The following is a 144179-nucleotide window of genomic DNA, read 5'->3' as shown; positions in this document are numbered from 1 at the left end:
ATTTTATCATACAAGGAATCTCGTGCTTTGAGTATAGGGGTTCTTTTATCTGTAATGTTAATTTATATCGTGTGTGATCATCGCTATCGTTCCATTTATTTTGCCATATCCTTAATTATGACAAAAATGAAAATCGTGTCATTCTTCATACTTCTCATAGATATGTCCAATTGGAATAAAATGCAACAGTGTAGCTTATCTCTTCGCTTTTGTTATATCAATTTCTATTTGGATTAATCCAATGTATGAAGAAACGGGTCGAGGAAATGCTGCTTTTGCTTAACAAATGCCACGAGTCGCTGATTGAGGTGCAAAATACCACGAGTCGCTACAGATCAACAGTTATTTGGTATGCACTGATCACATGTGAAGGTAATATATTGAACCTCGCGGCCACATATCCAATGCCTTCACGCGAGCCGAGGTTTTGCTTGGGTGTTACAGTTGAATCTGCCATAATAAGTTGCTACATGTATTCGATTACTTAATCAGTTTTGTCTGATTACTTTCGGCTTTAACTTCTGAACAGGTAATCTTTTACCAAGATTTCGTCCGTTATTGTTCATATGGAAAAACATTCCAATAACGTGGATGGCCCAGAATTAATAGCATACGATGTGGACTTCTGCCATAGAGTATTATTGCAGATCCAACAGAACATGAAATAGTAACCTATTTACAGGTCAAATCATTTCTTCATTCAATTATTTTCCAAATTAGATATAACTTATTGACAAGTGACAAAAGATATTTCACTCCATTGCTTGCTAGTTAGCTCACCTGGTCGAAAAGGCCAAGGGACCTTATGGTATACTGCAGCCTCTATCGTCCATCAACTTCTTGCATTTCAATCTTCAAAATTGCTGGGTCAATTTTGACCACATCCAATGTAGAACATTAGGACATATTGATCTAATTAAGAAAAGAAATAACTGGTCTGTGCCCTCAGGGGCCTGTTGGGCAGGGCTCAGGTTAAAAATGGTGTCATCTTTAGTAATGACACACTTAATTATAATCATCACAACTCTTTGGAATTAAGAAGTTTATAGTTCAGGGGTCAAGTGGTGGAGCAGGATCAATGTTGTCTTATGCAATTCTTTCCATATTTGAAAAGTTGATATTCCCACCAACAACCATATATAGCATTGTTTGGAATCAAGAGTTAAACAGAATCATGATGTTAAAATAGTCCTATGGAGTCTTTCCTCCTTAGATTCTGGGCAATATCTTTTATAACAGTTAAGATCCCCATCCCATAAACATTTATATCATTGGTGGGCATAAGAGACATCTACAAGTATTATGCAAGAATTGAGCCGGAGGTCTTGCCTCACCCCTAGGGAGTCAATTCCTGAGCCATAACTTTGAAGATTTCAATCCCACTGATTGGCATCAAGAGATAAACACAATTGTTTTACATATATAATACTTGACTCGGAGGTCTTTTCCCAACCCTTAACTAGGATTTAGTTCTGTAGTTTAAGCTGGGCTTAGCCATAACTTTGATACCATTGCTCGGCATAAAGATCAAGGTAACTGATACAGAATCTGTTGGTCTTCTGTTTACATTATGATCCAGCTGAAACAGAGACGTCTAAAATGTGGGCTTCTACATGGATGGCACCAAAATGATTTTTTTATGACATATTGTTGACTACCTTTCTTGATGCTTAGTTTTGAAAGAAAAAAACGCTTTGCATTGGTAATGTGGCCCATATTCAGCCCCAAACTGCTGAAAAATATCCCAATTGCATTTATGTATTTTCTTATCTACAGGAAAAGAACCACTTCGATATTTAACACAGTCAATTAGGGTTTCTTTGTTCACTTTAGTATTATTCTTCAAACATCAGAGAAATTTGATGAAACAACTTTTTCACAGACATCCCTAAACTGTAAACTGAATGTTTTTTATGGAATTGATATATGGAAAATTGCATTTGCTAAGTAGTATCTTCCAAGATCTCCTTAAAACAAGATAATTTTAGTGACTCAAGTGCCTTGTTAAAGGCACCTTCTATTTCATTGTCACTACAAAAATTACCACATAAATGTTTGTATATATACACCTCAACCTTTACAGAGTACACACTACATACTGGTGACTTTTCTCCCAATGGTGATTTATGTCGCCTATGATGTTCATAATTTTATATCATACCGACTACTACAAAAGTCACCAGGGTTAGAAAAGTCCGCTCGTCTAGACGAGTCAAAGCTACTTGCATGCGAGTGATTTGTTTCAGCTACTTGTCCGGCGGGCGAGTGAAATTTATAGTTTTAGCTATTAAATATTCCATAATAAATTATGTTTGTCAACTTCAACACTCTTAAAACTAATTTAAATCCACTGATAGTCGATCAGATACATCGATGTAGTATCCATGTTTACACCAAGTGTCAAGACTCTGGCTGATCCAGACTACGCGAAAACCTGTTACGTCACCACAAATGTTGCAAACAAGATTGTTTTGTGTACGTAGTTACTTTCAAAAAGTCGATGTTCTCGCTCGCGTTAACAATGAATTAAATAGGAGTAAAACAATAAAAGCAAGTGTTGAGTTCAAACATTTGATATAGAAATTGATAATAAAATTTGTGTTCCTTAAATTATGTTTTGTCGCCTTTTTTCTTCGGATGAGTGAATGTTACATTCGGGCAAATGAATTTCAAGTTTCACTTGCCCGACAGACGAGTAGCTGAAAATTGTTTTTTCTAGCCCTACAAGTATAGACCATCTATTGATTTGAAATTCAAGTATAATGAATGTGTATTTGTACAATCTGAATGTGAGTAAGCAGAACAAAATGCTGTGAGATGGCCATTAGTGTAAGTAATGGTTTGTAGGTTAGGGTTTACAGTCATGAGAAGGGAGGGATAAAGGAAAGGTTATATGTGTATTGAAAGTTTCGTCAGTAGGTTTGTCATCACTGCATTCAATTCACAAAAATTGCAGTATAATTTCATGGTTTATTTTTTGCTTCTTTTTTTGGCTCATCAGAGAGAATGGTTGACTGAGGGTAACACGTTGAAAGACAGGAAACTTGTGCTCAACTTAAACCCTCCATTTGGTCTACATGTGAATCCCACTTTGGATTGACTGTTCATGCTAACACCTTAACTGATGTTAATCCTTGAGGAAAATGCCTGCCATATTAATGTAAGTGATCAGTACATATTTTAGAATTACATGTATAGATGTAGTACAGATTAGAAACAACATTGTACAATTCTTGCATTCCCAGATAAAAGCTTTTTCATTTAAATCTATGGCTTTCAAGTAACCAATGTTTCAAAGAATGGTAAAAGCTCATTTTTGAAATTTTCTTTTTTATTTTTATGAACTGGTATTTCAAAGAATGTATTCTGTGTTGTTTTTTTTTTTTTTTCAGGAATAGCCTTGCAAATTATTATCTGAAGACGTGAATATGGCTAAACAGCATTTAAATTGTTGTTTTAAATCAATGTGTACCTTATACAAAATAAAGTACATGTGTAAAACATTTTTGATTGGGCATCATTTGTTCTTCATGTAACACCAAATATGGCACCTATCCATCAAATAAGCACCATATTTTCAAATTTCGAAGGTATCACCGACATCAGATAAGATGTTTATTACAGCTTCACAATTTTTTAAAACTCAACACTCACACTGCAGGGGACATTTCAAGATGATGGTATATACCTCACATATGAACTCCTAAGTCCCTGAGTGATATTCTGCAGTAGAGATCTCGTGATGAACATTATCTAGTCACAAGGGACAAATGATCTAAAACTACCAAATTTTGGTGCAATACTGAATGTGCAGAGGGGACAAAGTTTGTGTCTCCTGCGTTCACACATTTCATCTCTGGACATATTAGCATATATCCAACATAAAAGGGCTAAGTACACAACCTTGACTTTCATTAGATATCTTCATACATAAATTTTCTTGAAATTGCTTCTTTGTAAAGATTTCTGATAAAGCTGTTTCAAAGTAATAGCAATTCCCTTTTTTCAGTTTGAATACTAGAGGATTCAGTTTCTATCTTGTTTAGTTTATTGGGGGCTGCTAGTTATTCAATTTACCTGAATTTAATAACATCCCCAGATAACCTAAACAGAATTGAAATTTAATCCTTGTATTTATCAGGGTCAGATGGGATATAGGGATATGCTTCTATCTTTGTACAACTTACCACTGTCAACCTCTAACAATTTAATTCCTTGACAGATTTTGATCAAATTTCACTCACTTATAAACAACTATATGCGAAAATTTACGGTATTATGTGTAAGATAATTTCAAATTTTAGGGTTGTGGAGTCATCATTACTATATTTACAAAATCCTTGTCAGTACACCAGCTTCATTTCTTCAGAAATTTCCGTCGAACTTTACACCAATTTCCATCAAACTTCAGTTCATTAATGGCATCTTTTTATTGTGAAAAAGTCCAGAACAGTGAGTGAATTTACTGTAAGTTACGAAATTGAGATAAAATTGTCTCAAACGTTTTGCCAGTAACTGTAAAATTACACACTTGTAGTAGTAAAGTTTGACATCTTCTTACCACAGAACCACACAGAGGACACTTCATATTTACATTATTTACACTCAGTCACTTCTTCCTAATTTGCATAATAAATTGGAATAATAATGTACTTCCACTAGATCTCAATTATGTTAATAAAATGTTTGTGTAACAAATAAACAAGTTGATGTTACGCTGTCAATTCCTCCATTGGTGGTACTATGTGTTCTGGTAACTTTTCCAGTTCATGCTGAAAAAAAAAAAGTGAACTTGAACGCATGTAAAAATTTCCTATGACCATCACTGACAAATCCTAAGGACATAACAAAATTATACGATTATCTATTGCAAGTAATAATTCCACCCCCAAATTTTCTTTTAAAAAAGAAACCAGTACAATGAAAACACTTTAAGCAATGCTATTTAAGGCTTCCTACCTTGGTAACCTTCATTGCCACACCGTGGGGCAGATTACGCTGTATATACTCAAGGAAAGTGTTGGCTGTGGATCCTGTTAGTTTCTCCAACTAAAAGGAAAGAAATAACAAATATATCAATGTTTACAGTTAAACATAGGTCATCATTTGCATCACATCACGTCTCTACAATAAAAATCTACAAATTGGTATATGATATATCATTGCAAATGACTACTAAATGAAATTCTTTCTAAATACGTGTACATGTAATGCTATACATTTTCGTATAGAGTGAAACCTCCCAGTTAAGACCACTTTGGGAATTGGACATACCGTAAGTGGTATGAGAAGTGGGTGTGATCCAGCAGACAGACTTGTCTAATGGACAATTTCTTCAATGTTTTTACCTGCTTTAAATTAGTATGTATGGTTTCAGAATATTAAATCTTCAGTAATCATGTCTGATTTGTGAGTTTGACAGCTCAGTAAAGTGATCTGACCACTTTGCAGATGTACACAGTGGTATACACACCTGGTAATTGAGCAGTGGTCAAGTAGTATGGTGAACTTTTTAAAAGCTTGTCTTAATTGTGTGGGGGTCTTAAGAGTGAAGCATACAATACAAAAATATACACAGGATTATTTCAGAGGACTGATACAAAGTAAGGTGGTTTCACTATATTACATATACTTCAAAGTAATTGTCATTGAGAAGAATAAGAAGTATTTGATGCCAAATTAAATTATGACCATGTATAACCAAAGTGGAAATCGATTGTAGCTATAGTAGAATACTATATTCCTGACCTGATGATGATGGAAACGGTAGCCATACTGTACCTACCAAATTCAGATAAAGTGGCAGACAGGAACTAGTTAGATGAATAGACGTTACCCTGGGAAAAATGTTGTTACCTACTGACATGTTAGAATAATTAATAAAAAGTGCTGTTACATACTGACGGACAAGATTAACAAAAAAAAAGGCTGTTACATTCTAACAAGTTAGATTAACCAATGAAAAGTGTTGTTATATCCTATCATGCTAGATCGATGGACGAAAAGTGTTATGATGTACACGTATTTGAATAAATTAGACTCCATGCACCTGGATTGATCACCTGTTCTGTAGCTTTTACTGAAACAACTTAATAGTATTAGTTTATATAGATAATGCAGTGGAGTATTGAAACTGGATGTCTCTTGTTTATTTAAAAGTTTTAACACATTTGAACTCTGCAACCTTGAATATGTATCATGCTGATTTATTTAAACTGGATTTGTAGCACTTCATGAAAGCGTACTGCTAGCCAAATATAACATTCTGTGTTATTTGTAATATTTAACACATTTGACCCTGGTGAATTTGGAAGTGGATAACAACTTATATGAAAAATGTGTAGCCTTTCATCCCAGAATGCTTCAGGTCCAATATCTTGATCTCAGACTTCTTAATTATTAAGAAGTCGCTTACAGTGGTAAATGATGTCAGATGGATGAATGATGAAGATACTTTGCTATGAATGGAACTACAAGTACTTCATTAGAAAAGTCAACAACCTATTGAAAGTGCTGTTACATACCGACATTTTGAAATATCTATTCAGAAGATTTGTTACATTGATGAAATGCAGAACAAATTAAAAGTATTGTTACATTGTAGACAAATTAAAATAACACAATATTTACCTCTATGACACGGTAGTTAGTTCTCATTTCATACTGCACCCTGTGTTTACCATAAATGTGAGTTGACTTGAGAAGAGAATATTTTGTGATCACTTTTGGTGGTGTATAGCTGTAAATCAAGAAATACAAAATATAAACCCTGAGAAACATAACAAAATGACAGAAAAGCTTTATTTATAACAAAACTTTGTAGATTTACATATCATTTGTTGTACACAACGTCAGAGGGAAGAGAAAGGAAATGAGCACCAAGGATTCAGTGAAATGGACTTTGACCTGGTCTAGAAGTAATAAACAGCTTAGCGTCAAATCACTTCTAATTTAAGAGAGAAGGTTTTCCTACAGAATGAAGTTCAAATCAGGAAAAAATTTTATGATATCCAGCCTCCTAATATATGTATCAATACCCAAGGTGGTTTGTGTTTCTCGAGAAAGTTCGAAAACACAACTCAAACAAAAAAACAAATAGAAATGAAATGAAAAAGTAATAGTTTGTGGTGATTTCAATTTGGTATTGAGTCCAGATTTAGACTACGATAATACCTATAGAAATATAAACAATGCAGCTGGTAGGGATAGGGTTTTAGAAATTAAAGATACATATGATTTTATTGATATTTATAGAGAACCCAGATACCAAAAGATATACATGGAGAAGAAATAATTCTGTAAAACAGGCCAGACTGGACTTTTTCCTTGTTTCATACTGTCTGTTATCTAGTGTTAAAAAAATCAATTATTGAATCTAGTTATAGATCTGACCATTCAGCTACAGTTACAGTTTTACAGTTAAATGAATTGGAAAGAGGGAGGGGTCTATGGAAACTTAATAATTCTTTGTTGTGTGATCCTGAATATTTAGATGTGGTTAAAAAATGTATAGAGAATGTTAAGTCACAATATTGTTTGCCTGTCTATAATATTAGTGCTATTAAAGATATTCCTGATAGTGACATTCAGTTTCTGATTAATGATCTATTGCTTTTGGAAACTTTATTAATGGAGTTTAGGGGCAAATCAATATCTTATGCTTCATATGGAAAAAGACAACAGAACAGCCAAGAGGAATAATTAAAGAAGTTGATAGAAAGTCTAGAAGCTAGCATAAACCCAGAACAGGAAGAATTAGGTAATAGAAAACAAGAATTATAATCTTTACGATTGAGAAAGATAAAGGAAGTTTAATCAGATCACGCGCAAAATGGATTGAAGAAGGGGAAAAGCCTACTTCCTATTTCTCAAATTTGGAAAATCGAAATTTCACTTCTAAAATAATTCCAAAATTACAAAAAGATAATGGTGACGTGATTACAAACCAGGGGGATATTTTAAATGAAGTTAGATTATTCTATGAAAATTTATACAGTTTAGAGAAGTTGAAGCTGTCAATTTAAATTATCATCTTCAGGGTTGTGGAGTACCAAAATTAAGTAACACAGAGTCTAAGAAGGTTTGATCACTAGAGAAGAGGCAGGTAAAGTTTTGAAATATATGAACAATAATAAGAGTCCTGGATCAGATGGTTTCACCCCTGAATTTTTTAAGACCTTTTGGAAATTTATAGGAGTATTTGTTGTCTGTTCAATAAATTATAGTTTTTTTGTTGGTCAGCTTTCTATCACTCGGAGACATGGCATAATAACCTGTATTCCAATGGGAGATAAACCACGTCATTTCTTTAAAAACTGGAGACCTATCTCTTTGTTAAACAGTTCCTAAAACATAGCTTCTGGAATAATTTCTCATAGGATAAAATCAGTTCTAGGAAAGCTTATAAATGAAGATCAGACAGGTTTCTTATCTGGGCGCTATATCGGTGAAAATATTCGTACTCTTTATGACGTAATGGCATATACTGAAGATTTAGATATTCCAGGAATGCTCCTTATGGTCGATTTTGAGAAAGCTTTTGATTCTGTTTCATGGGATTTTATTGATAAAGTTCTCGATTATTTCAATTTTTGGGCGGAATATTAGGAAATGGATAAAAATTTTGTATACTAATATTTACTCCTCAATTAATCAGGGAGGTAATATATCTGCCTCTGCTGACATCCATCGTGGTTGTTGTCAAGGCGACCCTACATTTTTATTTTGTACGTTGAAATTTTAGCAGCAAAAATCAGGACAAATAACAATATACATGGTATACAAATTGATAATGTATCTATTCTTAATATACAGTATGCAGCTGACACTGGTCTTATACTTGATGACTCGGAGAACTCACTCAAGGAATCAACTGTTGAACTAACTTTTTTTTACTTCAGTCGCCTACAGCGCTGAAAGGGTTAAGAAGGCACCTATTTTTGTCTGTATTTTCTTATTTATGTCAATATGAGCCATGATGAAATGTAATGAAGGTCAATACTTTCCAATGCCTCCATTAAAGGTTGAACCCTTGACCATTGGTTTACTAATCTTATATTAGCTAATTACAACCCAAGAGAAAATCTCCTTTAGCAAAGGTTTAGAAATTTAAAGTGACAATTATTTCACAAGGGTGACAAGTTTTCAGTGGTAAACTTACATCTTAACAAGATTTATGTTCAGAAATCTGGTAGCCATCTTCACAAAAGCAGCATAACTATTTAAGACAGCAATGTCATGACCTTTCACCTCCAAAATAATTTTGCGGTAAAGTTCATCTGTCTCATCACTGTCTGTAGTCTGAAAATCAAAAATTCAATGAAAAGAAATGGAAAAAATCAAACTGCATTAACTTGTAAAACAAATTTACGAGGTAGATATCAACACAGCAAAGAGTTTCTTTTTACATAAAAAGCTTTTCTGAGCTTTAAAATAACATGCCAAAGCAAATAATAAATTACATATAGTATCATAGACATTTATTCATTTGTTTTAATGACCAAAAAAGACTTAACAGACATAAAGCTTAACATTTATGCCATGCATGAGCAACAGACATTATAAGAAGAAATAAAAAAATCACCATGTTTTGTTGTGTTTCCTTTGTATTTTCAGGCTGATAATCAGTCTGTGTGACCACCTCGTAGGGACCTACAAACACAAAACCTTATTCAATAATATCTAAAAAAAATCTTAATTTCAATTTCTGAATTTCACATGATCAAAACTAACTCTCAGCACCCGCCATTGTATGATCTATTTTTCAATTAAGATTCCCTGCCTTTCCTTTTCTCATCTTTCTTATTCTTAGCTGTTGTGATTTAAATATTAGTTGTTTTAAATGAGCGTGTGGTAACATTAATCAATAAATGAAGCTCTTATATGAAATCTGATAAATGACATTAACATGATTTCCAGTAACAATTTTCAGATGTCAAAATTCAAGATGGCCAAGTATTGAAGAAAATATAGCCCAGGTCACAATGACCTACTTTTGGTACATTGCACACTGCCTCGCCTACACCCAGAGAATACTGTTTCAGATATAAGACAAGAAAAGGTGTGGAATGAATGATAAACATCAGGCAAACATTTAGTCCTTTCCACTTCCCTGTTTTCCAGTGGGGGGAGGGGTTAACATTTTTTGTAAATGGGCCAATACCCAATCTGCAAACAAACTGTTAATCACTTTTATCTTAATTTGGAACCATGTACTCTTAGCACATTCTTACCGGGTCCCTTTTGTCTGGAATCTGGTTTCCAAGGTTTCGCCTGAAACATAAACAATATTTTTTTAATTTTAGACTCTTTACTATGATCATTATCAATCACTGCATATATGTTTCATTTAGTACTGCATTCAAAGGTTTGAAGACTTCATCATTTGACATCAACAATGCAATTACATTCGTCATATGAACAATGTAAAACGACAGCTGGAGATTGTGCTGAAATCATTGCACACAACTCATGAAAAAAGGGTATTTATCTAAATTCTACGCAGTTTGGTTCTTCAGTAAAATTGAAAAACAAGAGGCCAAGTAGCCTCTACAATCACCTGAGGTTAGCAATATTTAACATTTTAGTTATTAGGCTAAGTAGCTTTAAAGTGTTACGAAAAAGAAATTGCAATACTGATGATAGTTCGACTAAGTGATATGAATTAAGCTCTGTGGGTTGGCCAGGGTCAATATGTGCATACCACTGAACTGTCATCCGATACTATCAACCAAGTTTTAATTATTTCCAATAGAAAACGAACAAAATTCCCCTGGGGAAGAAAATGTGAGTCCCTATGTCGTAAAATTCTAAACTTTAGTAAAGCACTTTAAGACCTTCCATCCACTAAGAGTATTTGATTTTTATTTTTGAAATTTGAGCCAGTTTGAGCCCTTGGGGTCAGCCAGTTAGCAATATTTAACATTTTATACCAATAATTCTAATCAAGTTTCAAATATTTTAAACGTAAATTAAACAAATTATGCGAAAGAATTTAACCTTACCCCCTTCCTCAGGGGGAAATTTGAGACCCTTGCATCATGAATTTCACAATTGTGGTAAAGCACCTTAATACCCTTCTATCTATGCAGAGTGCTTGACTACCATATCTGGGCGTTGACCATTGAGCTAAAATTAATTAAAAATATGAAAATCTTTCTGAAGGTGGTCAGACAAATTGTGTTGTCAAAAGTGAACAAGAGGCCCATGGGCCTTAACGGTCATCTGACAAAAAGCAAGCCAAACCTAGAAAGTGGGTTGAGGTCATTCATTTGAACAAACTTGGTAGCCTCTCCTCCAAGCATCTTACAGGCCCAATATCAGCACTCATGGACTTTTGTTGTTAAAGAAGTTATATTTTAACATATTTGAAACCTTGAAAGTGGGTTGAGGTCAAAATAAACTTGCCCAATGCTAAATATCGACTCAATTTTCATTATATAAGTCCTTTGTATATTTTAACATATTTGACCCCTGTGACCTTGAAAGTGGGCCAAGGTCATTCATTTGAACAAACTTTGTAGAGCCAGCATGCTATGGGCCAAGTATTAGCCCCCTAGGCCTTCTAGTAAAATTATTTAAAGATTTTGACTTTAGTAAAGTTGTTCACTTCATTTAAGTAGCCTTTCCTCCCAGCATGCTACAGACCCAATATCGGCACTCATAGACTTTTGCTTATTGAGATGAAGTCCTTTTATATTTTAAAATTTGAGCCCTGTGACCTTGAAAGTGGGCCAAGGTCAATTTGGCCAAACTTTGTAGGGCTCATCAGCCCTTGGGCCAAGTCAGCCAGGCCTTCTAGTATTTGAGAATTATTTAAAGATTTTGACCATCACTTGTTCAACTTATACCAAACTAATTCTCCCAGCATGCCAAGTTTCAAATATTTTATTGAAAGAAGTTGTTTAAAGATTAAACAAATTATTCATTTGAACAAACTTGGTAGTCCTTCATCCCAGCATGCTACAGGCCTTATTTTAGTTGCCTGGGCCTTTTGATTACTGAGAAGAAGTCCTTTGAAGATTTAAAGACATTTGACCCTTGCCTTGAATGAAGGTCAAGGTTTCACAAACTTGGTAGGGTTTCATCAAAGCAAGCTACAGGCTAAATATTAGTTGCCTGGGCCCTCCAGTTATTGAGAAGAAGTCGTTTGAAGATTTTAAGACATTGACCCCTGTGACCTTGAAAATTAATTAAAAATATGAAAATCTTTATGAAGGTGGTCAGACAAATTGTGTTGTCAAAAGTGAAAAAGTTGATCACACACAACAAAGGGTTGGTAGATATAATCAATGGAATGTGCTTACATGCGCTTACTGTCTGGTAACCTCAACCTAATCTTTGTGCATCCAGATATACATTTTGTTATTTTACAAATGGTACCATCACACATGTACATTTTGGCACATATTACCTTAATAGCAGTATTGTCAAAGGGGGTTGAGCCTTGCAACATACTGGCAGCCACCTCCATCTCACGTATAGAGCCAAAATTCTGAAAAAGAAACATCAATATATAAACAACAAAATTTTAAATGGTAAAGTTTTTAAATGCAGCAAACATTTTTATCTGAACATCTCCACAATTATGAGTAGCTTTCCTAAGATTCTCAAGACAATTTGGATATGCCTTTTTAAAATCATCATTTCTGTTACATGTATGACGCACAACTCACAGCAAGCCACACAGATTTCATATTGGTATCTAGGACGTCCCCATACGGTTTACAAAGCTGTTCCAGTTCTGCTGCCTCCCAGCCTTCTGGTACATTCAGGACATGCAGCATACTTTTGTTGTTACCAACCTTCAAAAAAGCAAAAATCAAAGTTTCTTTGCAAAAAAAAAAGGTTTAAATATAAATACAGAAGTCAGGAAATTGTGGAATTGCCGGATTCTGGTTTGTTTCAGAGCTTTTCACTGGTCTTGCTGAAGTTATTTCTGTTAAAATATGTTCACACACTATTTTTGTGAACATCATGAAACAGTCTCACTCTTACAACTTAAATACATCTAACCTGTAAAAAGTCTGTAAAACAAATGTATGTATTCACAGATCGGAAAAGCAAACATTGTATTCTGTTTCAGCATTTACTATCTTTAAATTCGGCCCTTTTCCCACTATAATTTTCATAAGAGTATTATTGCTTTTGCATTTTATAGAGGTGAATGAGTTCATTAATACTAATTTAAGTAAGCAATATCGGAAATTCTAATGGATAAGTAATATCACTTATTTGTAGAGGCAATATCAGTATCATCCCTTCTTAGGTCAGGTAACGATTATAGTGACATTTTTCTGGTTCAGGACCCGCCACTTCTACTAGGTGAACCTAAACAATAAGTTCCAGTGATTTGTGGTGTAGGAGACAGAGCCCGAAAAATTGTTTCCCTTTGATGGCGGTGAAACGGGGGATAAAAGTTGGTCACAGTAAACTACTTTTGGCACATGACACACTGTCTCTCCTTGGTCTACCAATACCCTTGTATGAAGTTCCAATGACAAGTAGTGTAGGAGTTAGAGCCTGACAAGATAAAGCGTGGTTACCAATAGACAACTTCAATTTTACCTTGTATGCATCTGAATTCTTTCCTTCTCCTCACTGCTAGGTGCTAAATTTCATCAGATCTTGCCAATACAATCATATCTGAATTAAGATATGAATACCTGACACACAAAAATCAGTAAGGCTATGCATTAAACCATATGCAATTCATCACAAAATACTCACCACTGTCTGCATCTGATATCCTTCAAACACTATACCATTCAAGTTATCTGCTGCTAATGCAACCATTTCAGGTTTAGAAAATTTCTGAAAAGATTCAATACAAAATTATAAAATTCTCCATATATATACATCATTATCTAGTAATATACAAATTGCAAATTAAATAAATGAATTTTCAAGCAGAATATACCATGTATGTTATCAGAATAATTTATCCTGAAATATACACTCAGTCATTACAATACACAAATATCCTGTAACATACACAGTCATTCCATAAAATACATCAATATCCAGTAACATACATAGTCAGTCCATAAAATACATCAATATCCAGTAACATACATAGTCAGTCCATAAAATACATAAATATCCAGTAACATACATAGTCAGTTCATAAAATACATAAATATCCAGTAACATACATAGTCAGTTCATAAAATACATAAATATCCAGTAACATACAGTCAGTCCATAAAATACATAATTATCCAGTAACATACATAGTCAGTTCATAAAATACATAAATATCCAGTAACATACATAGTCAGTTCATAAAATACATAAATATCCAGTAACATACAGTCAGTCCATAAAATACATAATTATCTACCGACATACACAGTCAGTCCATAAAATACATAATTATTCACTAACACACAGTCATTCCATAAAATACATAAATATCAAGAACATTCAATAACATATAAAAATATAAAGTAACACAAACCGTTAAGTCATTAAAATACATAATAAATCCAAAAATGTACAATGCTACAAGTAACAATATTTACTTACAATTATAGCTGTTATGCCTTGTTTTTGGCAGTCTGTTGCACCATGTCTTTGTAGAAACTTTTCTACAACATCTTTGCTGATCAATTTGGGCATGTTTTCAATTCGAAGATATGGGTATTTCTGTAACATATCAAAACATACAAGGCTCACAGTTAATACCAATGTTAAAAAAGAAACATAAGACTGAGATTTAAAACTACTATTAACAATGAAACATGAGACTGAGATTTAACATCACTGTCAGAAATTAAACATGAGACTGAGATTTAACATCACTGTCAGAAATTAAACATGAGACTGATATTTAACATCAATTTTAGCAATGAAACACGAGACAGATTTAACATTGCTGTGAACAACAAAACATTGCCATTATTGTCAATGTTTCTCAGGGTGAAGCAACACTTACATTTTGAGAGGAGGCTGTTGATGTAGTACAGGTACGGCAGAAATTAGTGAGACTGAAAAAATGATGTGGAAGAAATGAATTAATGTAAAATGTACCAATTGTCTGAAATGTAAATTTCTAATCTACAATCTTATATATAAGCCATCTTCTGTCAATATAATTTGGCAACTTTTCAATTTCTCATCAAATGTTAATGCTTCACATTAAATGTTCACAAAACTAGAAACAATAGATATATCAACATACAGGATTTCCAGATATCTTCATGGTTGCTTTCCCCTCTCAAGTCTTTGCTTGTGGAAATTCCCTTTCAGTAAATTTCAATTCATTTTTTCATATATTTTGAATATGTTATATACAAAATGAAATGTCATTTAATGGGCAATATCAGGTAAGATTTCATAATTTCAGAATTCATAAAATTTACCTATAGGAAGCTGGATGTAAATGTTGATAGTTCATCTCATTATAAAAACTGGTAAATGGTCTTGGTGGATGGGTATCTGTCTGCTTCAAACCCTAAATAACACAAAAGTAGCATGAAATCACAGAGAAATCTTGACAACCACCATCATATGATCATTATTGGCTCCATGCAATTGGGCCCTTTTCTCTTTATTTTCTTATTATTTACTTATTATTTGTTGGTTAATTTGTACATTTACATGTTTACTTGTGTAAATCATCCTAAGAATACACAACCCTAATATCATGCCCCTAGGCCTTTTAGTCCATTTTGCTTGTAATATGTTCCCTGCATTGTTTGGTGATACACTTATTGATGTTATATCATTTTGGATTGTTTGTGAGAGATTAATAAAATTTCAGGCATTAGAGTATGCAAGACTATTGTCCGTTCATTACAAGTAAAACAATATGGGGTATACATGTAAATATAAATGAATAGCCATTCCTGAAGGAATACAGGATACTTATTTACATGGTTAACGGGAGGAAGCTGTAATTTAGATAACGAGTTTTCACATTCTGTTATTGAGCAGAAACCTTTTTTGTAATAAACCTTCATATGAAGTTTTAAATTAATAAACGAAAAATTACTCATGTTATTGAGGGGAAACCTATTTTGCAAGTGTATCAAGGGACAAAACTCTGTAAATTATGGGCAAAAAATTTTGGTTATCAAACTTGCCTTGGGTTTTATGGTAATTAATCTTCATGTGAAGTTTCCAATTAATCTTTAAAATAATTTCACAAGTTATTGAGAGGAAACCTATTTTGCAAACGTATCAAGGGCCATAACTCTGTAAATAATGGGCAACAAATTTTGGTTATCGAACTTGACCTACTTTTATGGTAATAAACTTTCATGTGAAGTTTAAAAATAATCTGTAAAAAATTATTCATTATGGAATGGAAACCTATGTGCAGCAGCCCGCTCACGTAAAAACATAATACGTCCTGTCTTTTGACGAGCGTATAAAAACTGCAAGAGGAAATTCAACCAAACACCAGAAATAGTTTCCTATGACAAAAAACATTAGTTTTACCAAGGTGTGGCCATGTTGTTTACATTTGCCCTATGTTATAGTCATATTTGACTTACATAGCCAAATGCCTGTGTGAGGATTGTCCACTCTCACACACTAAAGAACCCCCTGTGACTTTGTAAAAAGAGTAGGCCTAATTAAGCCAGTCCAGGGGTCTAAGGATAGTGTCAGACTACACAATTATTTCTCAGACATTAGACAGACTTCAACATTATCCTAACACAAACCAAAATCAGATACGCCCCCAACTCTTCTTTTCAGCTTGCGGACACGTTTCAAAAACTAATATAATAAAATGATCACCAGTACAGACGATTCTATACCACTGAGGGGGATGCAGGTCTCCCCTTCATATCGCCAGAACACCGACATTCGTCAGTGAGACAATACGCGGACATGGGAGAAGTCGCTGATACGGAAAACCTGTCAACCAACCAATATATCCAATTGTGCCTATGTATAATGTAGCCATATTACCGGCACTCCGGTACCTGGTGGATGTCTTCTAGGTCAAATATTTTGTAAAGGAGCGAATATTTTGTTTATTGTGTGTGTGTGTTTTTTTTTTCAACGGGTTTTACGTCCACTATTATGACCCTTCGGTCTTTAAGCAGACGAATGGAGTAATGCAGAAGCTGAGATTATATATCGTCTTGATACAAGCCTTGACAGGTGGGAATTTCCCTTTCAACATTATTACTACATAAAACACATGACTTGCTGTGGAGGTATTGAGTTGTTTCATACATGTGTTTCGAGTTTATGGCGACTACACGATACTTACGCTCTGGTATAGTGCGTAGCGTGAACCATTTATCTTCAATCTGCTCATACATCGCCTAAGCGCAGCCATCATGGCGAATCGTGCGTTTCCTCGTTCCTGCCATTCAGTTATTTAATTCTAAAAAGATTCTTTAAAGGAAATTTAGACAAAATTATTAGTTATCTTTTCGTCACTGATATTTATTTTAATTCCTATACTGACGAAATAATATTTTTAGGAAATACAAAGTAATTATTAGCTCCGAGGCAACGTAACCATAACAGCAAAAAGCTTCCAAGATGGTGGGTTTATTTTCATTTTTCTTGTGCTCAGACTACACAATTTCTATAGCTGCATTAGTTATGTCTATCTTTAATTCTTTCAATGTGCTTTTTTAGTGTATAATGTGGCAATATAGTCAGGCCATTTGCCTGAAATAAGACAATAACCCCCCGCCCTGTTTACAAGTTTTACAATCCAAAACGTGACGCTTGCTATAGCTAATATTTCATATAGACTGTTAGACTGTAGTATGATGATGTTGTGTTAGTGCCTTCATAATGATGATGAATTTTTGAAATGAGGTATTGCTGTATCTGAACGTGTTAATGGATTTGTAAGTCCTTATGTGTGCCTTGTCTAATAAATGTGTTTTCATTAAAAAAAATCTTTCAAAAATTGAACAAATACAAAAAATATATTAATACAAACGTACTATGGACGAATTCACTTGATAACAGGCAGATTACGTGATAAAATCAGAAAACAAATTATTTTTATTTCAGCCAATCAGAACGTTGTCTAAATTGTTGCAATAGTGTTTTGGGAAATTTCGGGAGTGGAATTGCACAGAATTCTTGTTGATGATAGCTTCATATATTTTTTCATTATAGAGTAGTAAGGGAACTACCATAAAAGAGGCCTTGGCCAAGTGGGTAAGTATGTCTACTGGTGTCAGGATGTAATATGTATATGTAATTTGAAGACTTCCTACATAGTCACACAAGCCTTATTAGTTTCCACCTCTTAACAAGCAAGCTCTTTGGGGCGAGTTTTTCTTTTTACTGATGTTGACAGGACAACAACAGGAAGCAAAAATTGATAATTGACAGTGGTCATTTTTAAATTTTGACATTGAAGTTTGTTACTATGGAACAATTCTTTTTGAAACTTATGACAATCATCATGGTCAGTATTCAGGTTCTACTTGTGTATGTCATATTTGAACTTTTTTAAGATATTCAAGTTAGTAAGTATAGCCATAACTCAAGAAATGCCAAGGAGATATCTGTCTGTGTTGATCATGTTAGTTATCAGATGATTCTTATTTACCGGTACTTTCATGTCTATTGAAAAATTTGTTTATTCAATAATTAAAGAACAGATCAAACTTACTTAAAACTAAAAGGTCATCTGATTTTGAGCCAATTATATCCATCCTTACTGAACATTTTTTTATTTTTCATCTCTGCAAGCAATTTTTGGAAGATCTTATTACTTGAAGATCCTTGAAGTTATTTGAATGATTGTCATTTATGTGATTTATTAGGAGGAAAAGAATGGTTGTAAAGCATGTGATGGAACCAAAGTGGAATTGTATGGACTTTGTCCACCCATTGAAAAGATGGATGCTTCATTGTCTACCTTGTCCAAGTGCGAGTATGTATTTCATTGTTTGTAGTCCATTTCATGTATAAGTGAAAAAAAGTTTTTGACTTGTTGATTTAGTATATCATTTAACATTTATGGAGCTCTGCTAGAATACTCCTGTATCCACCTAGGATTCCTGCACCAACATATCTATCGATCAGTACCACCCATGGGAAGTTGGACCCCTCCACCCCCTTTTTTTATTTTTACACATAGTGTATCATTTGATCAATCTCAGGAGTCCTTTGTCAAATTAGGGTGTAAACGTGCAGGTTTTAGAGAGTCAGGGATAACCCTAGCTTCCTGAAAAAGTACTTTCACTCATACTACAGGATGGCAAATATCAGTACTTAGACTTTACATGACGATTTCTGAATACTCAGACAATCGGTCAAAAGAACTGATTTTGCTGTTTCTGAAGCATTTCTTGCACCATTTAAAAAAATCTCGAAACTTTGCATGTGGATCAATTTTTTTTCAATAGTGGTGTCTTATACTATGTGTTTTTTCTCATCTTTGTTTCTCTGATATCATGGAAATATAGATCTAAAATCAGTCATCCCCTATATTTTTACCACAAAAACTGTTGAAATTAATCCATGAAACTTAAATTGTGCAGCAGTCTGGTGATTTAATGAATTAGGTCGAATATGGATAGCCCTGATAGAACAGACCATCTACCAGTATATCATTTGGTAGAACACATTATACCAGAGATTTAGATGATTAAATACTGCAAATAATATTGGTCACAGCAAACTTCAGTGATTATTTGTTTTTTTCTCAAACATCCTTACAAATAAACTCTGGCTTTTGTAAGTATTTTTTACTCTGAAAGAGCTCTGAAAGAGAAGGGTCATATTTGTGGTAAAATACCACATATATATATATGTATTTGTATTTCTGAAATAAAACACAATATACATGCACCCCCTGCTAATTGTCATAGTCTCTCTATTTTGCAGAAGACTAGCTCTTTCCACAAACAGCATAGAGAAGATTGCAAATTTGAATGGTTTGAGTAAGTATGCTGTTTAATAGTTATGCACAATATTTATCCTATAGTAAGCTTGGGGCTTTTTACAGAATATCATGAAGCATTGGTTGGTTATTCATATATATATTGTATCAGTCACATATATTTCCATATGTCATTTATATAAACACTGACTATCCATGTTCTTATCAAGCATTTCGTAAACTTGACATTTGAACAGTTTGGTACAGTTTCAAATCTAAATGGCCACATACACCAACCTTTCATTAATCCAGATTTTATGATTTTGAAAAGTCTATCTGAAATCATACATATTACAATTGCATGTTTTTATTCTCTTGAATTGCTGTATGTATCAGTCTTAATTGTACAAAATGTGCTTTCCACTTCCGTACTCCTTGTTTGTAATTCACTGACATGTCTAGTTTTTACCAGAATTTTATACTGCTCTTGCATTTGTTTTCAGAGTCATTGAAAATTTTGTCTTTGGCAAGAAACAATATCAAATCCTTAACTGGTTTAGTAAGTGAAATTTTATTTATATGTTACATTTCTAATCAATTTGATGGACTGAGTTTAAACAATGTTTTTTTTTCTCATCAACTGTAAAAAAAAAAAAAGAAAAAAAAGACAAATAAAAAAGTAAAAACGTAGGGTGGTACCATGAATCTATGCATACCGACTTGGTTTTTTTCCCAATTGATACATCTTTGTTGGTCAAGATTTGCACCCTGGAAACCAAAATTATATCTAAAGTGGCAATATATAGATATATTTATTATGTTTGTTGTACTGTATATTTATTGTAAATTTGATGTATTGGGGTGGTGGTAGACTTGTCATTCTTTACTCCCTGATTGTTTATACAGGAAGCTGTTGGAGAAACGCTTGAGGAGCTTTGGATATCATACAACGCAGTGGAAAAACTGAAAGGAATCAATGTACTGAAGAAAATAAAGGTGAATCTACTTAATTGCTTCAGAATAGAAATTATGTCAGGCTCTCTTTACTATGGGGTTCTTCCTTTGAATGTTACGAAGTAATAGATCTGATTTATTCATTCTTTTGATTTTTACCTTGTAAGACAGGTTTTGATAATATCAACTTTTCCCTAATGTTTACGATAACTCCTAGAGAGGCAAAACAGCTTATATATGATGTGGTTTAGTTCATTATTTAACATATCTAACACAGATATACAGAGTCAGATCAATTACCTATCATATGAAAAAAATGTACCTAGGTTATTTACTGACAATAAGCCCATTTCTAGTAATAAGTCAGCCCATATCAACTGCTATTTTAGTAGACTCAGTAGCAAATGTTATTTCCTTGATTTGCAATAACCTTACCTCGACTTCCAGTCAGAATTTGTATGTTGACCTTAGGCTTATTTTAGGAAAGGTTTGGCTCATTATATGGGCATTATCACAAAGAATACACACCTGACATCTACATTATAATATAGATTTACGACCAGGCACCTACATGTTGATATAAATTTACTATCCATATACCTACATGATATATATTTAATTACCAGAGACCTACATGATAACAAAGATTTACTTACCAGATACCTACACGATAACAAAGATATACTTACCAGATACCTACATGATAACAGAGATTTACTTACCAGATACCTACAAGATAACAAAGATTTACTCTCCAGATACCTACATGATATATGTTTACTTTCCAGATACCTACATGATAACAAAGATTTACTCCCCAGATAATTACATGATAACAAAGATTTACCTACCAGATACCTACATGATAACAATATTTACTCCCCATATACCTACATGATAACAAAGATTTACTCTCCAGATACCTACATGATATATGTTTACTTTCCAGATACCTACATGATAACAAAGATTTACTCCCCAGATACCTACATGATAACAATATTTACTCCCCATATACCTACATGATAACAAAGATTTACTTTCCAGATACCTACATGATAACAAAGATTTACTCCCCAGATACTTACATGATAACAAAGATTTACTTACCAGATACCTACATGATAACAGAGATTTACTTACCAGATACCTACATGATAACAATATTTACTTACCAGATACCTACATGATAACAATATTTACTCCCCATATACCTACATGATAACAAAGATTTACTCTCCAGATACCTACATGATATATGTTTACTTTCCAGATACCTACATGATAACAAAGATTTACTCTCCAGATACCTACATGATAACAGAGATTTACTTACCAGATACCTACATGATATATGTTTACTTTCCAGATACCTACATGATAACAATATTTACTTACCAGATACCTACATGATAACAATATTTACTCCCCATATACCTACATGATAACAAAGATTTACTCTCCAGATACCTACATGATATATGTTTACTTTCCAGATACCTACATGATAACAGAGATTTACTTACCAGATACCTACATGATAACAGAGATTTACTTACCAGATACCTACATGATAACAGAGATTTACTTACCAGATACCTACATGATAACAAAGATTTACTCCCCAGATACCTCCATGATAACAAAGATTTACTCCCCAGATACCTACATGATAACAAAGATTTACTTACCAGATACCTACATGATAACAAAGATTTACTTACCAGATACCTACATGATAACAAAGATATACTTACCAGATACCTACATGATAACAATATTTACTCCCCATATACCTACATGATAACAAAGATTTACTTACCAGATACCTACATGATAACAAAGATATACTTACCAGATACCTACATGATAACAAAGATTTACTTACCAGATACCTACATGATAACAATATTTACTCCCCATATACCTACATGATAACAAAGATTTACTTACCAGATACCTACATGATAACAAAGATTTACTCCCCAGATACCTACATGATAACAAAGATTTACTTACCAGATACCTACATGATAACAAAAATTTACTTACCAGATACCTACATGATAACAAAGATTTACTCTCCAGATACCTACATGATATATATTTACTCTCCAGATACCTACATGATAACAAAAATTTACTTACCAGATACCTACATGATAACAAAGATTTACTCTCCAGATACCTACATGATAACAAAGATTTACTTACCAGATACCTACATGATAACAAAGATATACTTACCAGATACCTACATGATAACAAAGATTTACTCTCCAGATACCTACATGATAACAAAGATTTACTTACCAGATACCTACATGATAACAAAGATTTACATACCAGATACCTACATGATAACAAAGATTTACATACCAGGCACCAAATTATGAGATTAAGATAAGATAGATGTTTTTGGTTAATTATACATTTATGCCAACATTATTTAAGATTGCTACAAATAATGTTTTTTATCATAATTTTGCAGGTACATATAGGAAAACTCGGTTGTGCCAAACTTGATTTAAAAAAAAACACAAACACAAAAAACAGGATATACACAAAACAATGTACTGCATACTGCAGACCAGCATTCTGTATCAGAAGTATTATAAAAGTCATATTGTTATTTCTGTTAACAATCTTGGCACCATCAAATTTTAGTGCAATGTCTATTTTGAACAAATAAGCCCAATGATGAATTTGATTGGGCTTATTAGCCATATTTGCCTGCAGTATCTTTAGTGAATAAAAAGCATTAAAATAAGATTACAGCTAGAATATGTACATTTACAATACATTTGATGGAAGATATTTAACAGAAAAAGTTTTGTTAGTTTAAACTTGTTTGGTCTACTTAAAAGTTCAGCATGCCAATGATTTTGCAATACATTGCTGTTGTTTTTAGTTGTTGGCCATCAAAAGGTAAAGATGCATGTATTGAAAAAAGAACATAATTCATTTACTCAATCTTTTCTCCCAAACAGAAGAGGTTTTAAATTTTACTTGGTCTGGTAAAATTCAACAGATTTTTGATCCATTATCATTTTATTAATTTTTCCAGGTCTTGTACATGTCAAACAATGCTGTGAAAGATTGGGGAGAATTCGGCAAATTGGTGAGTTTAGTCACTAATATATACATTTAGTACATTTAATATTCATCCCAATCTACAGAATGATAGAGACTTCCTCTGGCAAGAAGCTAAGTGCAAATAGGTTATTTGGAATTATTCGTTATTTTGGATACTGCTTATCTCGATTTCGTTTTCATCTCAAAATAAATATAAGGAATGGTATTGTAAAAATTGAACTTTGACTGATAATTGGTTTAAAGTAAGTAAATTCTCAAAAAATAATTTTCAAAAAGTAAGTTAATTGTATTTTATATCATATATACTCTACCTTGCAGTGACTTCTTCATTGAATTTTTCTTACACAGGGTGAGCTACCTCTGCTGGTAGAATTGGTGTTTGTAGGTATGTAATGAATTAGCAAAATTTGGAGGAAATATTTGACAAAGATAAATGGAGACAAATATTTATACAACCATTCATAATTAGTAGAAATACAAAGTTACAATGGCTTCAATTTAGAATTAATCAACACATTTTCACATCTAACACACATTTATATGAAATTGGTCTGACTGATAGTTCATTTTGTTTCCATTGTAAAATTGAAAATGAAACCATTGTTCATGAACTTTGGTATTGTAAAGAAGTAGAATTTTTTGTCGTCTAATTATGAGTCTTTATTAGATGTGTATTTGATTCCATTTGCTTTTAGTAAGGAAACATTTATCTTTGGTTTATATGATAGAAAAAAACAGTGTGGATAACTTAGTAATTCAAATCTTGAAACTATTATATATATATACAAGGCCAGAAGTATGCAAACTACTTTGTCCATTTCTGCCCTAAAGAACTTAATTAAGGATATGTATACCACATTGTTGTCAAAGGCGAAACTGATCTGCTGAACTTATAGAAAAAAGGAAAGATTATGAGAAACCACATAATTAAAAGATAAAAGTCATATAGCTAGAATTGCCTAGTCCACTGTCTGTAATGGTTTTAGGTAATCCATTGGAAGAAAAGCACAGTGCAGAAGGGGACTGGAGAGATCTAACAGCAAAAAAGCTTACCAAACTGAAGAAACTGGATGGTATGTTTGAGGACACCTCTTCGAGTCATTTCCTAGCATACTATTCTATGGTGATATGTAGAGGAATATTAATGAGTTTGACAATGTACAGATAATTACTTTTAATCAATTTCTGACAAATAATGTAGTAAGAAAAAATGTGCTCTCATTTTAGGTCACCTGAAACAGAAATTTTCTAATTCTGTGAAAAAAAGCACACAATATTTTATTTCAAGGACATTTTGTATCAACAAGAGAGAAAGTTTGGGTTGTGAATTTGTGACTGGACTAAGGCTATACCTGATAATGAAATGTTGTGTTCATAGTTTCTTTTTCTTCCATGAAAATATGTTAATATGAAAGCTTATCTTGTAAACAGAAGTTTGGCATTATAAGTTTCAAGAAAACAATTTCAGAAAATGGCATCCAGAGTAACAAAAGAACTTTTGTTTGACACGGATTCAATTAAGGAAAGATGTAACCTTTTCAAGTGTGTGAATTATTACGGCAGTTTTTACTATTCTTGTTTTAATAGTAAAATTCAAATGATGTGAGTTACAATTGTTTTTATTGTAGGAAAGTTTTTAGCATGTCAATTACATTGTTTGCAACAGAATCTATGAAAACATTGAATCTACCCTCATAGTACTATTGAAGATTTTTCAATGGTCAATTTAAGGTTTAAGTAAGATTTATTTTTGTCTTTTCAAGATAAGTTATGATGAAGTTTTATCACTTTGATATGCTGATGTTCTAATTCTAATTGACAGGATTGCCTATAATCCGACAAGAAGAAGATGAAGACTGAGGATTTCAGGCAAACATCGGGATATCATATCGGACATGACTCAGCCTTTATTCTGACGGACAAGAATGTATTGAACATTATTTTTGGGCTTGTATCATTGTATCATCTTCATCGATCAACAAACAGTGATTTAATTCACTTTCATTATACTCTTTGGCCTGAATTGGTTTTTTCCCATGATGACCAATTATAGTTATTGTCCCATGGAAACACCTGTATGCATCACACCAAGCAATTGGAGTTATCTTCCTCTAGATGTCTGTAGATGTCTTTCAGACATTTCCTATGCAGCAGATTTCTATGAAAAGCCATCCAACATCATAGAGGAACTATTTGATAAGATATGCTATGGATTCAAATGGGTTTTTTTGTATATAAATACAATGCACTTCTCTCAGTCAAAGTACTAAGCTGAATATTATATATTTATCTATAATAATTTATTTAACAGTAATATAATTCAGTTCAACAGTTAAACAGTACAAACTGCAGAATAGGAAATAAAACAAGCATGTAGCTAATATCAATCCATTTCTATGTCAATAATTCCATATCTCTATAATTTAAAAAATTTCTCAACCCAGCTGAATAAAGAGAATTCAGAACCAAAAGAGTTTTTGTTGCCACTATCAGCAGTGTATCACAAGAATGTACAAAGACTTTGTACTTGCAGTCAACATGTAGCACTGGTAAACATTGCCTTTTGTTCTATGAACACGGTTTTCTGTTTAAAACAGTGACTAGATACATGGCCAAATGAACTGTATACAAAACAATGTCGAAGTTATTTTTATATTGTCAACATTGGATCACAAACCCTAATATGAAAAAAGTAGAGGAATTTTGAATTGTTATTCAATACATTGTACAATGATAATTATTAGTTAATAAGTAAAATAATGTGTTACCTATAACATAGTTTGTTCTTTTTGTCTATGCGTTCTTGTTCAAGCAAGAGGCCCAAGGGTCTTAACAGTCACCTGAGCCACAATGCTTCTTGTAACATGTCATATAAATGATTTTGTTAAAAAGTAATATAACTAACTATATTATACGCTTAAAGCAAATGTAAATTGGGTATAAATTAACTACTGTCCCAAGCTAAGGCTTCTAACCAAGTTTGAATGAAAAGATATTACAATCACTCAAGATTGTGATTTTTCATACCTGGTATAAAAAATCTTCCATCCAGGAACAGTAGAATATCTCCGAAATTGCAGTCAATTTGACCCATTTTTGACCCTGCTAATCAACCTCTGGGGGTTAGTCAAGGTCAGTATGTGCATATCATCAAACTGTCAGCTTACATTAATAACAAAAAAAAAAAAAAAAAGAGGTCCACAGGCGTTAAGGGTCATCTGACTATAAAAACCTGTACAGGAAAGACACCAAATAGGCTTAAAATAAATTGCTCAATTACACTTCAGCTTACATAGAAGACATTGGTTGGTTCATTAAAGACATTTTCTGCAAACTTGAAATCATATTCTTTATACATGCTCTACACAAATGCCATTACTCCAGACATTGCTTGTTGAAAAAACATGCTACATGCCCAATATCAAGATCCTTAGCCTTTTGGTTGTTTAAACATTTGAACATTTTTGACCCGTGTGACATTGAAAGTGGATCAAGGTCATTCATATTTACAATTGTGGTAGCCCTTCATCCCATCATGCTACAGGCCATTTATGGGCACCCTGGGCCATTTGGTTATTGCAAAGAAATCATTTAAAGATTTTAACATATTTGCCCCCGTGACATTGAAAGCGTGCCAAGGTCATTAATATTAGTAAACTTTATAACCCTTCATTCCATCATGCTACAGGCCTAACATCAGCACTTGGGCCTTTTGGTTATGGAGAAGTAGTTGTTTCAATATTTGAACTTATTTGACCCCTGTGACCTTGAAAACGGGTCAAGGTCATGTATATACAACCTTGACAGCCCAAACTTCAAGCATACTTCAGGCTAAATATCAGCACCCTGGGCCGTTTGGGAGAAGATGTCATTTAAATGGAAAGTTTACTCACAGTGCACGGCAGATGGTGCATGACAACAGGCGAAACATAATGGCTATAGGTCACCAAAATCTATTCAAGTTTGAACTTCTGAAAGAAAATTAACAAATCATGCTCAGAAATGTAAATTTGCTATATAAAATACAGTAAATGTTACCCCTTCCACAAGGGTAAATGTGACACCCTGGAGTCATGAAATTTACAATTTTTATAAAGCACTGTAAGACACTTCCATCCATGAAATGTATTTGGTTCTACACTATCTGGGTATTGAGAAGACTTGAAATTTTCATCAATTTGACCCATTTTGAACCCCATCCAACAGCCCCTAGAGATCAGTTGAGGTCAATATGTGCATCTTATTAAACTGTCATCTGAAACTAATAATTCTAACCAGGTTTGACCTTTTTCCAAAAGAAAATAAACAAATTATGTTCAAAATGTAATTTCCAATATAAATAGTAAATTTTACCCCTCCCCTTGTAGAAATGCGGACCCTGGGGCCATGAAATTTACAATTTTGGTAAAGCATCTGAAGGCTTTTGATCCATTAAGAGTACTTGATTCTATCTTACCTGGAATTTTGAGATTTTTTGCAACTGCAGTCTATTTGACCCAGTTTTGGCCCCGACCCTATAACCTTTATATTCAATACTTGCTTACCTCAGGTAACCTAGACCTCTTGTTCTCAAATCAAATCTTCAAATTGCACAGGACTAACTAGAGACCACAAGGAATTTCTAAGTTGATATAAATCTATTTTGTGCACCTTAAGATTATAAGCTCAACTTTCAAAAACCTGTGGTCATCCTTTTGCTTTTTTCTGATCAATCTCACAATTGAACATTTTGTTTGTTATCAGTGTTTAGATACATGCATGTTGCAGATGACAAGATGATAAGACATGTTGGTGGAAGGTCAGGTTTAATGATAATTTGTGTACATAGATATGTATAGTAAGCAACTGCACCAAAGACATGAATGGTACTGAACTTGAAATGAACCAATACAACACATAAAGTACACCAAGTAATAACTCAGAACAAGGTATAAAACATACTGCTCTTTTGAGCCATTTATTTGGTAAAAATATGTATGTTAAAGAATTTGGTTCCAATACTGAGATATAATAGAGTTAATGACATCACATAGTGAGTAACAGATGAAGTCATGTATTACAGAGATGAGAAAGCAGACATGTTTTAAACAGTAATACCAAATTCTGACATTTGTCAGAACAGACATACTAAGAAATCTTTCAACCACAACAATAAGCTTTCACACAAAATATTGTGTGTTCAATGATACTAAATAGTAAGTCTGGCTGGAACCATACAAAACAAGACTTTTATTCTGAACTTAACAACCCATTAATGTATTGAGGTTTTTATAACAACCAATGTTTTCTTACCAACTTTATTTCTGGAAAGTGTTCTAAATTTATGTTTCTGATCTGATCCCTTATAATATCACTTATTCCTATGTACTAGGTACATATATTACACAGATTGGTTAAGGTGTGTGTTTTACACAGATCAATAGGAATGTGAACCAACAAAACTATGTAACTGGTCAACAGAATGTGTGTAGCACATATGTCACACTGGATCAGTCTGTGATGTGGACTAGAACAAGTCTATCATACAGACTAGAACACTGTGTGCCACACTGACTATCCCTGTCTTCGATACAGAATAGGACATGTCAGTCCACCTTATATTACAGTATTGTGTCGGTAACAAGGATGTAAAACATGGAGAAGTCCTGGTCATAATAGTTGATCGTAGATGAAAAAAGTGATGCTGATAGCCATTTCATAAAATACCAGTACTTTGTCTTGAGGAAGTTTCAAGAGACAGTAAATTGTACTCACTTGCAATACATCTTGGAATCTCAGAAAAAATCATCACCGACACATTTTAAAGATAAGCACATGTTCTCAATGAGTGGAAGTATACAGAAATATTCAATACAAGAATATGTATAACAGCACTGGTAGCTGATACCAATGGTAAGTAGGACTGGACAAATAATGACATGATTAAAATGTACATATATCAAATGAGATTGTTATTTATTTAACAAAAAGCACTTCTTTTTAAAAATCTTTCAATCTATACAAGAATTATCAATCTATTATTTATAATACTTTACAACAAACAGTTCTGTAATAACTAACATAATGGTGACAATACTTCATGATTGACAAAACACATAGAAATTAATTGATGGTCGAAGATATTCCACAACCAAAAATGTTCAAATATCCTTCATCACTCTCCAAACCTTCTGTATGTGAACAGTTAAGTACGCTATGTACAATATAAAGACATACTTTTGCACATCACCTGAACATGTTACTTGCTCACATCCAATACACACATTTTCAACAAAATATTCAAGAATGGATAAAAATATAGTAATCCTGTCATAAAGTTGACTAATCTAAATACAAAAGCTAAAACTTATCCTTTCAGGAAAATGATCCCCCAAATTTCACCCTGATCTCAAAGGATCACTAACACAGCACAGCCTTGCAACAATATTTTCTATATAGTTAGATAGAAGATTCAGTTAAAATTTAGAGCTTAGAATTATGAAAAATCAACATAAATATAATTTTGTCTGTTTGATGTAGAAATTCACTTGCATCACATCCAAGCAAAAGGCTATTAGTGGAAATGATACAATGAAAAATACTTAAGTAGCTTTCCTTAAAAAGTAATTTCATTTAACATTTCAAAGATATATTGAAAATTTGAAAATATAGAACAGTTTTAATGATTGAAGATAAAGAATTACAACAGAGATAAGAATCATAAGTAAAAGATGACCACAGAAACAATATCAAAATAATTAGGAGTTCCAAAATCAATATCTATCAAGTCTTATACATATATTTTCCCATTTAACTTCTTCATTTTTACACTTTGAATGTGTCTACCAATCCTTTCTAGGCTGATGTAGTCACTTCTAAGTCTAGCAGAAACCTGAAGAACTGTTCTCTCATTAGCAATTCATTTATCAAATTTAGCTTTACAACTTCCAATCTCTCACTGCTTCCAAACCTATAATTTTGTATATGTTCAAGCCAAAACTGAAAGATCTATGCTATCAGAAGTATTCTCCTATTACAAAACACTGGTCACCAGTCATGTGTTCACTAAATGTTTTCCATAACCTCATTAACGAACCTTAGCAACTGACACTGATTCGATGGGAAAAATATCTGGATAAAAAAATCAATTTTTCTTTTATGTTGAATATCACTGGATCAGCATAGTGAAATAGTTTGTGTATTCATAGACACATTAATATGGCAGAACCAGAAATTGAAACCCTGTATGTTTCTTGTGACATTAAAAATGTAGAATGAATACAGTGTGGGTGAAGAGCATTGACTGTTGGGAGATAAGCTCTCTAAAAGGAGCAAATTTATTATCCTTGAAGGAAACCTATTAACAGAGTTACACATACACTACTACAGTTGATGACACCAATGTTGAGCATTGATACAGTTGATTGAAGGCTAAATGTACAAAGGTATGTAAACCAATACCTTTAATATTACAGACAATTATGCAGTTAGCACCAACAAGAAACTTATTTCTCAAATAATATTTATAGGTCTTGTAGCAATACATCCACTCAGACTCTCTATGTTGTTCCCCCCTCCCAAGAAAAAACAAACTAATATACATGTATTTTAGAGAAAAAAAAAGACAGCAGTTTAAACTACAAAGAAAGCATTTACAGAATACAATAATGTGCTTTAAGATTCCAAACCACTGCATTCTTGTGTCAGTTAAGCAATAATACAGATATCTTGTCATAGAAATAATGGACTCAACTCTGTGTTGATGTTTGAACTAATAGTATGATGATATAACACAGTTGAAAGAAGACTTGAATTGACCATGACTGGTTAAGTCTTCTGTCACATAAACGAATACCAATATCATACCCAGATAGAAAGGGTCAACATGATTATACCCAGACGTATCAGGTCAACATGATTACACCCAGACGTAACAGGTCTAAATGATTACACCCAGACGTAACAGGTCTAAATGATTACACCCAGACGTAACAGGTCTAAATGATTACACCCAGACGTAACAGGTCTAAATGATTACACCCAGACAAAACAGGTCTAAATGATTATACCTAAACACAACAGGTCCATATGATTACACCCAGACATAATGTGTTCTTATGATAATTCCTAGACATAACAGGACCACATGATTACACCAAGACATAACAGGTCCACAGGATCATACCCTTTGTAATATCCTGATAGCCCAATTCTACAGCAGTAAGACTATCTTGTTCTCATCACATCATGCAGGTAGTCAAATTCTCAATGATTGGACTAGTTTGCATTTGCCAGTTCCAAAATCCTTATCAAATTTTCATTATAACAACACCCCCTCTTCTGTTATCATTCCTTTACGAAGTTGTAAGATCCCTGATTCATTCCATCAAATTACTGAGGTTTTCCTTACAAGGTCAATGTTAATTTTAGAATATTGAATACTTTTCTATTCCTCAGAGATGATTTCTTTACAGTTGACAAACACATGCAAAGTTAATGTTATCAGATCATTTAGCAGAAGACTTGTCTTCCACATTAATAACTTTCATGCAAAAACATTTAAAATCCAAACACATCAATACATCAGTATGTGATGAAATGAATAATTCAATAGTTTTAAGGGAAATATTGAACACTTGTAACTAGTTTTCAGTAGATTTCCTAATTTTGCTGTTTTCACCTCTCTAAATCCATATATCTTTGGTTCAATGTAAGTAGAAAGAATTGCTTCCAAAAATTTTAGAACAAAAATAGAATACTGATCATGTTAACATGTCTCTTTTTTTTTACGTATGATGACATAACTCTATTCTGAAACTAAGCCTTCATTTGTGTCTTTTGAATAATTTACTGATAGAGGCACACAGTGAAATACTCCCATCCCATAATCACATACACTTAAACATCTTTCTTATCTGGAAAATACTTCACTTAAACAGCATTTTCTACAGACAACAATTTTAATAAAATGTACAGATCACTGTTTATCAATCCAATACAAGACTTCTTTAAACATATATCTAAGCATAAAGTAAAAAATGTAACCTTCATCTTTGACAAACTTCAAAAAAAAGGAAACCATGTCAATCTTTTTTACATTTCCTTACAATTTTCATGAAAAAATTATCTTTAACTCAGTTGGGATAACTAAGAAATTAAAAAGCTGCAATGATAATTTTAGTTTGTAGACTGGGTTTGATGATTCCTTGTACATAGTGCTGCCTAAACATGAGAGTATCTCCATCTTGTTGGTCCTTTGAGGGATCTTTTGGCATTGTGTGAAGTTTTTAAATAATATGATCATGATAACCCTTCTTCTTTTCAGTTCAAAGAATTATCAATTCCCTGTCCATTGCTCACACATAGATTTGGAAGCATAAGACTCAGAAATGAATATGTTAAAATGACATCAAATAAGACAATCTGAATGATATTACCTCCAGTAATATAGCTATCTTTTTTGACAATGAATTCATTTTTAATCTGTATTAATTAAAAACAGTCATCTCCGAAATTTTGCTGTTGTCTCCGTTTTTATCATGATTTCAGTAACCAACATCATTCCTTTGATATAGCGTCTTTTTAAGCTCATCAGACCATCAATATACAAGTAAAACTATCACAGAAATCGTGATTGGCCCTATACAACATGTGTAGCAGTATTACACTCTCTGCTATAAAACACTATTTATCAAATTAAGTACAAATTTAACATATATTTTTGAAAGTTTAACACATAAATTTGACACTAATATCATTGTCAGTTTCAACAATCTTACGAAAAATAACAAATGTTTAAAGGAATAGAGTTTTCTATAGAGAAATGATAGGAGATAAGAAGTGATCGATGAGTAAAATTTGAGATTAAAAAGTGAGCAAGATATAACATGGGTATTTATATATAATATATATATATATATCAAATATACATTCCAACAATGATTGATACCTATACAAAATCTATTTGTACAAAAAATGTATATGCAAACATTTCTGAACTTTTCATACACATACAAATGAATACTATATATAGTAGACAGTGTGGAGGACACTCAGCAAACATATATGGTACAAAACATACCTGTATTAACCAGGGCCTTTCTGATCAAAGCCTCCTAATGCATCATTGAGAAAAATGAACACATTTACTTTCCTCATGCTTAAATGGCTTTCAGCAGTGAGACCCTAGGAATAACACTTCCTCACTGCCAATTTGTACAAGACGGATAATGAGATTGCACATGCCTCTAACAGTAAATTGGGACCACAGCGATGGCTGGTCTTGTCCAGAGAATAAAACCAACAGATACAAAACAATGCACAGAAATATGAATAGGATTGTTTTTGTTGTGTACAAAACTAATCCCTTCAGAACAAAGTTGTTTTTTTTAACGAAACCAAGCATTGTTTATATCCCTTTTGACCAATAAAGTTAACTGTCCCTTTTGGAAAGGTACTATGAAAATTATCACATCATATATGCTGATATCATAGAGATTATCACACCAAATAAGGTAAAATACCATGAAAATTTTAACACTTTATAAGGTAGAGTACCATGAGGTTCTTCACACCTTATAAGTAGGGTACCAGGAAGATTGTCACACCTTATAAGGTAGGGTACCATGGAGATCATCACACCTTTTAAGGTAGGGTATTATAGGAAATCATCACACAATATATGGTATGGTACCATGGAGATAATCACACCTTATAAGGCAGGGCACCATGGTATCACACCATATATGGTCAGGTACCATGTAGATAATCACACCTTATGAGGCAGAGCACCTTGGTATCACACCATATATGGTCAGGTACCATGGAGCTTATCACACCTTATGAGGTAGGGTACCATGAGATTATCACACCACATATTGTATGCTACCATTTCCAGAACATAAATGCTCCAAATACTACTTTTTCAGACCAATATCAAATATTGGATAGAGATTTTTTGTCAAAAAAAAAAAAAAAAAGAAACATAAATTTGAACCTGATCTCTAGATGATAACATGAACATATTCATGGACACAAAACTGGTGACAACATTTCTCCAAAACAATACATATTTGTTTACCTATTTCATTGTGCACTAATAGAGTGATCCATTGCTGATAATCAACAAAAAGCACTGTAAAATATCACTTTTATTCTGCAAGTTATACATTAAATAATTAATCAAGAAAATCAGTTTATATACTATTTTTTTGTAGAATCAATTTTGACTGCAAAATACCTAGTCCTTCCTTACTGCTCACCTCACACTGAATAAAATAAAAAAAAAATATGTAAGACTTCACCTATATTAAATAGGTATTGTGCTACCAGTGGTTTGGCTCAGCAGACCAAAGACTTTCGGTGTCTATACTATGAGGAGCCTGCTTCTGGCTTTTACGGATGCAACCATCAAAAAGTGGCAACATAAATTAAAAAAAAACCAATAACTGATAGTAATGATCAAATTTCAATATCCACAATGATCAACAGTGCAAGCACTACCAGTAATGATCTAAGAATATCATTTTCTCAGACATTTCTTTTCTAGAATTATTCACAAGTACTATTAGAAATAATCTGGGAGTATTGTGTTCTCGAGACGTACTACCAGAAATATCTAACAGTATGGTGTTCTTCAAGACACACTACTAGAAATGATCTACGAGTATCATGTTCTCGAGACATACTACCAGAAATGAACTAGGCATATAGTGTTCTCCGAGACATACTACCAGAAATGAACTAGGCGTATGGTGTTCTCCGAGACATACATCAAAAATGATCTAGGAGTGTGGTGTTCTCCAAGTCATACTACCAGAAATGATCTAGGTGTAAAGTGTTCTCAAAGACATAGTACCAGAAGTAATCTAGGAGTGTGGTGTTCTCAGATCCATACTTCTATAAATGATCTAGGTGTATAGTGTTCTCTGAGTCATACTACCAGAAATGATCTAGGTGTATATTGTTCTTAGACATACTACCAAAATGATCTAAGAGTATGATATTCTCATCCATTTCTTGTTCTCTTTTTCAACTCACATGTATCATACCACATCTAGCCATCCTGAATCAAATAAGTTATGTGATATACATACATTTTTCATTTGACTTTGTTATTTGAATCCCCAAAAGATGAATCAAAACAGATATGGCACAGACTAACATCATTATTGCACTGGCATATTGGCACCTTACTTCTAATAAAGCCTTCCAAATATTCCAGGCCATACACTAACTACAGATACACAAATAGCTGCCACAGGATGAACAATAACAAGAATTGCAAAACAATCATCATTAAATTGTAAAACCTTTAGCACTGATTAAAACTATACTTGAGGAATAAGATAGGACTAACAGATATACTCCTACACAGAGTAAATCTAGTAATTAAAAGAATTGTGTCATCTATAATATTTGGCGGCCATAAAACTCAACATCTGTCTGGCATTCATCTCTAATAACACATCATATTGGTGATACAATACACATAAAAAAAACCACACTACCCTGTCACTAACAAATATCTTACTACCTCCATTTCTGAGCTGTCGACATCCAACACTACAATTCCATCTCTTGGAATAACTGCCCTTGAATACCAACCTAACTATTCTGTAAATTGTACAGACAATACCACAGACTTGCTAAGCACTCAGAAAGCCTGTTAAATGAAACAGTATTGCACTTTGTCATATTAGTCACAAAATTACAACAAGGAATAGATCTAAATCTATTGTGACATATTCAGAACAGAACATTTTTGTGACTAGCCACAAAACTTCAGATATTGTCACTACAAAGTTATTAATCATCAAAACAATTTATGCCTATAATGAGCATACAAAATTAACATGCAACACAACACCTAGAGACTCTATATCAACCTCAAAAATCATGTGTACTTTGTAATACAATAAAGAATAGTATATGGACGTAAGAAGCCTTTGTACCAAGCAGATACACAGAACACATAGACAGAGCTGGCCAAATGGACAATAGAAACTGGTAGATTGCCACTAAAATACTGGATATGTAATTCTTAGGTGATTTACTACACCAGTGCAGTAATGAATTTCGTCTTTCTGGACATTTTTGGTCTGATTTGTTTTGTTTTGACTTTGTAAAATTTTTAATTTTCTCCAGTTTCACATGATTTTTTTTCATTCTTAACTTAAAATATCATATCTAGTCTTCAATATCAATTCAAATTTGAAATAGAAAATTGACAGACATTTCAAAAATCTTTATCTTATATTTTTTCTCTTTCTGTAACAATTATAAATCTTTCAATTACCTTTTTCAAAGAACAATTTTTAACATTTTGTAAAAATCTTACTTTTTTAAAAAGGAAACAATATACCATACTATCAACAGACAAAACAACATTTTTGATCAACAGTAAAACACGTAGGAGTTAGAATCAACCCAATCACATAGCCATAGAGAATCACAGACTTGGATAGCCTTCGAACCAGAATAACTCCGCATCGGAAAATCCGGTGGATGGCACAGAACGAGCATGCATGTCCTACACAGGACATACAGCCAGGGTTATATTACGGGTCTCCCAGTGTGTATGAGCTGCCATTATGTAACTGATGATCCAAGGAAAGCCCTACAGCAGAAATGGGGTTATCTGAAGCACCATATGGGAAGGGACACACTATCAGCCATTTGGGGAGCCTGTGGGCAGTATTGTTTTAATAGTCAGTTCCATATTGTTTGGTTTCGGTTGTTTTCTATCAGCCTCTGCCAGTCTATGAATCTTCATATGAGCACTTCGGCTTTTCACTTTTGGGAACACTCTGAAATAGAAAAAAAAGAACAAGTGAGCTTTTTGTATTTAAATCTACAAATTATCTGCACAAAAAAGCAAGTGGAAAGAAACAGCAACAAAATTGGCAATATCATTAATCTGAAAAATTCATCTAAAGACAATGCCTTTTTTTCACAATTCTATTTTCAGTAATGTTACTTTTAACCTTGAACAAAGAAAGACTGAACTTGCAATTTTGAAGAAAATCAAGAAAAAGGGCTGCCAAAATGGTGACAGGGAGAGTTACAGAAGACAAGATTCATAAAACATTCAAGAATAATGTTGGTAGTTTTCAAATGAAAAGATGTGTGACAGTAAAATATGAAATAGTATAAATATGTTAAGACTGGGAGTGTGATGGACAAACAGAGAATTGTTTGACAAATGGATGGCAAAAAACATTAGTATGGTTCAAAACTCTTAGTGTTCTGTCATTTTGGTTTGCTGACCTTCCACAAAGTTTACAAGGGAACACCTCTGAGCCGTCGCCAGGGACAGGTGCTGGAACAGTTTTGTTGGGGAGTGGATTAGGCTTGGGCCTGCCAGGTGCTCTGTTCTCTATGTTGCGGCCTGAGGCAGGAGAAGAGTTTTTAGAGCTACCATGAATTCTCCCATGAGCATTCAAAGCCTGCTTTGAACCAAATGCCTAAAACATAAATATTATCTACATAAAAAACATGACAGATATATATGTATCATATAACTGTCTATCGCAATTCATAGAAAAATGCAAGAATGTATCTTTTAACTCTTTCTGTACTCAATTAAAATTTCATGGTTGTTACCAGTAGTGATTTCAGGGTCAGTCCTTCATGCTTGACGCTTATAAGAGCACATGACTGTAGTGCTCACTTTGATAAAAGGATGATTTATGACTGTGTGTTGCTTATCATATGGTATGTTGACATTTCTGTGCTACAATCTATCATATGAAATGAGTTTTTACTTAACCTCTGCTTGGAAATCTAGTGCAAGTGTTCAATAAAATGATGGGATTAATGACTGTTCATGTGCTCAGTGTCACTCGTGTGTAATATATCACTCATACACAACACTGTTTTTTCTGTAGCATGCATAAGTTCCTATTTTATTTTGCTAATAAACTTTACTCAATAATATTTATCTTATAGTTTTTAATATTTTGATTCTGTTTTTCTTGTCATCAATGCTTGAAATAGGAAGTAGATTCCAAGTTTGTCATTTTGTACTTAGCGTAACAAGAGGCCTTGTTGCCTTGATGGTTACCAAAGATATGCAATATTGATTATAAAGGTTTAAGAGCAGGTAGCTTTCAAGTGTAATGAAAAAGGAATTGTGACATTGATCATATAAGCCAGTGTGAATACCTGCATACCATCAAAACTGTCATCCTATACTAATAATTCTTACAAAGAATTTGTATTTCAGTGGGAAAATAAACAACACTATGCTCAAAAATGCAATTTTTCTATGAAAATTAAATTACAGTAAAGTTAACTTCCTACCTAAAAAGAAATGAGACCCTTTTTGGTAATTAAAGCACCTAAAGACGCTTTTTCCATCCATTAAGAGCATTTGATCCTACCTGGGTGTTCAGAAGAAGATTTTAAAAATTTATGTCAATTTGACCATGTTTGGCCCCATCAATCAGCTCAATGGAGATCAGTCAGGATCAATACAGGCAAATTGCCAAGCTGTCATCCCTCACTCATAACTCAAACCAAGTTTGAAATATTTATAATGGAATTAAACAAATCATACTCAGAAATCTATTTTGCCCTTTTAGCCCCACCCCTCAGGCCCCTGTGAGGTGGGAACAGTATAATTCACTATTTTGGTTCATCTTAGGCCAGGGAAGGTTTCTGCAAAATTTCATTGAAATTGATTCAGGGGTTTTTAAGAAGTAGAAAATATTAAATTGTTTACGGACACATAACGGTGAACGTGATCAATCGCATAAGGTCACCATGAGACTTTGTCTCAGATGACCTAATAAACCTGGCATATATCAGCTGATTTCAGAGTATTTTGTTATTTTGAAAACACTTGAAATACAGCTGAATTATCATAATGATTCTCTGGGTGATATTTATTATACGTTAGATAAACAATTCGTCTGTCAATTCCTACATATGACAATGTCTGAATGGTGAGTTACACCAAGTGTTTCAGGATGTCTCAAAATATTATGAAGGATACAGGAGCACTTTTTTCATTATATCACAAGACGTCATGATTATGGAAAGAGTTCATGAAGCATCTACAATGGTGCAATAATATTGGACGGATAGTAACTGTGACATTGTCTTATTCTAAAATTGGGAGATCAATAATGTCTACATTTTTTTTTCTGTCTTAAATTGATGTCATTCTCCTGTAAATAAATGTTATTTACTATTCAGACAAATATCTACATCAATCTACATGGAAGCATTGTGTAGCTACAAAATCATCAATTTCTTGGAGAGCATTATCAGACTAACAGCATGATTTCTGTTATGTAGTATATATTCATAGCTTACTGCTGTGCACTCCGGGAATTCACAAGGAAACATTGGAACTGGGGAGGACCGCACAGACGAACTGGACAGTTGTTCCTCTTCTTTGTCCAGGTGGTCGCCTGTGTCCAGTGAGGAGCTGGAATCTGAATCACTGTCATCCTCATCTGTAACCTGTGTCAGCCCACTTTGCTGCTGCTCCTGTTGTTGCTGCTGCTGGCGTGTCCGTAAATTGTACAGCTGGTCCTGTTCACGTTTACGCCGCACCACTCTCAGGCGTTTGTGTTCATCTGGACAAACCTTTTTCCATAGGTAGTAAAACTGAACACAATCACCAGTTGATTTGGTCTCCACCTGTCAAACATAAATTTAATAAATACTGGAGAAATACAAAGACCAAAGAACAAAGCTCATCAAATTCAAACATTTTACTGCTACATAGTCTAGGTACTTACTTAATTCATCACTGAGTGTCTATTCAGCAAACACGAATAAAAAATATTAAAGCAAACAAGCAGATACATTAAAATTATTGGTATCTTAAGAATTTCACAAATCTTTGAATTTTGACAGGTATAAATTTTCATGTACATGTCAAAGCTGTAAATATTCAACTTTTTCTGCACTAAATACAAAATATGCATCTTTGTAAATCATGCACAAAGTTTTCCACTAAAAACTTTTTTTTTGGAAATGTGATAGAAATGCAAATATGAACTTCTTTCTATGGCTTATTGTTATATCTAAACATCAATATTAGCTTCAGAAGAGCCTGTATGCAAATAACCAAAGTGTAATGGACAGAGTGGATCATTTAATATCCTCAGTTGTATCCCTTACCTCTTTCGAGATACTCAGGAAGTCTTTGTCACATTTCATCAGTGCCTGCTGATAACGTTCAACTTCCTCTGTAGACCAAACTGTTGATTCTGAATAAAAAATATGTTAAATGCTAATCACTCCAAGTCTCAACATTTTAAAATAGATCACAATCATTTTGTCATCTAAAAGTCTTGACATGTAATATGGTCATCAAAACTCCTCAGCTCTGAGGACTATGTAAACCTACCCTGTGTAAGAATACCCTATTTGGAAGTACATGTGCAAGGCTGATTTGTTAGAATACAGCTTCATACATAAGCCCTCTTATTAAAAGTGTGGTTTACAAACAAAAAACAAGCTTGTTATGACGTTTTATGGGTGTACCATCTGTGAATAATCACATAATTTCCTATAGGCACAAATGAGAATGAATATGGTTGTTACATATGATAAGTTAACTGTCATATGTCAGTCTGGTTGTGTCAATTTCTCGCGTCACGTAACTGGTCAGTTTCTATTCAGCTTTCAGCAGCAGCAGGACTTTTTATTTAGTACCAATAGTGTTTTTATCATCACATCCCCACCACTTGACCATAACTGTGATGCCTGGAGATTAAGTGAGTTAACACTTTTCAGCTGTTTCTGAGCATGGATAAATCATACTGTCCCCCTTCCTTTTCAGGGAGTTAGGGTTTATGCACCCAGCTCTGCAGTACACTGGGGCATGGGTTTTTAAGTCCCCCGAAGAATTCTTCTATCAAGCTTGTTTGTTGCTTCAGTTACATGGACTCAGCCAAAAGATTCTCTTGCTAAACCTACAGGTTTGACTGGTCAACTAGGTATAACTGAAGTCTTGTCCTGTACCACAGCTGTTATATATCAGCGACCAAATCATGTTGATGACTAATAAATATGTAGTTGAAGCCTATATTCCTTTCTTGTCTTTCTGTTCATAAATATGTAATTATTTACCTGATATCAGTGAAATATAAGAGAATAAAATTTGAGAACATACATCAGACAAGCTAAGTGATTCTAAAAGATTTTTAATATGATTAAGATTTGACAGATTCCTAAATGACAACAATAAGATTTGACAAATTTGAGAGCACATTTTTACGACATTTGACAGATTTGTTTGCAAGAACAAACCTTGAGCTTTGACAGATTTATTTATAAGAAAATATCTCATGAATCGTAAGGACACACCAGGGGATTTATATGATTTTGTGCAAGAACATACCATATTTTCCAGGTTATAAGCCGCACCACCCATATAAAAGCTACAGGGCTGTTTTTCCAAGTTTTTTTTTATCTGATTCACATATAAGCGGCACCAGAATGTAAGCTACACACTTTATTAAGATATAGTAACCACTATTGTTGACATTTGATAAACTGGTAACAAATAACGGAAGGCAGTTTATCAAGATCGTCAGTCCAACATTTGATATAGTTTACTAATGAATTTCGCACAAATAATCCTTTCTTTTATGGATGTATTTTTAAATTATGCTGGTCATTTAAAATACATAAAATACCATATTGTTTGGGGCCTTCAATGATTGCCAACGCACAGGTAGGGCCTGGCTTAAGTACAGTATTACAACCTTGTCACCAGTGTTCCTATAATCCCCCAATATATTTTTTTATATAAGCTGCACACCCAAGTCAGGACGAAAAATGGTGCAGCTTATCTGGAACATATGGTACCTCAAAACTTGTGTGATTTTTTTTGTAAAACCATACCTTGATATGTGTAAGAATGCAGACTGTGATATCGTGGTACCCTGATGGCTGAACTCATCAACATCAGCATAGCTGTCTGTAATACAATTAATTACAACATACATTAACACTAAATTCATATTAAAAAAAAGGTAAAAATTTACTAGCTCATTATGTATCATCATTTAAATGTACAAGCCAAGGGTTGAGTTTGCTGACATTCTAGGACTGTGATACAATATTTCGTTTACCTTTTAGCAGTAAAATGAATACTAGCTTACCTGAATGTTGCCATTAGCCATTCGTAATAAATGTAAAGCATATTCTACATTGGAACCATTTCCTTTCACAGCTGATGAGCAAGCAAATTCTTGATAAAATTGCACTGTAAAACAAGAGAAACTTTTTTCGTACATCCAACGCTATGCTATTAGCAAAAGGTTTTATTGTTAATATATTCAAATGAACTGGAATATTTTATGAGAAAAAAAAACTGACCGGGACTTTGTTTATGGTTGTGATGAGAGTATAGAGGAATGATAAATTTCTAGCTCAACTTTTTGTTTTTATATCAATTGCAGCTATTTTACGAGCTGTTTTGCCATTTTTGCTGTTGATGAAATAAACAAACTGTACAAAAAGAATTTTTTTTAATACACATTTTTTTTTTTAAATTTTCAACATGTATTTAATATAAAACTGCCTTTTAGACTATATTTAAGTATTACAAATGTTATACACATACTGATATGTGCCATTATTCAATGTTTGCATGATTGACCTACAAGGCAGTACCAACAAAATCAGAAATGTGTTATTTTGACTTCAAGAAAACTGAAGTCCTTCAATACAAGCACACTGCAGATCATAATCAGTACAGCTCTCTACACTAGAGTAAGCAATTGCATGTACAATGACAGAAGGTTCAACAAACAAGGCCTGACTTGTCAACTAAAACAAGTAAACAACATAACAAAATATGAAGTTGCTTTGGTCTAATAAAGAGGTTTGTATTTTTCCTTTTTGTTTTTTTTTCTCTCTCAATGTTTTGGCAACTTTTGTACATCAAGTAAATTTCAAGTTTTAAAAATGTGTTCTTGTCAAGTTCAAAGCCATAAATACAACAGAAAATCTGAAAATAGGTTTGTTTCAGATATTAAACAATGAACACAGAAATACCTTGATTCCTTTCCATACATTTTCTCAATAATTTAGTTAAATTTATAAAAAGTTCAATACAATTTCTTAATCTAACATACTGAAATGATAGTGGTTCAGGTGGCCTATGTTTTACACACTATTGACTCTAATTTGCTGTAGGTGTATCATTTTATTAACCTACCATCATGGTCACTGTTATCCCCTATAAAGGAAGGGTTCCACATTAAATCTTCTTTAGGCTCCACCGATTCCAAACCAACTCTACTGCCTGAAAAAAAATAATAACAAGCATGAAATGGTAATTTCAGTGTAAGACATGTAATATCTAATATCAAAATGGTAATTTCAGTGTAAGACATGTAATAGCTAATATAAAAATGGTAATTTCAGTGTAAGACATGTAATATCTAATATAAAAATGGTAATTTCAATTTAAGACATGTAATATCTAATATCAAAATGGTAATTTCAATTTAAGACATGTAATATCTAATATTATAATGGTAATTTCAGTGTAAGACATGTAATATCTAATATAAAAATGGTAATTTCAGTGTAAGACATGTAATATCTAATATTAAAATGGTAATTTCAGTGTAAGACATGTAATATCTAATATAAAAATGGTAATTTCAATTTAAGACATGTAATAGCTAATATTAAAATGGTAATTTCAGTGTAAGACATGTAATAGCTAATATAAAAATGGTAATTTCGGTGCAAGACGTGTGCAGTGAAATTTGTATGAAGAAAGTGTACTTACTGTTGAAAGGGGGTATTTCTGCCTGATACTGAGATCCTATGTTTACATGACTGAAAAAATCAAACATTAAATATCACTTCAATTGTAAACTTAAATATTAAATATCTCATTGAATATCTGTGTACACTTCCATAAATGAAATATTTCATAAAATACAGCTGAAACTTGTCTCAAAAAAGCTTGAGCTGAAATTCTGTTTGAGTCAAAATAATTTCCTAACCCCAATTTTCTTCCTTCTTTATCTGTTCTTTTAGTTTGGATGATTAAAATTTCATCAAGTAAAAATTTTGTTGGAGTCGAAGTGATTTTTCAGTCCCTTTAATTGTACAGCAAGGGAAAAGTCATTCATTCAATTTTTGTCAAAAGATCTGCACGTGTTCTGACGAAATCTGTCATGCACAGAGTAGAAAGAACTTTGCCACACACATGGCTAATTACGGTGTATCAGTCCATCATACACACAACACTTGGTCTATGGATAATTAAACTGGTAATTAATTGCCTATCAAAAGTTCTCTTCTTTATTAATGTCAACTTCCTGTAGCAGTAACAGTAAACAAAAAGGGCGTTTACACAAGCCATGAAAACATAGCTTGGTTGTGTGCATCTTCAGTTACAATCAAAACAAAACCCTCAAAACAGCATGAACTTTTTGACGAAATCTGATCCTCGCAATTCCAAAAAAGTTTGGACAATGTAGTGCTGAAAGTATTTCTCATTGAGAGAGTTTATATCTGTGCATGATTTGTTAAATCAAGTTCTTGTACATCAACTATCAGTGAAAATTTCAATAAATCAAACATCTCTTTGAATATCAGCGTACACAATCACAATGAATATCATTGAACACTTCCACAAATAAAACATTTCATTTAATGTCATTGTACACTATCTCATCAATATCAGTGAATACTTCCATAAATAAAACATCTTATTGAATATCAGTGTACACTTCAATTCAGCAGACAAATAATTAATCAGATATGCCCAAGAACCAAGCACTGTGAAAATTGCCATTTGAATGTAAAATGATGTGGTAGTGCTGTTGTTTTGCACATTGAAATGCAATGCCAAATTTCTGATATAAAAAAATGGGAATTCATAACTGCTTTTAAAACATCCTTTGTTTTACACTTTTCAGAGAGTTCCTAAGACATAGCTTGAGCTTCTTCTGACAATATTGATGCATTTATTCATGATCTAGTAGCAGCATCCCTTTGTGGAATCTTTTTAAACAATACTTTGTGATCATCGTTTGAAAAAATAACCCAAACTAATCAAGCCAATGTATTTAAATTGCACCATGAAGTTTGAATTTGAGCATGATGTAGGATAGGCAGTAACATTTGATTACAATTAAGATTTGATTTTATACATGATGAGCTACTTACGGTTGTACATCTGTTTCAGGTGCTGCTTCCTCTGATTCCTGTGGAAGAGAAGTCTCTTCTTCATCCTCTTCCTCCATCTTCATCACTTGATCAAAATGACCTGCAAAGTAAATTAGGTGGTCCACTCTTATACTATCAAAATGACTTGCATAAAGTAATGTAAATGAAAATGACCTACAGTTGAAGTTGAACTATCCATTTTTGAAATATCTTAAAAATCCTAAACATAAAAAAGCAAATTTAACACACAAAGTGATGACTGAAAATCTCACTCACCTAAACTTCCTCTGTTACTCATACCCAACTGGAGAGACCTTGGAGTAACAGGAGCAGATTTTGGGGTAACTGGCTTGTACATACTCCAAAACAGACCTGATCCACTCCGAATAGGACTGAGCATGGGAGGAGGTGTGTAAGGTGGAGGGGTGTTGCCCCTGCCTTCTATATGAGGGTTAATGCGAGGTGACCTAAGCCTGCTCTGAAAGCCACAATTATTCATATGAGGAGGTATAAACAGCGGAGCCGGCCGATGCTTCCTTTTCAATTTGATGGGACTAGATAAAGTATTTGGATTTCTAAACAGTCCTGCACCATCTGATTTTGAAAACGGACTTCCCCAGTATTCCTCTGATTTTGATTTCATTCTCCACAAGGAGTCCTCCGTACGACTCCTCGGCCTCATGAACGTGTGATCCTCACTATTGGCACGCATTAGGTTGTAGTCATCACCTGATTTACTCCTCATGCGAGGCCGTGTGTGACTGTCTGTTTTGACATGGGTGCCACTGGACGGGTTGTGTTTGACATATGTTATTGGCGTTGATCCCTTAGACCCGATATTATGCTGATTACCTGAAGAATAAGACTTCTTCAAAAGTTCTACTTCACTACCTACTGAAAGTCTTCGTTTAAGTTCTTGATGTTGATTCTGAATTGATTTGGCGTCTGATTTTGTATTCAAACTATTGTCTATGTTCAGCTGTTGTTGAACTGAATCACCATGAATGCCTATGATGCCCTCAAAATGCCCTCCTGGATTGTGTTGACTCCCTATGCTGCCTGGCAAATCCCCTTCAGGATCGTTACCACTAAGAGAGTCTATGGTTGGGAATGAAAATGGATTACTGTCAGCTGCCTTGGATTCTGTATGCAATCCCCTGTTAGCCATTTGTTCCATGATCTCTTGTTTAAGTCGCTCCGCAGCACTATCCAAATCTATGGTAGCACTTCCTGTACCACTGTGTAGATTCCCAGAAGCATGCGACACTACAAAGCTGTTAGACATTGAGGTGTTATCCAGCGTTGGCGTCACTGCCAGGTTGTTTTCCTCCTTGATAGTCGAGGGTAGTGTTGACATGTTGGGATGGCCAACAATAGGAGATAGACCTGCTATACCTCCTACCAAACCACTAGTTGTTGTTGTCTGGCTGCGGAAGACAGTACCAACTGGGTCCTGTATCCCATCTATGCCATTGAGTAACTGAGCAACAGACAGTTCTGGATTATCTGCACTTGTTGTGACAAGAGTAACCTGACCAGCAGAGAGATGGCTTGGTGACACAAAAGATGTCTGCGATTGTGGCATTACCTCCTGTTGTGGGTTTGGAGTTTGAATTGTGAACTGTGGAATTTGAGCAATGGCGGATTGGAGGTTTGACTGAATAGACATGGAGCTGAGACTGACAGGAGGTGGTGAGTGTAGCTGCTGTAACACATGTTGAGGATGAGGAACTGATTGCTGCTGCTGTTGTTGTTGCTGCTGCTGCTGTTGTTGTTGTTGTTGCTGTTGTTGTTGTTGCTGCTGTTGTTGTTGTTGCTGCTGTTGTTGTTGTTGAGAAGACATACTGAGCTGCTCTGCCAGCTGGCCAATGTCCATCTGCTGGATGATGTCTCGAGGACCCTGCTGCTGCTGCTGCTGTTGACGGGCAAGCTGCTGGAGATGCAGCTGTGCAGACATGCGAGATGGAATATCCTGGATCTGCTGGGACTGGAACTGGTAGTCTAGGGACTCTACAGATACCTGTCTCTGTAGAAGGGGTGACTGTGGCACCTACAATATATATATATATGTAGAAAAAATGATTGCAAACACAGGAGTAAAGCATATGAAGATGGATTCATATCCAGACAGCAAAACATATTTATATATAATATCAGCCAACCATATTAATCATGTTGTCCCTGTGATTAAATAATGCAGAAATCCCAAGTTTGTTTATTTTTTCACCACAAGTATTCAAATCACCAGTCAACAATTCTTTCCTAAGGATATCTTGCATTTCTTGGCTAATTTTACCATCAAAAATATAATTGTTACTTCAAAAATGGATTAAAACTACTACAAAAATATAAACCAATGAGAGAAACTTTTCTCTTCTATGGTGTTTACAAATATATGAGTGAACATGCCTGTGGTGATTGTGGCACAGAGCCTGACTGGTTGTGTTGCTGGTGCTGTTTTAGAATGTCCTGGAACTGTTGCTGTTGTTGCTGAAGCTGACTTTGTTGCTGTTGCTTGAGGTGCTGGTCCTCCAGTTGTTGTTTCAGCTTGGTCTGCTGTATTTGTTGCTCTAGGTGGTGTGTAAGTTGCTGTTTTTCTATCTGTAATTGCTGGATCTGTTGCTGTATCACCAACTGCTGTTTCTGAAATGAAAAAAAGATTGAAACAACTGATCATATAACTTTGCTCACAATCAAATACAAGAAATAACTCCTCTTTCAACAACATAGGATTATGTACTTGGGAACATACACCAGTAGGTAGTGTCCAACAACATCAGAAATTTGGGACTCAATCACAACAGTTAGCAAATCACTTGAAACTCATGGAAAAGAGCATCAATGTACTTAGGCAGATTTTCTCAAAGTTATCTTTCTTTCATAAAATATCACCACGATAGTGACCTTATTTGTATATGTGATACCTGTTATAGCTACTGTATCCTACTTATACATGTGATACCTGCTTAAATCCTCTACTGATTGTGTTATAAGAACCTGAAGAAAATGTTCTAAAAATTAATTGTACATGAGATACCTGTTATAACAAACTCAACTGTACATGTGATACCTGCTGTAACTACCCTACCTGTACATGTGATACCTGCTGTAACTAACCTACCTGTAAATGTGATACCTGCTGTAACTACCCTCCCTGTAAATGTGATACCTGCTGTAACTACCCTACCTGTACATGCGATACCTGCTGTAACTACTCTACCTGTAAATGTGATACCTGTTATAACTACCCTAACTGTAAATGTGATACCTGCTGTAACTACCCTACCTGTACATGTGATACCTTCTGTAACTACCCTACCTGTAAATGTGATACATGCTGTAACTACCCTACCTGTAAATGTGATACCTGCTGTAACTACCCTCCCTGTAAATGTGATACCTGCTGTGACTACCCTTCCTGTACATGCGATACCTGCTGTAACTACTCTACCTGTAAATGTGATACCTGTTATAACTACCCTACCTGTAAATGTGATACCTGCTGTAACTACCTTACCTGTACATGTGGCACCTGCTGTAGTTGCTCTTGTTGTTGGTGGTTCTGCTGCTCCAGGTGTTGCTGCAGCTGGTGTTGCTCCATTTGTATCTGCTGTATCTGTTGCTGTAGCTGTTGCTGCAGCTGCTGTTCCTGCTGCTGTAACTGCTGAAGCTGCATCTGTTGTTCCTGTAGCCGAACAAGTATAAATCGTACATAAATGCTAAGCAATACAATAACAATTGTCTCACACTTCTTTATCGGTATACTTTGAGAGTTATCTTTTTTTTAAACTCTCATCATCAATTTGCTCTCAATCAATTAATCTTCTGTCATTTTGTTCAGGCTTTCTAATCTAATATTGAGTCATCTTTGATTAAGATAGAATTTTAAATTGTGCAGCTTCAAGTGCATAAAAAATTAATATACAGAAGGATACATGCATGGAAGGGCATGTGCAAATATGGCCTAATTAAGCAAAAGGCAGCCACTTTATGCAGTGTTCATATTGACCTCATATATTCATTAGCGAAAAAGTAAATAATAAAAAATCAATGAAAAAACCAACTGAAGCAAAATTTCACATGCTTTTTTTTTCAAATTATTCAAGAATCAGTGTTGTTACATCTCTTATAAGAAAAAAGATGTGTTTTTGCTGGTATCATTTCAGCTAAATGTAACATAAAACAGTAAATACTGCTGACTAGACTCTGTCAATAATAAACAGCTGTGTTTGGTTATGTTTTGAAGACAAAGAATCATTAGTGTAAATACTATTACAACTTCAGTACATAACTACAGCTCATACATGAAAGGAAACCTAAGAGAACTCCTTTATTGACAGGTTCTAACCTACCTACCAAGAAATCCTAGTGTTTATGGTTCTCTAGAGTCCTATGATTTTCTGTAAAATCAATAAGTATCCCAGATTTTTTATAGGTCAGCACTGCCTACGAGCAGTGTATCAAATAATAGAATCACTCGTTAAATGCAACTGTCATCTATAGGTCACATTCAATGGTTATAGTCAATTACATACCACAGGTCTAAAGAGACTACTTTCAGACTTACGAATCATAAAACATACATATATCTCACAGTCACGTAATACAGCTGTAAGAAAAAAAAATACCATAAGATAATTGCCATGTTTTTATAAGTTACTTCTGAAAAAACACTTCATGTCACTTCCACAATATTTTATTGATCTGATTAGCTAGCAACAAGTTTAATTTCAATCTGGTTATTTTCTTTCCTTCATTTTGCATTCATTCAAGTTCAATTCAGTGGAGTAATTTTGATATGACCCCAGGTAATTTTCTCAAAGGACTCATTTGGCAAAATTATGTTAGTTTAGTCAAAATACACTATGTTTTTACTGTTCAGTCAATATCACATCATGATATTCAATCATTACATTCTAATATATGTTGTAAATTTGTGATTGGAGAAAGGGAGTGTGAACAGATGAAGCCGAAAATGTCACATCCTGTCTGAAGTCCTTTCATAAAATGTTTTGTAATTAAATAGCTCAAAATATCCCCAATATAACGTGTTACATGTTTTGTTAAATTGAAAAATGTTGATAAGGTATGAACGCCCCTGTTCCCATGCATAGAAGTACAGCCAAATCTGCCATAGGGAGGCAATAAATAAGGTCACATATGACAGGTGGTCTTTTAACACGGTGCATTGAAAAAAAAATTAAAAAACTCAATAAATTCATTAATTGTGACAAATAATCCTAGTATTAAACATTTATTATAATACAGTCTAACATGAAACTTCAATCACTATGATATTTTTTTTCTGATCAGATTTGAATTCATGTGCTTTCATCCCAATTGTCTCTATTTGATATCTGGGCTGTTCCTTGTGACACTAGTTATCAGCTAGTTATTGCCTGTGGCACCCTTAGGTAGCCAGTCCCACCTTTCATCTCTCTATGTCAGTAAACAATAGAGATAGTCACCTGCCCATGCCACTTATAGCACATACAGTTACAGTCACAGTTACATAATTAAGACTTATAATAAGACTCAAACATTTAGAACAAAAAGGGTAAATGTACAATACACACTGGCTGCAGACTTTTTTAACAGCTATTTACTAAGCAGCCATAATTTTGTGAATATTCCATGATTCTGATAGCAGCCTGTGGTTTATTAGATTAGAAATTTCTCTCATTCAGCCAGTCATGTGTTCAAATAACCATGAATTGCCAGCTATGCAGCAATAAATCCAGTTTGACATCTCATGTTCCTGCCACATGAGCATGGTGCCAAAAATAGGTAGATCCTCACACCAATGTCATATTTACAATTTTGTAGTGATTAATTTCCTATATGATATTTTCATTCAGATCAAAGCACATACAGAGGAACTAGTTAAGGGATTACCAAATTAATTAGAGAATTGCATCATTTCATTTGTGAATAAATTGCTTGGGTAGCTAGACAATGGGACATGTAATTGTCATTTGGTCATCTAAGCATTTCACAAGGTGAAAGGTTTGCCTGTGCACACATCAGAATTTGTTAAATTTACAGAAAATGTCAGCTTTGACAAATGACTTGATAAGATGTATAACTTCATGTTATAACACCATAACATAAATATACCAGGTACTCCAAATCTCTTGCAAGATTCTGAATGGGATAGGATCATGTTGCAGATGGCCACAGGATGGAAGAAGACAGTTTGCATGGGCTTTATTTCCACCACAAATAAAAATGCTCACATATTCTTGAGCAAATACTACACTTGACCAAGGCACTTTGAGTAAATAACCAATTATAGAACTTTCCAATTCTCCAAAGTGATACCCGATAACTCATAGTGAAACATTTCATTATTGTATAAGGGATGGGTGTTAAAAACGCTGGCTTCTATTTTATATCATGAACAATGGATTAACAATATGATAAATATATTAAACAAAGCGCTCAGATTTTGTGCGGTGCAATTCCGTACTTTTGCATTTTTATTATACTTTTTTATCCCAGTAAACTCTATGTTTAAGGACCTGTTATTGTATGTCATCACCGAGTAACATTTTCAACCGTTCATTGAATGAGGGTATCTTTCCATGCATTTTCAAAAGGGCTAATGTTATTCCTATTTTTATATCTGGTAAACGTAATGAAATTTCTAATTACAGACCAGTATCTCTACTTCCTATTTCATTTTAATTTTTTTTATAAATCTGCTTATATGCGTTGAGCAACACAGTTTTTTTTCCAAAAAGGGGTCTACTGTTGCATGTTTCACCTATCAGATTTCCAAGTCTTTGACTAAAAAGTAGAATTATAAGTGGTATATACTGATTTTTCAAAGGCTTTTGACAAAGTGAATCATAAATTATTTTGCACAAGTTAAAATCATATGTTGTAAAAGGTAGCATGTTAGATTGGTTAACTACTTATTTGAAAGACAAATTCCAGCATGTTACTACTGACAGTGGTGCAACATTTGATACTTTAGCCTAAACTTTTCCTTATTTTCATCACTGAATTGCCATTTGTGGTAAAATTTTCTAAAACGGACGTGCGTAAGAACAGTCAGAGTGTGAGCAGCTACAGAGCTGTATGATAGTGTATGACTGGCGTTCTGTGTGGAAAATGAGAGTAAATCTGAAGAAGTGTTTCCATGTCATTTTTACAAACAAGAAGAAATGTATAAAATTTAATTACAGTATGAACGTAAAGGACCTGAAGAATGACACCTGTGTGAAAGATCTTTGTGTCTGGCAGATTTCTACTATGAGTTTTAGTACCCACATTAGTTGTACTGTTTCCAAAGCAATGCCAATGCTTGGTTTTATAAAACGTACGTGTACAAGGTTTATATAAATATCTGTTTTAAGGTCTTTATACATAAGTCTTGTCAGGAATCAGTCAGAATACTGTTGTCAGATCAGGTCTCCTAACCAAACATCTTTAATTCACCAAGTGGAAATTGTCCAATGCAAGTTTTTGAAATCTTTATGTCTTAAAGCACACGTCAACTACAATTCAGAATTGAATTCCGTGTCTTATGCTAATACTTGAAGACATTTTTGTCTTCCTAGCCTCCAAACACAGATGGGCATTTTTAGGCTATAGATGTCTTTCTTTTCAAATGTGTAAATGGTGCTTTTGACTGCCCATATTTAATTAATCAAATGTGTTTTTTAGTCCCTGGTCCTAATCTGTTGTTATTTCACTTAAATCAGAAAAGTCGAACAGACGTTAGAAAGTACAGTGTTTTTAAACAGGACTTAACGCAATTTTAACTCTTTTGATTTTGCACCAGACTGTGCTAAGTTTTGTTAGTCTCTTGCAGAGTTCAAGAGACATTTAATGAATAATTTTCATCATTAAGTCTATTTGCATTACCCAAGTGCATCTATTAGTCTGTATTACATGCATAACTGACAGCAATATTATATACTTGTGTTTTATTGTTGTGATCCATTCTGTAAATGGACGGTTGGGTCTGCAGAAATGGAAATAAATAAATAATAAATAAATATCAGAGATCTGACATATGTATCAATTTGTACATTAAATATCAAAGATCATATCTGTCACCACAATTTTCTAGTCTTGAGTGGATGTCATCAATGACAGTGAGTTCCACAATATTAAAACAAAATCCAACATCATCAGGTTTTACATGTATGATGTATTAGATGTTTGGCTTTGGAATTTCATGAAATTATGCTGGCACCTGTCTTAGATAGAGATTTTGCTTAATATCTAGCTGAGAAATCTCTGTTTGGCCAAGATCATTATCCAACACCTACATGCACATACAATATTCTTCAGTAGGAAGAAATAAAACTATAAAGATTGGTTCAATCAAGCATGAGGTATATTCAATCTCCAGAAAATGAGCTAAGCACCTACAGAAACAGTAACCATGTCAGTTTTCCCAACAGAATATGGACACAGTATATCCTAATGCCAATATAGAGGTACAATATAACCCCCACCCCAATCCACTCCTCTAAATCAACTTCTTGGAGGTAAGCTAACAAGAGATCCAAGATGGTTCTTGGCTATCACTATTGTTTGGTCTTTATTTTCTTTCAAAGTTGGTTCTTTTCCCTTTTCTATCTTTTCCTTTATTGTTGCACTTGATTACATGAAATCATATAATTGTCAAATCCAAGATGGTCACCCGTCAGCTATTTTGTTTTCCTGATTAAAATTAAGGGCACAAGAAGGGATCAAAGGGAATCTATATAAAATTTGAGAAATATATTAGTGATAACAAACTTTCATTGCCAAAAACAAAGACTGCCACCTGTCAACTATTTGGTTTTTTCAAAGTACCAAAAGCAAAAAGGGTTGAATAGCCCACCATTAGATGGTGGACAAAAAAACCAGAGTTAAGTGTAATGAATATTAGTATCTAATCACTTTATAGGCTATAATTACCATATTTTCCGGGTTATAAGCAACATCTGTATATAAGCCGCAGAGCCAGATTTTAGCAATTTTTTCCCCAGATGATCCACATATAAGTCACACCCTTTCTTACAATATGATAACCAATATTGTTGATGTTTGATATACCAGTAACAGATAACAGAAGGCAATTCTTATGAAGTGGTAGCTGTTCTGTTGACCGAAGTGTGTTGATATAACAGACAACAGAGGGAAATTTATCAAGATCGTCAGTGAAACATTTAATCTAGTTTGCAAATAAATTATAGACAGATAATCCTTTATTTTACTGTTGTATATCAAAAAAAATTTTAAAAGCAAATACTGAACTTGTTTGGCTTGGGTGCCTGAACAGATTGTGTTCGCACAGATGTTATGTACGGTATATTAAACAATCTCTCCATAACTTCTGTACTCCTAAATATTAACTAGGCCATTGCATGCTGACCAAATTCTTATAGTCCCATATTATCTCTTCTTGTGAGTTACACAAAGCCTTTCATATTGTAAACAAGCATGACGGTCGTTCTAGAATTTTACCTATAACCTGATGATCCCCAGATGCAAAGGGCTATTGTAAACTTCCGCTATGGCTTCGAGTTATTCTTGTAATTCATATCAAAAGGTGATTAATTAAATCCACAAGAATGTTATTATTATTTCAATTTTCAAATCATCCGGTATACGATTGCATATGACAGTTCAAGACAATCTGTTTTAGTCACAAATATGTGACAGGCAGGTACACATTAGTGAACTCCGTGTCGTCTGGTACTGGTGTACTCTTAGCACGCTTGGTGTTTTTTTGTTTTGTTTTTTATTCTGCTAACTATTTTTCTTTTTCGTCCACATATAAGCTGTGCCAGTATATCAGCCACACTCCCCATACACGTGGTAAAAGGTGTGGCTTATAACCCAGAAAATATGGTATAAATATGCCAGTGGGTTTTTCTTCTTTCGATTGCAAAAATTACATGAGAACTATTTTTACTCTGTATTGGCCCCATACATGGAAAGCAAAAGTTTTGATGAAAATGAAAGATTAGTTATATGATGGGATAATTCAATGCAAACAGCAGTGTTGATAAATATACATGCACAATGCTGGCATTAATTTCAACTCAATGTTGGACAATACTCACACATGCAGGCTTAGCATCAGACTTAGATTTCTGTTCAGACAGGGAAAAAACACACATGTACATAATCTATCTAGACACGACTTAACGTTACAAAACAATCATGCAAAGCTTTCAAGAGGACATTGTTGGGAACAGGAACATCACACTTTTGAAATGTTCATGCTCCACCAGTAAATTGCTTGTGGTAACAGTATACTTCTTCAGGGAACTTTGGAATATAAAACATGTTCTATATAACTATATTGTACAGAACCAACATATATGCAGAAATTGCAGTTATGTTCTTTGTGTCTAAGTACATCTACATATCAAATTTCATCAAAATTTGACAATTTTAGTTTCCATGCTAACCATTTAAAAAGCAAGAAGTCAGTGGCACCCTGCTTTTGTAATCATACATAATCCTATCAAGAGTTTTCAAAAATGATTCAAAATTCTCCACACAGTTCAAGTGAAAAGAAAGAGAGAAAAATAGAAAATTAAAAGAATAAGGAACAAAGTGAATGAAATATTGTTTTCCACTGCACCTGTTTGAATATCCCTAACTCACACTAACTTTGCTGAATTCATCACCTGGTGAACTGCCCGGGTAATTTTGAGAAAGGGCCTCCAAAGTTGCTAAACTTAGTGTATTAGAACCAGATCCAAAAAATGAATTTGGATTTACAGATCTAGAAACATTCCAGGGTGACCTTGATTATTTCAATGGCTTCAGCACTGACACAAACTAACAAACAACAGCGACTTTATGGATACATATCTAAGGCCATTATATAAATATACAAATTAGAGATGTCTAAAACAGGTTTCCTCTCAAAACTTTGAAAGACTGTCCAAAAGACACTGACACACATGTGAATAAGATATTTAAAGATACCAAACTCTGAAAACTGAATTATAATATAGGCATTTCTTCCTTCCAGGAACACTTAGTGATGCTAGGGGCTTATGTTGAAAATCTGAGGTTTCAACTGTGAACAGTCCTGTATAAGGTCCATAAAAAATCTGATGGAAACCTATCATGCTATCTGTGGTTCAGGTCTAAGCTACCTTTTTGTACTGACCTGTAACCTATGACTTTATCTTCAATGCTAACCTGTCATCTGTGTACATTTCTACAGATACTTGCAGACACTTACAGAACCTGCTTGCAATACAGAATTTATGGTTCTGACCTTTGACCTATGATGTGTTCTGTATTACATTACTAACTATGTTCCATTCCTTGATACTAGATTTACAGAACATGTGACACAAAATTGACCTCTTACCCAACCAGTTATATGCCCTACATGTTACTAGATATGCCTTACTGACCTGGATCTGCTGCTGCTGTTGGTGTTGCTGGAGTTGCTGTATGACAGAGTGTGCAATATCCAGAGGTGTGTCAGGTGTGGCTACATGGGACTGTAGGCTAGGGAACACAGGACCTGTGATACAAACAAAACCCTCCATGAATTGTCTGGGTAAAAATTACCTTTTAAATTGCAAATTTAATCAAAAGTCTAAATATCACATTAAAGCATCAAAACAGGTTAAGTTGTGAGAATGTCAAGAATTAAAGATACCTTAGTGACTGCATATTCCAATCAGTATGAGATAACAGGGTACCAAAGTAACTATTGTAGATTATGTTATAGGTACAAAGTATTTACAATTTCTTAATATATTGTATACACTACATTTGGTAGTTGACAACGAAAGTTCATTTCAACACCTGACTAATAAAAGGCAACTATTTGACTGGACGAATATTTCCCAGTAAAATATATGCTGGTTCCAACATGTTACCTCACCTGCTGCCTGAGCAGTTACTGGGGAAGTAATAGTCTCTAAAGACTTCTGGAATGCCTGTGATATGGTCGGGAGAGCAATGTCTATAGGCTCTGAGGAAACCTTTGAAACTTTTGATCCCATCGAGGTACTATTAGCCTTCTTACTTTTCTTCTCTTCTTTATTGATATCCTTTAACATAACAAAAATCAGAACGTAAAAGATCATCCATGTACTAGTAACATCCAATTTAATATGTTCCTAACATATCTATTGTCCAAATTCATTTTTTCTTACTTTAATCATGCAATTACATATGTAAAATACCCCACCTTCTGTTCCACCATGGTGATGACAATGCTTTTTACACAAGACCAACAAAATATGAAGAATTCTAAAACTTAATTCTTCACTTTCTTACAAAATGTCTTTAAACAGATAAAAAGTCACTATCAAGTTACAATATTTTCATCTACAATATATTATAAACTTCTTTACTCGTATCAGAAGTTAGACTCAAAATCAAATGGCATATCTACTGATCTGTACATAAAATATACAGAATACCAAAATAGTTTATGTACATTCAAAATTAAATAGTAAATTCAATACCTTCTTGAAGTAGCCTCCGTGAAGTCGCATATGGCCATTTAAGGCTGGAATATTCTTAAAACGTCGCTCGCAAATACTACACACCACTGGTTTGGCAGAGTCATCTCTGTGGAAAGCAAAATGTTTAAAAGAAAAAAACATGAGATTTCAAAAGTATCTATATTCCAAATATTAGAGCGTCATATTACAAATATAAACTTTTAAATAACAATATTTCAACCAAGAAATTATATATATAGAACCTACCCATTGAGTTTATCGTTGGTGATGGTGTTGGGAGTGAGAGGGTTGGCAGACCAGATGCGCTGGGGACTGGCAGGCCCTGGGTGGTTCATCACAGGGCTGATGGGGCTGACCTGCTGAAGGTAGCTCGGTGATTGATCCTCAATGGTCCCCTGAGGACTGTGAGAGTTGGACTGCTGCTCTGCTCCAGCTTGGTTTGCTGCTGCAGTAAGGATATGCTGCACCCGCTCTTGCCAGTTCTGTACCTGTTGGGAGTCAACTGGTAGTCCTTCAGGGAGCTGACCAAGTGCTAAGGATTGCGACTGTGTCACCACATGCGGCTGGATGGTGATCTGCTGGGGACGCTGCGGTTCATTTGTAAGGTGAGGCTTAATACAACAATAAAATGTTAGTTCTAACATTTTGAAATGACATACTTTGAACAGCAACAGGTGAAATTTCACTATAAATAGGCAAAAAGTGAAAGAAAAACATGAAATATATCTGGTCAAACATTAATACAACAATATTTACCACAGCCTTCAACATGTACTTTCCTGTGAATCAGTCATAGTTAAGCTCATGAAATGTATAATGCCAGAAACATAAAAACTATGGAAATTTTAAAGGTGTACTTCAAAATCCTCTGACTTTAACATGGATATTGAAATCCTCCCGACTCATCAAAATGTCTTTACTTTTTTTAGATTTGATCAAGTTTCCAAAGCTTTTAAGGATTAATAGTTCTTTTGCATATTCAATCATGTTTTCAAAGGTAATATGCCTTAAAAGTTGTGATGCACTCATAAACACAAAATCTTTCATAAACACAAAATCTTTCAAGTATGTAACAACACCTATTAACTACTGCAAATTATTTATATTTAATCTAACACATGAAAAGAGTCAATCGTGAATTCAACTCTCTCGCCATTATTTGTACAAATCACTTGATGACATCCTTGTTATTCCCTTGCTAACTTAATTTTACTTCTGTTGAATTTATATATACCAAATGCTATTATCACAAAAAAATATGCTAGACATATGTTACTTTCAAATTCAAACATCTTCAGAACTTTTGAAAGATATCCCCCGCATTATTGACTGCAGAACTTCACAAAATTGCATCATTCAAATATTCAGCTATAGGTTAGAGGAAGGAGGTCTAACACATGTGCCACAAAAGAAACAATTATGAATCACTAATGCTATTTTAGTGTTGGAATAGTACTAAACTATTTAGATTAACAGAGCAAATAAGGTGCGAAATATCTATTTTATTAACCTACCAAATAAAAAATAGGAAAACAATGACTTTCCCACTGAGACAACTATTCTGTTTAATTAGTATAAACATGTTACTAAGTGCGACATTAAACACTGCACAATAAATTTGGCCTATTGAAGTCTTAACATCTTACCGTGAAAGCAAGTTGTTTCACTCTTCAAACTTAAAAGCATATGAAGTGTTCATGTTCATTTCTTTTGTCTACGCACTAGCTTGTATTCAGGTAATATAATACAGTATGTACACACATGTATCACATGACTAAATCACTTTTCAGGTATAGTCACTTATATAATACAGTATGTACACACATGTATCACATGACTAAATCACTTTTCAGGTAAAGTCACTTGACTCTCATACACAAAACCGCTGCCAATATGAAGCTATCGCTTGCCAATATAGAAGCTATCAAGAGTCCATGTCTCTAATAGCTTGCTTATTGTTGCAAATATAAAGTAATTTCTAAATCGGTATACACAAATTCATGCATTCAGGAATATGTTTGCAGAGGTGAATTTGCGAAATGAAGTTTTCACATGACCGTAAACTTGCTTACCTGCTGCAAAGTAATGTCATGCGAAGTCTGAGCAGAGGATGGCACTTGGTCAAACTGGAAGAATGCTGTCTGCTGTTGGGGGTTACCGTTGTTGCTGTATGAGGGACTGGTCATTGGGGTAGAATTGTTACTGTACTGAGGTGTGGAATAATGACTGGAACAGCCATTGCCATCCTGCGAGGAATGGCTGTTACTTGCTCCAGATATAACTGATAAGGTTGAGGGCATACTCTGTGTTTCTGTGGTAGTGGCTCTGAGTGAAGCTGTGTTGGAGGCTGCTGCAGCAGCTATGATAGCTGTTGCATTGGAGGCCACAGCTGCAATGGCTGTCTGGATCTGTTCTGGTGACTGATTGTGGTGATTCTCGAGGTGACGCCGTAATGAACGTGCATCACAATAACTCTTTTGGCAGCTGTCAACATTACACTCATATGGTTTTTTGTCACGATGGGTCATTAAGTGACCATTTCTGTAGAGAATGCAACAATTTGAGTCAGAAGATCATGATTTCCTAAGACTGATTAAGATTTAACAATAGCATTTAGAACTATCAGGAGTCAGAACCCAATATTTTGCATTGAAACAATTACCAGTAAATTGAAAACTTAAACATGATTCTCAATGTATACATGCTTACATATAAACTTCCCTCAGTACATCAGTTCATTTTAACCTTGAATACATATTTACTTTTCAGTCAATGCAAAACAGAGCTTCATCCGAGTGGCTGATGACCAATTGCAACATTTTCCCAAATGGTGAAACAGATGATATTTCAGGAACAAATGAAGAGTTTGATAACCAAATGGTTCCATCAAGCATCTATCAGAAACATCATTGATGAGACAGTGTATTCAAAGAACATGTTAATCTGGCCGAGAGATTATTGAAATTATGTCCCAGAATACTAAAAGTTACATTTCTTCAAATTTTGAACTTGGGCTATCCTTTCCTATAAATTTTCTATCCAGTACAGATATACTTACAGGTGGTCCTGCCTTTTGAAGGCTTTCTGACACAAATTGCACACGTATTTGCGTTCATCACTGTGGGTGAGTCTGTGTTTGGCCAGGGCACTGGAATTGTTGAAGGTTTTATTGCACGACGGACACTGCATGGTCTGACGGCCTGGGGAACCTTGACTTTTTGGTTGTTTGTTTTTAGATTTCTTTTTTGAGCTGTCCGACTTGTTGGAGTCTTTGAAAATATAAAGCATCGAACATCACAAACAAAATTCATCAAGTTAAAAAACCTTCTTTTGTATTATTTGAAATCTGTATAAAAGGATCCTGTGGAGGAATGCATGAATAAACGGCAGTAAGGCTGCAATGATCATCATTAGTGATCAGATTTTCACAACTAATTGCTGTTAATCTATAACAGAATGTATTAATCACTGTCATTTGCATTACTGTTTATGTTGCTTTCCATATTTTACATTTAAAACTACACCACTTTTACTACAAAGCCTTAATTTCATAATTCCCTACCAAGTACCAGTCTCACACACTCTGATGTAGTTATGATATGTATTGTCCCCGACATAGCAATGATTCCTTGAATGTCTGTTTGCATTAACATTATATCAATATAGTGATGCTAATTTCGGAATGAGTAAGATACTAAAACACAGACTTAAATGTATTCAGGAAAATTATCAAAACAACCATGTAAAGAAGACATTTACAGCATGATCAGCACATAACCTACATGTAGGAGACTCCTGAAAACCTGAAAAACTTAAATTAAACATCCATATCTGTGCCATATTTTTTTTACTATACATATATTAAATATGTAAAAGTATTGAGGGAGGATGGCCAATATCGTTATTGATCAAATTTCACTATGTGTTTCTATGATTTATATAAGGTGTTTTTAAGTTCTTTTCTCCTTTACTTTACTCGAGTGATTTATGCCTTCCGGTGTATTATCAGTGTTGGATATTGTGTGAACAACGTTTCTCTTCATGTAAAAGTTGCCATGCATATCCATATTGAATAATTCAGAATGAAATGTCCAATGTTTCCTGTACAATGAATTCATTTTGTTCTGTATCAGTAATTTTGGGGTTTCAGATATTGGTGCTCTGAACTGTTGCTTTTCCGGTGGGAATCGTTCAAATTTTAAGAACCCACTATATCGCTTAGTATTGGGTTTATTTAAAAATTTCAGAATTAGGGTTCTAGACTCACCTACACAATTCCTACAAAAAGTTACTGTTGTACTTTGTTTGCAAGTACAATTAACTCTGACAAAAGTTCATCAAAACATATTTCCATAACTTCTGGTTTGGAGAGTACAATTAATGCTTTGGGGATTTCGATTCATGAATTGTCTGGACTAAAGATGTCCAGAATATTGGAATATCCACTGTACTTGTTTGTTATCAAGAAGTCTAGTAAAGGTGCAAAGACTGAAATCTTGGTACAAATCCAGCAAAATGAAAACAAAACATGAACAATGGCAATGCAGAATATTAATGTATTGATAAGTATGTAACCTGGTGCTGACAGTCATCTAATTCAAACTTTTGTGTCAAATGCTTGGTTTATCAGAGTTCATGTGTGTCAACTTATCACATATAGTAAACTAGGTCATAAATGTGTGTAATAAATATTTGTATTATGAAATACATCTTTTAAAAGTTGAAAACACAACAATGTATCTATCAGCTCTCCTGCTGCCCTACCTTTAAGTAATTAATTAAATTCAAGCTAATTACATTTTACAATATAATTGTTGCTGCCATACAAAGTACATGTATACTATTTACCATTATATGAATGATGAAAAAAATACAAGAATCACAACGTAATTTTTCATTTTATTCACTATCCTGTGTCAAGACTAGAAAAAATTATCCCATATTTCATTTTTACCTTCAGTCTACCGGTAGTATTTATTAAAGACCTAAATGTTCTGCTCTCAATACACTAATATGATCAGTAATCTAGAAAAAAAAGAAAATATGAGGCAACCTGGAGGTTAAACTTGACAGACTTTGGATAGGAATCCTAGCCACAGTCTAGGATTTTGTCTGAAACCAACCGCCAGTTTTCAACTTTGAATTTTGATGACACATTCAAACAATGATAAATGAGATCTGATAGATTTTTGAAGATGATTTACTTGGTTTCAGAAAAAATCATTTGGGCATTTGTAACTAATAATGACAACAAACCATCATAATTGGATATATTTACATGTACAGTGAACCTTCAAGAAGTTTTAACAAAATTAAATATTGTAGAAACCGTTTGAATTGTACAAAACTATGCTTCTCAAAATAAATTAAGAGTTTGAACTATCAAAATCACAAAGAAGGATCTAAAGGGCTTTGGTCATGATGTTGCCTTTTGTTAGATTCTGTTACATCTTAATCCTAAAAGGCACCCAAATGGAGTTGCTTAAATAGGTCCTGATACCTGTTCTTAGGCAGTCGAAAATACTTGTTACACATAAGTGAGAAATTTAATGAGGTAACTAGTCATGCTGTACTTGTTTTATTTATTCCCAATTCTACAAACTCAAGGGTTCATTTACAGAATGGATCACAACAACACAAGTATAAAACATCGCAGTCAGTTATGCATGTAACATAGACTAATAGATGCACTTTGGTACTGCAAATAGAACTAGTGATAAAAATCATTCCTTAAATGTACATTTAACTATGCTAGAGATAAACAAATCATATCACAGCCTGGTGCAAAATCAAGAGTAAAAATTGCACTGAAACCTGTTTAAAACACTGTACTTTCTAATGTTTATTTGACTTTTCTGGCAGTAAAACTGATTAAAGTGAACACATTTGATTGATTAAATATAGGCAGTCAAATCACTATTTACACATTTGAAAAGAAAGACATGGTATAAAAATGCTCATCAGTGTTTAAAGACTAGGAGGACTAAAATGTCTACAAGTGTCAGACTAAGACATGAAATTGTAATTGACATTTGCCTTAAAATATCAAAAATTTGCACTGGACTATTTCCTCCACTTGGTGAATTAAAGATGTTTGGTAAGGCGACCTGATCGGACAACAGTATTCTGACTGATTCCTGACAAGACTTATGTATAAAGACCTTAAAACAGATATTTATATAAACCTTGTACATGTACAGTTTATAAAACCGAGCATTCGCATTGCTTTAAAACAGTACAATTAATGTAGATACTAAAACTTATAGTAGAAGTCTGCTGAACACCAAGATCTTTCACACACATTTCATTCTTCAGGTCCTTGCTCTTCAGACTGTAATCAAAACTGATATATTTCTTCCTATTTGTAAAAATGACCTGGTAAAACTTCATTACTAGAGTAAAATTGTCCAAACTCAGTTATTTATTTAGGTTATAATCATATTAAGTACACATCTTTTGATGTCACTTCCTATATTTAGTACTTGTAATTGTAGTAATTGAAGACACTGCCATGAAGTGCAATATGCTGGTGCTCAAGAAAAATTTCATTCTTCATTACTCAATCAATATTAACATAAGTAGTAAAAAGATGTGTTGTGATGATGTCACTAACTATATTGATTATTTTAAAATATATCTTCTGAAGAGTTTTTAAGATTCTAACTGTTACAGATTATCACTTTTAGATAGACTGCCAAGAATAGATATCAATGATCCCATAATTCTGTGCATAATGCCATATTTTCACTACCTCAGGGAATCCTCCGCAAACAAGAGCAATGCTAGTTTGTGATTGATACATATCTCAATCTGAATATTTTCATAACCACTTAGTCTGTCAATTTTGGTAAGATTTTAGTATATGTAAAATCTCCTTAACATGTTCCATTTGTCAATGGGAAAATAAGATAATGAATGTGACGTTAGCAATTGAAACTTTTTTGGACATCTAACCCCAAAAGTTAACTTTCTGATGCAGCAAACTGACTTATTTCTTACATATATTTTTTGAAATTTGTACTCTTTGTTTTTCCCATATCCACAGTGATTTTTGTTAACTCTCTGCAACTTCAATATAAGCCGACTTTTGATACACCACCTTTCATTGGCTGCTATATTAGTGTTTATTTTTAGTGGATAATCAGATGTTGTGGAACATGGCAAAGTGAAAACCCAATTTCAGAACATTTCATAGTCATCTCGCCTGTGCTCAAAGCAATTTAAGCAATAATGATTTGAAGGCAGATAAAAATGTCGATATTCTAATATGACCAAATGTATTTTCAGTCTTCATTCCATACCTTTATGTATCCTGAACAAATCATTTGGGAAACATGATTACTTTATAAGCAAAGAAGTAAGCCGAACCATGAAACTTTTCGGGGCTCATGTGATATTTTCTACATTCATTTAATCCACACTTCCTTTTGTCAAACTTGAAGTTCAAATAAGTTATTTTAGCATCCTAAGCTTTGCATCCGAATTGTGTTCACATAAATTTGGAGATAGCGTCATTCATAATGACGACATTGACATGTCATGCTTTGGTGTCCCATGTAAAAAGAAACAAAACAAACACAATTTATCTTAAATTATGGTTCATGCTTGATTTTTTCTTATCAGATTTTTTGACAAACCATCTGTTTCATTTTTAAATAGATCCCAGTACACATAGCCAAGATTCATTTTCAAGTTCGGTAGCATGTCTGAAAACTTAGTGGCATGCATATGGCACCCACACACACATACCCTAACCATTGCAACAAGTTCCAAGTGACAAAGGGTTGAAAACAAATCTTAAAGCTTGAATTGCAATAGCCAATTAAAAACAAACGCACCAGCCTAACCTGAACCTAGCTGGACCTTACAGGTAAGCAGGTTGATGCCAGGTGTGAAATGTTGACTAGTAAGGCAGTAGCAGTGAATCCTTAGTTCTTGTTCTCACTAAACTGTGACCTATCTGTGGTTATTTTTTGTGATAGCCATCAAAATGAAGTTATATTGAGCACTGCCCACATGAAAATAAGTGACATTATCAGATTCTGGATTACATAGCATATTTAGGGAAAAAATTAGTCTTTGAAGAAAATGCTATGTCAACTGGAAAGTGACATAAAGTGATTTCCACTGTACTTGATTGTCTCTTTGCAACAGTATGCATGCATGACACATTTTGAAAGATTTTTTACAGAATCAAACTGCCATTAGGGGTCACTGGTATATATTTCCACCAATCAGAAATCTAGGATTGATAGAAACATCTAGTTCCAAAGGCTGTGACATTAGTTTGAAACTGTAACAGTGTTATGTTTCACCTAAAAAGCACATGTCTGCTCATATATTTTGGCGGAAGTTAGCATATGCAGAGAGCAGATTGAGACATAACTATGGATGAATGTTTTTTAAAATCTCTGTGACTCCTACAATTATTTATTTGACATATTAAAAAGGGACAGTCTTGACGTGATCATCTTATTAAAATGTGAAGTGAAACACTGTTGTCCTTTGACAATACACATGCCAAAATCCGGAGGTCCATATCTTTGGATTGCTTGAAAAACAGACTTGTTACAGCATGATATGAAAGGAAATACACAAAATCAATGCTAATTAAGTGGCATGTATGTGTATAATTTGGTAGTGTCAATTGCTTACAGTGGTCAATTATGGTCTGCTACCCACAGCATTAAACGTCAATAGTGACCACATGGAGCGATATTTCCGACACATATATCTTTATCAATAATTATAATGTGCAATTTCATGACATGTTCATATAGAATTGTAAGTAAAACAGGACTAGAAAGGGTTCCCATTATCATTAGACAGAAAATTATTGTTTTTGTTGAAAAAATCATGTGTTTGAGCTAACCACATATTTGAACAAACCAAAGGTTTATGGTATGATTTTTCAAGTGATTGTTACAAAACCCTAATTCTGCATCCTCTGAAGACAAATTAAGCACTATTACACCAACATTTCAATGACACATTTAAAATACTATAGTTTAGATATCAAAAACAATTAAACTGAAATACATTGCAGAGAGAGCAAATAATATATGATGTATATTTTATGTAACTTTTGCAAGTCTATGATGAATGTATGAATAATTTGCCGGTATTTGAAAGCATTTAGGAATTCTGAAACTGAAGCAAGACATATATGTCCATATATGTTGTGGTGTATCAGTAAAATTTGTTAGCTGAATTCTGAAATTGTCAAATGCAAAGGGTCAACTAAAGGCCAATGAAGGAATATCAGATATATCAAGTAATTAAATCACAGTCTGACAACTGATTCTTTGCAACTTGCACTATGCAGGTTTAAATAACTCACCTGGATTCTGCATGCCATCTGGGTCAATGACTGACCCAAGGTTACTTTCTCCTACAAATCCTGAGGCGGAGTCTGTGAATGGCTGGGGTGACAAGCCTTCCATACTATAGGAATCATTCACATTACCCTCCCCATCAAACAGGTCAGGCAGGTTCTCGGACATCCGGATGTTCCCTGGTGTTCCCATATTCGACAAAATGCCATCATCCAGGTTGGGCAAACAACTGTCAAAGGCACCTTCTGGTAACATTTCACTGTCATTATAGTTTATAGCACTCAGCATGGCATCCCCCGACTTTGCAGAGGGACGATAGTGTAGAATCTGGGAGGTGCTTGTTTGACTTGGTGTCCCTGGGCTAGTCTGTTCACCTCCATCTTGGAATTGGATGCCTGCAAGCCCAGGGACCCCTTTGTCATCTGTCACTGAATAAATGTCCACTTTGGAATCAGATTTATCCATATTTGATGAATGATCATCTGAAGCATCCTTGATGCCAACTCCAATAGGCAATCTGATGCCTATTTGGTTATCAGTAAAGGCATACACTGCTCCTCCTGAAGTCTGATGAAGGTTATGCAAGGAGTTGGATAAAGAAACTGGCAAGTTATCCACAATGGTCTGATGGAGACTACTACCTTGCTGAAACAAGGAGGGGTTTATCATAAGAAAGTTGGTAGTGCCGGCGCCTGACGCAACATTGGATTGGGGCGACTTAATGGCATTATGCTGGTCATGACCAGACATGACGAGGCCTGCTGCTGGCTGGTTGGCAGAATGGTGACCAAACATTCCAAGGAAGCTGGCTAGACAAGTATGTGAGAGTTGTCTCCCCTGTTAAGGCAGACCCATCTCACTGTATGGCTACATTTTGGCACAGGCAACATCTGTATTAAACCAAAAAAGACATTGTCACTCAGTACAAGACAAATTTAACAAATTTTTAAATGTAAACAAGACAATATGAATTACATGACAAATGCATAACATTTAGAATTTACTGTATGAAACTCTAAATTTTCAAATAATTGGAAATAGCTGAAATGCATTTTTAACTTTTAGAAAAAACGTTTTACTATTTTTAATTGCTGCATTCATTTTGTCTTGCATAATAATGTAATGGTAATGTTGATTTTCATTTTTAACATGGATATTCACTTCATCTAAGTATAGAACTTGCAGGGAAAATGGTAGTCATTCAATCAGGCTTTTATTTTTTCATGGGGTTATGAAACGGTTAACAGACAGAAAGGAATTCCCATAGAAACCACCTTTTATAGTGCTATTATATACCTAGTAAGTTTTATGAGTATTTAATGGCTCAAACAATTTGATTTGGGAATGGTAATACAATACAATTATGTAATACAATATCATATGACACTTGCCTTACGAACATCTGTCTATAATGGATACAGTACAAATATGTAAATGTTTTCTTTTTCTATATCTTTTAAAATGCAGGACATATACAATGTACATGCAACACATACTAAATATCTTTGCATTAAGTTAGAATGCTTCAGTTCAGGGCATCACAAATTGATTAACTGGTGGTATTGGCCACATTTCAAGTTTTGAATATTGAATGCATGAATCACTTTTTACTTATGATAATCCTCAAGACAACAGTTATAAAACAGGTGTTATTTGATTTAAGAAGTTGTTACACTAGACAAAACTATTATTGTCACTATTATTCATCAAATATTACAAGTAGCCCTTTGTAAAATATAGGTATATATCATGGATATGTCAACAGCAATCATGATCTAGACTAATCGAATCTGTAAACTACATGTGTTCAAACTGATGTAAATCTATGCTGAAGCCAGTGAAAGCTGACATAATGAACCTCATTCTAGGAAATGCCAAGGATGTTATGGAGTGTCAGCTTGAGACAAAACTATATCTTGTACACATACTATTCTACTACATTCTATTTCTCAGGTCCACAAGATGGCATAAAAGTTTCTCAGTTAGTATTATTCCAAATTTTTAATCCAAATAGATTATCTCCCTTTTTGAGTGAGAAGTCAGAAAAATTAATAAGATGTTACTTTAATTAAAACATCACTTGGCACCAAATGTCAGTTAAAAGATGTCAGGCAATACAGAAGAATCAGGCACAGTGTAGCATGTGAGATATTCCTGTCTCATGTACCAGAAACATACATATTCTTGTCAATACAATTGTTTTTTCAATATCAGTAATGTTAATCATAGAGATCCACTTTTGTATCCTGAATGAAGGGCTCCATTTTACAGACATTCTGATCAAATCAAAGTCTGTGGATTGACTGAATATTCTTTTATACTGATACCTGTAAAATATTTGTCATGCCAATACCCACCATGTTGTTTGGAATATTTCAATTTACACACCTACCATACTCATATTAAAAAATTTATGTAAATTTCAATTGGAGTTCCATCAAATATTATCATACGATTTTAATTCATTAAACACATTGTCTTGTTGATCTGTTTAAGTATTTATGTTGTCAAAGAACAAAAGTAATGTGTAAAATACCAAACCAATATACAAAGCCAAGTCTTAACAATACTGACGATTAATGTGACAACTTGTGTATACCACACACACAAAACATTGCAAAAGGTATATGATCAGTACATTTGTGATGATGCAAGTTTGCAAATTTCATGTAATATATAACAGGTTATGCCATTAAATGTTCATAAAGATCTGTTTCCCTATATAGAACTGATACAGATGTCAATAAAAACATTTTTGCTGAATTTCTAATGCTAGAAATCACGTATCTAGTGCGAGCATTAAATTGAAAGCCGCGTGGGTGGATTCCAAAGATATTTAAAGAGCCATTCAAGGAAAAACCTCAGTTGACATATCACAATTTCCAACCATCTGCACCTGTGATTTCAGGAAGTAATAGCTGAATCTGAAGCATCTACAAATTTGTACAACAATGAAGAATCAGCGAAAGTCTGAGACGCAACATTTGTTTCGTTGATATGGTTTAAATGAAGTAAACGTGTGTCATTTTCATGCATGTAATCAACACATGTGAAAGTTTTCTTTTGGGGGTTGCCTAGTTTCTAGTTGAGAGTTGTGACAATATACGGCGCAACTGCAAAAATGATCATTGCCATGGGCAAAAACAAAGTACGCAGTCTGCAAAAGCTCACCTCCCTGTTCGAATAAACCTCACAGAGGACAATCAGCATTTAACAAAATTCACAAACGTCATGGTTGTTACAGCTGAATTTCCGAAGTTGCTGTACGTATTTACTTGTGCCTCATTGCTTATTTATAAGCGGAAGGACATGCACTATTTTAAAACAATTTAGTTCTTGTACAAACTTTGTAAAACTAGATATGATTGTCATCAAATAAGCAAAATAATCAAAGAATGTATATTCTTTAATTCGTAGAATAGTTTCCCTCTTCAAATTTATTTGCAATTATGTATAGGTATGCTTTGAAAAAGTAGGCTCAATGATATTGACAAATGCCGGATGGTAAACAGGTCTCAAAATAGTTCGTGACGTCACGTAGTGCGCGAGAATGGTGGGAAGTTCTTTCGGACTGTCTTTTGACTTTTCATTCGTATAACACTTATTTTGACGTTCGAGAGTAAACGTAACATTTCATGGCGGATTTCGCCAGGACCGAACGACAGACAAGACAGATGGAAACAGAACATACAGTTCCAGGTAATATATTAACCTGCTATATTTATACATTCTGTCTGTCACGTGAAACAGTCATTCTGATAAACGTGTTTTCAATTTTATTGACCATCAAATAAAAGCACGAGCTCTTTCACAGCCCAGAGTTGTGAATGTAGGCCAACTTTGGCTTCCGATTGCCACTGTTTGAACTGAAACGAAGATAATAGGACCTCATTCTGTCGTTTCATAATAGGTTATTAGTTATCACGTGAGGTGTATTATTTCCGCTTGAAAAAAAATCAGTTGTTAAAGACATGTTTGTCAATATTATAACTTATGAACAAGGTCTGTCCAAGTAGGTATTTTCCCCTACCTGACGATGGGCAGTGATCTCTCACCTTTTGGTGTGTTATTGTAACATCATTAATGAATGGATGCACTTGAACTTCAACGGATCATCTCCACTCAAAGATGGCTACATAATTTTTATTTCAAATCCGTTAAGTTAGTGTTCAAGTAATAGATTTTTGATTAAAAAACGAAACGAATTGTTTAAAAAGATAATAAATTACACCACATGCCCTTCTTTCGATAAAAAACAAAGAATGATAATAGGATGGTAATTGTTGTAAAAAGAAAATGAGATGTCACTGTGTACATTCAGAAATTAGATCAAGTCATCTTTAATTTGTCAAGAAGATAGTCAGAAGGGTTCTAACTATAGACCTATGATTTTATTTTTGTCTTGTTCAAGACAAAGATGAAACCACGGATAGTTAGTTTGATCCCTTCAGACTATCAAAAAATGTTGATGGATTGATTGATCATTAATTTTGTAGGCAAGTCCAGAACATCAATTACAAAATAATAACCAGTTCCAATACTAAGAGACAGAGTGGGTTCTCAAAATTTGAGCGAGTCTGACAGGAAAAATTTACAGAAACTAATGGAGACTAGTGATAAATTTCATATGTGTTTTCTTAACTGCAAAATATCAAAATTACTCCATTTTTCCCTAAGTATCTTAGCTCCTTTTTTGTGTGTTTTTTTTAGGGGATAATGTCAGCTTAACACATTATTTTTATTTCTCTTCCTAAAGTGCAAGAATATAAGACTCTTTTCTATATGGGTATGTAGGATAGGGATATTCCACCCGAGGGGTCACAAAATATGGTAAAACCCGAGGCTTGCCGAGGGTTTTTACCATATTTTGTGATCCCGAGGGTGGAATATCCCTATCCTACATACCCATATAGAAAAGAGTTTTTTTCTCTCATTTCTAATCTCATAGTATCAAATATTTGCACTCACCTCGCGGTATCCATCACTGGACGCCGCCATTTTTCAGATTTCTATTTTTTTCCTTGGGCCATATACATAAAAAATATGCTGAAATAGATTCTCCATCCCCGAATTTTGCAAACTATGTTTGCGGTCGAAAACATAATATGGACATAATGTAAACATCCAACGTCAGTGTTTAACTGTTTTTTCTTCAAGCTGGCTGGGTCAAATACCCTGTCAAATACATCACCCAGAGACATGCGTACGCGTTCAAATATAGTGCCTTAAAACACGCAATAAAACAACACTTTTCTTTTTAATATTTACTATTGCTCAATGTATAATATATCATAAACACTTTTTACATCTTTGAACATGTTGGTCAAGTTATTAATACTACTTCACTGTCAATAGTAATCTTACAAATCTTACACATTTATGAATGGAATTCTTTGTTTGCTTGTGAGATGACGTCACTTACGTCACACATTTCGCGCCACACCGACAGGAGGAAAGTTAGTCATTGTCACTTTCAATCACACGTTGACGACGGCGGAAAGGCCGAGTCCCAGGGTTGGTGATGTTGATATTTATAAAACAGTTTTGTTAATACGAGCCTGCAAACAATGACTCCAATCGGCTATGCGTGTTTGTGGATGAAGCGGATGACGAGGACATAGTCGATGAGTGCGCGGGAAAAAACTATGAATTACTCCGCGCGCGAGGCTTTATTACACAGGCGCCTGTGTAATAAACGTCTATCATGACCATGTTTATTGCCCTGGACAGGCCTATCTGACACAGGTGGAAATGAGAGAAAAAACCATCAAAAATATCTTGCTACTGTTTCAGAAAATCATACTATGCATTGTACAATACATGAAGGCACAGACTGCTGTTAGCTAGATTAAGAGATTAAGGAAGAAAATGACTTGACATTCTGGCATCCCAAATGTCATTTTATCGACATGTGAGAAAATGAGAGTTAAGCTCACCATAAAAACTTGAATAATATAGATCAAAAATGACTGATCATATTAAGTAATGATAATGTCAGAGTGAAATATTAAGTCATGGACAGCTAAAACATAGGTAAAACGCTAAAACTTGGGTCATGTGTGTAGCAGCCTTTTTTATGTCATTTGCCATATTTGTGTTTGGCTTAAACATGGAGTATTAAACATGTACACAGGTAAATAGACCACTTCATATCAGTAATAATATACTTTATTCATCACATCTTTTATTATACCTCTTAATAATTCTTGAAGCTGCAAACTAGCACCTTTGGCTCCTAGTAAGACTGTGAATGGTTCAAAATTGCAATCACCTTTGGCCTTTGAAGTGCATCCATAAACTTTCAACATTTTCATCTTCTTCTTTAGAATTGATGAACCGATTTCAGTGAAATTTTGCTGAAACAATCCCTAGCCTAAAATGAACCAAAAAGGGTAATTAAACAGTTCTCAACACACAGGGCAAAATTGGCCACATTGACTTAAAATTAATAAAACTTTCTTTTCAACACTCAGATATGGTAGTATTAAATGCTGTTCATGGATGGAGGCGTCTGAAGGTGCTTTACCAAAATTGTGTATTTTAGGGCCCCAGGGTCTCACATTTCCTGTAGTTTATATAGAAAAAATATAGGAAATAAGTTTTATTTACAAAAATAATGAACAAACATATCAGGACATTAATTTTGTAATCAACAAGTGTTTTTGGGTACTAATAGATGAAGATGCATTTTTAACAACATCCAGTTCAGAAAATCTGAGTCCATGTTACATCCCAGACATATTTTGTAAAAAAAAAAATAATACATACACCAGAAAAATTTTAATGTTAAATGTAATGCCATGCAAAGTTATTTTACATATTGTCTGTGTACATTTCATCATCAAAATAGTCAGTGTATTACATAATGGAAAAACATAACAAAGACAATAAATTGTGTTTGGTGTCCTGTGCATCCTAGGAACAACTAGCACACATGCTTCTTATCCACTATGTGTTAAATGTAAAAAGGTCTCTCTTGTTTATTTTGGGTTTTCCTGTGTTATATGAGGTCAAGAATCAAACAAGTCGGTCACATTTGAGTGTAATTCATCATTATATAATGATGGACGCTAAAATGCATCAAACAATATAGCAAACCTCATATTACTCCACAATATTTTGTCATTGGGCCATCTTTAACTGCAATTTTGCTGTAAAATATATCAAATATTTGATGACAAGTAATATTAGGTTTGTTCCCATTAAACTTTGTCATTTCAGACAACATTTTCAATAGTTGGCCTACATATTCATCAAATTTCTGGGACATAACTTTTGACTTCCATCAAGACCACTCCAGTATATAGGTAAATTTTTGCATCCTGGTAGTGCAGGCACGTGTATAACAGACGGAAACCAATCTATGATCTGAGCCTCTAAGATGATTGGGTAAAACATAAATACCAACATACTCATAATAATTTCATGCAGATATTTCTATGCTTCTCTGTTTGGAAGAAAAAAGTTATCTCACTGTTCCATTTCTCTCCCTTCATCCATACTTTCGAAGTTTCTTATACGCTAGATATTAAGGTCTTAACTCCACAACGTACCTAAAAAGATGTTTAAATATTTTTGTCTATTCTATGGAAGATACTAGTGTTGCATAGAGGATCATATTTGTTTTAAATGGTTACTGATAATTCTAAAACCGTAAGTTTGTATTTTAGCTTCATTTTCAGTAGTTTTACCATGACAGACTTCAGAGATCATGTTTCTGACATGATTTATCAAATGCAGTCAAAAAATGTTATCTCGAAATTCAAGGGACCTTGGAAAATATTTCGACTTATCCGAATTTCGACTCAGAGGAGGTTTATAAATAAGGTTGACGATATCAGTTTCCTGATGGTCAAACGATGTAGAGCTATGATAGCACGCATGCAGGGTAGTATAATCTGTTAAATGGCAGTAAATAAACAAAGAAATTTAATTCTACTTTCTCCTTTTATTGTTTACTCATCCAAACAATGAAATATGTAAAAACAACTCCAATCAAATGCATTTATACTCCCATCGTTCCGTCCTGCACACATGTACAATAGCCTTACTGACCAAGCACATATACATCATGTATTTTACGGAATGACAATAAAATGAAATTAAAAATTGTTTTTGATATGCTACAAAAAACTATGTATAAAGCTACAGATTATATCAATATGAGTTTATTACAAATAGATATGCATATGAAAAACGTGGCACTATAAAGTTTTTACCTGTTGAAGAAACATTGTACAGGCGCTAGTCTTAACACACACAGATATTGAGTCTTATCAACGAAAAATACTTTCTGCACTTCATTGTCCAAACACTAAGTCTTACAAAGTTCCCGATCACAATCCTTTAGTAAACAAGCTGAAGATTAGTTTCTCCCTGAATAATGGTAATGAGATTTTGTCAAAAAGATTGTACTAGTTTGACAGTTTCGTTTTTATCGTTCCTGAAGGTGCACACAACCTAGTTAAATATTTTCAATGTTTTGTGTAAACCAGCTACTTTGTTAATGTACAGGTATTCCCTGCTACTGGATGGTGACACTAATTAAGAAGCCTAAGTTTAATTGTATGATTAAACTGGTATTTCATTGCCAGAAACCAAGTGTTGTGTGTATGATTTACCACCGATACGCTATAATTAGCCATGTGTTACGCACAGGTGACTTTTCTACTCTTTGTATGTATTGACCTATTTCATCAGAAGATGTGTCAATGTTTTTACAAAAATTAATAAAGACAACGAATGATTTTTCCCTTGCTTTACAAATGAAGGGGCTGAAAAATCACTTTGACTCAACAGAAATTTCGACTCAATGAAATTCAATCCTTCCGAACTAAGATTACAAAGTTATAGAAGGAAAAAAATCAGGACTTTAAAATTATCTCGACTCAAATGGAATTTTGACTCGTGCAATTTCGAGGCAAGTTTCAACTGTAGTTTTGGAAATACTTTTCACCTTTGCAAATTATACGATAATAGATTAATTGAATAGTTTTTGAAAATTTTTAATATGAAACAACAATGACTAGTCTAATTTGGCTTTTTATGATAAATTCGAGTTGTAACCTTATACTCTGCTCGTAAGCATGGATGAGAAATTGATCAAGAGTGTGAAAGATATACACATATTTAAAGAAATAAAATGCTGTTGGCAAACTACAAAGATGGAAACAGTTTTGACTACAAGTTCTTGTTTTATCATAAGCTTATTGGCCTAATAATGAATTTACAGCATACCATGAAAAGCATGTTAAGGAATGCTTGAACAGCAAATATCCTATATGAGATTTTTCTCTCTTTATGTTATATGAGTCCTATGAATCGAGTGTACTCTATACATTCTTGTTATAATTTTACATGTGCACTTTCGTGGTCAAGGATCTATCAACTCATTTTCCTTTGAAATGGAACCTATTTTACAATCATTGATTGTATCTGGAAATTGAAGGCGTGATTGGTTAACATTTTGACTCAGAAAAGAAGGAACATTTTTAGATCTTCTCGGATTTTGATGCAGTATAGATGTAATTGGATGGGGTAATGGAAAATATATCCTAGCTCCTAGCTGCTGGGGTTTGAATTAGGCCAATAGCTTGAATTCTTCTTCATGGTTTTCACCTACACCAATACTGATGATTCTGGTGAGGCTATAGTGACGCTTTGGTTCTAGCCAGGCACTGCTACTAAACTAAAGAGAAATTCCCTCTAGCCAAGGCTATAAAGGTGACCATGATTAACCTAAACTCCAACAACTAAGTGTAAGTGGGACTCGTCAATTTAAAACATAGGTTTGTATTTGAGAACTTACATTGTGCCGTGCTCAACCAACTGTATTTGAGAACTTACATTGTGCCGTGCTCAAACAAGCTATGAACAAATGAAATGTTATTGGTCACTATTGTGTTAGGTACTATTACTAATAATAAAAACCCAGCTAATTTGATTTACAAGCAAATAATTGATAGGTTGTCAATAGCCAGTTACAATAACCGATTGTTGATATTGAAATCCATGAAGACAAAAAATACTCATGCATTATACTGTAAAATGTGCAGATTTCAGAGCCACGCTGTGACTGGGCATGATCAGTCATTATCTCTCAAATCACACTCGCATCAAAATGATCATGTGAAGATCTTATCATGACTATATGTCTAGAACCTTCACATATATATCAGCTTGACCAATCGCTAATCATATGCCATTTGAAATGGATATACCAGTTTCTTTATTTCACTACACATTATACACGGCGTCTATTTATAAGTGTTCTCAACACTTTGAATCATTCAAGACGGCACATCAAGGTTTACCCCGATGAAATGAATCATCTAAGACAGCACATCTAGATTTACCCCTATGAAATCCTATTCACTTGCATATTCGTAGGCTCACTCAACCAGATTCTTAATATCTGTACACATGTTGTGATCAAGCATTTGGCTGAGCAGTACAAGGGTATTAGACATAGTGATTAATGAGGGTGACAGTCTTTTCTTGTCTAAAAGATTGGTAGTTTTCATTTTAGATAATCTTTTACTTTTGAATTAATTGTTAGTTCAATTTGTTTTGAAAACAGATATTTCCCATTTAAAGCAATCACGGCCAGAGACTGCTGAAACAGGGAACATGAAGACCCATGGAAGTAGTGTTTTTTACATGTAACTAAAATATATTGAACTGTGCGTCAATATGTAGTTAATAAAATTGTTGCTACGTTCTTATGAGAAAACGGCAGCCCAGCAGCGGAATCACAACAATATTTACAAAACATTTTAAACATTTTCCGCAAGAAGTATCCATGATCATTTATATCTGAAGTTTCGAAGCTTTTTGACAAAGATATTTCATGATTAATTTTATTCTATTTTAAATGTGATTAGAACCAGGTGTAGCTAAACAAAGACAATGTGCTACTTTTGTTAGGTATCTTACATGCTATGACAGTCTCAGATTTCTTTATCTTCTTGAAAAAATCACACAGCACCACTATTTGTTAAGAAAAAGATACCTGCAACATAATTAAGGAAGGGATGCTCAGAGATTTGAACTAAACAATGGCCTATGTCTGTTTGTACACCCTTAGATAATGAACCATCCACAGAATTAGTAGGAGCCAGAGTCACTAATTGCAGCATTAAATATTATTAAAAGATGTAGTGAATAAACTCATAATATTACTAGTGGTTGATTTATATGTGTACATGTTTTATACTCCCATGTTTTAGCGAAAAACAATGTGAAAAATGTTGTTACACACATGACCCTTGTTTCTGACCCATTCACTCTGGTTTTAGCTGGTCATAACCTAATATTTCACTCTGAGAGGTTGGCATTACTGTCAATTTAACATATAGTAAGAATATTTCCTCGTTTAACCAGAACCCCATTAATGACTAGTATTTTTCATGTATTTTTTTTTTTTTTTGCCATGTTTTTGGACTGAATTTTTTTTAAAGCCTATCTTTTTGAAATTTGCTTCACACTTTTGTAGAACAGTTCCAGTTAACATGTCATATATGGTTTTTCCTCATTGGACTAAAAATGATTTTTTTTCCCGGTTTTTTGGACTTACTCATTTTTCCAGCATTAATCTCTGCTTACCATCTTCTCATATACTGGCAGTTGATAATGGACTGATGAATTGAAGGACATGATAGCTATGATGAAACTATGTGTTCACAGTGATTGATATATGAAGTCTACGTGGGTATTAGTTATCCTCACAATAACTGTTGCAGTTGTAATAAGTTTTCTATAGATTGACACACATCTTCTTTTTTTGGGATCAACTCCAGTAAATTTATATATATCAACATGCACCATAAACTCATCAATAAATGAGAGGCTGATGTATTCCTTGGCTTCTATAAACAGATAATAGCCCTTTGACCTAGATATTGATTTGTTTCATGAGCTATTGAGAGGAAAGCTGTACCAACAGCTTAACAAGGGGAAGCAGGAGAAATTGTGATTGACATTGTACATTTAACATACACATGTAATCTTAAGAAAAAACACCCTTTGAAAGATTTCATCTGTTCTTTGCTTTCATTTATATCATCATCAAATATACCATTTATATCATCATCAGTTATGGCCGTCTATCGTGGCAAGAGGTTGTGAACTTGTCAGATAACTAAGCTACAAACTACTGTACATATCTGCCTTTAGATCAACATCATTAATACACTTGAGTAGTCTTTATCTTCTTCCTTTTTTGTGTTGTGTATGATTTAGTGTATAAATATTTATAGGAATTTTGATCTTTATAATCTTCATGTCAGATTTAGGAGTAACATCGATTTCCTATCATTACAGCAACAGCGTTTTCTAAGAATTTATGACAAAATGCATGAATATATTAAAAATGTACTTAGCAAAGTCATGCTCATACAGCTTTCATAAATAGACAGTGCTGACAATGATGAAACTGATACACATTGATATATTCATTTTTTCAACCTGAAAAATTCTAATCAGTTATTTATTACTGGAGTTTTCAAAACCTGAAGAGTACTAGCTCAGTGATTTGCCAGTAGTTTTCACAACCTTAAAAAAATGATTAATTCAGATTCAAATAGTAAAAACAAATGTTGAAAAAATTATATGAATTAATTATGAAAAATAAATTGGAAAATTTTACACAATGTATTTTGATGATGTTCTTTTTTACAGATTTTTATGAATGATATTTCATTACATCACTACTCTCTGTTCTGAGTGTCATATAGCTCTTTACATTGACTTCGTTAAAAGACACATATTTATGTCTGATATTTTGAAGATAGTGTGATTATTGTAAAATTATAGAGAGGATATTTGGTTGAATGATGTATGTCATGTATTAGTTACTGGACATTATATTCAAATAAAACATTTCCAGGTACTTACTGGGTAGTAAATACATAGAACATGAACTATACTTGGAAGAATGATAACGATTGTCACTAGGTATTCATATGTTAGAATGTCGACAGAAACCATGATATCATTAATGTATTTATATAATCAACATAGTCAGTCCTAATTGTGGACACAAGATTTCCATCCCTGGTATAATCATGTAATCATATTCTTATTTGGATCAGGTAATCATTTATATTTAAAACTAAAAATGATGACATCATTTATCGTATGGGCCAAGGTCACCTAGCTAACTGACAATGATATAAATGTATATATATATATGTACATACGAAAATACCTACACCTGTCTATCTATGAGGTGATATGTGGAGTACATCCGGTATGTAGGAATCACTGAGGCATTATTACATGTTTGAAGACCAGATTTACCTGTGAAGTAAAAGACATACAAACAATCTCATACAACCTGATATGGAACAGAAGGGTACATATCAATTGGTATTGTTAGTCATATAATTGTTATATTTGTTATCATATCACCTATGTGTGTTTGGCATATTGTTGCTTAAAGGCATATTCATGCTTTAAGATGAAAAGAACAAAAATTACTTTCATTTTGTATATATCATATACCTGCAGAACATATACATATATGCATTACATCTGACAGCTTTTAAGATTTTACAGGCTAGCTTGCCATCACTTGACTGTTTTTGAAGTCTAGTGTTAAGTGCCAAAGTTCAAATCTTTGTTTCTTATAATCTTCAGTTCGTGATCAATGTATGTGTCTTTCTTTTGTCTGCAGTGTCGGCATCTGGCATGCCTCTACAAGGCCAGCCAATCCAGATTGTCATCACTGGAGAGGATCACCAGTTTGAACTAGATGAAACTAAGCTGGAAGAGATCTTGTTGAACCCTCGGATACAGGATAAAAAAGTGGCTGTAATTTCTGTGGCAGGAGCCTTCAGGAAGGGCAAGTCATTCCTCCTCGACTTCTTCCTCAGATACATGAATGCCAAGGTATGATTGCTTCTCAAATAACTTATTTGAATTCTTTTATGTAACCAGTGAACTGCAACTTCCATAGTGTCAAAACAATTTGAAATTATTTCATGTTTTTTATTTCAAGTTCCTTAGCGCTTATGAGTAAAACAAGAAGATCAGCTGACCTTAATTACACAATAAATACAATATTCATGTATCACATATCAATGTGGGGTAAAAAGTTTCTGTAGGACTTTTCCATGTATTATATCAATAACTTAATGAACTGGTTCCTTCTGCTTTAACAGGGTCACCCAGACTGGTTAGGTGGAGATGATGCACCCTTGACAGGATTCTCATGGCGGGGAGGCTCAGAGAGAGAAACAACCGGAATCCTTATGTGGAGTGAACCTTTTATATGTGAAATACCATCAGGAGAACAGGTAACATCAGCCAGAATTTAATTAATCTATTTCGGGATGGAGTTAAAATCTCAATGAATGTTTGTACTAATGGTGCCTCTCTTTCATCATTATCACCAGGTGGCGGTGCTATTGATGGATACACAGGGTGCATTTGACAGCGAATCAACAGTAAGGGATTGTGCCACAGTATTTGCTCTGAGTACTATGCTCAGTTCTGTCCAGGTAAAAACACCTTCTTTTTTTTTCGTTTACAAGTGTTTCTGTTTCATCAGTAAAGTCCCTTTGTGTGTAAAGTTCCTAATAAAAGCAATGCAGAAAGTCCACATAATTAGAGGCAGACAGGTCTACTGTCAATTGAATCATTAGCAAGGAGATATTGGGTCACCTACTACATGTAGTTACATATACTATGGCTGTAGGAATGTATAATATTACGTCTTGTAATGTTCTCTATATACTAAAAGGAAGTACAATTTGAATATTCTGTCTTGATTTTTGTGGAGGATCAGAAATGATAACTATCTTGAGGTTTCCTGAATTTGAATAAATGTGTGATTGTCATTAATTAACTTTGATTTTCCAGGTTTTCAACTTAACACAGAATATTCAGGAAGATGACTTGCAACACTTACAGGTACTTCAGCATACAGGGTCATATCTCAATGCATTGTGGAGTATCATAGCACATAACTTTCAGACCTTGTAGCAAATATGATCCCTGCTTCATGCAGACTTTAAAGAATTGAAGTCATTGGAGGTGTTTCATGAGTAATGCTGAACATAAATATAAAATTTTCCATGAAACTTTCTGATATTTGCAGTGGTTATGGAACTTAGTGTTACAGCCATAGATTATTTAATACAGCTCTATCTTGTCCGAATGGTTCTGACTATCTGCGATTCTATTTTTTGTCTTGGTTGACCTCGACAATGACAAAATTAAAATTGCTGATAGGTACTCTGAACTCTTCAGACTGAGATTGATCATACAATCTTACAATAACATAATGGAGCCATTATGTTTTTGATATTTTAAAAAATATTGCAGTCATGTATAATACATTATTGTTGATAGCCTTAGCAACAGTTAATCTGATATAAGTTAGTAGCTAAAAATTAACTTTTATAGGTAGATAGAAGTAGGTGATGATATAATAAATGGGGCTTAGAGTTATTTAGTGTTGTGTGGTAAGGTGAGTAGGGTTGGGGGGGGGGGGTGTCAGGGGTTGTTTCAGCAGTAAGTAGAATTTTTCACTTCAAAATCATCCAATGTCCATTCAGGATCAATCAGCAGATTACAGCCGATCTATTGTTAATAAGATATATTAATAAGAAAACCCCATTTATTTCATGATACACTGTGTTTTGACACAAATAAGATAATCTTACTTTATTTGTCAGCTTCAGTACTTTAATGAAACACGTGATTAAACTAAAGCTCATGAACATCATTTCTTTTCAGTTATTTACAGAGTACGGAAGGTTAGCCCTGGAAGCAAATGATAATGTCTCCAAACCATTTCAGGTAAATGTATAGATGAGGACAAATTAATGACGAACCAGCCTATGGTTGTCAAAGAAGCATGGTAGATCTGAAGAAAAATCTATAAGAATTGGTCAATCAGTGCCAATATGCTATCAGTCATACATGACTTGAATTTATATATATAAAGGAATATTAAGTCATATTTCTTATTGGTTGTCTTGTCATGCAAATAGAATGTAATTTGAATGAGAATTTATCAAAGCAATGTTTTGTAAAAGAAAATTTAATTAAAACAGCGCGATGCGTTTGCGTTTCTGAACCAGATATTGATTTAATATTGATCATCTGCTGCTTGAAATATAAATCGGTTTATTATTATTTTTGTTGGTTAATACAAGGTGATAGTTTTTATCTCTCCAATCAATGATTGGAAGAAGATATTGTAATGCAACTGTCTGTCCATATCATCATTTCTAGACAATAACTTGAGGCCAATCAAATGAACTTCAAACATTGCTTTCTTATCAGAAGTGATCAAACAACAAAATTACTGTTATTATAAATTAAAAACTGGTTTCTGCCTAAAAAATTCTTGTTTCATTGGATGTTAGAAACTAAAATCCCACACAGTACTTCCCTTCCAATACAGGTTGTAAATTTTGCACACTGCTTTTTTTAATGACCGTGCCAATTATATTTTGATTGGTTTTCAAGATTAAAGGGTCAATTTAGGTCGAGGTCAGTATTGCTGTTAATATAATCTCATTATGACACAGTTATTTGAGTTCTGCTAAATAATTTGAGTGCCCCTGGACTGATGAATCTCAAAAATTACAGAACATTCCCAGGACAGTCAACAGTTAGAGGGGTTAGTATCATTCAGGGATACCTTGTTTGCTATGCATCAGCCTATATCTAGAGTTTGGTTATAAAAGCCTTATGTGTCTACAGTGTTTGGAATTCCTTGTGCGAGACTGGAGTTTCCCATATGAAGCACCCTATGGCGCAGTAGGGGGGCGCAAGATCCTGGAGCGTCGCCTCCAGGTATCAGACAGACAGCATCCAGAGCTTCAGCAATTGCGGCTTCATATCAAATCCTGTTTTACCAGCATTGGCAGCTTTTTAATGCCCCACCCAGGACTAGGGGTGGCTACTAATCCCATGTTTGATGGCAAACTCAAAGGTTAGTCAAATAAGACAATACAGACTCAGTAGTCAGTAAAACTTTTAAAAGGTGGTTAAAAATAGTTTGATGGGCATCTGGTTATGATAGCTTGGAAGACAAGATATTCCCATATGATATAATTAATGGATACATACAACATACTGGAAACAAAATTAATATGTTAATAATTATTGTTCAGGCACAAAATTAACATTAAATTTTTATCGTTTTTTTTTTTCCAGACATTGAAAAAGATTTTAAGGAACAGTTGAACATTTTAGTACCGTTACTACTTGATGATTCCAACCTGGTTGTCAAGGAGATCAATGGATGCAAAATCACATGTCGAGAACTAGTGGAATATTTCAAGGTAGATATCATCACCTTTATTTGTCAGGAGGGAAAAGGTCAATTTTGTCACATCATTGAGATAAGTTGTTATGATAAGTATTGTATTGATGCTGAATTTCACAAATTTTATTTAAAAATTGTTATGCCCTCTTCCACAAATTTAAGTCATTAACTGTGTTTGTTTTTAGGCCTACATCAAGATTTACCAAGGAGAAGAACTGCCTGAGCCCAAGTCCATGCTACAGGTAAATAAAAGCTTACTGTCAGATAGGGTATGAAACCAACTGTCATGTCAACAGGTTTTACAGAACTTTAATCATACCACAGGGAATTGGTTAAGTCAGTTATCTGTCTAGTTGACTGACTTTGTTGAATAGGTATATCCGTATCAATTCTATTTTGTTGTAACCATACACATAGTGATAATTATTATCAAGATAATCTGTAAATGTGACACTTTTTAATGCTCCCTATTTTATTTGAGGTATAGAATCCTACCTATGTCTCACCCTCCCATTCTGAATCATTGTCATCTTGAGATCCTCTCAACAGATGTGGTTATAGATATATATGTTTATATAAACTTAATTCCGAAACAAGTTATTTCTACTTATACTATTACTAATCTCTGTTGTTGTACTAATCACTATTGTTGGCCCGGATGTAAGCGTTTGAGTAGTCTTATCATGGGAGGAAACCAGAGTACCCGGGGAAAACCCATGTGGTTGGGCAAATGACCCCATACTTTTTCATGTCCGTTCCGGGAATTGAAACCCGGACATCTTGTTGAAAGGCAAGTGCATTACCACTGCATCTTCCGATCACCCAAACAGATTTAGTTCATATTTACCCCATAGTATCATAACATCAGGTTGTCCATTTAATCGTGTCAAGGTGATTATCTTCAGGGTTATAGGATCAGAGGTGACATTATGCATGGGAGTAGATGCATTCATGACTTACAGAGAGTTTCTAGTTGAAGTATTGTTAGAAAGATTTTATAACATACAGAACATGTGAAACAAAGTTTTGGATTCTCACAATAAAGACTATGTTTTTATATGTATGCTGTGTTTGTAACAGGCAACAGCAGAAGCGAACAACTTAGCAGCAGTTTCCAGTGCCAAGAGTCTTTATCAAAAGGAAATGGAAAATGTAAGTGTCATTAAATCATGACAGGAGTTGAATTATAACTAAGTCTGACTGAACAGAATGGTACATTAATCTGTGGGACAAGTTACTGATGTGCTCTACAACATACTGGTACCAGAAAGGTTTTTCCTACACATACTGATATGTTTTAGAAACAATAGTTATCATGTATGAATTTAATCATAGATATAAGTTGGGAACCATTGATGTTTCAAAATTTCCGTTATCAAAATCATCCCAGATAATAGAAACAATTGTTGTTAATAAATGAAAAAACTTGTTGGCTTCACAGGTAAAACCTGTGTGGAATACAAGTATGAAACTGCCTTTGTAGTCTGTGTTTTTGGTAAAACTTTTCTGTATTACAGGCAAAACTTGAATGTGTTACAAGTAAAATTTGTCTGTAGTACAGGTAACTAGTCAGTAAAACTAGTTTGTCTGACAGGTAGATCATGAAATTTTGATATTTTTCTCTCACTTACAATTTTCTCTTACTAAAATCTGCAAGTTTTGAATTTATAACTTAATACACTTTGCTATCATAAATGACTTTTAAATTATATGCCAAAAAAGATGAGCGATTGGAGATGAGGCTGGACTACATCAGGTGATGATACAACCCTTTTTCAGAGAGATGCTGTGCTTATAATTAGATACATGTAGGCTTTCTTTCCCTAAGTAGGTAACAGCTGATTTATCTGTCCCCGAGTAAAGCAATAATACACGCTTTCTTTCCCTAAGTAGGTAACAGCTGATTTATCTGTCCCCGAGTAAAGCAAGAATACACGCTTTCTTTCCCTAAGTAGATAACAGCTGATTTATCTGTCCCCGAGTAAAGCAATAATACACGCTTTCTTTCCCTAAGTAGATAACAGCTGATTTATCTGTCCCCGAGTAAAGCAATAATACACGCTTTCTTTCCCTAAGTAGATAACAGCTGATTTATCTGTCCCCGAGTAAAGCAATAATACACGCTTTCTTTCCCTAAGTAGGTAACAGCTGATTTATCTGTCCCCGAGTAAAGCAACAATACACGCTTTCTTTCCCAAAGTAGGTAACAGCTGATTTATCTGTCCCCGAGTAAAGCAATAATACACGCTTTCTTTCCCTAAGTAGGTAACAGCAGATTTATCTGCCCCTGAGTAAAGCAAGAATACACGCTTTCTTTCCCAAAGTAGGTAACAGCTGATTTATCTGTCCCCGAGTAAAGCAATAATACACGCTTTCTTTCCCTAAGTAGGTAACAGCAGATTTATCTGCCCCTGAGTAAAGCAAGAATACACGCTTTCTTTCCCTAAGTAGGTAACAGCAGATTTATTTGTCCCCGAGTAAAACAAGAATACACTTTTGAAATGTAGAAGAAAGATTCAATCAGTTTCACAGATGAAACTAGTCTTTACCTCATAGTTATGTTCCAGTTAATAAAGTTAGACTGGGTTTCAATAGACTTAATATTGTGTTATAGATTTGTGGTGGAGATAAGCCATTCCTACACCCTGATGCTTTAGAAAGAGACCACCAACGCTGCCTTGAGAAAGCTTTGTCAACATTCACATCCACACGAAAAATGGGTGGACCCGAGTTCAGCAAAGGCTATGGTGATCAATTGGAAAAAGAGTTATTAGAAATGTATGACAATTACAAGAAACATAACGATGGTAAAAACATTTTCAGTTCCGCCCGTACCCCAGCTGTGCTGTTTACAGTGATGGCCATGGCATATGTGTTTTCAGGGGTGTTTGCACTGATTGGACTAGACTACTTTGCCAACCTTATGAACTTAGTGCTGTTTGTGTTCCTTATGTTATTGTGTACCTGGATGTATGTGCGTTATAGTGGTGAACAGAGGATGTTGGGAGAACATATAGACTTTATTGCTGAAGTGATCTGGGATAAGGTAGGTCAAACGGCAGTCTTGAATCAGATTGTTCATTTTACATTACACTAAGTTTAATGGTGCATCATGTCTTTTCGTTTGTCGCAAAAATTACATGTTCAATAGCAAAATCAGGTGATAATCTTATTAATGATTAAGTGTATATCTAATTTGATACAGAATAAAGGTCAGGAAAACCCCTAAGAATCAATGTCCAATGGGTATACACGAGCAGAAATTAATCCTCAACATCTTGTATATTAATATAGAAAAGTAATTGTGAAAAGTATGAATCTCATTGCTAACTTTACTGTTTAATATTATAATATTAATATAATATAAATAATTATTTTAATTATAAAAAAATAAAATAATATAAAGAAATGCATTATTTTGTGTGATGACAGTTGTCTCATATTCACGTATTACAGGCCCTTGCTCAAGTCTACACAAAAGTTTTGGAGCAGGGAGTGAAGCAAGCAGTGCGACAGAATTCTCGACCAAAACAAGAATAACAGCATCCTACTGGTGTTCAGTTCTGTTGAACTCTGACAGGGTGGGAGAAGCTCACTGTTACATTTCCAAAAACATCCACAATTGGAGGACTATTATGTTAATGAAACTGTATCTGGAAGAAAGTAATCTAGCCTTTATTTAGATATACAAGTTAGAAGCCTCCTAACAAGACGGGACAAAAAATAGGGTAAACATTTTCGAGAGGTCTGTGATCAGGAACTTGTAGATTTTGTACCTGATTTAGCTACAGTTTGTACATCTGAAAAAGATTTTCGGCTTCATTATTCTTGTAACGATTAATTTTATTTATATTAGATTTGCTATACTATATGATAAGAAATTGGGAATTGGTTTTTACTAATTTATTTATCCTCATAAAGTTTTTTTTTAACACTGTTAAAACACGACTCTCAACTTTAGGGCAAAAAGTAGCATTTAATATCATATTGTATAAAATGATCCAATGAAACTATACAAAGTACTTCTGTAAATGTAACATATTTAGAATTATTTCGTTACCCACATCAAGTCCGATATCTTGTTTCAATGATACTGTTATTTTCGTGGTACTGTATCTTCTCAGAAAAATATTGAGATAGTTGATATTATTGTACTAAAATAGGATTATGTATTTGGTAGTGTTAAAAAATACTGCAGGACATAAAAGGAAGTATTCAACATATATTAGTAAATTTAATTGATTTTCTTCTCAGTTAATTTAGAGACTTTCTTATAGGAAAGCGTAGTTACATAGTTACATCAACAGTTTTTGGTGCAAAACATAGGTGCAATACTTAATTCTATCCAATGTCATTGTTTGTTGTAGAATTTTACTACATGTATCAGTAAAGTTAAATGGGTCAAACCCTATATATACAAAGTGAATGATATTGTTTGGTAAATGCTGTTTATAATTATCTTTTTTTTCTAAACATGATTAATAGAAAAAGGGAGATAAACCGAAAACTTTCTGACCTCATTTTGTTTTGTTTACTTGGAGCAAACAAATGCAGATGTAGATTTGATATATGCAAATTATCCGTAGTATTTGCAAGGTAACTTAATGTTAAAACAATTGTACTAATTTTATGGTGTTTTATTTGTGAAGATTTCAAATTTTCAACTAATACCATTCCAAGACTGCTTGTCTGTGTCACCAGTGTTCTGAATGTTTGTGTTTCTTTTCTTTCCAAATTTTCACTGACCTTTATCTGACCTGATTTTGAAGATTTTTTCCGTGTTAAGTTTTGATCTGTTTTATGAATATTTCCAAGATTTTCCAGTTGCAATGTCATATCACAATATCAACACTTTGATATTATTTCATTTACTTCAGCAGTATGTTTGAGTTGAATGTCTATTTCAGTAAACCTGTATCATGAAAATGATTGCACCAAAAATGAATTTCCCGTGACAATTTGATAAACAAAGCAGGGATTATATACATTGTCCATACATCATGTAATTAGTGCTACCATTTTGTTGGTACTGATTATAGGATGATATGTGATCTGAGTGTCTTCTTTATAAAAAAGTGAGTAACATTATCATTTTTTTTCACAATATGTCTGGATTTATTTTCATTTGATGTATCTGATTTATTGATTTTTTTTCCGTACATGAACTGGTCAAATATCCAACGCAACTCTGTGTATTTGTCTCAGCTTCAGATATCTGGTTATACAAACCGTAACTATTTTTATACCAATAAATGTGGAATGTTTCTTTGTCAGATCCATGACAAAAAATACTCTTGCTGTGTTTAAAATTGTCACTCTTGTTGTATAATTGTGTGTGGATTTGAATTAATATTAAATTTTCAAATTTTATTCAAGTACAGGGCTGTAAGGTATAACTATAAGATATTCCACTAAAAGCAGTATTATTTAAACAAAAGCGACAATAACTTTTATTGTTACAGTGTATTTATATATATTTGATGGCAATTTATCTGTAATTCTGTTTAGATCAGCTCAAATAAGATTTAGTTTAGCTTCAATAATTGATTAAATCAGTTTTGATATAAAGCAAAATAAAAATTCAGTATAATGCTGTCAGCCAAGTTTTAGCTGATATTTTTTATCCTATGAACTATTTCAAATTTTATTGTAGTTTACAGATCATACAATTGTAGTTCGATATCAATTCCATAATAGGGATATCATTTGATATATATTCATGTCTAAAGATATATGTTGACAATTTTGATAAAGTTACATGTTTCAGTTTCATCATCATCTAATACACAAGGGTTTGACAAATGAAAGAGGAAACAGAATTAATAACTGTTTCAGTGACATCAGTACATTGTATAAACATTAATATGCACAATTTGAAATGTATTGTTTACAACCAGATTGTTTTTTAAAATCTTGGATGTCCACCGTAATATAATTAAAATCTGCTTAAAGAGGTTCTACTGTAACACGTTGACTTCAAATCCATAGATAATTGACATTTTAGAAATAATCATTAGATTTCTACACAATCTGGTTCATTTTTTACTGCTCTGTTGTTGATGTATTTATTTCAAGTGTCAACTTTGTTGAACAGTAGTTTTTTTTTTTTCTATCAAACAACCAGAGGTGATACACTTATTATACCTATATCTGTAGATTTATTTTATAAAAGATATGCATTTGTTTATAGATTGTCGGAGCCTATGAACCTTAATCCTATTTAACATTAAATATGGTAGGTAATGTGATGTTTTTGCCTTTATAAATAATGTGACGTACCTAACACATAGCATCATGATTGTGTAGAAGCCTTATAAGCCTGGCCACCTTATTTCACCACAACTTCAAATTAATTAAAACAGACAGATTTCAGATTTTTTTCCAAGATAGCAAAAGTCAATCAAATTGCAAAAAATTCTTTGTGCGAACACTTTAGATAGCAGGGACACACTATAGAGAGCAGTGCCTTACAATGACATCAAAAGTAATACAATGTGCATCCAACCCTGATGTTTCCTCTCTTAATATTTTATATGAACAAGGTCCTTCTTCTGTTCGTTTAACAGTGATATGTCACATTGAATGTTATACCGAATGTAAATTTCAAACATTTTTTGTGAGTTATATATATATTTAACTTGTCTAAGTGATGTTATGATATTTATTATATTATGTCGTTGATAGACTCTTACTTGTCTACAAGGTCTGTTCACTTGTCTTCATTACAGTAGAGTTATCTCCCCTCGTTTTCACTTCCTAACAGGACAGCAGTATTAAAAGAATACACCAATTCATTTTATCATTGTGAGAATGTCTTAGAAATATTCTTACCTTCTTTTATAACACTTAGAACTTATTTACCCAGAATGTACCAGTGATGAAACAGCAAATGTTGGCACCAAAAGAAAAAAGTTTTAAAACAGAAAGACAAAAACAAGTCACCAATATCAGTGAAAAAAATTATAACAGATTGAAAAAAGTAACAATGCAAAGAAGTTACAACACTTCTGATATTTCTGTTGCATGACATTAAATCTAACAGATCATTCTATACTAAACTACTGACTGATGATCACTAACATTGTTATCTCATTGTTGAATAACAAAAGATTGATTACAGTTTAATAACAAAAGATTGACAATAGTATAAGTCATGATTAATGTAAAGTCTATGTAAATTATTTCTCTGTGTTTTTACACTGTAAATATTGGTGCATTGCAAGTTAATATCAAATTGGGTCGGTTTTACTTTATCTTAGACAAGGCCTTAACTGTGCTGCACAGTCTGGTGTATTGCTAGATTGACTAACAACATACTGAATTCTTTTCATGAAGAATATTTATTAGAATATTTGAATTTTTGAACAATTTGAACAACTTGGCGGCAATAGGGATTTAAAGCAATGAATAGGAATAAAATATTTTCAGAAATAGAATGAATTTCTAATGAAAACAAAGCTATTGCAATTTTTGTAAAGACTTGCTTAGCTCACATATAGTGCTTCAAACAGCTTAAGTCTGTTTTTGGGGAAAACTGGTTTGTGATGATGTACAGCTTCTGATGTATAAGAGGTTGGGGTTTGTGCTTATCCATTGCAAAGTCTTCTGGTAATTACAATACTTAAATGAAGAATATCCTTGGAATTTTGATAGGGTAACATTGCTGCAAGATTTTCATCTGGAATGCAAATAAAAACATGCTTATTTACTTATTTATTGTCCAATAGAATTCGTTTTCTGTGTCTTACAGATTTTAACTGTCTCCTAGAATTTTATGAAATACAGGAGAAGTCATATACAATGTATGCTAACATTTAGTAATGCATTATAAACTGTTTGCACTTGCAGCTACCGAGTATATCAGTATATGTGTCATTTAGTAAGTGTAAACATGTTCTGATGACTAGTAACTCTCCCACAAACATCACATAATTGTCTCGGTAGTAATACCATCAATTGTCATTATATAGCGAATACAAGAATTTTTTTCTTTTTTTCTTTCATTTCTGTAATTCACAGAATTTAACTTGTTTCTTGAATTCAATTTTACATCACACCTTTATATAAGATGTGGAAAGCCATGTGATCGATCAGACTTAGGATAAAGTCATACTATATCTTATCGACCTTGAATTCATATCCTTCAGGGATTTTTATATAATCATAGTTGTGACCCATACTTTTTGTACTACAAGGAGGCAAATGTAAATATAAATATGTGCCAAAAAAAATTAGTTTGTCAATCTGTGTGAAATATACATGTACAGCTGTATTTTACCTGTGACAAAGGCCAAACTGATGTCCTGAGAACCACATAAAATAGTGTGGTGGTAAGACTTCTTAATACTAGACAATATTGCTGCCTATACTTATAAGATTTGCATAAAAATGTGGTAATCACCAAATTTTTTTTTTTAATAAATTTATGAAACATGAGATTATCTTTATACCAAACCTTTAGTAATCTAAAGAGCAAGGATAGAACATCAGAAATGTCTTCAATGTGGGTCTGTTTTTTTTTTTTTTTTTTGTTTTTTTTTATAATGTAAAATCTGTTGAACTAAAGCTGTGCTTATTACGGAACAACATATTCTAAATCTGACATATTGGCCAATCACTGGACTTATCACAGATGACATATGGAAGTTCAATGTATATAAAGTAAGATACATCTAGATGACAATGTTTGGATGAATCACTTCACTGAGCATTCAATGTGGTGGATTTTAACTTCATTTCAACGCATGAAGATTTTCCTTCTTTGTGTTGTCATAATGTATAAGCCAATTCAACATTGATATAGGAATCCCTAGAAGAGTTGGTGGGAGTAACACATATAGATATATTTAATTTCATGTTTATTTTCTTGTAAAGTTTGAAGGTATTTCTAGTGCATGGCATTTAAGTGCTAAGTTTAAGGGGAAACTAATGTTTTTTCTACTATTTGTACATGAAGAATGTATTGTGTTTGGTATATGGGAGAACTTGTTATGTGTTGTTGATTTAGAATATGATGTTTGTACTAAATGTCTTTTTGGAATACGGATCATCATCATAATGTTGCTTTTAATGTCTCATTCTGAACATTAAAATCATTTGTTGCATGAATTTGTTTTGTGCGCATTTTTTTTTTTTTATATATATATAAATAAGGAATGGGGTTCAAACAACTAAGCTAGCTTCATGAATTTTATCCGTTCTCATCCTTTACTCAGTGTTAGGTAGGAACTGCTTGTTTACAATCTGTTTCAAGTTCCATCCGTCAAAAACTCTAATGTCAGACATATTACGCCGGGGAAATTCAGGTATAGAAAAAGTTGCCAGTCGCAAACCTTAGTTCCACAACCGGAGCTGATTTAAATATGACATGCAGCATGATTGATTTCTTCATGTTGAATATGTGATGAATTCTACATGATAGATAAACTACTTGTCAACTGAATATCATAAATGGAAGCAAAACACATTGCATATTCTTTAAACCAAAGAGCCATGTCTTCAGAATAGTAAGTTCATGTGGGTGCAAATAGATTGGGAGCAGAAGAAAGTGTTTTGATGAACCATCCAGTCAACAAGTGATAGCTCAGAAATGATCAATTTCTATAAAGGCATTGTTCACTTAATGCCTTAACAAACACTGAATGCGTTTCACATTCGGCCAGAAAAGTAGTGAATCTGACAAAGAATTTGCGTTTAAAATGTAAGCTAAGCCCATACTACATGCTTAATGCTTTGTGCTAAATGCTTAAAGTCTACTTATTAAATGCAACAAGTCAAGTGCTTTGTAAAATGGTCTACTGACAATATTAAGCAAACCATGCTGGATGTGTGTATACTTTGCCTTAGTCAGCTGAAATCTACTTTGTGTGTGTCATCTGGAGACCCTGGTGATAATATGGCCAGTACGACATGTGAAATGCTTTGTGATTAATTCAAATGTTTTATGGACCCTTTCAACGATCACTGAAAACCTACCTCATATAACCACACTGAGTCTTACGAAGGATATTCCAGCTTGTAAATTTAGCATATTGTGTCATCTAACTATGGAAGTGTGTACCCAATGAAAATTTCTTAATTGCTGATATACATATATGCTAATAACTGATAAAAGATTCAATGTATCTTGTAAGCAGAGACCATTTTGGTAATAACCCCTGATCATATGTAGATTAATATTAAGATACAATCTATATTTTCTCTTGCATTTTACCTTCTCCTTAACATTAAAACAATGCAGTGGACTGAAAATGACATGAAAATATCTGTATTGCAATATGTAAAAGGGTATAAGAAGAATTGCACATGGGTCATTTATTGATATCTAAACAATCTGTCCTATTGCTAAAAGAAGGCATTTTTTCATAAGTTTTTAACCATTATTTCATTATCATTCAAGAGAAACATTACATTGCTATTAAAAATCATATCTGACATTGAACAAACAGGTGACTTCTTTTCATAGTGTTGTCAGTATTATTCTGACATTCTATCAACATGCAGGCCCCTATGGCCTCTTGTTAAGGACATACTTCAGAGTACTATGTAAGATATTTGAGCAAATATTTTCAACTTTGAAAATTTATTGATTGTAAAACAAACAAAAGCAAAAATCCTCTTTGAAGAAAAGCCATTGGATGACAGTTCATTTTACATCGTATGCATTTGTAAATATCATTTAAAGAGAAATTTTTAACCCTGATAAGATTCTCCGATTGCACACGAAAGTTACTGTACAGCCTTCTCCACAATAAATGTTCAATCCACATCAGATGAATTAATGTGAAACAGAAATTTGGTTCATCCTTGTAAAATAAATCGTTGGAGATCCTTTACCGGAAAATATATTGTTGTGGCTGAATATTGTCAATCATCTTTCAGTACCATATAAGAAAAAAGTATATGTATATATAGTTTCCATAGAGAAACCTATCTTTTGTAAGTAGAGGTATTTACTGAATTCTGTGCATGTCGCATCGTATATGCAGTATCTATATGCATAGCAAATACCTCTACGTTTTCGTTCCCCCGACTTTCAACAGGCTCATAAAAAGTCATATTTTCAGACTATCGAGAGTGTATGGGAAGGATACAGTACACAATGAGAATGTATTTGCATATATATTTATGATTTACGAGAATCGGAGATGTAGTAGGTGTCTGTGGCAAATGCATTAATGCAGTTGAAAATAGAGTCCAAATTAGGCTCACGTGATTTCTGAACAGATACGTTACATAAGGAGATAAATATTCGTCTATTTAATTTCAGAATTGGAAACAATATATCATATTACATCATTTTATGACGTCTTCTAATTCGTCATTGTGTCAGAGAAGAGTGTGATGGGTGTTTGAGTCATTTTTTTCTCGACCAATTTTAACTGATTTTTCGTTGTAAATAATAAACTAGTTGAGCATTATTCTATTATTGTTATTTTTCACCTTTGTGATTTATACGGTTGACATGTTGTTGAGATAAAGGATAAATAACGATATTTATACTACAGCTGACAGACTTGGTATAGTAATTTCAGACAATTTAGTGTTAGGGTGATGCTTCTATCCCCGAAGTGTGGTCATTGTACAACGTGGAAAATTGACATCTTCTAACAGTGTGTTAGATCCACATCTGTGAGACCATTAAAGTTCAGAGTGTCGTGACTATCTTTTCCTTGGTATCGCTTTTCCTGTTCCTGCTGGATGGGTAACACCAGAGACTGAAAATCCCACACAAGCAAATAGGAGAGGGCCAACAGTCCGTCCTTTTCTGGCCAGTGTTAATTTCTATATGGCTTCCACCACGGTAGTCGCTTTGAAGATCCCATTGTCGCTTCCTGACTAAAAACATTTTACTGATAAACCTTGCACCACGGAAACGGAATATTTAAGTCCGTACTCATCAGCAGTTGCAATAAACGGTCCATTGTTGGTCATAATCGAATCCATTAGACCTTCAAGATGGCCGTTATGGCAACCATCTTAGATATTGCATACTGCTACTTATCTTGAATGGGTATTTAATCATCATCAAACAAAAAAGGGTAAAGTCCTTAGGTGACCTTAATGGAAATTCGGGCTGTCTCGTTTAACATACTTGCTGTGTCACAGATATCTAAGTTCACGAGTTAATAGTCATATCTGAAATTCTGTCTGACACCAGATGCAACCATGTTCAAGGTAACCGCTGTAATTTATTGCTATATGGAAAATCCATCAGCAGCAACATCTGATCGGAAAATTTGAAGAGATCAAAGTGTTGAACACGGTAAGAAAGAGAGAGGGAGAAAAATAGTAGTATATAAAAAGGAAGCGTATTAGGATCACTTAAATATTTCTATCATTTTCGACAGACTGAAACGATTAGTTGTGACCATTGTAAAAGGCCTGGGATCTGGTCTTTGTGCCTCATTTATTAACCCATTGCTTATCAATCGCCTAGTTTGTATCCCTATGTACGGTGTCTGGCCCAACGACGTACTCTGTCGCCTTGCGTTCGCGTCTCGACCTCGTTAGAACAAAATTGACGTCACCATAGAAGATTTTTTGACATTTTCGTTCTACCGATGTCATTTTTCATTCGATTGTCCTGAAACGTCATTGAATCGTTCACATCTACCGTCTCTTTGAACTTCAAATATATGTCATTGTTACATGTATTGTCAATAGATTATTGGCATCCTCGCTCTACTGCTTGGAAATACCCAGAGTCATAATTGTAGTGTTCTGCACAGACCAAGGACAGGACACCGGTTTATGACGCGAATAGATCATCACAGACCGAGTTTTATTTTCGGACATTGTGATGGAGAAAGACCGCAACTGACTGAGATTTGGACCACAAATTTCGGAAGCCTTTACTGAGGAAAGGCCACCATTTAATGAGGGTTGAACCACAGAGTTCCTTTCGAGCCCTGTGTCGAGGAAAGGCGACCAGTGACAGAGGGTTTAACTACTGTGCTACTTTGGGACCAGTAACCAAGTGTTGGACCACACTGTTGATTTAGGAGTCTCTGACAAGAACGACAACCGGTGACTGACTGTTGGACCACACTGTTGATTTGGAAGTCTCTGACAAGAACGACAACCGGTGACTGAGTGTTGGACCATGCTCTTGATTTGGGAGTCTCTGACAAGAAAGACAACCGGTGTCTGAGTCTTGGACCAGTGTTGATTTGGGTCTAATTACTCATGCACTTTTTTCAGAGGTATCCGTGTAAATCTTCCCTTTGTTCGTATTTTGTCCTAGTTTTATTGAATCTGAGTTAGGATTATGATTATATCCACATGTTGGTAGTGATAAGTGTGTTTGGGAGCCTGTGACGAGGAAGGACCACCACTGACTGAGGGTTGAATCAAAGCGCAACTTTGTGAGCCTGTGACGAGGAAGGACCACCACTGACTTAGGGTTGGACCAAAACGCTACTTTGGGAGTCTGTGACGAGGAAGACAACCACTGACTTAGGGTTGGACCAAAGCGCTACTTTGGGAGCCTGTGACGAGGAAGGACCACCACTGACTTAGGGTTGGACCAAAACGCTACTTTGGGAGTCTGTGACGAGGAAGGACCACCACTGACTTAGGGTTGGACCAAAACGCTACTTTGGGAGTCTGTGACGAGGAAGGACAACCACTGACTTAGGTTTGGACCAAAGCGCTACCTTGGGAGCCCGTGACGAGGAAAGACCACCACTGACTTAGGGAAAGCGCTACTTTGGAGTCTGTGACCACTGACTTAGGGTAGCGCTACTTTGGGAGCAAAAGGACCACCACTACTTTTGGGAGTGTCACTGACTTATGGTTGGACCAAAGCGCTACTTTGGGAGCCTGTGACGAAGAAGGACCACCAATGACTTAGGGTTGGACCAAAGCGCTACTTTGGGAGCCTGTGACGAAGAAGGACCACCACTGACTTAGGGTTGGACCAAAGCGCTACTTTGGGAGTCTGTGACGAGAAAGGACCACCACTGACTTAGGTTTTGGACCAAAGCGTGGGAGTCTGTGACGAGGAAGGACCACCACTGACTTAGGGTTGGACCAAAGCGCTACTTTGGGAGCCTGTGACGAGGAAGGACCACCACTGACTTATGGTTGGACCAAAGCGCTACTTTGGGAGCCTGTGACGAGGAAGGACCACCACTGACTTAGGGTTGGACCAAAGCGCTACTTTTGGAGCCTGTGACGAGGAAAGACAACCACTGACTTAGGGTTGGACCAAAGCGCTACTTTGGAAGCCTGTGACGAGGAAGGGCCACCACTGACTTAGGGTTGGACCTCAGTGTTAATGATTTCAAAGGACCCACTGACTTATGGTTGGACCAAAGCGCTACTTTGGGACCCTGTGACGAGGAAAGACACCACAGACTCTGTCACGATCCTTACAGGGTCCCATGGTCAGTGTTGGTTTCCGTAACCCCCTACCCCTGGTCATAAATACATGTGCCCAATATTTTTGTTTTTTTTTCCTTAGTCACTAATCATCATTATGAATTTAACATTAACCTGAAAGAGAAATATTAAATATATATTAATGACAACGAGTGATGAATGAAAACAATTTTCTACATTTTTTTTAAGTTGGTTGGATATTTTTTTCTGTATGCATTAGTATCTACACTAAAGGAAGCTGTGGTGTTACTCGTCTTTTTTATTTATTTTTTTCTAAGATTTTACATGGTAAACATGGTACATACTCATCATTTTCTGATGATTATCCGAAATGAACTTTCCAGGTAGAGTCGATAATGACGTTCGTATGTTAAAGACTGTCTAAATAGCCAAATAATTATATGGCATAGTTATCACATGTTGTCAGTGTAATGTTCAAACATGACATAGGGTTGTTGTACCCATACAAACACTTATATGATGCCAAAGAGCGCAGTCATAGGCATACGATTACTATTTATCAGAAGCCACATAAATTAACCAACATGATATATGAATATTTTTCTTTTACAATTTTTGTGCGTGATGCAATGTCAATGCTGACGATATCTAAATAAATTGTATGTATGTCTGTGTCTGTGTGTGCGAGTTTGTTTATTATTATCATTTTTTATTTATTTATTTATCTATCGTTATTATCATTATTATTATTATTGTTTTGTATTTTTTTTCTTTTGTTTTGTTTTTGTTTTATTTTTCATCCCCGCTATACAAGCGATAGTTCGACCTCAGTGTGTTGTTAAGTTTGAGTTATTTCCCCTGTATCACCTAGCGACAAGTAAACACATGTGTATAGAGTTTCCAGTTGTACAGTATGTTGTGATAACACACACACCATTACTAATACCTACCATTGAAATGAACCCGTTAACACAATAGGTCTTTTTCACATCACAGGTCTAATTGTCTGACCCAGTCAGAGTGCTCAGAAATTCAAACTTTAATCAATACCTACACTACATATGAACAAGCAGGGAAAAAAAAGTGTCGCGACACTGCTTTCATGGCACAAGTCAGACTATAAACTTATCATTTTCTTTATATATCAGATATCATACCAACGGGTATTGCATATGTAAAATGTCTGATTTGCGAGCCTCGGCTTTCGAAAACTAAAACTTCGAGACGATTATCATAAAATTTCGCATTAAATGAAAACAAATTTACTTTCATCACATAACCCATCGAAGTTACATTAAGACGGGTTTAAAATATAGGTCATTTTTGTGTCATTTTCTATTAATGACGTAACGTCATTGATAATATTATGACATCGCAATCGATATCGTGTTGACGCAGCCAGACGCCCCAACACTTGTATTTACGCAAACATATTATATTTGCGAATCGATGGATAACAGGCGGATTTTGTGTATATATGCTTGTATGGTACTTGAATATTCTTTACTGTTTACCGTTATAACACACAATATTAAACATTTTTGTTTTTTTTTCTTGATGTTTCTGTTTTGTGATTTTATATTGTTTTCTTTGATTCACCATTTTCTCATGTACCTTTTCAATACAGAAACTTAAGATGATGTCTCTCTTTTTTTATTTGTAGAATAAAGTTGACTGCGATGAAAATTATAATAAACATCGTTATAGTGAGCAATAGGATCCCTGCCCATGTTTTTAAAAGATTAAAATCAGCTATTCCTTTGGGTGTATTGAGGGGGAAATACACTAGTTCACTATGTTTTAAATCAAATAGTGAACTCGAAACAAATCAACCACTGACGAAAATCAAATGCTTATTGTTTGTTTGTTTGTTTGTTTTTTTTTTTTTTTGTATTTTTGTTTTGTTTTGTTAGCTTTTTCTTTTTTCTCGTGGGACTAAGAGAAATTGAATTCCAGATGAATGTAGGAACCGATTCACTATAAGCGAATGGTGAGTTACGTTAACGGTCAGAACAGTCAAAACGATCAACCCGAACTTTTTCTATGGTATTAAGTAAATTTTCCTTTCATTATAGTGCGTACTTTAACCAGATAAAGAGAAAATTCTAGAGATGTAAACATCTTTTCGTGAATTTTATTTGTTCTCCTCCTCCTCCTTTTTGTTTGTTTATTTATTCTTCGTATTTTTGTCTTCATATTACACTTCATACACACGTATTTTACTTATATGCTTTAAGACTCTCGGTGAATAGAGAATCTTAATGCGACTCAAAAAACGATTAAATACGTAAAAAGTTGTCTATATCTATAACTGTTGCTACGTCTCTTGGTTAAAGGTAAAACAACACCATATTTAAGACATCGTGTTGGAAATAAAAATATGTATGTATTTCCAGTCAAATGCAGCTGAAGGTCACCGTTTCTAGGAAGATAAATACAAGGAATCTTTTTTTTATCAACAATTGCGGAACAATATACAATTACGTATATATAAGCCATTGATAATTGCTTGGTTAGAGACGCACACGAGTTATAAACCAATTAATACCCGGGAAAACCTTACATGAAACCACGATTGATGAAAACATGATAATATTTTACTCCTTTGATTGATTTTTTAAAAAGTTGTTTCTTATAAACAATATTATATAAATGTATAATTAATTATTTAAATGTTTCAGGGCGATAGGTATTGAATCAAGACAAGATATATAAGTATCCATGTACAAACACCAAATGGTGTATAAACATATCAATGCTGACTCTAATGATGATGACGTCTGTCACGAACACTCTGATTGTTATGTGTTCGATATACCTTGTTATATATAATAAAAAAATGCCAGTCATTTTAATACTAGAGTTAATTATGGCACGGATGTTTAATTAATTAACGCATCTCACGTTTCAGTCTGAATCTTGTCAACCACACACACGATTTATCTAATTATTTATTTTCCCTGTTTAGACACCAGTTTACATGGTTTGTTTTAAAATATATTAAAAAATGTCTTAAATTCCACCAAACCCAACCCCCAATCGCTTCAAAAAGTTTGTTTTTAAACGTTTTGAAAGTGATGCCACATACTTTTTCCCTGACCGTTCATATCTTGTATGAAATATGATTTATGCGCCAGCTTCTTTACCTACGCATGCTCCCAGTTACATACCATTCACAAAGCTACAACCTTACGTTGTAATAAACATATTCAATTAGGTTATTAGTTAACCTTTGTGTATCTTACTACTGCCTTAATAAGTAGCCTCCTGCTTAAAATGGGATACACGAGGTAACATACAACAATACCTGTATGATGAATTATAATTGGTTTCGTTTTAAATCTGATGTGTTGCATATTTTACGTGAAATGTTTCTCTATATTTGTACAAGGTCTTAATATCTTTAAGTCCGTTCCTTCCCAAAAATTTAGGATTTTTTAATTTTGGTTATATATTATTAAGTTTAGGTTAAAAATGCACAAAATATATTAATTTTTCCAAATTGTTACTTGTTACTTTTTTCTCCAAAACTTCCCGAGGGAAGTTCTATTTCATATGATAACAAGATAACATAGTTATTAGTATTTTCGGCACACATCGTCCAACGCCAAGATAATTCACCATTAATGTATTGTATAGCCATCTTGTGTAACAAATACACTTTACTTACGCATAAATCAGATAAGTTTTTTTTCTCAATACCAGCAAGAAAACATTTTAAAAGATTAACGACTTTACTTTGTTTAAAAACACAAAATATCGTCACATGGCCTAGATATATGATAACCAAAACAATGTTACATATAGGCAGGCCATACTGTCACTTACTTCATGAAAGATTCTTAACGAGTACATAAGATATCTTATTCACTTCACGAAATATTGAAGATAAATTGGATACAGTTCCATGATTTATCCTTGTCTCAAAAATAAATATTGGCCTAGCTAGCTGACCATGCACATACGTCATCGAGTTTACAGATATCGAAGTGTTATTTTGTCCTTCACGTGGTTCAGTTTTCCTTCGTCTAGCGTGAACCCATTCAATCAAGCATATTAAACCTGGGACAAGAAATAAAATGCAAAGAACCGTATATATTCTGTTGAATATTATAAACATATATGGAAAGCAAATAAACATGAAATATGATATGAAGAAAAAATTAGAAAGCATAAGAAAAAGAAGCAAATAATTTTGAAAAAACCACACGCATCGCTGTATTAAAAAATCACAGATATGATGCTTTAAACACCATTTTAAAGAGTAAACACCAATACGGTGTTTTCACTAAATGGGATATTTATACTGGCATATGTTTATGTAGTGTAAATAAATTTCCAGAATATCACACAGTTAGAGCCTTTTGGTGATATTTATATATAACTGTATATTGATTCGTCTATAATATATCATACATATATAATAATACGATATTTCGTGATAATCATGTCTCATTATTATACTTAAGTTAGGTGTGCAGTGTATGCGAATTCGGAAATGTGATTTTTTCTCAATTTCTTTATCTATTTAATTTGAAATATTAATACCTAGATCGCACCACAGTCTTAGAATGAAGTCCGTGATCGCACCGCTCGTATCAAATTAAGTGCTTATCGAAATATAATTGATTGCAGCCCCTGTGCTACAATTAATGATCTCTTTAAAATGGGATTAAAAGTTGGTGAGTCGCCTCTCCATCCTTGACGCCGTACTATACATTTATTTAACGGGGTTAACATCCACTATTACAGCGTTTGGGCCTTTCAGCGAACGAATATGTGACATCGTATTGCAGAAGTACCTGTTTTATATACAATATACATCCTTCTAAATGTATGGTAACCACTTGTAAACTTAGCAGTCACATGACCACAGGTAAACCTTACAATTCCATGTGACTTGAATCAGCCAATCAAATAGCTTGTTTGGTGTTGAAGCGATCTGTACATTGTTGGAAGGGAAAACGTTCTTCCTGGGGGGAAATTTTCCTTTTCGACATGCCAAATAAACCAAAGAAAGAGAAGGTAGGTGTTTTGGTACGAGTATTTGTATGTATGATTACGATCATTCAATTTTTGAGACTTAAACCAATGAATTATCGCTAGATTTCCTGTTTGACATGTCAAAATTCCGACTGACAGACACGCCGCTTGGCAAATAAACAGGGTGTATTTAGTTAAATATGAATGTTTTTGTTTGTTTAATTGACAGACAGTTACAAAGACTACTGGTGGAACGAAAGCAAACGCAAAAGAAAGTACCGAAAATGCAGAAAATGAGGTATGTCTGTTATTATTTGCTATTTATACGAAACATTCACTACCAAAGATGGCAGCCATATTGACATGGTATCAAATATGGCGGCTTGCCTGAAATGCAAATTTCTCTTAATTTCAAAGTGTTTTGGTAGTCACGTTGAAACACATAAGTGGTATCGTGTTTTCATAGATGTATGCCCATTTGCTTGCAGGCAAAGAAAAAGGCGGCGAATCAAAATGCCGAACAACATCCTCCTCCAGCACAGATTTCCAAAATGAAATTTTCAGGCCCCCCTCACGTCAAGAAAGACAAAAGACAAAATTCATCAAGATTCAACGTGTCTAAAAACAGGGAACTTGTGAAGCTGCCTCTCCTTAAAGGTACATGTTATTAATGTTACAGAATAAGCTTAACCGAAACCGTGAAAAACAGTTCAGCACAAAGTTGTTTACATATTAGGTGGTTGTAATGATTATAATCTAGCCAATTTAGTGATATGAAGACACGACTTTGATAATTAATGAAGATATTTAACAATTTATTATAGGATTCTGATATGAAATTAATGGGTCATACGTAAATCAAGATTGTTTGTTTTATTCAATGAGGCAAATCACGATCCTCTGGCTTTCCCAACTATACTGTTTGGCCAGGCAATATTCACAGGTGTCTGCATTGGAGACCTCCCCCAATACAAAATTTAAAAGGCTGAAATTATCTGTAAAAAGATTGTTTATAACAGGAAGGAGTGATGATAGACATGATCTGGGCCCATGTCGACTTGAAATAGCAACCTTTTGTCTTTTAGTTTGACATTTTCTATTAAAGCAAAATTCTCACTAATTAAGACTAGTATGGTGCTCTCCTCTGTTACTTCCTCCTTCACAAAGTCTTAAGTCCCCAAGGTCATGACACAAGTTCTTTAGATCCAAGGAAGCATCATCAATCCTTTAGCTTCTATCTTTTGAGGGGTCCTTAGGAAAAACATTCTGTATACCCTGATAGTTTTTTAGGGACTGTTTAGTCTCAAGACAGACATTCTACTATTTGACTAGTTAGGTCACCTACACTTTATACTTACTTACTGTCCTACCTGTTTTTATTACCAAGATTTCTAAAACTTCAAATTTATGGCATGAGCATGATGAAATCATTGCTAGTCATTTCAAAGGCACATATGAAAATGTTAGCCATTATATCAAACATGCAACATCCAGATCTTCACGAAAATAATCAGCCATTCAGTTCTACTAATTTTGTGTTTTAAGTGTAAGTGGGTCTTTATTCTGGTCTGCTGTGTTCAGTCATCATAGTCATTTACTATCGGTAAAAATACTAAAATCTTAGTTTATAAATTACATAATAATTGTGTAGGTCTTGTATATGATAGTGATAAGGAAGTTAAGTCAGATTATCTTCCCAGTGTTAGGGTGTATGAATCATTGAAGTTCATCTGATGGATATATTTTTAAAAGCCTTCTTGTGTATTTTCTATTATGGCCATTGCTTGTAACAAGGTTTATCTAGTTGCTAAAGCTTTGCAATAGGTGAAGATTATCAAAACCTTGCAAAACTTGTGTCAAATGATACAAGCGACATTTATAGAGGATTTGACTTCACAATCTTATGTCCTCTAGATTGAACAAGGATTTCATCTGGTTTTGTTTTGTAAATTTTCTTGATGAAAAAACAATATTATGGGTAAATGATATGCATTTTTCTTTACTCAGTCTTAGGTTTAAATTTCACAGCAGAAGGATAGACATCAGTTTGGTGAAATTCGAGAAAGTTAACTCTTGAACATGTCAGTCTACATTACTTTGAAATAGAAATAGAAAAGAAATACATTTATTATCTTTCTGTTGTCAGTGAATCACTCAACAAGACTTTTTGATAATGGTAAATTAACTATTGGCATAGTGAAAGTGTTAAGCTCTTGAATATTACTGAAGTTTATGTTTCAGAATTTTAGGAAAGGTCATGACTGATAGGTAGTGTACAGGCACTTAGTGGTGACTTGTTTTTATTGATAATTGAACCATTGGTTAGTAAAAGGGATAAAGTAATTGCAATCAAGTGAAAATCTAACCTAGATAATTAGCGATTTGAGTGTATGGTATGGTAAAATTAGTTATTTCATTATAAAGCAACTTCCCAGTATTTCTTTTAACTTAAATTTGTGTCACAAAAGTATGAATGTGAATTTGTAAAGTAAATATGAATAAAGTATACCTGTTGTGTCAGACTATTCATATGGCTGTACATCATCATAATTGTGAGAGGACTAAAATATTCCAACATTAAAGAAAACCATGGTGTTGGCTCTACTCTAGCTTTATTTCATTCTGATTATATTTTACTTCTGTTTAATACTGTAGTGGATGTGTTCATTGGAAATATAGCATTTGGTTCCTTTTCAGTGAAATTTGAAGTGACCTTTTCTGTCAGAGTTGCTTATTATAAAGGTGTGACAGTTATTATTTTACTGACTAACTTGAATACTCTTTAGATTGAAGCAGTAGTCACAAGTAGTTGTTAAATGCAAATTTGCATTTAAACCAGTAACTATTAAGCCTTGTCATAGCAACTGATCTTGTGAAATTTTTTAATTATATTCACGTTATATTTATCTGGAGTTGATGAAGTTCAAGAGCTTTGTATATAAAAAGTAACCTGTGTTAATCCTTCTTGAACAAGCACAGAAGTTTTGACAAAAAATATACAGGTTAACTTTTTTTGCTCTCCATGTCTGCTTTTACATGCATGTCTTTTGAGTATGATGAGTCAACTATATCAAGGTTGTGACAGATATAATTTCTTTTTTGAAAACTAGAATGAAGAACATTCATTTTTGTAAGTGAAAAAAGGCAGGGAGCCATATTTATTTTTTTTAATGATATATATGATGGTTTTGGGGAAATACCTTTATTAAGGTAACCCCAGATTTTAAGTTGCATGATCCTATAATTCTTGCCCTAAATTCCATAAAATTATGAGTAGGTATAGGTGAAGTATGAAATTTTCAGGGTTTTTCACTGGGGCTCAGTGGTGCTGAATGTGATATCCACACCCATTCCCATTTGGATTTAATTCAAACTTGACTGAATTCACAAAATATTTATTTGTGTTCTTAACAATTTGCTTCCTGACTGGTCACTTTTCTTGAGATGAAATAAAAATGCTATTTCCCCAATGAGAAGAAAAAACCCACTGAAATTGATATTTTTACTGAACTTTCAAACATGTCTGTGGTATTTATTGGGGGTATGTGCAACCATGCATGTGAAAATAAGATATTATTTTTACAATTAGTATTGGAATGCTGACATGTGCAGGTTACCTATTTCTCACTTTTCATTGACTCAAGGCCATTATAAACTATTTAGTCTGATTAAGGTTGCATATAATTGATACAGCTAATATGAACTCAGTGTACCATATCCATGTAGTTGGCTGTTGGTGCTTGCTTTCTTGTGATAGAATGGAACTCTTGCCTGCAATATAGTGCTACCTCACTGGAGTGCCATGCAAGAAGCCCAAGAGCAATGGACAAAAGCCCTATCTCAATGAAAGGTTAACACTCTTCACCAGGGCTGAAATAAGGCAGTAGGAAAACTTTACAAAGTAAAAGGCAAACGATAGAAATGGAGTCTGAAAAAAGCAGGAAAATTGTATATTTGACATAAGAGAACATTTTGGAAGACACAGTAGTAGTTGACAAGGTATAGGTATAATGTTATATAATAACTGCAGGAAATGTAACACTGATGATATGTAAGTGACATAGTTTGTGACACTAAGTGCATGTGTATATTGTGCTAAAGGATATGTATACTTGTGTTGTCAGGTGTGTTCATGTCTGGTTTGTTGTGGCCAGCTGCTCTAATGATGATGTGTGATGCATCCATGTTTCTGTTGGATGTAAACTAGGTTTAACATCTATCATAGTATCCTGTTAAATATTGTGTCTTGAATGATATGAATTATTCAGAAATTATGTCAACATTTCATTTCATTTAAGAGCTGATGAATGTTGGAACTGTGGCCCTATAAAATGTGAGGGTCAGCATTCAAACCATAATCATGGAAAGAAATTGTCATATTTCAAATGCATACCACACATTGAATGAAAGTCTAAATTTATCTGCAAGCTGATATCAATGTAATGATTTAAAGATGAGTACACAAAACAATTATTTATCAATATTTTGTTTGAAATTAGGGCAGGAATTTTACAAATGACTTAATGAGGTCCTGTGATTCATAAGGTATTTTCCCAAAGTTATGACATATTTATTATAACATAAATAACCCAGATGAAAATATACACACACTCACAGCTTTGTTACACTCACAGAAGTAAATGTCCGTAGGGAAATTACTGTTTCAATCTTAAATGAAGTACCATAGAGTCAAATTTTGAAATAATGAGAGTGACTCCATTAAATGTACAAAAAGCACAAAAGGGAAGTGGAAAGGGAGAGCAAAATGTTGATTACATTGTTGTAAGAACTCCTGCACATGTTCAAGAAGCACCAGACATAGCCCTATGATCAGATGAGACATGAGTGTATGTGTTGGTGTGGGTCAGTTATTTACTTTTTATGGTGCTGAAGCTATGACTCTTGTCTCCAGACTGATATAATAAAAGTCAATAGAACATCAGGATAATTCAAACTCTATCCAGAACCGATATCTCTGGTGATCATAAGGTGACCTCAGGCTGCCTTCTGTATTGTATTACATCATCTCAGGTGGTGGAATAGTAAGAGTTTATTTATGAGAAACTTTTGACAAATGTTCATTTATGAAAAATCATTCTAATCGATAAATTTAACAAAATACTTGAAAAGCAGAGAAAACAATTTGTCGCAACAAAATAAACTGCAACAGGAAGCTGTTAGAACAGATCATGTTTCAGGAGTATGCTAAGTCTATACAACCCATTGTAATTAAAATGCATGACTGGTTCAGGAACAGGCCTAGCTATAAATACACCTGAACTGTATGACAGTTTCTGTTTTAAGGATGGCATAAACACAGTATGAGATGTATGAGGTTTTATGTTTCAAGGTCATGGTTCACACACCTTGACAGAGATGTGAGAGGTGCATGTGTCAGGGATAGGACACAGGGTACAGACACCTTGACTTAAAGAGACGATAGAGGTTAATGTATCTGGTATAAGATACAGAGTACAGACACCTTCACTTAGAGATGTCATAGGTTCACCAGGATGAAATAGAGAATACAGACTTCATATAGGTTCATAAGTTGGGTATAAGCTACAAAGTACAGACCCCATGACTTATGTAAGAGGTTCACAAGGATAGAATACAGAGTACAGACACCATACAGGTTCATGTGTTAGGGATAAGATACAGAGTACAGACACCATGACTTATGTTAGAGGTTCACAAGGATAGAATACAGAGTACAGGCACCATATAGTTTCATGTGTTAGGGATAAGATACAAAGTACAGACCCCATGACTTAGATATGTTAGAGGTTCACAAGGATAGAATACAGAGTACAGACACCATATAGTTCATGTGTTAGGGATAAGATACAGAGTACAGACACCTTGACTTGGGGATGTGAGTCAAGTTAAAAAAATGTTCAAACTTTAAAATTTTGGCGTCCTGAACTTGCATGAGATCCTACACATAATTAGAATGACTTTTAAATCAGATCAGGGAAAATTTTCGAAGGTAAGCCACTGAACTGTTTTAATAATGGTCAGTGCTGCCTTATCTTGTTTTGAGGCTTGCTTCTCTTGATATAGTCTCATCTTTTCTCGGGGCATAAATACACATTTTGTGATGAAGTGAAATATGATGATCAAGAGTAGATTTCTGAAATTTTCTGATTTTAAAATTTTGGGTCAAACAGTTTCATTTCCTGTTTTCAATGCAAATGTTACAATCATAATTTTTTTCTCACTGTCGCACTTCAACACGAAAATAAACAACAGCCATCTGTCTTTGAAGAGCCTTGTTGTTCACATGTTTTCAGACTCGTTCATATTTGCTTCCCAGTTGCGAAAAATCTGTCCCCTTTTCTCTCTCAAGATCATCAGGTCCTATCATAGATAATAAACTTTTCCGTCCTCTGTCAAGACTGGGTATTTTCATAGGAAGATTAAGGTCTATAGCCAAATGCAAAACAGAATCTTTGTGTGATTGACTTCTTACCAACATTTGGAAATCACTATAAATTAAATAGGTGGCTTCCACTTTCAGTGTAGCACAATGTACATTTTCTGAACAAATAACACAAAAATTGAGCGTTTTCTAAATTAAGATTTATTCGTTTCACTTCCATTAAGAAACATCTTGTAAACAAAGCCATCTTCTGAAATGTTGATGTTTTCTAAGGATTCACATAATAGAGAAAGGTGCATCCTTTTTTATTTACTTGCCTACCAGAAGCAGGATGCTCATGTACATTGATCACTGCACACATTTTGTGATGTGACAGGCTTACGCCTTCAGTAACAGAGATGTGACAGATACACATTAGCATATTTATTTAGAGATGTGAAGAAAATAAGATGTGACAGTCTGACACCTATTTAATGAAATGTGACCAGCACACATCCACTCAGAGGAGGCTGACATCTTCATTGATGGAGATATAAAAGGCTCACACCTTCAGATAGAGACATGACAGGTACACACATTCAGTTATAGAGATGTAACAGCCTCGCACATTCAGTTATAGAGATGAACAAGGTACACTCATTCAGTTATAGAGACATGACAGGTACACTCATTCAGTTATAGAGACATGACAGGTACACACATTCAGTTATAGAGATGTAACAGCCTCGCACATTCAGTTATAGAGATGTAACAGCCTCGCACATTCAGTTATAGAGATGAACAAGGTACACTCATTCAGTTATAGAGACATGACAGGTACACTCATTCAGTTATAGAGACATGACAGGTACACTCATTCAGCTATAGAGATGTAACAGCCTCACTCATTCAGTTATAAGAGATGTGACAGGTACACACATTCAGTTCTAGAGGTGTGACAAGCATACCTATTCGCTCACAGATGTAGGAGGCTAACATCTTCATTGATAGAGATCTGACATGCTCAAACCTTCATTAAAGAGATATGACAGGCACACATATTTAGAGATGTGACAGTCTTGACACCTTCAGCTATAGAGATGTAACATGCACATTCACTAACAGTATTAACAGCTCTAGAACAAGTTGTGTTTTAAGGATGTTGTATCATGTTACTTACAGAGTATAACTGGTTCAATATCTGAAATGCTCTGTCTGTATGAATTAATCATGGCTTTGTGAACATGGTATGATGTCATTTCATGTGTTTAATTGATCTCAACATGGTGATTACATGTAGCATCAGCTTTAAAAGAATTCTCATTTCATTTCTGGAAATCCTCTATGACTAAAGCTTGGCGTGACTAAAGTGATTGATGTCAATGTTGCTGTTGTGTCCAGGATATGGAGAAGAAAACAGTGCTCTGGTGTATTGGTTGATTTGATCTGTTGGTTTCTTTTTTCCTTTACAATAATGTAGCATATTATAGATGAAAACTTCTTCTATAGATTGCACTTTTCTAGAGTAATTTATTACATTTAACATTTGGTAAAAACATGCTGTGTTATGTATTATGGGACCACAAAGATGACTGAAATTTTGTTAGCATCATTTACAACTGAAGGGGTATCTTGGAAGCTTTTTGTTACTGCATGTTTCTCTGGCAAGCAATTGTTCATAGAGAAATTGATGTATCTTATAGAAGGAAAGATTCAAAAGGCAGTAAAACTGGCAATATTGAATAAAGAATTTCTTGTCATTTTTGTAAGAGAAGTTATTATAAGATTACTAAGGAACAATTGATATCTTTGTGACATATTTATGAATTTCTTCATGGCATGTCTGGTGTCTTATTTTAAGAGATTTTATGTCAAAATTGTTTCATAACACTAGATGGGCATTACTCCTCTGTTAGTTTGCCTTACCATTCATTCAAACTAGCCTATCATTCAGAAACAAAGATAGTTGTATATATTTTGTGGAGAATGGTGTTATGATTAAACCTTGTGCATGCACAGTACTAGAAGCTATATGTAATGTGAAGTACTGAAAAAAGGCCTAGGGAATCTGAAGACTGACGTCATTTGTCAGATGTAGGCTTTTATCAGGAGTAAACGTTTATCAAGAGTAATGGGTATGGATGAAGAAGCGTGTTTACAACTAATGTGTAAGATAAAAGTTTGCTTACAACTGTACCTCAAGCACATGTCCAAGATAAATAAATGTAAAAGAGAACATATATGTTAGGTTTTCCTTCAATTAAAGATCTTGTTTTTTCTTTCACATTTTGGAAATTATAAAAGCTTGGGTGACCGGGAGATGTGAATTGAGATAAAGTTAGGATAATCAGCTTTATCTCAAAATGTTGAAGATACTTTTATAAACATTTAGTTTAGCTATTACTTTGGCATCTGGTTTGAGATAAATAGCTGTTGTCACAGAATACAAGTATGGATACTCACGAGGAATGTAGGTGAAATAGGAAAAGCTATCACTTGTTATCATGTAACCTTTAATCACTGTGATTAATTCCAGCAAGTGATAAAAAATTGGTTCAAATTGTTCCTTCTTCTTTAAATAAGCCACTTTAAACATTAAACTCTGTCTGCGGATGAAAGATCTAATAACCTAGTTTTAGTGATATACTTGGCAAGCAGTGTATGTCTGCAAATTCATCCAAAATATTTACCACTGCAACTAAAATGTTGAAAGTGTAATTTCATTTAAAAAGAACTTGACAAACCGTATACAACCTATAATGCTAATTTAGTTGCTAAGAAGAAAAAATATTTCTAGTCTTGTTATATTTATATATAAGGCATCACAGTGTTTGTGCTCAAGTTAGAGTTGCAGATGTGATGTATCACTTGCAGTAAGGAATAATTGAAAAGAGGTTGTTATTTGTAAGGATTGAATTAATTTCTTGCTAGCTATGCATAAGTAGCCTGAATGACCAAAATATAGATTTTAACTCTTTCAAAACTTACTGTAAATTGAAGAGACTTTCCCCTTATTATTAAGCAGTTTGTAAAATGGACCATACAGTGACAATATTAAGTTTGAAAAACTTTCTATGAAAGCATGAAATCTCCATGCAAATATCTTTTACTTGACTGTGTTCTTAGATCTACACAAATTGTTTTTCATACACGAAAAAATCTGACATGGTATGGATTTTTTGTCTGGGGATGCTGCATCAGATTCTAATGCAAGTAACATACACTCCAGTGGAAAGGCAGTGTATGATAGGAGGGGAGGGTAAAGGTTAGAAATCAGTTGATATTTTATCAGGTGATGGTACCAAGGAATCTAATTATATATTTAGGGACAGCTGATGTATCTTGTGCAGGTGTTTCTATGACTCATCCTGACAAACTAATATCTGCTTATTAACAGCTAAACCCTGGTTAATAGTTTGTTGACAGAGGTATGACTAGATCTGGTCTGAATAGCAAGTGGACACTGCTGGCTCCGAGTGACGTTCAGGGTAACAATGGTGGACATGTACATTACAGTATGAAAACATCATGTCTGAGTTTGATTTGAATTTTGAATTTCTTAGAAATTGTACGGGACCAAAAATACTACTATCTTGATTTAGGTATGAGTGAACTTAAGTTTGTAATGGTTTAAAGCTGTTTTAACTGTCAAAACAAAGTGTAGGAGTTGATGAGTTTGGTTTGTTAGTTAATTACGTACCTATATTCTGATGCTGGAAAGGGTTCAATTACGTAAACATCAAGTTGGAAATTGTAATTTTACATAAAAAAAAAGGGTTAAAATGTATATACAGGTGTACGTTTGTATCTGACAAGTCCAGTGTTAAGTTTATACCATCTGTATTAATTAGACAGCGAGATATTATATAGGTCACTAATGATCCTGTAATTTCTCAAGGTTACAAGCTGATGAGATATATAAGGGCCACTGTGTATAAAATTTTAACAATACTGAGTGTGTTTGTTAGTGCCCAGACAGGTTACAGATGAGTGGATGTGGGCATAGCGGCCCTGTCTACAGATATATAAATACTAATACTATTTATTGGGCGTGTTTGGTTGGTGTTTATTCTGCTTTCCCTGGTAGTACTGATTACATGCTTATGTAACATCAAATGTTTCCCCCCTGCCATAAACCCAAAAGTAATCTCAAACCTGGTGATAAAATTCCAACCGCCAGGGCCCAACTCCACCAGCACACACTAAGGATACTGTTGTGCTAGTCAAGGTATATATATATGTCTATGTGGCCTTCAGCATACTTAAGAGTGGGACTTGAATGTAATTGGTTTATGATTTGGTATTGACATCAATCATGACTAACAGGGATAAATCTGAAAGTATTGATTATACCTTGTATATAGGTATGTAGTAGGTCAGGTCTCCTTGCATGCACCTCTGGATTAAAGCCATGAAGACCCCATAGTTCAGTGTCTATAAAAAGAAGAGGCTGTTTTGTATAGTGGCTATCTTAACCGATATTGTTCGATTGATTTGCTGATCTGTATATGTAACACATGTTGAATCCTTTGCTACAAGTAGATACTATTCATAGTTTGAATTCTGATATTGTATGAGACCTGCTCACAATGTGTTTCTCATGTCCCTTGTGGGTATATATAGGCGTGTTGTATCCCTTTAAATTTTTACGTCCTATTGATTTTATTGGACCTGCCAACATTTGTTATGACCATTTTATATCTCTACTTTTCTTTATTTAGTTTCTCTCTACAAGGTGTAAAGCTTACAGGATCAATGAAGTACTAATGAGATCCTCAAACCTTTTGCAATTGGTGGCTTTTCAGTGCATACTGGGCAGTGACCAGATGTTTGCCTATTTAAGGAAAAGAATGTAATCATTAATGAATTTCTGATCAACCCTCACATTCTTAATATTAATACTCATTAGATTAACTTAAATCACAATCTAAATTATATATGTGATCAGGGTGTTGTCCTTACCATTGTGATGTAAAGACCTCACCTAAAATTGGATAATGTTCAAAGCACGACCTGAAACTATAAATATAAATTAACTATGCATGTTGAGTATTAGCATGTCGGGCAGCTGTAGGTGTGGTTTACTACAGAGTCGGTTAGTGTATATTGTTAGAAGTATTATTGCTACCGGCGAGAAAGAAAGCAGTTGTTATATACAGTTGATGTCCTCCCCTGCATTTTTGTATACAGAAAATATCCCCTATGACTATGACAGTCTTGTAACGTCTTTGATCTCTTAGGTTTATTTTGTCTGAATATTTTGCTGATGGTGAACTTCCATCTTTTGATGGATATGACTTGAATTGGAAATTTTGTTTATATGTAGTTGTGTTATACTGGAAGAAATATGCAAATCGAATAATACTTGGAATTCAAATGAAGTTGGTAATGGTTTTTTTGAGTTGTGTTTCTGCTTGGATTCTGTATCAGGTTGAGGAATCAAGTATGAAGCAGATCATATGTCTGCTGTTTAGGTTTGTTTGTGTAACATTATATAGTCTGTATAAATGACAATATTGATTTTTTGTGTTTGAAATTAAAATCATTAATATAGTCTTGGAGAACTAATGTGTATTGAAAGGCCTTTAATATATATGATCAATAACTGCTGTTATGGGACAGGTCTATATATATATATATTATATATATATATATATATATCAGGGCTTTCAATTGCATGTCATTTAGGCTTATGTACATCATTACTGGGCCAGCCTTTAGATCTGTTTCGTTGATATTAAGGTTTAGATATAAATATATCTACATCAAACCAGGGTCATTGTGGTCTGTACAATATGTACATTTAACAGGGTTGCCAGACCAGAGTTGCTGTTGTCTGAACATTCCACAGGACTTTCAGACCGGGTCATTATGATCTGTACATAACCAATAACCATGGGACTTTCAGACCAAGGTTACATTAGTCTTTAACTAACCAGGGTCATCTTGGTCCGTACATAAACACAGTAGTTTAAGACCAGAGTAACTGTTGTCTGTATATACCACAGGGCTTCAGGACCTGAGTCATTGTACATGTTACAGGGTCTTGAGGTCAGTATCATTTCAGTCTTTTCATGTAGACCAGAGTTACTTTGGTTTGTACATATCAAAAGATCCTTCAGACCAATGCCATTATGGTCACATGTGGTCAGTTTTTTATTGAGATGAGAAGCCTGCCTAGGCAATTACAAACACCTGTTGACGCTACAAGGAAAACTAGATTAGTGGTATTTAAATATTCCTAATGCTTTTGGGTATTTGTTAGTGGAGGCTAAAAGCAGCTATATATAGACACTATCTTTGTGTATACTTCAGTCGGTAAATTTAATCCATGTTTTGTTTTTGTATTGTTGAATTTCTTGTTTTCGTAAAACATACTATACATTTGTTCATATCTGATCTATGAAAAGGCCAGTGTTTAAGTTTTGGCATTTCGGTGATTACTTTGTTATTTAGGCCTGTTGTCAAAGTTATCTTGGATTTTAGTGAACCCAAAGCATATGATTCTCACACAACATTTAACAGTATGTAGCTGCTATGCAAACCTATGTCATATGAGTGTTCTATATCAAACATAAAGACAAGGCTAGTTCGGGGCTAGATTTCAATGTTATCAATATTATCTAGCAACATGTCAGATATTAGAAGCATTTTAAATAGGAAACAAAATGTTGACAGCTTCTTCCTAGATTAGTTGTCTCTGTGACAGGTGAGGGAGGTGACCTACTTTTACAATAATATAAAGGATACATATGAATAATAAATAATACCTGTGCTGCACAACACTAGACTTGCATTACACTAAGGCATAACATAACACTAAGGCATAACTTTCTGCAGGTAGACTATTCATCTAACAGGTTTCTTCATTTCCTCAAATACAATTGACATGAGAAGTAGATTTTGTTAAATTATCATTGCAAAGCCTGTAGGAAGTAATTAGATACAAATGGACAGTGTTATGTGATTACAATTGGGCATGAACCATATACACCTGTATATTACACCTGATTAGGTTCTTGTAATAATAAAAGGTCAAATGTCACATATTGTCACTTTAATGCCTATTTAAGTTCATATTCACAACATTGTATCATTTACCTTTTGGTTGGTTTGTTCCTCAGGGTTAGGGTCAAATCAGAGGATTTAAGCTTGTCTGTGTGAGCAAGTACAATTTATAGTCAATATATTGTGAAAGAATGTTAGGAAGAAAGAATAACCCATATTTTTACTGTTCATTGCAGATGCAACGCCAGCAGAGCGGGAAGACCTGTTTATACAGAAGATCCGACAGTGTTGTGTGCTGTTTGACTTTGTACAGGATCCTCTGAGTGACCTCAAATGGAAGGAAGTGAAGAGGGCAGCCCTAAATGAGATGGTTGAATTTGTCACCCAGAACAGGGGTGTCATCACAGAGGCCATCTACCCAGAGGCTATAGTAATGGTAAGCATCTGTCTGTAACCAACAACTCATACATATATTTTGAAAATTTGTAACTTTGCAAATTTGTAGACATTATCCACAAATTGGTGTCATGACATCTTAAAGTAACAATATTATTATATTCCACGGTGTTACATATTACAGTAGGCCTCCTGGTACGTTGCCCCACTTTTTTGTTTTAGTTGAAAATTTGGTATTTTGCAGAGAGATCATTTATCAATCAGGATAGAGCTTTCAATATTTAAGTAGATGTGACACATTATGGCTTCCAATGAGTTGATATGCATTTGATGCAGTTTCAATAGCTTATCTTGTGCTCCTGCAGCATAATTTGGCAGAGTATACTTGATTTACAGTGTCCATCTATTCATCTATTTGGAGAGGGAAGTGAGGAGAACTATTCCTTTCCCTGTGAAGCAATTTCAATGAACAAGATACATGTGATCAGTAATAAAGTTGTTTGCAATATTTTGGTATTTTTCTTGGATTTTGCCCCTTTAATGAAGTTTTAATTTACTGATCAGAACAAGGTTATGCTTACGCTGGGTGTGAATCTGACCTGTGTGTTTTAAGAATGCATATGATTGAATATACATATTTCATTGAAGGAGACCATACAGCCTGAAAGAATTATTTACATGCATTGTCTCTTTTGCAGTTTTCAGTCAATTTCTTCAGAACGTTACCCCCTTCATCGAATCCCAACGGGGCTGAGTTTGACCCCGAGGAAGATGAGCCAACGCTAGAGGCATCATGGCCACACCTACAGGTAAAAATGGGTACTGATTAGATTATCATCCCATGCCCATGTAGCAAGGGCATAGAGAGAACTAAGTATTCCATTAGAAGATATATCCCCTAAAAAATCCTAGAGTTACACAGCAAAGAACTACATCATGAGATTTATGTCGTCTAGAGAAATATAGTGTATCATTTTCTTTTACTTCTCTTACCGTCAATCAAATAGATGATGAAACATTACTTTTATTTATACCTTGAAAAGATTATAACAGTATTGGTACCTTCAAAATATGTTCAACATTGTAACTTAATTGAATACGATTCTTTCTCCTTTCAGTTGGTTTATGAATTTTTTCTACGATTTTTGGAGTCGCCGGACTTTCAGCCCAATACAGCCAAGCGTTATATAGACCAGAAATTTGTATTACAAGTAAGTACAATGGGATAAGAGGATATTTGTGCACATTTATGAAAATTAAGCTAGAAAAATTGATAATGAAAAATATATATTTTTCAGTCATACAGGTTTCATATCACTTATCAGAATAAAATTGCATATGATTGAAATAAGCATTTGACAGAAAAGCTTTAATAAGTTTACTTGGTCTGTGTTATAGCCCTTGTTTTGGTGGAGGTATTTCCTCTTTGTGAGTTTACAGTAATGTATATTTCACATTAAAAGCATTATCATTTTGAATTTTCAGCAATTAGAATTATTTGACAGTGAAGATCCTAGGGAAAGAGATTTCTTGAAAACAATATTACACAGAATATATGGCAAATTTTTGGGACTTCGGGCATACATCAGGAAACAAATCAACAATATATTTTATAGGTAAGAACATGGAGAACATTTTCAAGTGGAGTAATACTGTATTGACTAAATTTTTTATTTACTGATAAATACATCTATCATAATTCAATATACAGATTTTACATAGGTTACAGAATGAAGAAAGTACTAAAACAGCCAGAATCTTTATGCTTCTATTAAAGTACTGTAGGTGTAGCCTGTTAGTGTTTGGGTTATTAATGTCTCCATCTCTGTGTTGTTTCTGTGTTGATAAGTTGTTGATGGTCAGCTGTTAATCATCTGCTGTGGCCATCTGGATTAGTACGGAGAGTATACTAAAAGTGTATATATGTATATATACCACTGATGTGTATTGTATTCATGGTTCAGATTGTAGCTGTTAACTGGCCATTATTGATTTTCTACAGCATCATAACATAAGGATTGGTAGAACCTTATTCAACACCTGTTGGGTAGCATGTCGGATTTACACCTACATGATTAGATAACATGTTTACTGGCTAGGGAAACTAGTTCTACTGCAGCTCATATGGCCATAACTCAGTTGGTCATTTTACAACTATAACAAATGTTGCTTAATGGAAAATATTTGTTTATTTGATTGTGTCGAAGAAATGTAATTTATCCCAGATTTTTATACTCTTGTCTTCATTTCAAATTCTGATAATTTCTAATTGTTCAGCATGTGTACAATGTGGTTCATAACAGAGCTAGTTATACTTTTTACTGTCCATATATTTTGTGCGTTTATGTGTCAAAGCTAAATGTTTTCCCCTTTCCTCGCTCATAAAAGTAAAATTGACAATCCATATTGTGAAATATTTGTCTTTAAGCTTGATGAAAATCACACAAACAAAAAACAATTTTTGAGTGTAGAAGTTATTGAAACTTGTAATACTAGTGTTAATACTTTTATGAAAGTGTGTGTATATAAATTGAAAATTTATTAACATGAGTTTTTTCACATTTTTTTTTCAGTTTTATTTATGAAACAGAACATCATAATGGTATAGCAGAATTACTAGAAATATTGGGAAGGTAAGGTATAAAAGAAATAATGACAAAAGTTCAGCATTTTAGAATATTCAACATCAGCAACAATTTTAACAGCTATGTATATATATAGATGGCCAATATTGACTAAACCTAAACACTAAACTCGAGAATATTCGACATCAGCAACAATTTTAACAGCTATATATATATATAGAAGGCCAATATTTAATGAACTCTAGAATATTCAAGTATATCAACAATTTTAACAACTTTATATATATGGCCAATAATCTACACTTCAACAGTGTGATCAACAGCTTTGTCACCTTTTGACTTTAATACTGGTAAACTGGTTTAAAGCAATGTGCAAGAGACCTTATTCTGTACTCAATAACTATTTATAACAAACACCTTTTACTTTTACATAGTGTATATGAGTATCTATGATGAACAGTTTCAGGCTTTGTCTCAGTAAACTGATTAAGTGTTTTCTTATGTATATTTCAGTATTATAAATGGTTTTGCGTTACCACTGAAGGAGGAGCACAAAGTGTTTCTTCTGAAGGTTTTGTTACCCCTCCACAAGGTGAAGTCTTTGAGCGTGTACCACCCACAGCTGGCCTACTGTGTGGTACAGTTCCTTGAAAAGGACCCCAGCCTCACAGAACCTGTAAGTAGATCTCCCAGAATTTTGTACCAATATCTTTTAATCCTGTCTTTATACTGTGAATAAGTATATTTTGGCATACCATTTTTATTCTAATGAATTTCTAGGGGAGTGTGAAATTTTCACAAAATTTTCAGACTAGGTTGTCGGGTACATAATAGTAACGATATATGAAACAGACTGTAGTGGCATCTTAGTTTCCCATGAGTGTATGAAACATTTTTAAACAATTGGACAAACACTTTGGTGCTTGTGTATGAAACTGAATTGAAATTGCTATTAAACATTACTGTCATATCTTCTGTATGAAATAACACGATGCCAAGTGTGTCAAATTACGAAACAATGTTGATATCTTCGTGCCTCTCTTGATTGAATTGAGGAATTGGACTATTTAAACTCATCACAATGTCCAGAGTGAAGTGAAATATGACATTATGCCCTTTAAAAGTGAAAGTAAAAAAATGATATTTTGTGTTTTGTAAACATTATAGATTGTAGGTTATCAGATGTTTCCCAAATTCTCATTGATGATATTTCTTTTAGTTTATTCTGACTCTTTGTTTTATTACAGGTTATAATGGGATTATTGAAATTCTGGCCGAAGGTCCATAGTCCAAAAGAGGTACGCTTTCAAATCATATATCAGTTACCTGAATTGAATTTTACATTACTTACGCAGATCTTTACATTTCTAAGAGGTTATGAACTCTGTACTGATTTCTGTTTCAAATCTTTCTCTGTTCTTAGTTTAATGCAATATTTACTGAAGTTGGTAATTACTTGTTTCAGGTGATGTTTTTGAATGAATTGGAAGAGATTTTAGATGTGATAGAACCCGCTGAGTTCACCAAGGTGATGAACCCACTTTTCAAACAGCTAGCCAAATGTGTGTCCAGTCCCCACTTTCAGGTGCGTATTATACACTGCTGTGTGTTAAAAGGGGTTGATGATGAAAACTTGTATAACAGGTTTAAACAGTTGAGGCTTTATGTACACTCAGTACAATTGACATCATTTATGGAATAAAACTGGTATCACTATGATATCTGGATCCTGGTATCGGGATAATGTTCAACTTCATCCTCTAAGGAATTGCTTAACTTATTAGTTTTAATGATGGTACACCAAAATGATGATTCTAGTTTCAGGATTCCTTCTGATATTATATTGGATTATTTCAATATTATTGTGCAAGAGAGAGTGCCTTATTGTATTTGGAGTGTGACCTTATCCTTTCTCCTACTCTTCATTGTGTAGCTTTGTTTTGTCATATGTTATCTTCAGATTTGCATAATGATATTTGTCTATTTGAAATCTCGTTATGTTGGATTGCTTTGTATTAATGATTTGAATACCTTGTAGGTTATATGAGAGAAGACACCATCTTTTTCGTACCAAGGAAACAGTGTTTGATTTGTGTTTGCACTCTAACCACAGAGATTTGTTTACAGGTAGCAGAACGAGCCTTGTACTACTGGAACAACGAGTATATCCTCAGTATGATCTGCGATAATGTTTGCGTCATTCTACCCCTCATGTTTCCTGCCCTTTATCGCACCAAGCAGCACTGGAACAAGTAAGCCGACACCTGAGCGACAGCCTGTGTCCGGCAATTCTATCCAAACCAGGGCTCCATGCCATGGCTGTTTTTTTAACAATTTGATTTTTGATTTTTATTGGAAGTGTCAATAGCAGATGTCTTCTGGCTTTTTGATTTTGCGTGATAACGGTTTTGTGATCCTGAGCATGAATACACTACATTCCATAAATGTGATCAGGGAGATGTTTTAAGTAGAGTTCTGTCTTACTTTTGATTTTTAAATCAAATGACATAAGTTTTTGGTTGTAGAAAGGGAGGTAAAATATATTATAACATCTCCTAAACTGAATTATGATGTTTGTAGTGTCTTCCTGATCAGTGTGAATGGTTGTGTTGATCATTTCTTACAATAATACTGTGGCTTGCTTTATGTTCTTAATTTCTTACCTTCTTTTATACCTAGCGACTTTTCAGTTTTTTGGCTTTTCATCATAATATGTGTAATTTGTGTTGTTGTCTTCATTTACTGTTTTAATGACTGAAATATTGTTCTGACAAGTTATGTGCCCTTTGTTGTTGGTTTGATCTACAGGTGGCAGAGAGAGCTCTGTACTTTTGGAATAATGAGTACATCTTGAGTTTGATCACTGACAATGCCTCTACCATCCTGCCTATCATGTTCCCAGCTTTGTATAGGAGCAAGGAGCACTGGAACAAGTAAGGCCACGGGACGGCACATCTGTCAGTCACTAGTCGCTGGGTCCCACTGTGTAATGTTCCCCTTCACCACACTGCCAGTCAGATATTCACAACATTAATGGATTTAAAACTCAAAGCTTAAGGAATATGTCCTCTGTATTAACATTTTCAAATTCTTTCTAATTTGATGTACTTAGTGTTTAAAGAAAGATGTCTTTCATTCAGGAATGTAAAAATTTATTGCAAAACCGAACAACTTAGAAATCCACTTATAACCTGGACCGAACCTTCCAAAAGGTATGCTATGCAATTGAAATATAATACTTTTAAAAAACCCTTAATCACATATGGTGTGTAAAACATTTCATGTGTGAAATATTTCAGTGTTCTGAGCAATTTACATATCTTCAAACACAAATATCCTCAAATTTCAATTTGTATTGTTAGTCCATTCGGTTGTTACTAACACAATGTAATTTGCTATAATATGAAGATTTTCATAACAAGTAGAAACACTCAGAAGATTAATGCATGTATTATGAACCTACAGTGAAGCATTACTCTTTATTACATTTTGCCTGTGAAATATGAGAAAATATTAACTTTATAAAAATTTCAGAAACACAAATATTTAGAAAGTGTTCTTTCGTTAGGTCTTTTACAGTTAGTGATCGCATTAATATTTCAAACCTGCAGGTTGATTTCTACATCTTTTTAAACTTCTAGTTGTCTAACCAGCTGATATTTCATGAAGGTTTGCTTTCTCTGCCGTAGAAATAGAGAGGGAACAGTTGTGTGTACTTGGGGTTCCATAAATTTTGATTTTCCTTTGTTAGACATAAAAGTTGAGTTGTAAATACCAGCATATGTTTTGATGTAGTGTATTGTGGTTAAAAGATGGAATATTCCATTCTATAAGTTAATGATATTTTTTGTATTTGGTTGTGATTTTTTTCTTCTATCTTGCATGAATATTCTTCTCTAAACTTCATAAATTTGATTGTAAATGGTCAATATGGTCAATAGAAGGACTTGTAAGTTTATAATTTTGCATGTTGAGGTCTTCTTTTGTGATATACAGCTTTGTCTGGAGCATGGACATTTTTTTATCTCTTTATGTTGTTGGTATAAAAAGGAATGTATATCCTTTAAACATACTGTGTCTTTCACCTGTTATATGACATCACCCAATCTACTGGTGGTTAGATAGAGATATTTGTGTTTATAGGAAAACCAACATGAAGATTTTGAAGCATGGTTATGGTTTGAGATAAATAGTGTGCAATGGCCATGGTTAACCAACTGTTTTCAGTATTAACTTGTCTGATCTCACAGCTCATCTAACAGAGTGAAACATTCATCAAACTGCTGACCTGCTTAACATGCCATTGATCCTTAATATTCATTGATGTAGTTAAGCTGTGTATGATATTTGAGATCTATTCTTAATTGTGAAAATTGAAGGATTTCAGTTTATATATAGGGTAGGGAAACTGTTGATCATGTATAATGGATTACTGGGTATTGATTTTTGTCCTAAACTGTAACATTGCCATGTGAAGATGCATGTTTGTGTGTTATTTTGCAGGACGATACATGGGCTTATATACAATGCTCTGAAGTTGTTCATGGAAATGAACCAGAAACTGTTTGATGATTGTACACAACAGTACAAAGCAGAGCGACAAAAGTAAGCTTACACACTTATGAAACTCGTGTATAATTGGAGTTTGTGTTGGGAATATACGTAATATATACCACTAGCTTATACGAGTAAGAGACTGGTGTATTATTAGTTTGTCGCAGAAACAATCTGTTTTAATATGTATGTAATCACTAACTAGATTTCACAAGTAGGAGGATCAAGTGTAAGTAGTATGTCAAGACACATCAAAAAGTAAAATAACAATTTTAATTATACAAATTTGTTCTGGTGAAAGTGTACTACAATAGTCAAACTTTAAAAAAAAAAAAAATGGAGTGTGTTTTAAAATTTAAATTTCATTCATATTTGGTTTCCAATTTATATAGAGATTAAATATTCCATTTCTTTTTTAACAGAGAAAAGGAAAAGAATAAGCACCGAGATGATGCGTGGACGAAAGTACACAACCTAGCATTAGGAAATCCACAAGTACGTATGACAGTGTCTGTCTAGGACAGCAGGATTTGTTGAGCTATTTTAATCACCATTTTCTATTGCCTGCTGATTTTAGTTGATGTGAATAGATAAATGTTCAGGTTGTCTAATCAATCTCTAAAGAATCCTGTTAGTATAAAGCTTTTGCTAGTTACATGCGTGATCTTAGATTTGCTACATTTGAACTGGGCCTGTTCTAAAGGTAGAAAATGTGTTCATTAATTACTTTTAGCCATTTTCTCCATGATGTTGGTATATTAAAAGTATGTCAAAAGTCTCCATGGTAACCACTAGGATAATTAACCAACCACTATCATGTGGTGACCTGTTCAAATTGCCTGTCCATCTGTTGTTCCTCCTTAAACTATTCTTGTTATGGCTATTTCTCAAGAAGTATGTCATGGATCTTGCTTTGATTTCTTGTGTTGGTTTCCTTTGGTCCCTGGTAGTGCCTGTGAGGTTGGTCAGATAAACATAATGATGAGCTGGTGGCCATCTTGCATTTTGACATTGAAAGATACGGATCTTTCTCATATTGCATATGTAGGTTGCTACTGGTCCTTAGTGATGTCCTTCACTTTTAAAAACAAATCAGAAAAACAAAGTAGTTAAAAGGTAACCATCTTTGATTTTGATAAGGAAAGTTTGTTATAACTATTTCTAGGGTACACTGGTTGGATATTTCTCAGATTTAATATGTAGTTTCTCTTTATTTAAAATGTTCCTTTTTCTATTGGAATGATTGGGATTTGCTCAAATTTGGTCCAAAGCATTCTTGGGTGAAGAGGAATCAATTTTATTTAAACGGTTCGGTCTAAGTTTCTTGAGCTGAAGGTGGGCTCAATATGGCAAATTCTTTAAAACTCTTCTTCTTCTTCTGTAGAAATACCTTGATGTTGTCTGAGTTTTGGCTGAAGTATACTCGAGTTCAGTGACTCAATTTCAAATAAACAGTGGATCTCTGTCCTTTTGAGTGGAAGGGGTGGGGCCGGAAAGCGGAATTAGAGAAAATTCTTTAGAATCATTCTTATGTAGGAATGCCTCTATTCTGTCCCAATGTGGTCCGAGACTTGGTTGGATGAAGAGGATCAATTTTGTATGAACTGGGTTTCAGCCCCCTGGGGAGGGAGGGGTGGGGGCCCAGTAGTGGAAATTGAGCAAATTCTTTAAAATACTTCCAGTGTTGAAATGATTTGATTTTGTCCAGATTTGATTTGAAACATGCTGATTTAAGACAAAATAGTTTTGTACCAATAATGTATTTAACATCCTTTGGAAGGAGAGGTGGGCCTAAATAGGGGAAATTGATACAAATATGTGTTCTCCTTGGTCCTTTAAGTTATGCTCTAGATGGTTATTGATGTTTACCTTGTTACATATCATTAAGTCACTTGCCAATACTAGATATATTGGAGGGGAAAGAAAAGATCCAACTGCAGACAGAAGCAATAAAATCATACAATGGTGGGCACTAAGATCCCTCTGGGATCAATTATAAAAACAAAGAGATTATTTATAGTTATAAAGGTTAGGCGTATATCATACTGTCATAATTGATTTAATGTGCATGTAACATTATGTCTTCTACATATGTCTAATGATGTGGTGATTTGAAAATATGATTTAGCCTTGTTCTAGTCCAGCAACTACAGCTTTTCTTCAGAAATTCAGTCCTTTATTCTTGAGTTTAAAATAATTTTTTGAATGCAACAAACCTATACCTTTATGAGAACACTTTATAGCTGTAGCGACCAGGCGTCTATGTGGATGGTGTTTTATTTTGTTTTTTTTTTGTTTTTTTTTTTTTTTGTGAAAATTGAAACACTGACCAAAGAAAAGCCTAGTGGACGGATATTAGAACATGGATCTAGTTTGTCATTTTGAAAGTTGCATGATGGATGGTTGTAAAGGCAATGCTGAAGAAATGCACAGAAATGTTACCCCTTCAAATTTGAATGGTGTTTTTAGTCTGGATTTCTCTCCCCCAACTTAAAACATAATTTTTTATCCATTTGGAATATGTGATACATCCAGATTGCAGTTTTGCTCCTGTCATCATTTTACAATTTGATCATTCATTAAGTCATAGATTAACACAGTTTTTGAATTTTAGTTGCAAGTTTGACAAAAAAATGTTTAAAAGCTGTTTATTTTGTTTAAAGCAGATACTGACATTTATGATTTTAACATTTTATGTTCTGTAACAAACAAACACACTCAATAACACTGATGTAAACACAGCATCTTCTACACTCCGTGTATCACTCAACCTCTTGTATTACTAGCTATTATTAGCTTATTATACCATTTATTTTCAAAACGGTTTTCAAAAGTCACATTTTGATTTCTTTAGTTCTTGTTTTGTAGTAACTTTTAAACATCAATGTGAATGGGGAAAAATGATTGAATTTGAAATGTAGGTAACAGAGATGTACAAATTCAGTTTAGAGAAGTAGACCATAGACAGATTTAAGAATATCTGCTTGACCAATATGTTATTTCACAATACAAGTGTTGAAAAAGTACTAAAATCCTGACACAAAATTTACCACTATGATGTCTTAGACTCACGGAATTGTACAACCTTGATTCAGGTTAAAAAAAAAAAAGAAAATTAAGCTATGCTATTTGTGACTGTACGAATCCTGATGGGTATAGAGGTACACCCTGAGTAGAAGGATTGCTGTTTAACCTGATTGTCAGGGGGAGGCAATGCACTGGTGACCCTGTGTACACAATGTACTTGTGTTTCTCTACAGTTCAGAGAGTATGCAATTTTTTTAACTAATGGTGAGAAGCCGGGAAATCCAGGGACGCCTAACAGTATAGGGACGGAGGAGGATGGGGAGGTGGTCGTCAACATGGAAAAATTACAAAGGGCTGCCAACGAGGTATGTTGTGTGGTGCAGTTAGTGTCACAAGGAGTCTTAACAGTACTTACCACTATATACACTTCAGCTGGCATGGGTTGCCATGCCATTTGACGAGGCATCTGGGTGGTTGAGTTAATGGTAAGGTAATGCATGGTACTGTAGGAAGGTGAAAGAGCTGCACCAAATATACACTAGCTATATACTTCGTCAAGGTGGGTTTGTAGGTTGGTGAAGGAGTTGTGTCATATTATACTCTAGCTGTACTCCATGTTTTGGTGGGTTGGTGAAGGAGTTGTGCCACATTCTACACTAGCTGTACTCCATGTTTTGGTGGGTTGGTGAAGGAGTTGTGCCACATTCTACACTAGCTGTACTCCATGTTTTGGTGGGAATGGAGGGTGGTGAAGGAGTTGTGCCACATTCTACACTAGCTGTACTCCATGTTTTGGTGGGAATGGAGGGTGGTGAAGGAGTTGTGCCACATTATACACTAGCTGTAATCCATGTTCAGGTGGGAATGGAGGGTGGTGAAGGAGTTGTGCCACATTATACACTAGCTGTAATCCATGTTCAGGTGGATTCGGAGGGTGGTTAAATGTAGCATATATACACCAGCTATACTCCACATTAGTCATTTAAGTGGGTTTCTATACACACTAGCTATACCCCTTGTTTTGGTAGATTTCAAGGATTATGAAGGAGTCCCATCATATAAAATCAGCTATACTCCTCATTTAGAGGGGGATTCTAGGCTGAAGGAAATGCACTCCTTGTTGAGATGGAATGGCAGTGTTATGAAGGAGCCACGCCATCTCTACACTAGCTATATTGTTTAGAGGGGTTTTTATGTTGGCTAATAGTCAGGGTTTTTTTTTTTTGTTTTTGTATAGACACAAGAATACTTGTGTATAGGGGATTTTGAGGGTGGTAAAGGAGTCGCGCCATATATACACTAGAATACCCATGTATCGATGGGCTTGTAGAATGGGGAAAGGTTTTGCACCATAATTATATACCATATTTTCCGGATTATAAGGCGCAGCTTTTTTCCTTGGCGTTTGGGCATGCAGCTTATATGCCAGTGCAATTTATATATGGATGAAAAGAAAATTTGCAGGAAAAAAAAAAAAAAAAACAGGCATACCAGTACATTAGTAAGAGAAAGTACCAAGATTTTTACCTGTCCATGAAGTGTGACTGAAACAGATTGTCTAGGATCGTCATTTGCAATCGTATACAGGATGATTTTAACATTGAAATAAAAATAGCATTCTCGTGGATTTAATTAATCATACCTCTTAATATGAATAACAATAATATCATCTGAATTTTCCTAGTTGCTTCAGAAGCCATACCAGAAGTTTATAATAGCCTGTTGCAACCTGGGACCGATAGGTTACAGTTTATAGGTCAAATTCTAGAACAATGCCATGCTTGTTTACGATAAGAGTGGCTTTGTGTTTCTTACAAGAAATAACTATTAAGAATTTTGACAACATGCAAGTGCCTTTGCTAATATTTAACAGTGATAACGCCAATGGAGATACCGTTAAGTGAACTCTACCTACCAACAGGCCCTATATCTGTACGTAGACAATCTGTGGAGGCTCGCAAGCCAAACAAGTTCAATAATTGCTATTTTACATTTTTGAAACACATCAACAAAATAAAGGGTTAACTGTTTACAATTCATTTGTGAACTTATGTTAAATGTTTCACTGACGATCTTGATAAATTGCCTTCCATTGTCTGTTACATCAACAAACTTTGGTCTACATAGCGGCTACCACATCATAGAAAGGATGTGACTTATATTTCGTTGCGGCTAATATGTGGATCAAATAAAAAAAATTATTAAAAATAGACTCTGCAGCTTATATACCAGTGCGGTTTATAACCTGGAAAATATGGTACACTAGAATATTCTTGTATAGAGGGTTTGTAGAGTGGTGAAGGTTACACACCATATATACACTTGATATACTCGCATGTTGCCATTTAAAAGATTATGAAAGGAGTGGTTTTACATATTTACCTAACATAGATGTTTTTATTGGGCGAGGTAGTTGAAATGCTTTTACATCATTTAGATGATGGTGTGAAAAATTTTCTTGATATCAGAGAAAAAAATATGGTTCTGTTGCCATAGTTTCACTAAGTTTGGTGGTCAATGGTACAGAACTAGGACTGGATAGTCAAGTTGATAATCAGAAGGATTTCTTGTTTCTAGATATTGAGGGTGCTTCAGCTGATCATATAACATTCTGTCTTGATTTATGGGTATAACTAGTGACACTTTCTTACTCACTTAATGGCCCTGCAGACAAAAGGTTACTAGTGTTGTGGACAATGGAATGGAAAGGTTGATGGCGAGAAGGGGTCTGATCATTGCATTTGAGGATAAAATTGTTGGTTGAGGGACACAGATGGTGTATTAGGGAATTGAACGCTATGTAATATTCAAGGAGCTGTGTGTTTTTTTTAAATGTTTGTTTTGTTACTACACATCTTTACAACTAACTTCATCATTTTCCTTCTGTTTGCTTTGTTTTATAAAAACAACATCTCAAATAAAAAGCAGTCTCAGAAATTACAAACATGTTAATTTGCATCCTGTCAATTATTACATATTATAGATACAAGCAAGTAATGCTAAAAAAATGGGCAAGAAAACAGAGGTAATATACATTTTAGTTACAAGACACCTGTCTCTCTTTCTCTCTCTCTGGCTGCAGAAATAGCCCACTGATGTAGGGAAGTGTGCTAAAAGGGCAGGGAATGTTGCTTCTGCAGCAGTACATGTTCATCCAGCATTTCTGTTTTTCCTAAAAAGAGAATCTTATGTCTATCAAGCCTCTTGTGTGCCATCTTATTCTCTAGTGAAATCAACAGTGTGGATGTATTTCCTTGCTGATCTTTCCTTCCTTTTCTGTATTGGAATTGACAAAATGTTCAGGTATATGGCAATTTGAGATTCTGTATTAGGATAGACGCGTTAACCAGATTAATATCTCTATGTCATTCTTTACGCAGTTTCCTGACGGTTAAAAGCAATTGATGACAGAAAAACTTCAAATGGAAGTTTATACATAAAAGAATATAAGCATTTGATTTCATTAGAGAAATACCACTCGCCTTTCTGAATATGCTTGTAAAATCCGTTGCAAGCTTCTTCAACCAGCACTGCATTTATGCATCCAGATCAACTTTACAATGAAATATTTCAAATTCATTTTCAGTATTAATATGACAAAGACAAAGGTTGAAGTTTTGTATTAAGATTTCTTTGTTTTTGTTTTGTCCTTTAGGCTCAAGAATGTTTCAGTCAGTATTTTTATCCATGATATATTTCTTGTCTTAAAATCTTAGTTTCCATATTTTATTTTCATTGATATGAAATTGTGCTTATAGACTTTTGTGATTTTTTTCTCCCATCACATCTTATTGTTAGCCAGTATGTTTCTGAACTGTGTGAATCATTCAGTGTTCCTATTTAGTTTAAATTACGTTCCCATATATTTTTCTCCCCTATAAATTTTGATTATTTTATAGTGTATTACTTAGTGAAACCCACCATCAATTCCAGATTTTAGAATTGAAATTTTTTTTTTTAAAAACCTTGAATTCTCAGTTAGGTAATTGCTTTATCATTCTTGGATGTTCTCCCACCCTTTATAAATGGTACTCACCGGAATTTAGATGCCTATCATAATGAACTTGGCTCTCACCAGGTCATTCTTTTTATGGATACCGTTCTCAATGGACGTTGTTCTTGTGGGCTCGTTCTGTTTATGAATACCATTCTCCTTGGACTTTTTCCTTTTGAAAATAAATATTTTGATCAGTAACATTTAAGGTATTTTCCACAGACCTTGTTCTCATTAGATAGTTTGATCTAGGGCTATTATTTTTCCTGGACTTCTCTTCTGAAAGGTATTTAATGCCAGATGTAAACACTCTTTGAAGACCAACATTATTTAAAGACTCCAAGACCATTAGAAAGGTCTCTTAAAATTCATGGGATTATGGTTTAATATAACTGGAAAAAGTCCAATGGTTCATTTAGCTTTAGCCTTTGATTAACATTACTACTATGACACTGAAGATATTTATCATTTCTTTCTTGACAGAATATGAAAGTTTTTAGTAGTATTTTTCAAAAGGGTAGGTAAGCTGAAAACATTGTGCATGGAGTTAACATTGACATGTACAGGCCCCAAGCATGTCCACTTTTTGACAGTTAAGTGGTCGGGACCAGTGTAATGGGACCCTCAGCATTCATTTGCATTTTACTAACCTTACATCCAAGATTGGTGTTGTCCTAAAGCAACAAAATTTTTGAATTATGATTTATAACATTTTAATCCCATTGTGATTTTTTTTTTCACACAATCTTTACATATATAGCAGCTTTTTGTTGTGTAATTTATGTCTTAAACTTATGAATGTTCAGTAACAATATAATTTATCAAGGCAAAAGTTGAATCATTCCCTTTGATTTTTTTTTTCAAATTACTGATCCTGTTGAATAAATCTCAGTTCAGATTTGGAGAAAAGATCATTCCGTCTGAAATGTTATGGTCACAGGTTGAAGCATTCCTGCAAATAGGCATTTGTAATAATCTAACCCTGGTCTTGTTAATTTGATTTTGGAGATGGTACACTTTTCTGTGGTTGATTATAATATAAACATCACCTGTTCTTCATTTATCTCCACAATTAAATCACATTGGAGAGACTTGGTGTTTGTATGAACTTGTTGATACTTATATAATCTAACACATTTTAACCTGTTTGCCTGTTGAAATTTTGATGTATCCGTGACAGTACTTGATAAAATGGCCAACTATTATTGTATTGTAAATTTCTCTTTAAAAGAAAGCAATTTGCCTGCATTCAGATATATGACATAAGATTCTATCCAACAAATATCCAACTACCACATGTCTATATCACTGTGCACCAAGACCTTAACCTCATCCCAGAATTGTTAAAATATCTAGTATAGAATGCAGTACGAAAGATTCCTAAATGCTGAATTTACACAGTTGGGAACTTGTATTTACCATGCCATGTTGAATGTAACCTAGTATTTACTCAAGCCACAATCTTTACCCCAATGTGACCATCCTTTCTTCAATTCACAAAAAGCTTATCCAAAGGAAATCCATCAAAAGATGAAATGGTCTCACTCATGAAATGATGTACCTTAACCATTTCTGATTTCTTCCTTGTGTATTACATCTGAGGTTTTCAATTCACCTCTTGCATCTAAAATTGGGTTAGGGCATACCAGTAGCATTCCTTGTTTTTTGTGTACTTATAGGTCTGAAATACCTTCTTTTTTTTCCTTGATGTTTCATCATCTTGTAAGGATTTGTATTTTTTAAAGGGTAAATATTCTATGCATGTTGTTTCATTCAGTCATCAGGTGAATTTTAGTGATTTCTCTTTAGTTTATTTTTTTCAAATGCAGATTAAAAGTTTATAATCAATTTCGTGTTTTGTCAAGTGGTTAAGATTTTTTGTATTAAGATAAATGTATGAAAAAATATAAAGATGTCACTAATAATGAAAAATATCTGTTATAAAAATGAAGAAATTAAAATGACCTCATTAAAACTAGTAACCTTTGTAGCATAAATTGGAGTAAAATTAAGCTATAGCTTTGTGCTCTCTTGATAACCTTCCTGTAAATGTCATATCAGTTTTGTAGATTTAAACAGCTTTCTTGTGCTGTGTAAGATTAAGCTTAAATGTAAAATGATTTCTTTTGGTTACCTGAAATGAAAAGTTCTTTTTTCGGAGTGACATAGACCATTAGTCTAGCCTGCTTTTACTTATCAGCTCAAATATTTTCTCTCAAAAATTGCTCTATTTATATTGAGAAAGACTGACTTTAAGAGGATTATGATGATCTTGGCATATTGCAGTCCCATATTCAGCAGACTGCATCAATGCTTGATACTGGAAATAATTTCATGTATGCTTTGTTTTTGTTTCATTTTCACATGCAGCTCATGGTAAGAGATCTTACTTATGTTGACATAGCGGTTTTCCTATAACATAGATCATGGTGTGCTTGTACTATTCCCCTTATAACCAAAGACTGCTGTCAGTCGAATATTGATGATTTGAGACCTTTCCATAATTGAAAGAATGATTGCCACAAGTAGCTTTCAGTTAAATTTTTTTTTCGTTACTAACACGTGTGTCTTTATACAGCAATCTTTTTCGGTGAAACCTTCCAGTGATTCTGTTCTTGATGTTGTCTGGTTGATTGTTGTCAATCATTATTCTGTCTCTGAGGTCATCATTATCCTTTTTCTTTTTTACTATCTGTGTAGTATGGAAAGGGGTCACTTCAATTTATTGGTGTTGTCATCTACACATGTTTACATAGCAACAATTGTGGTACATGCATGCCAGTACTTCTTGCAATGACTAGTGATGTCATTAAATGAAGGGAATTTTAACCAGTAAATTGAGCTCTATGATATAACATGATGAATTAAACTGGAACTTAATCATTGTTTTGTTACTTAAAGACGGGCTTTAGATCAGAAGGTAAAATAGTTACCTTTCTAAAAATGATTGCATACATTCTCTCTGCCAGTCACCTTTTTTAAAACAGGGAACACATCCATTTCTTCAAAATTCTGCTTACTGATAGGTGACTAAACTTTTGACATAGACAAAGACATTGCCCTTGTTCAGGATTTTGAAGAAACAGTGCAAAGTCTAATAACGTGCAAAGCATACACATTACCTTTTGAATGATCAATCTTGTTCCTCTGGGTAACACAAGTCAAGAAATAGCAAAATTTACATGAAATATACTATGATTAATTGTATATTTGTGGTTGCTGGTCACAGAGATTTGTTTGGTGTTGATGTCATATTATTGATTGTTTCCCTTTGTGTGTCTCTTCTATTCTATGCCTGGTTTACCTGGTCTTGTTGGCTTAGTTATATTGCAGCTTTCTGTCATGCTACTTCTACACCAAGTGGTTGCTTAGTTGTTGGGTATGTACGTAGGATTTGACAGAAACCTGTGACATGTCATCAATCGGATGTATATACTATACAATACATGCATATTTTGTATTCTGGGTAAAATTTGTGTCACTGAGATTTAGAAAATTACTCTACAATATAACAATACATTAATTACACTGTCAGATATCAATTACAGTTCATGTCTTGTTTCGTTTTGTAACAATGTGTGTTCCTGTTTGACTTTAGTGTAATGTAGGCAGTGTATGTGAGTATACACTAAGATGTACCAGTGGACTTCAGGCCATGACAAGGCTCTGAAGGCTTCACTATCAAGCCAGTATAGATGGCTCTGAACAGTTATTCAATGCTTTGTTAAGCTTTGCTACTTAAATTAATCTACTCATAGGTTGATTAATGATTGGGCAGTATGCTGTTCTGATAATTGTTTCAAACATATTCATTTAAATTTGGGGCTCTGGAAGACACTCTTGTGTCTTGTAATTATCTGTCTGGTTTTTGTTTTAACATGACAACTTTATGATGTTATATTTCATTTCAGTTGTGCAATAATGCTTACTATGTCATTACCCTGCTTACATTAATACCCTATCTCGAACTAAGTAAAGGAAGGGTATATAATAATCATTTGTGTGCTTGCATATGTCTCTAAGCATGTGTGTAGGCGTTTGTCTGCTGCATGAACCTCTCACCAAATTTAGTTCATTTCAACAAGTTCTGTACCTGATTTGATGTCATCAGTCAAGGTTACAGGTTGAGAGGTCAGACTTTTGAAATGAAAAGCTGATGTACAAGATATCTGAACAAACACTCCACAGATCTAGTGTGTATTCACACCACAATGGTATTTTAATGTTCAATTTTCAGTTGAGTTAGGGTTATATCTATGTTCACATCAGAATTCAGAAATGTAAACTTAAAATTAGACAAGGTTATACACTTTTACATCTGTGTAATTTGTAATAGTGAGGTTCTAAGTCAATGAGGCATTCATTAAAGAATAGTGAATTACAATAGTACAAAGGGATCCTAGATACAGTGTGATGTCTTGGGGGAGATCAGTTGCCAGGTAACAGAGGTATATTGTGGCCTATCAGTGGAAGCACTGATGATTGTATTGGTATGTTAATTCAATGCTCATTCAGCTGATGGGGCACTGCTTCCAATCGGAATTGCTTGCATGTATCAGTAGAGCTAATCACTGAACGTAGATTTTAACCTCCTGTGTGTTTCAATCTTGGATAGATTTGCTCTTTCAGAAATATTTACATGTTGACAAAAAAAACTGTCTTTGTGAATTAGGTACATGACTCCAGGCTGTACATCAGTGTTAAACCAGTCACTTGTAAGGCTCAATGTAGACAGCTGGTTGAAAGTTCTGTAATCATGATTAATGTTATCTGCAGCCTATGCTGTACTTATTTTAAAAACTTTATTCTGTCTTTATGAAACAATATATTACAATAAATGTTTGCATTTAGTAGATTGTTTGTTCGCTTATCTCCCTTTAGTTCCACGCTGATGCTAAAGGATTGGACATGCTCACCTCTGACTTCGGAAAAGTTTGTAGTCACACTGGGTCCTTCCCTCTCACCATCCCCTGTTTGTTTTTGTGTCACATTGTTTCTAACTCTTTACAAAATGTTTTTTTTTTCTGTGCCTTTATGAGTTCACAGTTTCTTTTTTTAAACACAGTTTGAACATGTCATGATCAAGGGTTATGATAAGCTTTGTGGTGGAAGTACACCAGTTAGTAAGAATCTGTTGGAAATTGTCATACATATTGATTAATCTGTATGATTCATATTGTAAAAACAGTAGATTTCCAGTAAAAATCAGGTAATATTACAGTTTAACTTGTACATCTGCAATAATTACACCAAAACATAATCAACATTCCAGCTTTTGTCTTCTGACTTCAAAGAGAATGTAGAATACGGCAGACAGATGTTTCGACCCTAAATGGCTTGGCTTGACATAATTTACCTTTCTGATTTTATGTGTTATTCAGTTTAATAAATATCAAGACTTTAGATTTGTTAAATTTTAAAACAATAAATAATGTGATGTTATTGAGAACTTTGCATGCTTAAACACTAGGTTCAGTGCATGTTGTTACAGAATATATCACCATTGTTTTTAATGCTGCTGTAAATTAAATTTATTTTGAATTGAAATTGAGCATACTTTCGTAAGTGGTATATTGATTTTGTCTCTAGTGTGTGCAATTTTTAGCAGTACCTTAATATAAAACACGAAATTATAGAGGGAACTGCCAAGTGGTTCATTGTCATGGTCAAGGCCCTGCTGATTTAGTATCCTCAATCTGATTTAGCCTTATTTCTAAAAAAAAAAAAAAAAAACAAGGGGAGAAAAAAGGGAAGAAAAAATCTTAGTAGAAAGTCCTAGCTTAAGGTAATGTGTTCCAGATAATTCTGAGTTAATGTCAACAGATTACAGTTTTTGGGAAATTTTGTCCAGATCTCACGAAATCTATATTGTTTTCTCTCCAAAATGTTCACATTTATTTAACATGATTAATCCAAATAGAGCATTTTACTTTTGTTTACCTGTTTTACATGTGTTTTTAATTAACTTCATATCTAAACTTTTTTACTTTGTTGCTAAATTCTGATCATTGTATCAGCCAGTTGATCACCAGCAGTATAGATCATCTTACTACTTTTCAGTCTGCCTTACATTATCACGGCAATGAAAAAATATATCTATATACATATACACCGAAGTAGACGATTTTCAGTTGCTCTATTACGATAGTTTCTTTTATACTGGTGAACTGTTGTTTAAAATTAATCTCATCATTGGTGTTTTCATTGTTACAGCTACAGAAGAAAAAAGCGAAAGAAAAACCACTGTTGCGTCGAAAGTCAGAATTACCACATGACATGACTATGATAAAAGCGTTGGATTCTCATAAGCGATCGGACGATTTCCTTTCTACCTCGTCCGAGGGAAACAACTGATGTGTCGGACACAAACCTGGCCGAATAGACACCGTAGAGGAGGGCGACATTTTTACTTGCTTTCACTGGACAATCATGCTAACAAACAAGGGGACGTGGGACCTGACCAATGGGGACAAAGGGCCCCGAAGAGTTGTAACTACTTGGACACTGATGACCAGGAAGGTGACCTTGTGATGCGAGTCAGTACTGAGCAAAGCAAGGCTGTGTACTGTATCTGGTAGTGTGTAGATAATCATTATACATAGATATGAATATTATATAAACAAATTTTTAATCTATTCATTTTATTATTGTACATAGTGTAAGATTTATAATTTTAATTTTTTGTTCGGTTGCATGTACAGAACTGGTATAAAAACCTGGCTGTGGAATTGGTGAAGGGGAAATATATGTATTTAAATAAGATTTACTTTATAATGTACATTACATGTTGATATGCTCAACTGACAGGCTTCAGTTCCATATCAGACAGAGTTGTTCCCTTTCACTGCCGAACCAATCAGGATTTTATACGTTTGTGTGTATGTGTGTGTACATGTGTCTGACAGCATGTTTTTATAACGATACGGACCAATAATTTTTTGTTTATAGAGAGAGACAACCCAATAAGGAGATAAAAGGTCAGATTGTCACAAAGGAAATTACATCGTAATACTTGTAAAATAGAATATGATTATGAGTAAAGATTATTTTCTTCTGGTGAGTAACTTTGCCCGAAACTAGTGTTATGGAAATATGTCTGGTTGTGTGCAAGAGAGGAGAAGAGAGATGAACTATTGGCCTGCTTTTGGAACAAGGCTATGCACACTATTTGTGTAAACTGTGAAAGTGACGCATGTGTGAATTTATTTAGCAACATGTGTAACTTGCCAAAACAAGGCTGTTATGTCATGTTCAAAGATAAAATAATTGTTTTACATTCAATTTTGTTTAATTTGATTGATAGGAGTGATAAAGGAGACTGACTAAAGCTACATTTTCTTGACAAATAAACCTTCGTTTTATATCTGAATATAACAAGGACCTTGAGTTAATGTTTTTAGAGGTGTTTGAAGGATATTGTCATTGATTTTTTTTTTTTTTTTTTTCTATGAATATTTTTAGTTTTAGTAGCTGAATAGTTCTGTTTAGCTGCTCTGGAAAGCATTTCAGTGTAATTACTCTGGAGGGCTTTGAAGTGTAGCTGCTGTGGAAGGATATTCAAGGTCGCTACCTATCTAGATATGGTACATGTATCTACACTGACATGTGCAACCTCGAGTTCTGTGGTAATATGATATCATCTATTGATTGTGTCTCGATTGAGGTGCACAACCTCTGAATCAGTGGCATTAAGATATTTTCCATTGATGGTTCTCCACTGAGGTGCACAACCTCTGAATCCGTGGCATCAAGGTATTGTCCATTGATGTTTCAATTGAGGTGCACAACCTCTGATTCAGTAGCATCAAGGTATGGTCCACTGATGGTGTCTCGCTTGAGGTGCACAACCTCTGATTCAGTGGCAACAAGGTATTGTCCATTGATAGTGTCTGTTTAGAGGTGCACAGCCTTGAATTTATGGTAGTTTGGCCTGCATGACTTCTGTAGTGTCCTGGCAACTCAGCTATGTGCCAAGTATTTCTAGGGAATGTAATATATTAGTATCTGTGATTCTTTATGGGAACAATTTTTAGGATATCGCAATGGTCATAATAGCTTGTTAGTATCAAACTTTACCATCCTTTTGGATAGCCAGACTCTTCTCTCCATCATAAGTCATCATATGGTAAGGTTTGCTAACTTGCATTAAACTTAATGTTGAATGTGTTTTGGAGTAATTTCTGGTGATGATATCACACAATTAGTGAGTGTATGGTGACGGTCTAAAGATATGACATTTTTCCTCTTTTGAATATATGTGAAATCCCAGAAAAGTGTCTTGACAGTGTCCAACATTCCCTTCACAGTTTGGACCTTGAATTTGATGGCTGGTCCTGAATTTGTAGATCTAGATGCCTGTGAATGATCTCCCCACCTCTCATTAGTACTAAGGGGTAGGATTTAGATTGTGAAGAGTGACATACTACTCCAAAAGTTTCCTCCCTTAATTGTTGTCCACTATGCAAATCTTTGGAGGTTTAGGCTGAGTGTACAGGAACCTATCATCACTGTATTCCACCCAGGGTTAAATGTTTGTGAGCTGGAGTGGTGCGACTGTTACAATTTATATCGTTTTTCTTTTCTTTTTTTTTAAACACTTCAGACAATTTCTGTAGCAATTTTTCCCCTGGTACATTATCACTCTTTGTCTCTGTGAAATCTTTAATAATTTCACCTATAGGCAGAATCACAATGAAAGTGCTCTAGTTATATGGATGAACACATTCAATGACATATTGAGTTTCTGGTCCCATACATTCAGACATGTGCAGCAGCATTTAGTTTACATTTCCAATTGATTATGATAACTAGTTACATTATTCCTCACCAATCCTATTCTTTGTAAGTTCATATAATGGTCTTTGTGTGAACAAATCATGTTTTTGTTCAGTTTTGTACCACAGTTGTTGAAGACAAATGGTAACTTGTCAGGTTTGTGCTGTACAAAAATGTGTTGTTTGAGATTATTTTCTCATTTCTAGAATCCTAGGGCGAGTTCAATGCTCTGCAATTGCTTGAATTATTCAAACATTCAGCCCAATTTATTGTGGGACTGGTGAATAATCAAATCTCAGTGTTAACTTTAGAATGTGATTTAATTCGGGCATAATGTGATTGCTAGACTTGTATAACAAGGTGGGTTCACTAAAAGTGAAGATGTGATTTTGCATGACTTTTGTGCTAACTCTACTTATGATAATGCATTCAATGAAATACTCTCTGCTCTAGCTAAATATTAAACTAAACTTATAATTAATGATAAAAAACACAAATTGTGGCCCCATAAGCATAGATATGTATACCATGGCCAATTTTACTTATGATGGAATTTATACAGAAATCAATTAGTTATGATTGAATGTATACAGAAATTAACATTACTGTCTGATGGAGTTTTATTCTCAGAAACCTAAAGGTTCCACTGTTTTACAAACATTTACCCTGAACTGAAATCACTAGGTGTACGCATCACCTTGCCAATGATAGTTGATAGTCTTGCTTATCTGTGATCTTGAAGTATAATGTTGGTTAAGAAAATGTGAATCACATGGCTGTTTATTTGGTGAGTTTTCATCTCTCATGACCTCTGTCTTCAGAGCATAGTGCCAATATCTAACTACATCAGAATCGATCAATTTAAGGTGTCTGGTAACAATAATGAATAGCAATTGGTATTTGTATTGTCCTACCATTCAAAGAAGGAAGACATGTTGAAAGATTAAACATTATGGATTTGGAAGATGGAGTTCATCTTCATTCATTCCCAGACAATCCTTTATTTCTGTCGGTGAATGTAACTTTTCTTTAACACATTGCTTCATGGTACACGATTCTAATATTTTTTGTGTACTAGTGTAGTTATTCTCAGCTTTTTGTATTTATTTATTACTGATAAGTAGAGCTGGAGATTTATTTACTTGTAGGGACCACATAATCAAAAGACAATGAATTTTTAGTTCGATCACAGCATTTCATTATAATGACCTGAATGCCCTCCCTGTGACCATTATAATCGTGACTGATGTGTACACACGAGATTTTTCTGTGTTTTTTGAAGTGATGTATTGGTGTACATATCATGTACATTATTTCAATGCAATTTTTTAAGTACGTGTAACTACAGTCATTGTAGAGACAAAAAGCAATCTTTTCTACTGTATGTATTACTATATTTCAAATGTCCAAGCCTACCTAGTAATCATTTACAACCTGAGAAATATATCGGAGAATATATATATATGTAAAGCTAACACGTCAGCAGTTTGAATCGCTACATGTATTTTGGTTGTGTTGTGATCTCTATAGTTTTTTGTTTGTCTCTAGATAACTGAAGTAAGTGCACGAAATGGATGTCTCTGAAAACAACAAAAATTCTTCATAAACAAAAAAAAACACATTTAGATGAAATGCTCATTTTTGATAAAAATTGTTTTTACTTTTCCTCGTGTACTTAAGGTCCTCAGTTTTATGTGGAGCACAAATGTATTATCGTAATTGATTTATTTCATTTTAAGCTTGTTTCTTTTCTGTTTGTTCTCTCTCTCTCTCTTTTAATACATGCATATGTAATGCAATGAGCATTTCAGTTATGATCGGTGATATATTATGTTGATATGTGTCCTAAGGGTACATATCTAACGAGACAAGTGTGGATGTATACATAGACCTGTATTAACTGTGATTATTTGTAGTATCATTTTTTATCAGGAACAAAACTTCTTTTATGGGTGATGTAAGGAAATGAATGCCTGTCTACCCCAGATTTATTGAGTCAGCAATGACATGACTCTGTTATTGCAGAAACTTGATACTGGTGGATGTTAATGTAATGAACTGTTGTCATTCTACAGAAACAAAAACACATGTCTGTACAATAAAACAAGTAGTAACTTGTGAGAATGCAGGATTTGTCTTGTGTTTTTCCTACCACATATAACATTGTAATTCACACTTGGCTTAATATTTCGTATTCACCATTATTTCTGCATTTCAGTATCTCCAGATGTAATTAAATTCAATGAACTATTCATCAAACATACACACTGGATGAATTAGGCAATATATACATGTAAAAGCAATTTGAGAAAAAAAGACTTTCGGAATATATCTCAAGAAAAATCACATATAGGTAATACCAAAAAAATAATCTTCAAAACAGCATTTTAATAGACAGGTGTAAAAATTGGTAATATTCTAACAGCATATCTCTTTGATAATTCCACAATGTACAAAACACCATAAAGTTAAAATTTCACTACTGAAATAATGTGAAATAGAGTCCATCACAGCTCCACCAGGTGTATGAAGATTTCAGACAATCCTCAGTAAGACAATGCCTAGCAATAGGCAGAGCCACGGAGACAGAAGACCTGTAACTAATTAAAATTATTTTATATGGGATAGAACAGCCATAAGTTGAATGGACCATCTGCTGTCACATAGTAAGGCAATGTACCTTTAATGGGTAAATAACATCATGGTAACACATGGTACTTGTATCCTAGTACAAAGCTATTACTACCACTAATAATCTTAAAATTGTCACCTACTCCCGCTCAGATTTCATGCTAACCATACTGACAATCAAAATTTTGTAATATAAAGACTGCTATTATATATATTGCTGCCTTTGTGTCTCAAAGCTGATTGGTTTATCCAATTTTCAATCACAATGTAGTTCACAAAAATTGCTTTAAAAAAAAGGTTTAGCCAACCATCAGATGGTATTCATGACCTTTGTCAGTCCATCCTTTAACAATTCTTGTCATCACTATTTATGAAGGAACACTGGCTTGGTTATTCCTAAACTTCATACATCAGTTTGCCTTGGTCCTAGATGTGCATT

At 34.0% G+C, this 144179-nt stretch overlaps 6 protein-coding genes across 11 annotated transcripts in view; 4 read left to right on the top strand and 2 right to left on the bottom strand.

The window, feature by feature from the left end:
* Nucleotides 1–3503, top strand: part of LOC132551429 (RNA-binding protein lark-like) — a 10465-nt gene extending 6962 nt beyond the window's left edge. For 3 of the 4 annotated variants that reach the window (XM_060215577.1, XM_060215570.1, XM_060215584.1), the window contains exon 8: nucleotides 1–198. This exon is cut by the window's left edge and continues 263 nt beyond it. The gene's annotated coding sequence lies outside the window, so the exon portion shown is untranslated. Of the gene's footprint in view, nucleotides 199–3001; nucleotides 3161–3392 lie in introns of those variants that run through there. The other variant, XR_009554246.1, reaches the window with a different exon arrangement.
* A 908-nt stretch (nucleotides 3504–4411) lies between these two features.
* LOC132551594 (uncharacterized) lies at nucleotides 4412–17306 on the bottom strand. The gene is made up of 13 exons (XM_060215753.1): nucleotides 17228–17306; nucleotides 15363–15454; nucleotides 14936–14987; nucleotides 14527–14646; nucleotides 13729–13812; nucleotides 12675–12803; nucleotides 12413–12493; nucleotides 10233–10272; nucleotides 9584–9651; nucleotides 9161–9300; nucleotides 6631–6739; nucleotides 4960–5049; nucleotides 4412–4772 (listed from the first exon to the last, which is right to left on the bottom strand). Exons 1-13 carry the CDS (start codon nucleotides 17297–17299, stop codon nucleotides 4713–4715), a joined length of 1137 nt encoding a protein of 378 aa, XP_060071736.1. The 5' UTR covers nucleotides 17300–17306; the 3' UTR covers nucleotides 4412–4712.
* Nucleotides 17307–18104: 798 nt separating this feature from the next.
* LOC132551573 (dynein axonemal light chain 1-like) lies at nucleotides 18105–26640 on the top strand. The gene is made up of 9 exons (XM_060215730.1): nucleotides 18105–18141; nucleotides 18756–18865; nucleotides 19822–19877; nucleotides 20320–20375; nucleotides 20723–20812; nucleotides 23838–23891; nucleotides 24215–24251; nucleotides 24853–24939; nucleotides 25689–26640. Exons 2-9 carry the CDS (start codon nucleotides 18831–18833, stop codon nucleotides 25724–25726), a joined length of 453 nt encoding a protein of 150 aa, XP_060071713.1. The 5' UTR covers nucleotides 18105–18141; nucleotides 18756–18830; the 3' UTR covers nucleotides 25727–26640.
* A 10874-nt stretch (nucleotides 26641–37514) lies between these two features.
* LOC132551775 (uncharacterized) lies at nucleotides 37515–68591 on the bottom strand. The gene is made up of 20 exons (XM_060215921.1): nucleotides 67802–68591; nucleotides 61520–61730; nucleotides 60534–61002; nucleotides 58708–59072; nucleotides 58462–58567; nucleotides 57873–58041; nucleotides 57394–57506; nucleotides 56077–56106; nucleotides 49524–49691; nucleotides 48416–48649; nucleotides 46283–48056; nucleotides 46007–46106; nucleotides 44616–44665; nucleotides 44034–44120; nucleotides 42973–43076; nucleotides 42713–42788; nucleotides 40982–41070; nucleotides 40166–40495; nucleotides 38114–38310; nucleotides 37515–37653 (listed from the first exon to the last, which is right to left on the bottom strand). The coding sequence occupies exons 1-20, from the start codon at nucleotides 68589–68591 to the stop codon at nucleotides 37515–37517; spliced, it is 5601 nt and encodes a 1866-aa protein (XP_060071904.1).
* A 2840-nt stretch (nucleotides 68592–71431) lies between these two features.
* On the top strand, nucleotides 71432–96500 carry LOC132551674 (atlastin-2-like). The gene is made up of 12 exons (XM_060215857.1): nucleotides 71432–71495; nucleotides 81472–81686; nucleotides 81959–82093; nucleotides 82193–82297; nucleotides 82659–82709; nucleotides 83538–83600; nucleotides 84513–84744; nucleotides 84969–85096; nucleotides 85266–85322; nucleotides 86161–86232; nucleotides 87695–88126; nucleotides 88537–96500. Exons 1-12 carry the CDS (start codon nucleotides 71432–71434, stop codon nucleotides 88618–88620), a joined length of 1638 nt encoding a protein of 545 aa, XP_060071840.1. The 3' UTR covers nucleotides 88621–96500.
* A 7884-nt stretch (nucleotides 96501–104384) lies between these two features.
* Nucleotides 104385–143233, top strand: LOC132551049 (serine/threonine-protein phosphatase 2A 56 kDa regulatory subunit delta isoform-like). Of its 3 annotated transcripts, XM_060215168.1 has the most exons (19): nucleotides 104385–104451; nucleotides 104639–104707; nucleotides 104898–105066; nucleotides 118015–118214; nucleotides 118873–118983; nucleotides 119293–119385; nucleotides 119660–119790; nucleotides 120748–120807; nucleotides 121273–121435; nucleotides 122007–122057; nucleotides 122225–122344; nucleotides 123568–123692; nucleotides 125263–125364; nucleotides 125736–125808; nucleotides 128574–128705; nucleotides 131324–131365; nucleotides 134705–134710; nucleotides 137216–137266; nucleotides 138548–143233. In XM_060215168.1, exons 1-19 carry the CDS (start codon nucleotides 104425–104427, stop codon nucleotides 138686–138688), a joined length of 1866 nt encoding a protein of 621 aa, XP_060071151.1. In that variant the 5' UTR covers nucleotides 104385–104424; the 3' UTR covers nucleotides 138689–143233. The 3 variants fall into 3 exon arrangements, with proteins under 3 accessions (XP_060071151.1, XP_060071135.1, XP_060071142.1); XM_060215152.1 differs by lacking the exons at nucleotides 131324–131365; nucleotides 134705–134710; nucleotides 137216–137266; XM_060215159.1 differs by lacking the exons at nucleotides 128574–128705; nucleotides 131324–131365; nucleotides 134705–134710; nucleotides 137216–137266.
* The last annotated feature ends 946 nt before the right edge of the window (nucleotides 143234–144179 follow it).

Source organism: Ylistrum balloti, unplaced genomic scaffold, assembly GCF_031769215.1.
Source record: "Ylistrum balloti isolate Yb309-2 unplaced genomic scaffold, AGI_CSIRO_Ybal_v1 Utg369626, whole genome shotgun sequence".
NCBI classification, from domain to species: domain Eukaryota; kingdom Metazoa; phylum Mollusca; class Bivalvia; order Pectinida; family Pectinidae; genus Ylistrum; species Ylistrum balloti.
The sequence above is the reverse complement of the archived record's forward strand: the minus strand, read 5'-3'. Positions and strand labels throughout refer to the sequence as shown.

What these genes read in the sequence shown, in the direction of transcription:
- LOC132551049 (XM_060215168.1), top strand. Translation starts at nt 104,425, where the DNA reads ATGCCAAATAAACCAAAGAAAGAGAAG. An exon ending in CATCATGGCCACACCTACAG is followed by an intron (nt 118,984 to 119,292) that starts GTAAAAATGGGT and finishes TTCTCCTTTCAG; the next exon opens with TTGGTTTATGAATTTTTTCT. An exon ending in AGCAAGGAGCACTGGAACAA is followed by an intron (nt 123,693 to 125,262) that starts GTAAGGCCACGG and finishes GTTATTTTGCAG; the next exon opens with GACGATACATGGGCTTATAT.
- LOC132551594 (XM_060215753.1), bottom strand. Translation starts at nt 17,299, where the DNA reads ATGATGGCTGCGCTTAGGCGATGTATGAGCAGATTGAAGATAAATGGT. An exon ending in AAGGCATAACAGCTATAATT is followed by an intron (nt 13,813 to 14,526) that starts GTAAGTAAATAT and finishes GAATCTTTTCAG; the next exon opens with AAATTTTCTAAACCTGAAAT. An exon ending in CTAACTACCGTGTCATAGAG is followed by an intron (nt 5,050 to 6,630) that starts GTAAATATTGTG and finishes CTTTCCTTTTAG; the next exon opens with TTGGAGAAACTAACAGGATC.
- LOC132551674 (XM_060215857.1), top strand. Translation starts at nt 71,432, where the DNA reads ATGGCGGATTTCGCCAGGACCGAACGACAGACAAGACAGATGGAAACA. An exon ending in ATGACTTGCAACACTTACAG is followed by an intron (nt 82,710 to 83,537) that starts GTACTTCAGCAT and finishes ATTTCTTTTCAG; the next exon opens with TTATTTACAGAGTACGGAAG. An exon ending in CTGAAGTGATCTGGGATAAG is followed by an intron (nt 88,127 to 88,536) that starts GTAGGTCAAACG and finishes CACGTATTACAG; the next exon opens with GCCCTTGCTCAAGTCTACAC.
- LOC132551775 (XM_060215921.1), bottom strand. Translation starts at nt 68,591, where the DNA reads ATGTTTGGTCACCATTCTGCCAACCAGCCAGCAGCAGGCCTCGTCATG. An exon ending in TCCTGAGTATCTCGAAAGAG is followed by an intron (nt 40,496 to 40,981) that starts GTAAGGGATACA and finishes TATGTTTGACAG; the next exon opens with GTGGAGACCAAATCAACTGG. An exon ending in CCTTGTAAACTTTGTGGAAG is followed by an intron (nt 37,654 to 38,113) that starts GTCAGCAAACCA and finishes TTTCTATTTCAG; the next exon opens with AGTGTTCCCAAAAGTGAAAA.
- LOC132551573 (XM_060215730.1), top strand. Translation starts at nt 18,831, where the DNA reads ATGGATGCTTCATTGTCTACCTTGTCCAAGTGCGA. An exon ending in TGCAAATTTGAATGGTTTGA is followed by an intron (nt 19,878 to 20,319) that starts GTAAGTATGCTG and finishes ATTTGTTTTCAG; the next exon opens with AGTCATTGAAAATTTTGTCT. An exon ending in GGGGAGAATTCGGCAAATTG is followed by an intron (nt 23,892 to 24,214) that starts GTGAGTTTAGTC and finishes TTTCTTACACAG; the next exon opens with GGTGAGCTACCTCTGCTGGT.